Genomic DNA, 144179 nt, shown 5'->3' with positions numbered 1-144179 from the left:
GTGAATCTATAATTATCTCAGTACACGTTACAATTACAAAATTTTGGTTGGTCAAGATTTCATATACAGGACAAAAGAAGTACTAACCTCCCAAATAATTAACTAATTGGATTCCAGCAAAATTAAAATTTATGTTATCATCATGTATTATTAAAATTTATGTCATCATCATGTATTATCATGTAGCAAATGAGGAGATAAACCTCACCCTGGAAAAAAGTAGTCACAATATCTAAATCTCACACAGATTTCATATTCAAAATGTTATGAAGAATTCTTACAAAACAATCATAAAAGGCAGCCCAATTAAAATTGAACCACAAATCAAATTTAGAATAAATATATCACCAGGCAGCTGAGACAGGAGGATCACGAATTCAGAGCCAACCTCGGCAACAACAAGGCACTAAGCAACTCAGTGAAACCCTGTCTCTAAATAAAATACAAAATAGGGCTGCTGATTGTACACACTCAGTGTTTGAGTGTCCCTGAGTTCAATCCCTGGTTCAAAAAAGAAGAAATATAGTATAAATACCATAAGTACTCCAAAATTTCTAAAGTGCATTTGTACTTCCATTTATCAAAAAAATAAAAAAAAAACAGAACATTTTTAATATATCGGTTCAAAAGTCCACATTTAACGAGGGATTTAAAAATGGATGTTGTGGTCGGGTTGTGGCTCAGTGGTAGAGCATTTGCCTAGCATGCATGAGGCACTGAGTTTGATCCGCGGCACCACATGAAAAAAAAATAAAATAAAAACAAATGAAGGCATTGTGTCCATCTACAACTAACAAAATATTTTTAAAAAATGTATGTTGTCTTAGAATACCAACCCGAGTAGTTTATCTTCCTATATGAGACTTATCCAGGATCCTGGCATCTACCACTGCTCCAGCAAGCATCTTGCTTTGGTAGCCCTTTGGTTGATGAAAGATAGAGGGCCTAGCGACTTTAGAGGAAGGTGCAGGATCATCAGGTAATCAAGACCCATGAGGAATCTGATACTTGTGAAGCTGGGGTAGGGAGCTTTCTAGGAAGCAGGTATTCATGAATGTGTTTCTAAAGATATTTTTACAACCAGCATATCTATGCATGTTACTACTAACATTAGCTTCAAAGAACATCCAACTCCTTTATCCTGCTGAGTTACAGAAAAAGCAGCTATATAAAATGTTCATTGACACATCTAAGATGTGCAAAGAAGTGCAAAAGGTAAAAAGATTGACTTTTATTTATATCATAGTCATTTAAAGCCCGAATTATAGGCACTCTAGAAAAATTATGTAACTTCATGTTTTTTTATCTGTTTATTCAGAGGTTTTTAAAAATGTTTTAGATGTAGATGGACACAATACCTTTTATTTTATTTGTTCATTTTTATGTGGTGCCGGGGATCGAATCCAGTGCCTCACACATGCTAGGTAAGTGCTCTACCACTGAGCCACTACTCCAGACCCCATTTAGAGCTTTTAAAAATCAAATTTAGTAACTTTGCTGATTGTACATACCAACTGGGTCAAATATGATATTTTCATATGAGCATGTAGCGTGAACTGATCAAATCCATTCCCCCTTCCTACCCCCATTACCCTTCCCAATCTCTGTTAATCTTTATTCTACTTTGAAGTAAACGTTTTCAGTTCCCCCATATGAGAGAAAATATGAGGTACTCATTTTCTGTGTTTGATCTATCTCACTTAAAACATTTTGCTGCAAATGATGAGATTTCCAGCCATTTTGCTTCAAATGACAGGATTTCATTCCTTTTTATGGCTGAATAATACTCCATTGTGTGTATACATCACATTTTCTTTATCCATTCATCTGTTGACAGACAGCTAGGCAGATTCCATACCTCAGCTATTGGCAAGGGAGCCACAATAGACCTGGGTGTACAGATATCTTTTAGGTACACTGATTTCATTTCCTATGAATATTTACCCAGCAGTGGGATAGCTGGATCATAAGTTATTTCTATTTCAGCTTTTTTGAAGAACCTCCATACTTATCTCTAATGAATGAACCATTATATTGCCACTACAGTGATTAAGGGTTCATTTTATCCACATCCTTCCCAGCATTTGTTATTTTTTAATTTTTTTTTTTTGAAAATGTTTACCAGGAGAGGTTTTCCCAGGATTCCAGTTTAGTAACAGTACAACGGTTAGGTACTATATCCTAAACATCTTAAGCAGCTGTGTTTCTGAGAGTAACTATGCCTTATGAAAACAAGATTAGGAGAGAATGTCACTCTACTATTAAATAATTTTTGTTTGTGACACTTAGAGAATCATTTGCTTTAGATTTTCAAATATCTTGTGGTAGAAAGGAAGAGGAGGGTGCTTCACAGAGTTCTCAGACTTCAGCAGCTTGAAGATTGCTGATGGCTAGATATGCACCAGTCCTACTATCACAGAGGCCAGATGCTACTAATCAAATGTGACTATCACAAGAATTATTTTTTGCCTATGTTTTGCCAAAAACACGTATAATTTTTTTATGACATAGAACGTTTTAAGTAACCTTTAGAAAAGCACATTTTCTTCTGCTCAATTGTTATCATTAGGAAGCTCAAAATGAACAAACACTATTTACACTGTATTTGTTTTCATTGGGAGTGATGCTAATATACCCCGACTTATAATGTGGCGCTTAATAAATATGACCTAATTTTAAAATCAGCCATCATATTCCATTATTGGCTAAGGGAAGTCAAATTATATGAATTTTGTTTCTTTTTTGATTGTCCCTTTCACTTTCTGGAAAATGATATAAACAAAAGGACATTTAGTGATCTTATAATTCAGATGTAATTCAATGAATGTTACTTTATGACTGATCTTTAACAAATGACATTAGCAATGCAGGCTGCTGTGGTAAATTATCTACTCTGTAACCATAGCGTGGGCTGCTGCACTGGGAACCTTTGTGGAGGTCAGGGAAGCCTCTTTCTTTTGTAAAAGGGAAAACATCAAAGCAATCATGTGTTTCCATGATAGCACTCCCTCGAATTAGTTTGTCATGCTCTCATTTTTCTTTATTGAAAAAAAATACTGATTATTCAAAACTATACCCAGTTTTGCAAGCATTTAACAATGGAAATGAGGGGGTTTGGGAGTGCCATATCCAACTGGGATGTTTCTGAAATTTACCAGGATTGGATATTCATTTTATATCCACATCTCTATTTTTTATTCTATCCTAAAACAAGACCACCCTTAAAAATAAGTAGGATCAATGATTATTTGTACAGCACAGATGAAATAAATTATAGACATAGATAAAATCCTGAGGGTTTTGTTGTTGTTGTTACCAATTTATAACTTGGTCTCCTATTCTTTTCATTCATCCAGAGAACACCAAATGATCTGTATTTAAGGAATAACTAAAGATGTCGAGACGGAGGCTAGTGATATCAAGCGATGAAGAGCCTAGGATAGAATGGCTGCCATGGTCGTTTTTAGAATACAGAGCATATTTTAACACATAGAAAAGAGCTGATGAGAGGCAGGAGATAAAGTGCCAGTCAGATGTCGCTGCAGTCACAGGTCAATTCTGTCGAGCAGACCGAGGATACCTTACATAGCCTGCATCATTGGCATCACAACCAGAATGAAAGCACCATTATAAGCCCATCCCTGGGGATCCCAAACTTTGCTGCCACTGGATCTCCTCTGTAATCTGCAGAGAATGACCTTTGGTGACTTGAGCTGGAAATACACTGCTAGAAAAAGGAGATTCCTTTGCTATTTTAGAAGGGACACATTCCTAAGTACTATGTATTATCTGAGCTCCCCGGAAGACTGCGACAGCACCTGGCATGGTTCTTTTACTTTTGCCTCTTCCATTTTTTCGGATGCTTCCAGACTCTTCACTGTTTTTTCCTGAGAGCACTTTAAGAAATTCTGTGCACAAATGCTTCATCTCAGGGTCTGCTTCTGAAAAGCACAGGCTGAGGTGGGTACCCTTCATTAGATTGGGACCCAAAAGACATGGTGGGGGGGGGCAGGGCATTTGCAGGAGAAGGAACAGGAAGTCTAAATAGATGGCAAAAAAAAAAATCTGTCAAACTAAAGTGAAAGGGTTTGAGACACTGACATTTTAAGGATTTTTTCCAGTTAATAGTAGCAGGATTTCAGAACACTGTTAGAACCCAGTGATATTTTAGAAAATTGGATTCTTGACAAGCAAGCAAGAGAAGTAGTGTCAAAACTTGTAAGGGTTCTGACTGTGGAAATGTACAAGACAGCAAGTTTCCTCTAGTGAGCAAACTCCCAGGGAATAACAGGTGATTTGTTTTCCACAGTTGGAATATTCTGCAGTTTCTCCCAGGAACTAGTAAGATCACTAATGTGTGTGCAATGCCTAGCTGCTATAGTAATGTCCTCCTTGAGGAGGCTTTGTGTTAGAGTCTTATGACCTTGATAGCTCCTGGGAATAAAGGAACTTGCTTGCCAGATAACTACAATGTTTCACCTGGACCTGCCTGCCTAACAGTAACTCCAAACAATGGACTTTCTTAAGAGTTACACAAAGCTCCTAACATTGCATATTGTTACTGTAGGATACAACTGCAGAATAAGCGATCTTAGTGACAGGATAAACAATAATGAAGTTAAAGCACTAGTGACCTAATGTAACCTACTGATATAAATAAATGCAGCCGCTTAGAAGAGCAGCCATTTTCTGCCTCTGCATCTCCCCTCTGTGTCTCTTTTTATTCTTTACAAAAAAATAGAAGTGACTTAGAGCACCAGAGAGGCAGAGGGCAGGCCTTGTGACAAAGTGTCATGTGCGATTCAGGGGCTGTAATATTCAAGGAGAGGAGCAGCTGAAAACAGCATAAGATAGGACATACAGCAAGGGTTCAGGCAATGCAGAAAGAGAACATGGAGGTCCCAGTAAATTCTTATCCTAGGGTGTTTTCATTTTATTTTATTTTTTAGTACTGGGGGTTGAACCCAGGTGCACTTAACCACTGGATCCCCCATCCCCAGTCCCTCCCCCCTTTAAGTTGCTTAGGACCTCACTAGGTTGCTGAGGCTGTCCTTGAATTTGTGATCCTCCTGCCTTAGTCTTCCTGGTCGCTGGGATCACAGGTGTTCACCACTGTGCCTCGCTAGAGTATCATCTTAAAATTAAACTTGACTCCCATCTGCCCAAAGTAGGGCTACTTATTCATAAGTTGAATTCTCATGATTTTGGGTGGGATTAGCTCTTTTTCTTTCACACAGCATGAGAATTAAGATGAATCACTCAGTAGCAGATACACATTATGCCTTATACAGTCAATAATACATTAAACTATATTTTTCTTTTACTCAAACTTCAACAACATCCAATCTTTGCAGTTTTTTAATTCTTTCTATGCCATCTACATTCTTACAACTGATGTCCTTTGTTGTAAGAAAACAAGTGTGTGCATGATGGTAAATGTGTAGAGATCCCAAATGTGTTTCAGAGGTCAGTCACTCAACAGAAGTATACTTTAGTACCCCCCCCCAAAAAAAAAAAAAACCCACAGGAATGGTATTTTAAAAATTATTTTCCAAATATGTTCCAAGTACATTTCATTTCTCTTAGAAAATATGCACATGAAAACAAGGGCACATAATGAGGCTGAAACGACAGGAAAAGAAATGGATTCAGAGAGTTTGACCTTCAAATATCCTCTTTTCCTCTCTCTCCTTTCCCTGCTCCAAACTTCCATAAGCCAATTGTGCTTTATTTCGTGAATAATAGTCCCTGATCCCTTTTCAACCATTTCCCAAGCTGAGCAGTCTCTGATTTTCAACAAATCATATCATATGCTTTTTCTTTTTCATAATGCTTTCAAAACTTCATTCATTAGCTTTTGTTTATTTCATCTGCAACACAGGTTACAAAAGAAACACACAAAAAATTATCATCTTCTGTTCAACTCTTTTCATAATCCTATTCTGGTATCTTGAATATTGAATACAAGAATTACTGAGAGGGTCAGGTTTTCTATTTTTCATTCTAGAAAATAATTTCACATTTGTTATAGGATAGAATGGCTGCCATGGTCGTTTTTGCAGAACAAGAGTTCCCAAGTGCCTGAAAATGTCAGTCTAGCCTATGTTTGTACTACCAGCTCTATAAAAATCAGACTGCATAATACAGTAGAAGGAACATGTTAGAGACAGAGCCAGATGGAGAACTAGATTCTACCAGATTTTCTCACATTCTGGAGGATGGGAACTGGAAGAGAAAGCACCAGCAAATTCAGTGACTTCTGAGGGCTTCCTTCCTGGTTTACGGAAAGAGGCCTTCTCAAGGAGCCCCCATGTGTTGGAGGGCACAAGACACCCTCTGGGGGCCCTGTTATAAGGGCACTCATTTCATTCGATCACTCAAGCCTCTTCTTACTCTATCTGGATATATATATTTGTGTGTGTGTGTGTGTGTGTGTACATGTGCGCTTGCATATACATGTATGAGTGTATGTATGATATCATGTTTAATTTGTAAATCAGTCACAGTAAGAGATTAATAATGACCATTAATAAAATAGAGTGATTTTTATACAAAAATGCAGTACACAAAACTATACTGCATCATAAATTATATGATTGTGGTTTATCTCTCAAAATATCTTTTAAATATATTTTTATTGTAAAAGTTTATAGGGTATGTTCTATAAATTTGATACATGTATATTATGTGTAGTGATCAAATCACAGTAGTTAACATTTTTATTTCAAACACTTAAAAAAATTTTTTGAGTAACACATAATAATTGTAGACATTTATGTGATAGAGTGTCATATTTCAAACACATGTATACAGTATATACTGATCAAATTAGGTACTTTGACATTTTCACTAAAAAGGAATTTATGTCTTCTTTTTGACATATTTAAAATTCGTATTTCATTGCTCTTGCACTTGAGGCCATTATTTAGTAAAATAAGTGTTACTCAAACATGAGCACTGTAATACCAGGACCGGTGATCTGAAAAACTCAGATTGCTTCTAAGTATCCAACAGGTGGGTTACTAGGTGGGTATAAATACCATGGATACCCTAAACAGAGGGATGATTCACTTCCTAGGTAGATCAGATCAGGATGGTAAGTGATATCAACACCCTACTCAGATTGGTGCGCAATGTAAAATGTACACATTGTTTATTTCTGGAATTTTCTAGCTAATATTTTTGGACTTCTGTGAACTACAGTTAACTGAAAATGCACAAAGTGAAACCATGAGCAAAGGGGTCTACTGTCATTGGAAAAAAAGATCACGGTTCTGTGCACCAGGAAGTGGGCCTTCCCCAAATAGTGAATTTGCTGTGGCTGCTGTTGGACTTTCCAGCCTCCAGGACTGTGAGAGATGAGTGTCTGTTGTTTAGAAGGTACACAGTGTATGGCCATCCCAATGGATATTGTAGATTTCTCATAAATATATATTAAGGTAATGGATAGGAAAAGATAATAAATTCCCAATATCATATGCAAATAAATATTTATTACTATACTCCTTCCTAGTCAGAGAAATAATGGTTCATAATTTTTATTTATCTACCACCACAAGTGTTTTCATTTTGAGTTTTGGAGATTGATAACCACATTTTAACTTCACATCTTTCTTAAATGGGAAGAAGAAAAAAAAAAGAGTGTGCTCTTAGAAAGCTGCTGATGCTGATCCACCCATAGCTGGCTTTACAATCCAGAGAATCTGAGCGGATCATCAGATTCCCCAGAGAACCCACATTTCCCCACTTAACACAATGGGAAGGTGAAATGTGTCATCAGTCTCAAAAGATCACGGTGAGAAGGCACATGCTCTTGCAGAACTCTGAGCGACCATGAGAATTCTCAATCTCAAACCCCAAAGTATTTCTCTTTTTTTTGTGTGTCACAGGCATGGGAGATAGAAATTCAGAGTGGATGCTGGTGCAAAAAAGAATGAACTCATGATTTTAATATTGCAGAAAACTATTCTTACTCCTTAAATGATATTGGTGAACTCATTTAAATAAATATTAGCTTCTGTAATTAAACCAGCTCCTTTGCCCAGGGAAAAATATAGTAATAACTGCATTATATGAGACATCTATTGAGTATATCATCAGGATTACTCCTAGAGTAAAAAGCACACCGTGGTCCTCTCTGTCTGAAGAACCATTTCCTTTATTTCACATATTGTTTGAATCATCTGGGGCCTTTACAACTCAAAAGCATATATGAAAATAATCATCCTACCATCCAAACACTAGTTTGGAAACATTCAACGCAATTTGTATTTCTAGATTTTTATACTTTCCTTTTTTTTTCATTTCATCATTCTCAGCCTCATACAGTGCCAAGAATTTAAGCATTATTGGGTAATATTACTGTGATACTTGATCAGTGAGAGTACCTGGGGCTATCTCATTTCTCTAGTGCTGATATTAACTTGGAAATTACAGTGCCCAGGAAAATTCCATCTTATATATCTAACTGCATGCTATTGTTTAAGATGAGCAGCTAGCACAGATATAAATCTTGAGGGGATCAAGTAAAGAAATGGTCTCATTATCCACATACTTCATGCTAGCAGATACTCTTGAGTCCTCCCTATGTACTAGTTTTTGATCATAAATTTAGATACTATTAAATATAAGAAATTATCATTAGAAACATTGTTCTGTCATATTTATTCAAAAGTTTGTATTTCATAACCAGATCTGTGTACTTTGAGAGGTAACTGATGGCATGTCCCTAAATACCCTAAGAGATTGAGAATTATTTTAAGATAATTCTACTAAAGAATTGTGTATATATGTATGCATGCACTCACATATACACAAACACACATACATATCTAAGGATTCCAGGGCATTTTGTTAGGGCACCCCAGGGAAGGATCCTCAGCCTGGAGGGAAGAGGTGATGGACAGAGGGTTCCAGAGCAGCCTTGTGGACAAGCATCTTATGAATGAACCAAAGTTAAAATCTTACTCTTTCATCTGATGTGCTCCACTTTTTCCTAAATTATTCACAGACAACTTTTCCAGGAAGTGTTCAAAAAGAAGTGAAGATGATGTACAGTTCCAATTACTAAAGAAAAACTTCTGAACAAAAGGAGAGACAGACTTAGGTGAAATTCTCAGACCAGCATAGCTTTACAAGTTGGACTAAGTGTTTTATGTGGGACACTGATCAAAGAAAAGCTTCAAATGCGAGTGAGTTTCTGTCTCACTCTGAAAGGCAGAATACACCTGGATTAGCTGAATTCTTCTGTTCTCCCTGTAGCTCTGGTGAGAATCAGTCTGACTCTTAGGGGTTCATGTAAAAGGAGATGTGAGGTGCCCCAGAGCACTTCACATGTGAAGAGGCCAATGTACTCTAACAGCCCCGTCTGTCACCAAATGAGGGATCTGGATAGATTACATAGCAATCCCCAAAAATGTTAAACATAAAGATACAGTTGCTGTTTCACATACTGGAAATAAAGAGTATTCATGCTCACAATATAATATTTTTATTATGACAAGTTTTTCACATTTCATTTTGGAATCTTTCATCATTAAATAAAAAAATATATTAAAACTTAAAGATGATTGTTAAATTGCAAAAGTCAAGAATTGTTCATAACCACATGAAATAACTGCATATTTTAAAGTCATGTAATTTAACTTTAAGATAGCCACAAATCAATGAGCACTTTGTGAAGGAATTTGGACTGGATTTTTAAAACACCTCTCATACACTAGATCATCTATTTCTTATATCTGTACTGAATTAAGCCTTATTAAGTATTAAACTCCATTTAGAACCAAGTAATCCAAGGATCTGAAAGTGTGATGACAGTGGAGGTCCAGGATTTATGACCTTGGGATCACTGCACCATGCTGAAATGGTATCCAAATTTGAACCCACAATATTTGATGAACATTGGAGCTTTAGTATATAAGTAATGAAGAGCAGAAAGGAATCAAAATAACTCAAGAAATGGCATATTGTTGCTATCTAAATAGTCCATTAGGAAAAACAATCTTACATAAAGACCTCCTGAAGAGTCACATTTCCTCCAATCGCTATTAACCACATTTCCATCAAATGGAACTACTCATTACCAATGAATTAATGTTGTTTGGGGAACATTTACTTCCTAGGCTAATTTTTATTCAGGAATTGCAGTTTTGTGATTAAATTAATATAGGTTTTCCATTAATTAAATCTGCAGTCCTGTGTCAGTAGGTATCTATATACATCCTGCAGATTGGACAACAACCCTTTATCTAACTAATTTTAAGAATTTTAAGATTAATTACATATTACCTAATGTGAATGAAACGAGATAAATCATCACCAGTTCTCTCATTTTTAAATTAAAAAGCCTCAAAGAAGCTAAGATGTAAAATAATTTGTTTAAAGCAACCATGTTGCGAGAGATCTGGGAACTGACCCCTGGCCTCCTGACCTTATTTATTTATTATCTTTATTTACTCCTTGTTGAATCATTCATAAATTTGCATCATTCACTCTTTGCATCAATTTAATTGCCATTTTTTTATTTCTTAAATCAACAGCTATCCCTACTATGCGAAAATTCTCCAAGTACCTTTAACAGTTCTATATTTTACTCATATTACCAGGTTAAAATAGCATGCATATCATCATCTTCTCACTCAAGGGTATGGGACATTATTGCACATTGCATATCTAGAGATAGTATTGTTAATAGTTGCATATCTAGAAATAGTATTAAAAACAATACTATTGTATTGCTATTATTAACATATTATTAATATAACATTGCAAATCTAGAGATAGCATTAACAATAATACCACTGCATTGTTGTTATTATCAACAATACTCTCTATAGATATGCAATGTGCCATACTGTCCTACATTAGAGCATGTTTTTAAAGTAACTTGTGGCAACAATTTAAAGAACCATTGTATTGGTCCTTGAAAAGCAGGTTTCTATAAACAAGTGATATCAAATTTAAGTCAGGTCATATAACCTTATAATTCCTCTTCTTAGATAACTTTTGCATTGGCCACTTTCTGGCCTTATCTCTGGATTCTGGGATTTTCCTCACTTACTTGTGGGTCTCCAAGTTAGATTTAATTTTCTTACCTGTGGCATAGAACTCATGAATGTAAGCTCTGGAGACGTAATGCATGTGATACTAATTAGCTGTGAAAAGTTGGGAGATACCCCTAGACTTTTCTAAGCTTACAACCCACACGATAAATGTAGAAAATATTAGTACCTACTTCAAGGGGTAGTTTTCAGCTTTGTATAGATGATTCCATTTAAAACAAATAGAAGATAACAGTTTTTAATAACTTTTTAAATATTTATTTTAGAATTTTTATAATACAAATCTCTATGAATATGGAAAATGACAAATGTGATTTGATCCTAAAGCACCACATATGTGGCAATATGATAAAAGACATTTTTCTAACATTCCTTTGGTAAATATTCATTTAAAATAACTAACATTGAAAAAAACTGGAACCAAAATTATTATGAAATTTTGCTCTATAAAAAGATTACACCAAGGATTGTAAAGGTGAAATTATTTAATATGTCCCTAAATTATATTAAAAATGAAAGTGTAATGATTGATCATATTCATAAAGATAACAAATGGCTTTATTTTAATGAGAAAATTTGACACATCATTATTCCAGAGTAATGCAGTCAAATTACTTTCCTTAGCTGGGAAAATATACAGGTGAAAATAGAGTGAGAAATTAAAGTCTTTATAATTCTAGTACCTCATAAGCTTCAGTTGCATGGCAAAATAAAAGCTGAGTATGATCTGAACTAATGACTCAAAAGAACTTGGAAGTAATTTTTACATTTTCTACCAAGTGAAAAATGTGGTTCTATGCAAGGACCTCTACTGATGTTTCATAACTGCAACATGAATGCATAATTAAATAAATTATCTCCTGCTGGATAAATGCATGACTCCTACTTAAATGTCTTTATACAAAATCTCCTTTGTGCACAGTAGCTCTCTGCTTAGGTCTAGGGAGAAGCGCTGGGTAGAGGAAAATGATAAAAAAATCTCTTTGCATTAATTATCTCTTGGAATTCTAGTTTTGTTTTGTTTGTTTATTTGATTTGGTTTTTGGTTTCTTTTGGAAATGGAACAGTGAGAAAAGTTTCCTGGTGTTTCCCAGAGTACTTCTCTATGATCCCCATGCAAAAGAATAGCAACTGTCTCTTTCACCAACTGAGGAGGAGGAGAGGAGGGAGGGGGGATCTTGCCTGAGACCAGGTACAGACTGCTGTCTTGTCAGAATATTTTCTTTCTAAATATTGATCACTATCTTAGACATCTGCAGATTTGTCTACCTGTCTCTGGGCAGGCCTATCTGTTTTCTTTTGTCTCAAATATTCTGAAGACCAAAGCCAAAGGAACAAGATGGAAGATGAGTCCCACCCAAGCTTGGCATTGAGATGCTACTTTTCCATCTTCTGGATGTTTCTGTCTTTATATCTATTACATCCACCTATAAAAAGAATGGCTTGGGCTATGGTCATGTAATCAATGGTCAATATAGCAGAATAGTTACGGGTTCAGAGGCTTACTTATCTTTTACACGTTCAAGTCATTAAATTAAATATTTATTTAAAGTTAAATTTCATTAAAATATCTTGAAAACTGTGATATCTAACTTTACACATTATAATTGGAATATTTGCTAAATTTCTATATAAAACATTAGTTACATTACTTAGATGTTATTTTGTCTTCATGTTCTAATAAAAGTGATGTTTTGGTGATAATGTTCACCACTACATTCTGCCCAGATTGCATTTTTATGAAATCAAAACAGAGATAATTTTATTTTTAATAATTCATAGTTAGTATCTATTTAGAATCACTTTCTTTTAGGCATTGGACAGCTTGTCAAACCAGAAAACAGTAAAACTTTAACCAACAATAACAGACAACAATCAATCAGACATCTGGTATTTTCTGGACTGATCCAGATTACCTCCTTGTTCTCTGAACACACCATTGATCCATTGTTGATTCAGAGAAAGGAGGCAGACATAAGCCAGAGGTCAATTAGAGGTCAGGAGAAATAGTTATTGAGTTGACCAAAGAAAGTACTTGGCAGAACCAAGATACACTATGAAGATGACATGAGTTTGCAAGGATTTGTTGAATTCTCAATAAGGCAGGATGATTTTCAATGGACTAACATAAGTGATATGGTACTTCATGGGTCATTCTGTAGAATACCTTGCAGAATTTCAGACTGTTAATTTTGTTCTATTGGCTCTCAGCTGCCTTTCCATCATTTTGTGTTCTTTGGATTTTAGGATTCTCAACATGACTGAGGGCTCTAGCAATAATACAGATAAAGGTTTCTGAAGAGGGGTTTATAGGAGTACAAATTCCTGTCCTTCGTTGAGAGGCAATTCAGAAAACATAGATGCCTGAGAGAAGCTCTCCTTATGATGGCGATGCAACATGAGACTGCAGGGAGATAAGAAAACTCTCAGGCTTTGGCTGGGAACTTGAATGCCAACAATGCTACCCCATTCTTCTTTCTAAATGAAGGCTATCTGAGTAAATTCAAAATCAAGGAGTGGGGAAATCTACAATGGTCCTTAATTTCCCTGGCTCAGGGGATCCTTTGGCTCATGCAGGATAAAAATCAAACACAGCTAACAATGCAAGGGATAGTAAGAATTCTTTATTGAATTAATTAACATAGTAAGGTGGCCAGGAAGAGTAGTATGAAAATCAAGTGGTGAATAGCAGATGAGTGTTTTGGAGGGCTTGAAATTAACATACTCATAATTCGTGTTGCTGCCAATTTGTACAAGGTCAAAATGCCTCTAAAATTGTGTGAGAGTTCCCAGGTGGTGGGTTTTTAGCGTATAAATGCATTTAATTGAGGGTCTCAGTTACTTAAGGGCAAGTTATTGTGGTCATATCTGCTTGCATTGGAAGTTTTAAACAATGATCTTTGTATTAAACAACAGTCGGGCAGCATAGTTGGGAAGTTCCTTGTGCCATTTATCTCAAGCATAGAATACACAGTCCTTTCTTTCAGAAGTCACCAATTTAATCTTCAACTCAATATTCCTACTTATTAATGGGAGGAACCCCAAAACCACAGAGCAAAACACATAAAAGGACCAGGCCTAGAAAGCAACCTGCCATACGTGTTTTGTACTGTGTGTACAAAACTGACACCAGGAGCAAATGTCAGAAATTCTCATCATGACTGTCTGGCTTGAGGAACATAGAACACCATTGGTGGTCTTTTATGTTTCTTTAGGGAAAGGAGTGATAGGAGGAAGGTGAAGGTTCTGAAGTGTGGAAGTTTATATGAACAAAGGAGATTTAAATGTAATATTTGGTCAGAGAACAATAAACTCTGAAGCCCAATTCATTGTGCAAACTAAGAATTATTTTTGCTGCTAAATATAACATAGTATTAGGAAAATCCAATTTCTATAAAGATTGTATTTATAGAAAAGAATGATATCTACAATTTTTTTTTTTACTTTTCTGTATGGTGATATTAAAAATATACCATGATATATTATGATCATATTATTTAATCATACTATTTTACATGATGTCATTTCTTTCTTTCTTTCTTTCTTTCTTTCTTTTATTCTTCCCTTTTTCCTTCTTTTCTTTCTTTCTTTTTTCTTTTGAGTGTAAGAGCAGGATTCATTAAGAGTAGAGCAGGAACAAATCTTACAGTGCGAGAGGTGACTGGATAGCAAGTTTTCTGCCTGATGCTATTTTTTTTTAAGAGCAGTATGAACTTTCAGGTATTATATTTGTACTTCAATAGCAATAAAAAAATCATCATCCCAAGAAGATGCTTATATAAAATCAAAGCACACTCAAAGTCTCTAAATAGTGAAAATAAAATGAAATATTCCAAAGGAAGCCATGAAAAGGCTTTAGAAACCTTCAAAGAGATAGAATTCTATCTTATGACCAGTGGCATAGCATAGAAGAAATATAATTAGTTTCATAATTTAATAAGTTATCCTTTTATATTCACTAAAAATTATTTTTTCTACTTTCTGAAATTCTAATTATTCAAGAAATTAGAATGAAACTCTGGAATATGATGCTAAGAAGATTTAAGAGTGAATTGGAGAGGAATAGGAAAGCAGAGAAATGTGGAATGAAATTGACGAAATTATGCCATGTACATATATGAACATACCAAGTGAATTCCATCTTTGAATATAGCTATAAAGCACAAATTTAAAAAAAAAAAGATAAGTAGAGACAAGACCAGGAAAGTAGAGGGAGAGGGAGAGGGGAGGGAGGATGATAGAGAAAGTAGAAGTACTCAGGTTATTATGGAGCAAATTACATGCCATGCATGTTTGAAAATGTCAAAATAGGACCCACTGTTATTTGTAAGTCTATTGCACTAATAAAAATATTAAGAATACAATGGCAAAAATAAAAAGCCATAATTTTACTGCAAAATAACTTGATTATCTTCCTAATGGACATTGAAAATGGCCTTTAAAGCCCCATCTGGTTTTAATATTTGTTCTAATTTAGTATGGAAAAGAATGATAATAAGGCAAAACAATTCTCAACAAATACTCTCTATGTCCAGCACAAAATGGAGCAGATACAGTTCTTTAGCAAATAAAGGAAAGCATTTAAACCCCCTCTACTAAAACTCACCTAGTTTGACTACATAAATATATGGCAGCTGGTCAATATTTTTTTTTTAAAGGGGGGTGGCCTGGAGATCAGTACCAGGGGATAGGACTGCAAAAGCTAGAAGGCATTTTTCTAATTTCATATGTTAAATTCTTTACTGGTAAGCTAAAAAGTTCTAGGCAAATGTGACTATCCAATGTAGCAGCATTCTAGAAGATGAGAACAAATCAGTTGCTTGTTGATATCTCAACATCAATCTGAAAAAAAATTGCAAATTTGCCACAATTTATTTCATACAAAGACAAGAATATAATTGTCTATGTAAATTGAAATTTAAAATTTAGCAAACAATCCCCTGTCAAAAAATGTCTCTGATCACCATCTGCCATGTGAAATAACCACTCCTTCACCACAAGCTGGTGTCTAGGGTGAGGTCACTGCCTACAGAATCTTAGCACCCAGAGACATGTCCCCTGGATCAGGTGGGTCCAATCTGGCATCTCCCAGTCTTTGAGTTCCAATGCATCTTTTTTTTCTAGGATCAGTTTTTAAACATAGTGAAAGTGCTAAAATTTAGAAACACTCAGCAGGGTTGTTTTGTTTGTTTGTTTTGTTTTGTTTTGTTTTGGTGTGTGTGTGTGTGTGTGTGTGTGTGTGTGTGTTGGTTTTTGCTTCTTGCCATGACAGAATAATAGATACAAGATTTACCTTCCTGCTATTAAAAAAAGAAGAAGAAAGAGAAAGTAGGGGGCAGGGAGAGAGAAATTGAGCAAATGAGCAAAAACAGGAAGTGGTACTATAGATACAGGGAAACCCATATTGCAGGTCTGTGTTATTTGAGTGAAGAGGAAAACAGAAAATGTACCTTTAACTCTTGTGCTATGGGTGTCCTATTAAGGAATTTGGAGCCCGACCCCACAGTATGTAGATCGGAGCCAACTTTTTCTTCTATCAAATGCAGAGTCTCTGATTTGATATCAAGCTCCTTGATCCATTTTGAGTTAACTTTTGTGCATGGCGAGAGGAGGGGATTCAGTTTCATTTTGTTGCATATGGATTTCCAGTTTTCCCAGCACCATTTGTTGAAGATGCTATCCTTCCAACATTGCATGCTTTTAGCCCCTTTATCAAATATAATATAGTTGTAACTTTGTGGATTAGTCTCTGTGTCCTCTATTCTGTACCATTGAGCCCTAATATCCAGAGTATACAAAGAACTCAAAAAATTAAACAATAAGATAACAAATAACCCAATCAACAAATGGGCAAAGGACCTGAACAGACACTTCTCAGAGGAGGACATACAATCAATCAACAAGTATATGAAAAAATGCTCACCATCTCTAGCAGTCAGAGAAATGCAAAGCAAAACCACCCTAAGATACCATCTCACTCTAGTAAGATTGGCAGCCATTATGAAGTCAAACAACAACAAGTGCTGGCAAGGATATGGGGAAAAGGGTACTCTTGTACATTGCTGGTGGGACTGCAAATTGGTGCGGCCAATTTGGAAAGCAGTATGGAGATTCCTGGGAAAGCTGGGAATGGAACCACCATTTGACCCAGCTATTGCCCTTCTCGGACTGTTCCCTGAAGACCTTAAAAGAGCTTACTACAGGGATACTGCCACATCGATGTTCATAGCAGCACAATTCACAATAGCTAGACTGTGGAACCAACCCAGATGCCCTTCAATAGATGAATGGATAAAAAAAATGTGGCATTTATACACAATGGAGTATTACGCAGCACTAAAAAATGACAAAATCATGGAATTTGCAGGGAAATGGATGGCACTAGAGCAGATTATGCTAAGTGAAGCTAGCCAATCCCTAAAAAATAAATGCCAAATGTCTTCTTTGATATAATGAGAGCAACTAAGAACAGAGCAGGGAGGAAGAGCAGGAGTAAAAGATTAACATTAAACAGAGACATGAGGTGGGAGGGAAAGGTAGAGAAAAGGTAAATTGCATGGAAATGGAAGGAGACCCTCATTGTTATACAAAATTACATATAAGAGGGTGTGAGGGGAATGGGAAAAAAAACAAGGAGAGAAATGAATTACAGCAGATGGGGTAGAGAGAGAAGATGGGAGGGGAGGGGAGGGGGGATAATAGAGGATAGGAAAGGTAGTAGAATACAACAGTTACTAATATGGCATTATGTAAAATGTGGATGTGTAACTGATGTGATTCTGCAATCTGTAGTTGGGGTAAAAATGGGAGTTCATAACCCACTTGAATCTAATGTATGAAATATGATATGTCAAGAGTTTTGTAATGTTTTGAACAACCAATAAAAAAAAAAGAAAATGTACCTTTAATGGCACCTAGTTTTAGTCCTGAACACACTCTGGAGGAGAATGCCAAGTGGGGGTCCAAGCAGAGTAGGATTGTCTCAGTGAGTCTAGAACACAGAAATTGGTGATAGTGACACTGAGGTGATTGGAAAAAGCAGGCCAAGTTCCATACATGTAGGATGTCTATAACACAGAACAATTGCAAAAGTCTGAGGGTCAATCACTAAAGAGCTTTGAGTCTGTTCAGTGCACATGTGCCTACTTATATAGGTCAACACTCACTGAAGTCTGGCAAAGAATGAGTCTTGAATTCTTGCTGAAAACAAAGATGTGCACTCATGTTTGAAACCCCCACAAAAACCGCAACTTGGGCACTGTGAGTAGTCTCTGGCTGAGAGAGGCATGACCGAGTTCTAACTCATTACAAAGGGGAATGTCATCAGCCACTCAGCAAATTCATTGGAGATGTCAGAACAACAGGCTGAGGGTAGGGTTAACTTCTCCCCACAGCAAAGTTACCAGAGACCCACCCCGACAAACAGTTAAAGCCCCAAACTGAACAACTAATTTAAATGCCTGCTCAACTAAAGTCTTAACACTTGTCATAAAGAAAGTAAAACCTGACACTCAACAATGTAAAAATCAATATATCTAGTAATGTTTAGATATATATTTTAAAATTTTGATTATTTAGATTAATATTAAAATAGATGAGATAAACATATTTTTGTAAAATGCCAAAAAAATCAGATATTTTAAAAAATTATTAGATACATTATGACAAAGGAAAATATGATCCACAGTCATGAGAAAGATCAGTCAAGAAGAGGGATTGATTTACATAGAAATCAAACCAGCATAACCCAATAGGAAAAATCAGAACTATCCAAGGTAAGCTCAGCTCCATTCTCCCTTAGAGAAACTGTCCAAATCTAGATTTAAGGTTGGTTCATGCTTCCAAAACCTCAGATTTCTAGTGGATTAGAAAAAACTATTTTTTTCCATAGGGCTTTTGCTGTATACACTTGTTAATGTAAGTGTAGACGCAATAGTCTTTCTTGTGTTTCACATTTCTGAAGACTCATTTAAGATTTATAATACACCCTCACATTTTATAGCTATCTTTCTTTTAAACAACATTACATAGTAATTGTTGAGTTACTGTTTAATTTAGGGTAAAATGGCATCTTTACAACATTAGGCATATCCATCAATGAAATGAAAACTTTCTAATTTTTCAGGTTTTTATTTTTGTTATTCAGAAAGTTTTTTAAAGTTACTTTTTAATATGAGACATACATTTCTTGTTAGATATGGGAGTTATACCAATTTTTTGCTATTTAAAATATAAATTTAATTTAATTGTTTGTTCTAACTAGCCATTTCTCTGCAGAAGAATGTGTTATATTCTTCATTTATCTCTCCATTCTGATGATCTCAGTTGTTTCTCTTGAATTTTCTAGTTCTACAATCATATCAAAAATTAATGGAAACAGCATGCCTATTTATTTCCAGTATTCAAATACTCTTCATTTTGCTTGTGATACTGCTAAGTATCTTCAATGCAAGGATAAATACTTGCAGTTTTGGTTTTGGAATAAGTGTGCTATTTATTTTAATGGAAATGTTTGTACAATTTGAATATCAGGCACAAAATTGCCATATGTTTCTGTTACTTAAGTTTCATTTTTGTGATTTTTTTCTATTTTTAGTTGTTAAAATCACGAACAGATATACTTATTTAAAATGTTTTCTACCATCCTTCGAGAAAAATTTCCTTTTTAAGAATAGTTTAATAATTTGCACTGAAAAAATAAATCCTAGTGTTGAACAATCCCTGAAATATCAGGATAATCTTATTGATCATAAGCTGTTAGTCATGGTGGTCCATCCTTTCCATCTCCTATTTGGCACCTGTGTAAATAATAGTCACCTAATGAAGTTATACTCTGTACTCCAGTCTACTTTCCTAAGATAATAATTTTGTGGGCTGTGTGCTGTCTGTGAAAACGTCTTTCCCACACTCACTCAATTAAATCAACTAGAACCAGGATTGAGCTCCAGAATTCTGCAAATTCCAGGAAAAACCATTGCACCATCTGATATACTCCCATTTTTCCCCACCCCAATCACCTCACTACCACAATCTGCCTCTTAAGCAATGATCCCTTTGTCCTTGATTGCATTGGAAATTAAGACTATATTTCCAGGCCAGCACATGTCCTTCATCTTAAATGATTTGTATATCCCCTCCTGTCCACCTCACACGACTCCACGCCTCACTTCTCATTAAGTGGACCAAACCATGCATATTGCCTTCTGAATCTTAAAATCCATCAATAGCAGAATTCCCTGTACGTTGGCCTTCTTCCTTGGATGCTTTTAACTTATCCTAAATAAAACCTGCCCTTTTCCATGTAATAATATTATCTCCTGCCAAGCCCTCTTCCATGGCTGATTTTCTCTCTTACTGTTGTCATGGAATTGAACTTGGAATAGAAAATTGCCTCTTTGCTACTTATTGTCACTACCATATCACAGTCTTTGAAGGTTAGTGAACTGCTTGGAAGACTGTTCCAACAGTCTATACTTCAGTTTAAGTAGAATGCTCCCTACTCATCTTTCAGTCAATACTTAAATACCACCATTAATCACTTTCATTTTATGAAGATTTTAACTTATATATCTGACTCCACCCAGAATTACCTCCTAATTCTTAGTGATCTTAATGTCCTTTTAGATAACTAGATTCTCCATTTCTTGACAATTTCTTCTAAAATAGCCTTGTTCTCCACCCCTCATAAGCCTATTCCTAGTTCATAACCAAGACTGTGTTGTAACCAGTAATTGTACTTTATCTATAATCTATAATATAATTGTACTTTATCTATAAACTTGGTTGAGATCTATACTTCACTAATTTTGCCATCTTCTCACCAATCTCACCCCCTTTATATCTTCACATTTTTCCTGCCTGATTCATTCTGCTGAATACTCTTCCAAACCCTTTGGTCTTCCCTCTCCTGAGTGAATACACCTAGCATATTGTCATCCTGGGCTGAATTCCAACTTGCAGCTTATTTGTTATGGTTTAGATATGAGGTGTCCCCCCAAAAGCTCATGTGTGAGACAATGCAAGAAAGATTAGAGGTGAAATGACTGGGTTATGAGTGTTTTAACCTAATCAGTACTTTGATCCCCCAGTGGGTGGTAATTGTAGACAGGTAGGAAGTTGCTGGAGGAGGTGGGTCACTGGGTCATGACTTTGGGGTATTTATTTGTCCTTGATGAGAGGAGAAGTCTTCCTCTCTTTGCTTCCTAGTGCCATGTCCCCAGTTCTTTCCTCTGCACACACTTCTGCCATGAGGTTCTGCCTCCCTTCCAGCCCCGAGAAATAAAGTTGACCATCGATGGGCTGCAAACTAGGAAATCCTGAGCCCCCAAATACACCTTTCCTCCTCCAGTTGTTTTTGTCAGTCTTTTGGTCACATGGGTGAAACAGCTTACTAAGACACCATTTCAAGGAGGAACACAGCTGCACAACACAACTGTGATGACTCATTTCACTTTAAATTTGTGACTCTTCAAGTGATCTCATGAGACTTTTCAGAAAACAAACCCATTTCTTCCCTCCCTTACTCCCCTTCTCATCTGCATGGTCAGTTCTTGGGTTTCTTGCATAACAACTTCATCTGCTTCACCCATTTCTCCCCACTTCTGTCTTATCCCACTTTTATTTCTGCCGATAGCATTTACTGTTCTACACTTAGGTTTTAACTCTTCCCTTTATCTCCACCTAAAGTTCTAGTACTTGCATATTTTTTCTTCTTTTTGTCTTCTTGTGATGCTCTAGTACTTGCATATTTTTTCTTCTCCTTCCCATTCTGCAAACTATAATATAATTTCCAAGGTAGCAGGGAGTTTGTCTGTTTTCTTCATTATTGAATACTTGCTGCAAGCCTGGCACAAAGTGTTGGCATCCAGCTAGGTATTTTGCATACTCTAAGTGAATTCTTTCTTTGATGACTTAGGAAAACGTGCCTGTTAATTTCTGTAGGACTGATATATTTTGGGATGGGGGTGTATTTTTAATTACATTATTAGAATTATTGCATTATTGTAATACATGCAATTCTGTATGTATATGTTAGTTAAAATTTTGATTTTATTTTAAAATATTAGGCACAGATTATAATTAACTGACTAATAGCATATTCTCAAGACATTGAAGTATTCATTCTGAGGTCTCCTTATTCCTTTAAGCATTCAAAGCTCAAGTACCTCAAAGGTAATAGTATGCATGCATTTATAAAATGTCCTCTATAGAATGCTTTGAGACAATAGAAGCTACCTATGTCCATTAATCATCTTCCCTCCTTTCTGCCTATAGCATGAAAAGTACAGCACAGGACATGTTTATTTATAGTTTTAGGGAATGAAAAATCTCAAGGGTAGTCAGATTCTAAGACTTAGGTACTTTGGATATTAATTAATAATTGGTCTGATAAAGCCTGATGGGTTACAGAAATCCTAAAACATTTTGCCAAATTATCTATGAGATTTAGACATATAGTTTCTGGAATCAATTCTCAGGAAATCATCCCATCATCTAAATTACTGAGGTAGTTATAAATAGCTTCTTTTTGGGCTAGAGGAAAGGAGAGGACAAACAGAAGTTGAGTATAAATGCTTTTATGATCCCTCCAAAGAATAAGTGCTGTTTAATTACACTAGGTATGTCCAGGGGCAACTTCAAAGCCATGTTGCAAGATTAAGAATTAAAGAAGTAGTTTTCATTGGATAACCATGCTAAATTCCCTGTTTGTAAAAGTTTTCTTTGAAGTTCCATCCACAATAAAACCATCTTCTAATGTAATTGTTAACCTACAACTAAGTTGGGTTTTGACAGTACCTGAAAATCTTTTTTCCTCTTGAAACTTGCTTCTGTCAGTGTGTATGTGTAATGTAACATATGATCAGAACTTTGTCTATCAGCCAAGAGGAATAAATCTCTTTCACTATATGTGAATAAATTAATTTTGCTAAACTTAATTACAAATAGAATATATTAGTGAGGGGTGTAATTTTGATGGCCCTGAAATGAACAGGATTTTAATACTGGTTCCACTGCTATCAAACTATGATTCTGTAGGTGACTTGCTCTCTCTGTGCTTCTGTTTTTCTCACACACAAAACAGGGCTGACAGAAGGGTGTTGTGAAGATGATCTACATTGGTTTTCTGTACTTTTCACTCACTCCCCACTAAATTCTCACCTGTCTTCATCCACACTCAACAAAACTGGCCCTTGAAGCAGGGTAGTGGTGCAAGCCTGTAATCCCAGCAGCTTGGGAGGCTGAAACAGGAGGATAGAGAGTTGAAAGCCAACCTCAGCAACAGCGATGCCCTTTAAACAACTCAGTGAGACCCTGTCTCTAAATAAAAATACAAAATAGGGCTGGGGATGTGGCTCAATGGTAAAGTGCCCCTGAATTCAATCCTTAGTACCCAAAACAAACAAACAAACAAAACTTGCCCTTGAGACACTGAGATCTTTCAGTTGTCAACAACGAAGATGTCCTCTCAGTGTTGACTCTGAGAGAAGTCGTCATCACCCGGCACTTTAAATTTCCTAAAATCATTTCCTAAGTTCATTTTCCCTGGTTGCTCTGATACTATAATCTTCTATTTTTCTTCTAATTCCATGAGAACTCATTGAGATTTCAGGAGAGGTCTTGCCCCTCTTTACATGCAATCATTCTTAAAGTTTCTCGGTCATTTCTTCATCTCATTCAAAACCCTTGTCTTGATTAATAGTTGTAGATATTCCTATTCAATGGAAACCCTGCACATTTATCTCCAGCCTAGGTCTCTCTCCTAGATTAACCCATTAAGTCCCAAGTTTTTAATTCTGCAAATATTTCAAGAAAATTGACAGAGGGGCATTAAAATAGAGTGGAGAATATAATCTAGAATGTATATATTATTATATAAAGAACGTCACATTGTAATTGTATAGTAATATGATTATATTCTTATTATTGTCTTTATCTGATTATATTATATAACTATATTTAAGTTTTTCTATATGTGTTCTACCTCCGAGATGAGGGAACAAGATGGATTAATTCAGATTTCCTACAGATATTAAATAATTATGTCTCCCAAATGATTTTCATCCCCTTATGTCACAAGAGATCCTTACCTGACTGCTGATGGTTACTTTATGGTTACCACCATCATCACCAACATCACTGTCATAAATGCAATGCCTACCTTTTATTTGCACTATAATCCAAGGACTCTTAAGTGCTTTGGGGATGTTAACTCATTTAATCATCCCAAACATTATAGGTCACAAAATAGGGAAAACAGGGTTGATGTTAAACCAGCTGTCATGTGGCAAGGCTGAAATTGTAGCCTCCTTTTATTTGACACCCAAACCTGTGATTTTAACAACTGTCCTCTACTACTTTTCTCCCCGTACTTCTTAATTTTCAATAGCTTCCCAAGGATAACCATTTTATGCGTTAAATGTTTCTCGAGTCTGTCTCCTCCTGTCATTATTTTACTACTCCAGGCTCTTATTATATCATTTTTAAGCACAACTTGAAACTGAAATCATTTTAACTAAAATTTAAGTAAAAAGAATAAACTTCCTTGCTTCCTTAAAATTCATTTTTTTATGTATGTGATATATGCAGCCAATTATATTGGAGAAAGTAAGGATTGCTAATATAATTTGTAAAAATGGGGAAATAGAATAAACTATTGCTTGTTATTATCATACTAATGCTGAAAATACTCTTAAAAATTAATGTTGCCTATTGGATTAGTAAATCAAGGAAAAATATTTAGACCTAATTGGGCTGCAAAAACTTATATCATTAATGAAGGAAAATATGCTGACTATAATATTGGGAGTAAACAGTTAATTTGCTTATTTTGGTTTTTATCCTTCAAAATAGTACATTTTTCATGTTTCTTGATTCATGCACTTTTGACATCTTTGTTGTTCAAATACACTGAACCTGAGAAATACCTGCTATAGTCCCTCTTTTCTATATTTTTATTTTTTAAATATAAATGTAACCTCAGGTATAGAGTTGGCTGGGAGAGAGGAAAAATGGACAATTTTTTTTTTAGTTGATGGCTAACCTTTCTGTGTTTGGTGTGCTTTATTTTTACCTTGAGCTAGTTTTGTTTAATTGTTGAATTTTTCTCACATTCTTCTTTCTCTATCAGATTTCTACTTCTGTCTATGATAAAGTCCAACCACAAAACTTATCTGCCATCATAAACACAAAACTGGAAACATATGTATAATCATTTTCTATGTATGTGATGTATGTAGCCAATTATATTGGAGAAATTAAGGAAAGTAACTATTAATAGACAGTGGAATAAAGTTTTGTGACAATGACCCTTGGGAGAAATGAAACAAATGAGGTTATTCATATGATTGTAACCTACTTTATGTCCAGAAATGATTTCTGGGCTGTGGATGTAGATTTAGAAGTCAAATAAAGTTCATTCCTTCTCTGAGTTTGAGAGATGGTGAGCAGGGTTCATCAAGGCTAAGGTATCTAGAAATTATGAGGAAAAGTTACAGAAAAGAAGTAGCTATATAAGAAAGATTTTCAGAAATGATTCAACATGCATAGTACTCACATTAATCCTTTATGAGTGCAAGGCTGACTGCAAATCACAGACAAAAGGGCAAACAATGAACAGAGTAAGATAAGCTGAAAAATCTCCAGAGCCAACTCAGGGTGGGATCATTGTAGATCTGATTATCCAATGTGGATCATCTTGAGTGTACACATAAAGCATTCAGTGGAAATGATTATTTTAAAATTAATTGGGTCATCTTTTATAACTTGAGTAAGTTTGTAATACAATATCTTTATGGAATATCAGGAACTATGTTTATATTTGCACTTAACCATTCTTTTAGCACCAACTGCTATGCTTTCAATTGCTTTGAGCTCATGAAAGAATAAAGGAGGGTGATTTCAATATATGAGACAATGTTTAGGTAAATTATGCTGTATTGTGTGAACAAAGGTCTTACAAAATCATAACTAAAATAAAATGGTAAGAAAATCAAATCGTCATTAAATTGTATGTGATACACAATGAATGAGATAATCATGCTAGACTCATGAGTACATACACCACAGCAGTCAGGACCATCTATAAATTTAAGTATTGATTTATTATCAACAAAACATTGTTTACTTCATTGGATTAATAAAGCTTTGTTTAACTTGGAATGTATTTATTGTATGGCTACATAAAATTCTAATACATTTATTACATATTGTTTTGGATATATATTATATATAAATATAATATTTATTGTTATGTCTAATAAAATTACATAGGGTTTATGATGTTTTATATAGTTCTGTAGAATTATAAAAGAATCTTTTGCACTATGTTGGAGTCTTTTTCCACAGAAGAGCCATGTTATATTTAGGAACTGGAGGGTCCCTCAAAGTTGGCTGTGTCAAAGGTTTGGTCACTAATGAGACCAGTGATACTACTGAGAGGCCACTGAAATATTAGGAGGTAGGGCCTAGTAGAAGGAAGTGAGGTCATTGGGTGTGTGTCCTTGAAGGAGACATTAGGACCCTCACCCTGTCTCTTTGTTTCCAGGTGGCCATGAGGTGAGTCCCTTGGCTCTTCCACTCCCTTTTCCCATGATGTTCTGTCTCATTCTAGGCCCAAAGCAATGGGGCTAAACAATTATGGACTGAAACCTCTGAATCTGTAAGCCAAAATAAATCTTACCCCCTTTAAAGTTGTTTATCTCAGGCGTTTTGTCACAGTAACTGAAATATGACTACTATGGGCTACACTCATTCTGTGAGATTTAGAAATATTATTTACATTTCACCTGACTTGTTAAAATGAAATATAACTGTTGGATTTTTCAATGTCCAAATCTATTTTCACTGTAAATATCTAACAAAAGCTTATGTGTTTGGATTCCAAATTTTTGTTCTTCAAATGATATTACAGAGAGGCTCCCTCCTCTACCTACATATAAAACAGGTCTTCCTTTGACAGACAGCTTTGAGTGATGGAGGAGTCCCACCCAACCCTCTTAAAGTGGAGGCTGCTCCTTCCTGGCTCCTGTGCCTGAGACTCAAGCAACAACACAGACCAGCTATATGTGAATAATGGCAAGGAAGGCTTTTTCCCTTTCACTTAGAGTTAATTTCTAGGACTTGATACAGTGCCTATAAGCTACAGAATTATCTGTTTCTTCCCAGGACAAGGATGTGGCTATCTTACATGAATATATCATTGAAATCATCTTTTAAAGATTTCACATTTGTTTCACAGAATGCAGGTCATTTAAAATGATTTTATAGTATACTCCCACTGCTTAATAATAAGCATAATCAGAAAAATAATCTATATATTCTTGGCAGCATATCTTTTGTTTATGCTTCAGATGTCAATCACATGTAAAAAATGTTGACCTTTGAGTCACATGTGATGAACATGTAGTGTATCTTTCCTATTCAAAGTAATGCTTTCTAAACTATCTTATAAATCAAGTATATGTTGAGGGCTGAATTAGTATCAAACAATGTTCTAAACACTTTATTAGAATCAAACAATCTAATTATCACCAATCTTAATTTTAGGCACTGAGAAAGTTAGTGATTTGCTGTAAGTCAACATTTACCACCTAGCAATCTAATGCTAACTCCCAAATTTCAAATCACTTAGTACATAAACACATTTAAAAAGAAAGAATCAACAATATAAATTGTATACTTAATAATCACAAATACACATTTTGTTTATAATTATCATACTTGATTTAAAGAAGAGAGTGGGTAGTGTGTAATTTGGCCAGGGTTATAACTGGATATTTAAATAAACAAGCTAAATTAAGAATAGAGATCTCTTCTACTGTGAATTCAAAAACAAAATATTTTGCATACTGATTCAAGTGCAGGTTGAGCCCAAATCCTATGGTTTCTATGTAAAGTGTGCTGATGACTCTTTTTTTTTAATTTTTAAACATTTATTGTAGTTGTCCCTTTATTTTATGTATTTATTTATATATAGCACTGAGGATCAAACTTAGTGCCTCACACATGCTAGGTAAGTGCTCTACCACCGAGCCACTACACCATCCCTGCTGTTGATTTTTATCCCAACAAAAACAGTGGAGAACAGGCAAAAAACATACCCATTTACTGGATTTGACACTTTCCAATACCATGATTGTTGCATCTCAAGGTAATTTTCTCCCTAGTTGTATGGAAATGGATTGCTCTTTCCCAGCGGAAAACGGTTCTTAAAATCTCACTTTACCAGGCAAAATGCGTTGAAACTAAAGCATTCAGTTTTCTGAAAGTCTCAGGTATTGAAGTCAAATCTAGTACATCACCCCAACCCAGCCTTGCCACCAAATGCTCTCAAACTCCCACTCCACCAGCCAACCTTAAAACCTATTTTAGAAATAGTTACTGTAGCTGCCCTTTCAGACAAAGATGGGGAAAACTGAGCTAGGTAACTAGAAATTCAAATATATTAATGCAGCCTAATTCATTTAAATATATTCCATTGTATTATTTCTTCTTTCTTTCTCCATTTTTCAAAGATTTTTTTTTTACTTTATATGAAACTATGTTATTAGAGACCTATTTATTTTTTCTTCTTCAAATTTGTGGGACATGGCTGTAGTTAAAATTTAATCTTTAGGAGAAAAAGATTGTCCAGATGGTCTATATTCTCATTATTTGAATCTTTGAATGCCTCCTTTATTCTTCACTTATAAAAACCTGGTTGTATTATATTACCTAATTTGCAGTCTGCAGTCTAATTAGCATTCATCTTAATCACCTCAAAAAATCACCCAATATAAGTCAACCTTATTTTTAGGTTGCTTCATTAATTTCCTACTTCCTCTCTCAGTAATTTTACAGAATAATAAAGCTCATAAAAATATTATTTTTCTTCTGTAAAATCTCAGCATGTCTGAAATAATGTGAACCTAAATTTTTCAACAGTTTTTAGGTTTCAAAGTACAGGAAGAAGTGTATGCTGCTCTTGTATTTTATTACTGCCTGTCTTACAGCATATCATTTGCAAATGATCTAAATGACCTCAAAGTGAGAGGTGATATTTGGGGCATTAAATACCAGATGAAGAAATTAAAAAGTGGTTGTTGAAAGATGAAGTGGAATGATTAGATTTTTCTAAGGGAAGGTACTTATTTGATTTCTCCTTGCAGAACTGAAGATATTCTCTTGATTTGATTCATAGTTTTTTCAAATAATTCTGGTACATAGCTTATTAAGGTTTCAAAAATGCACATGGGAAAGTTATCCAGATAATGTAACAACCTTTTTCTTTTTCAAATGTTAACTTAGTCTCAAGATAGAATCTAGGATCATTGATGGAATTGTTTAAAATGGATAAAAATTTGAATTCAAAATTATATATTTATAAAATCCATCTAGCGCACATGTCCCAAGATACAAAGCTTACAATCTGAATACAAATGCTAAGGAGAGTTGAAACAAATCCAGTAATGAGTATTCACGATATAATACTAAAGAAATATTTGCTAGTTAAAAAAAAAGTCATGTGCTGTTGAAATTTTTTCTGAAATTGAAGAATTTTAAAATTAACTTTCTTAAAGCAGGGGCATCAACCATTACGGACCATATATTAGCAAGATGTTATAATATGGTATTATAACATGTTTCCTCAGTGATCTTATGAAACAACCACCTTAAAATGTCATTTATTAATTCTCCACTAAGTAGCTGTGAGTTCTGAACTCATTTTTCACCCAAGTGGCTCCACAGCCAGTGGAGACAGTTTAACCTCAAAGCTCTGAACAAGGACACTAGCTGAGGCCATAAGTCAAAGCACTAATTGGGCAAACTATACTCAGTGAACAATTACAAGCATTACACATTTTAAGTCTTTTTTTGTTTTGAAATTTAAGCAAAGTACAATAGAGATAAATAAACTAAGATATCAAAATTAAGAAGTTAGAAAAATTCCAAAATAATTAAACTAATATAAATCAACATGATCCCTGAAATTTTTCTTATTTCCAGTCTTCCTGTCTTTTCTGTCTAAAAGAATCTTAATGTCAATAAAATACACTGAGATTGCTTTGTTTTTTATAATGTTTACCAACAACAGTGGCCAGCTGTTATTAGAGTTGATCTTGCCTGCATTAATTAGATAACATGGGCATTTTCAGGTTAAGTTCTGCCATCAGTGGTTGTTAGGAGTATTAAGTCATCTTGAAGTTGGTGCTCTAGTTTCCATATTACCAGTTAGTAAAACTGTTTACCAAGGTGAATAATGTATTCAAGAGCAAGACAGGAAGGTTAAGGTCAGAGAAATACTGGTAACAAAAGGACTGGATTGCTAAACTCAGAGCTATTATATCAGATTAAATCAATTTAGGAAAGAAAAGAATTGTTCTTCTATTGAAAATGAGTCATACAAGAAAGCAAAATGAGGAAATAAGACAAATTTCCATTAGTTTTCAAACTTTAGGATTCTGAAGTCCAAATAGAAAGATGTTACAGTCAGTTTTGCCTTAATTCCTGTTTTGAAGACAAACGTGTTTCAATGTAACTAATATATTTGGGAACAATTTGAGTACAACATGAATTTCCTGTTTGCTTGTATGTGATCTTATCTGCAAGAAACACTCTGTTAACTAGACAACTGAACTTGCTGAACCTGCAGGGATGTAAACACACAAGACGTGTATGTATATATTGCCAGCCACCAGCTATTCCAGGTCCTTGTGTAGAGATCAGGACATAGGCATCCACATCAAGTGTTAGAAATTCCCACCAGATTTTAGATAAACCTGCTTCATTGCAAAAAAAATTCATAAGATTTAACCTTTGGACACTCATTTTTTTAGCCTTTTGCAGGTAAAATATACTTACTACAGCATTTAAATGTGTATTAAGAATTTAAGATACAAAATTGTGCCACTGTTTTTATTAGCCTTCTTTCTTATTTGTTAATGCAATACTAGCTTTTTGAGTATTATGTTATAACTGCCTTTCCCCTTATACTGAACAAAGTTTCATTAGGCCTTTTGCATGAAACAGAAATCTATAAGAATGCAAGTATTGTTATAGTAGAATTTATTATATTTTATGCTAAGGATACCAATTAATATAGGAATACTTTTTTCTTAGTCCCTAAACTTTAAAAGGAAAATCAAATTTAGACAAAATTTTGAAAAAATCTTACTAGGTAACTCTTATACATTTTATTTTTTGAATGTTTAGGGAAAACTGGGAAGAGGATTGTATTAGAGAAAATAATTATAAAAATACTTTATTGTCTAGAAAAATCATATCTGTATTACCATCATGAACATTTACCATAATACTTGAAAACTAGAGATAATTCATTTAATATGAATTTTTTCTTCAAATTAAAAAAATCAACATGTTTCAACAGGGTCAGATGCCATGCCATTTTATCCTACTTATAGAATATCATAAAAGTTAAAAAAAATGTTGAAGTAAATATAATAGAAGTCACATTGAACCTGAAAGTTTTCAGCATCTCTCAAAAATTAATTGATTTGAACTGAACTAATAATTGACATCTTTGAATTATATGCTTTGAAGAAATTTAGAAAAGGCAATATTTTCCTTATCAGGCAAGAAACCAGTTAATGTTGATCAAAATCTCATTAAGTCTTAAATTATGGTTTAGAAACTCATTAACTTTATCTTTATGAAAAGATGTTAGATTTGATAGGCAACATTTTTAGAAAGCCGAGATGCCCTAATTCAACTTTTTTTTTTGGGGGGGGGTGTGGTTTCTATATTTTTAAGCATACCCTCTGAACCTTGTTAACAGTGTTAAATTGCTTCAAAATATATCATTGATAGTACTGTTAGCCTTAGATTTGAAATTATGGAAACTATTGTTGATACCTTCATCCCCAATTTCCCAGGAACATACCTAGAGTCAACTAAAGTGGGGTTTATTAACTCATTGGAACAAAGGAGACCACAAACCGAGGGAACTGGATGTTGTCTAGTATGTGAAGGGGGCCGGCTACAGGATTTGAGCGTGTCTTAAGTGCTTTGGGGAAGATTGAAAGACTAGGGGCTATGTTCAGGATTACATGAAGATAGAAGCAGAGGGAGATGAAATCTCCATGTGGTTTTGATTTATATTTCTCTGATGCTAGGGATATTGAACATTTTTTTTCATATATTTGTTGAGCATTTGTATTTTTTCTTTTGGGAAGTGTCTTTAGTTCTTTTGCCAATTTATTAATTGAGTTATTTGATGTTTTTTATTAATTGGGTTTTTTTTTTAATGTTCAATTTTCCATGTTCTTCATATATTCTGGGTATTAATCACCAACTGGAGGAGCATCTGGCAAAGATTTTTCCCATTCTGTAGGCTCACTCTTCATATTCTTGTTTCCTTTGCCATGCAGAAGCTTTTAAATTTGATATCATCTCCCTTATTGATTCTCAGTTTTATTTCTTGCACTTTAGGAGTCTTAAGGAAGTCAGTGTTTGCACCAATATGTTGGAGTGTTGAATCTGTGTTTCATCCAGCAGTTTCAGTGTTCCTGGTTTAATTCTTAGGTCTTTGATCTATGATGATTTGACTTTTGTGGAGGTAGATCCAGCTTCATTCTTCTACATAGGAACATCCAGTTTCTAGAGCACCACTTGTCAAAAAGGCTATCTTTTCTCCAACATGTTTTTGGCACCATCTCTGTGTCTTCTATTCTATTCCAATCACGTCTATTTTAATGCCAATACCATGTTGTTTTTGTTGCTATAGATCTGGGGATGTGGTGAAAAATATACATTTAAACATTAATGGTGAGACTGGAAATTAGTACAACCACTCTGGAAAGCAGTATGGAGATTCCTCCAAAGACAACGAATAGAATTACCATATGACCCAGTTACCCCATTTCTCGCTATTTATTCCAAAGAACTAAAATTAGCACAGTATAGGCAGTACTATTCACAGTATGGACCCAGTCCAGATGCCCATCAACAGATGATTGGATGAATAAAATGCAGGATCTATACACAAAGAAGTTTTGTTCAGCCATAAAGATGAACAAAATTATGGCATTTGATGGTAAATGGATGCAACTGGAGAACATTATTCTAAGTGAAATAAATCAGCGTCAGAAAGTCAAGGGTCCAGTGCTTTTTTGTCACTTGCAGAAGCTAGATGAAGATAAGAGGTAAAAAGCATGATGGTGATGCCATGAAAATACAAGGGAGATCAGGAAACAGAGGAAGGGGACTGAGCGGGTGGGAAGAGGGATGAGAAAAAAAAATGGTGGAATGAAATTTACCAAATTATGCTATGAACACGATGAAAAACCACAGTGAAGTCCACCTTTATGTATATTAATAAAACACCAATTTTTAAAAAATTATAAACCAATAGAAAAAAGACTAGTAGAGAATGGGGATCAGTGGGGAGGAGGAGGGACGAGAAAGAGCAAGTATTTAGGGAAGAAGTGGGGCAGATTATTTCTATGCATGTATGATTATGTCAAAATAGACCCCAATATTATGTATAACTCTAATGCATGAATACAAACATCAAACAGTAGAAGCAGTTCTATGGCTTCACATCTTAAATTTTTTATTAGAACTAAACACTAACTGGTACAGAAACAGCAGCCATTCACACAAGCTGGGAGCGAGGCACACTGGACCCATTGTGTGGCTGGCACATTACAATGTTGCCTGGTGTGGGTGTTCTGTAAAATTGTTTAGAATCAACAGGAGAACACTGTGGTCTAGCTGTTAATGTCAGGCTAGCTCCTGTGTAACGGCTTTCAGGGAATAATTTCTTCCATTCTCAGTATATCCTCCCACAAGTTGAATTGATTAATTTTTTCTTTATACAATTCATTCCTGATGCCATTTTCTGTCATACTTTAATTTTCACAGGTTGTTTCTTTTATTACTATTTAAGGTCCATTTTGACATAAATGCATTTTGCTTAATATAGTATCTGATAGAAATATTGCGTATAATTTTATCTTATTTATGTATTTATTTTAGTATCCTGGGGCATAATAGTTACTACAATGTGTTCCATTTCTTTATTTTTCATACTCATTTTGTTGTTCAGAGTGTGCCTCTGCTCCATAAATGTCTGTCAATCCTTTCTCCCTCTCTCTCTCTCCCTCCCTCTCTCTCTCTCTCTCTCTCTCTCTCTCTCTCTGTAAAATAGCTTATTCTATTTTTACTGTGATTAAAGATATATATATTTTTATGCTATCTTATTTTTATTTTTAATTACCATACTAGTATTGGTTATCATTATATAACAAATGACTACAAATTTAGTAGCTTAAAACAATATGTACTTATGATCTCATGCTGTAGTCTGGGTTTTTATATCCCTTCACAATCATATGTTGAAATCCTAACCCAAGGTGATGGGATTGGGTGGTAGGACCTTGCTGGGTGATTCATACAGGAGGTCCAGCTTGGGAATGGAGTCAGTGCTCCCAGGTAAAGGAGGTTTCCAAGAGCTGCCTTGCTCCTTTCCACGTGTCAGAAGACACTCCTGTGAGGAATCTGGCTCCCACCAGACACCAAATGTTCCAAGACCTTGATCTTGGACTTCCCAGCCTTCAGAACTGTGAGAAATAGATTTCTCTTGTTTATAAGTCACCCGATTTATGGTATTTTGATATAGTTTAGCCCAGATAAACTAAGATATCTCACAGTATGTGCATCATAAATTCAGGCATGGCTTAATTGAATGAGTCATTCGCTTCAGATTTCTCACAAAATTGAAGTACAGTCATGACTGGAGCTTCCCTGACCTCTGAAAATTTGACCTGGGGAGATTCACTTCCAAGCTCAGGTAGAGTCAAGTTCCCAAATGGCTGTGGGGTGAGGGGTCCTTAGGAACACTACAGCTTTTGGCCAGGACAGGAACCCCCTTCTCACCTCACCACATGGGCTTCTCCATAGCACAGCACCAACTTGTCAGCTGACCTCACCAGTGTGACCATGAAAGGAGAGAGAGAGAACATGGGAGCAAGTGGAAGTCATATTGAATGTAACATTCCATGAGTAGTTGATGTCATGGCCGAATGTTTGTGTTCTCCCCAAATTAATTTGTTAACACTTTAGTCCCCAATGTGATGACATTTGGAGTGGGGAGCTTTGGGAGGTATTGGTCCTGGAGTGGACTCCTCATGATGGGTGGAATGAAGGTCTTTATTAGAAAAGACAGGAATGAGCTAACTTCTTATTTTTCTTTCCATGATGGAAGGACACAACAAGAAGGATTCTATCTGCAAACGAGGGCCAGGACCCTCATCAGGAGCAGAATCAACCTGTGAAGTGTTTTTCCCAGTCTGCAGAACTGTGAAAAATGAATGTGTGCCATTGAAGCCACCTAGTCTCTGGAATTTTTTGTTGTTCCAACTGAATATGATAGTTGCAAATAAGATATTTTGAAAAATCATCACTTAAAACATAGTCTTAAAACTTCGATTTCCTGTCGCTATTAAGATAATATGTATTTAAACTGAAAAAGAAATTTAAAGAGCGATTAGGCATTCAAATATGTTGATTTCATTTTACCCAAATAAATGTTTGATAGCATTAGAGACTTTTAAAATGTCAGGTCTATTCTTCATGTTGACTTTGTCAACTCAAACTTTTCTGCTTATAATAGCTTAGAGCATATAATATCAAGCATCCCATAAGGTATTAAGTCATTTACTCTCACTTCAAATTTAAATTAAAGAAGAAAAAATATAAAAGCAGACTCCAGAGAATAAGTCGACATGGTGTGACTCACAGTCTAACAAGAAGAAATGCCTCAAAGAGTTGGGTCCTAATGAAAGGATTCCTTTTGTGGCCAGAAATATCAATTGCGGAATGACTGTGGCCAGTGATCACTGTTCCATCTTTCCAGGATAAACAACTCTTCCCGATTTATATTCATTTTGAAAGTTCTCAACAAATTAAACCATTGCTCCACACGTGGACATAATTTTTAGCTGATAAGCAACAGAAAAGGATCTCATTTTAATTTTATACGAACTCCTTTTAATTAAATGCCTTTAGAATGAATAAGACAAGGAACTGTTTATACATTTATGAGAAAAAAATCTTACTCTGGTACTTTCGGTTTATTATGCCATTTAAAGGGGCTGATAGAAAGGCAAGGTGAAATATATGTGTAATAATTGATTATGGAATCCAAGCCTAGAATTATTTTAAATTGAACTTTGATTAAAAACTGGCCAATATTCTTTGTAGTTTTGTCTCAAAAATAGATGACTTGAAAATTCAATCAACAAATAAAATCTTCTTTATCTTATATCATCTGGTACTCTCTTTGCTTCCTTTAAAATCTTATCCAAATAATACCTTTTTTTTTCAAATAATAAAGTGATATATACCTATGTTTTCTGTAGCTATGGAATAGAAACCTTAGAGGTAAAAATAAATGTGTAATAAGATTTTATGCATATTATATCTTGCATCTAATAATTTCATATGCTAAAGCCACACACAAATAAAATTTTTAAAAAATTCTAATAAGGTGAGTCTTGCTGTGACATTTCATCCTGCAAAGAAAATTGGGTCTGAGATTTACATAGGTATATAGATAATAAATTGCATAATTCATTTATGAATTCATATTTTCCTGACTGTGAAGGCCTTGTTATTTTGATAAGGACATTTTGGTAAGCATACCTAGAGCTTTATAAGAGGATAGCTATGGTTATCTCCAGAAATTGAGGCTACAATTTAACATTAATGAATCCAAAGTCCATCTGGAAGAAAAATTGATTCTTGAAGATCTTCTTTTTCATTTGCTACTCATAAAATTATTGTAAGGACATCTGAATCTTCATAAGTAGCCTGTGTTATTAGAAGGCACACATGAAATATAATTGGTATTAAAAGAGTTATGAAGTTCTAATGTTTACTCAGAGGAACTAATTTGTAAAAGGAAAGTAGGGATTGAGAATCTATTGATATTTATTTATTTCCATTTAGTCTTATGGGAGAGAGAGTACTAATAAAGTAACATGCTCATTCTTAAAATATTCTCAAAGTATATCCCTATAAGAATAAATAATATTTCTCATGAGGTGTGAAAATTCTAGTATTACTCAAATTACTTTGCTCTAGATGTAGCTTCATTTCATTTTTTAAATATTTATTTTTCGTTTTTTTTAGATGGACACAATATCTTTATTTTTTATTTTTATGTGGTGTTGAGGATCGAATCCAGTGCCCCACACATGCCAGGCTAGCACGCTACCACTTGAGACACTTCCCCAGCCCCAATTCATTGTTTTTTTAATTCATAGTATATAACCAGAAAGTCATTAATGGTTGTAATTTATCTATACATGTAGACATATTCAAAAATTTCCTAACACATTTGTTAAATAAAATATTCAAAGATTTTACAGCAAGGCACAAATCAAAACTCTACAGATATTTTGATTTTTGTGGTAAAAGAAATTACCTCTTTATCCATTGTTATATCAATGTTTTCAGAATGTCAGACTTAATATATTAAGATTAATGACAATATATTATCTTCTAAATTTCACTTAGATGCTTTAAAAGATACATTTCACTTTGGAATTTAAGGCTATATTCTAATCAAACAAGTATAGTCAAGTTAATCATTGTGAACTACTGCACCATGAAAACTCTCATGCAACTTATCTAAGTAGTAAGTAGTAAAGAAATATGAAATCAAATTCATTAAATAATTTAATAAGTCAGTTTACTTTGAATTATACTTCAGCCAGTAAAATATTTTGATGCAAGTTCCCTTTATAAACATATACATTAATGTTTTTAATCAGATAAGAAATTAAGATTAAAGATGTTTGCATTATGCAGCAAAATTATTTTCAATGCACATATAAAGTGATCATATGTGAGAAGGACATCAACAAACTGGTGGAAGAGGAAATTCAAGAAAACTTACTCCTCCACAGACACTGACCTAACAACAATATATACCCCAAGAGACTTTATTAGAACTGTAGAAATCAGTGAAGAAGTTGCAGTATCCCAAACAAGCACAAAGCCAATTAGAGATTCATTAAGAAAAGTTATTGATTTTACCTTACTACCTCGTCCTCCAAGCTGACCCAGCTAAGAGAAAGCAGGAGAGAACATGCAATTTGGTGCTTCTCCATCGTGAAGAAAAGAGAGGAGTTGAGCATATGTTCAATGTCCTGACTTTCTAAGGGTTACCCAAAGGACTTATTTCTGTTTCAACCTACTGGAATACCTAAACTGATGGTATATAGCAAAAAGCAATTTTAAGAGAGACATTTATAATGGTAAACGTATCATATTAACCATGTAAAAATATCTTCAATGAATACTCTAATTTTATAATTCAGAAATGAGAGGAAAAGAACTAAATAAACCAAAAGTTAGCAGAAGGAACATAATGATAAGAATTAGAGCAGAAATAAATAAAGAATAGAAAATAATAGGAAAAATACAAAAAAGTACAAGATGGATTTTTAAAAGAGCAATAAATTTGAAAAAATCCTTGGCTCAATTAAAAAACAAAAGAAAGGAGTAAAATAAAAACTGGAAATTAAAGAGGAGACATTAAAATTGATGCCACAGAAATAAAAGGGTTTATGAGACTATAATAAATAATTTTATGATGCCAAAAAATTGAACGGCCTAGGAAAAAATGGATAAATTCTTAGCACATGCAACCTACCATGACTGATCAATAAGATATAAAAAATATTAACTAACATATAAATAAATGGAATAAACAAAAAATATCCTCCCAAAATAAAAAAAAATTCTAAGACCAGATGTATTTTCTGGAGAATTTTAAGAAACATTTAAAGAGGAATTATCAATAATCATTCTCAAAGTTTTCCAAAACAGAAGGGGAGGGAACATTTCCAACCCCTTTTTATAAGACTTGCATTGCACTGGTATCAAAGACAGAAAAAGGCATTAAAGAAAAAAAAACAGATCAATACTTTCATCAATATTGATGCAAACATACTCACTAAAATACTAGCAAACTGAGTCAAATGGCACTTTAGAAGGGTTATACATCCTATAGCTATGAACAAGTGGAATTTATTTCTAGGATGCAAAGGCAGTTCAAATGTGAAAGTCAGTCATTGCAACACAATCAATATCAAAACCAGAGGTCATCTCAAATTGAGGTAGAAATAGTATTTGACAAAACTCAAGCCCATTCATGATAAAAATACCAAGAACCTTAGTAAAGGAAAGAAAGTACCTCAATATAATGAAGGCCATAAATAAAAAGCTCACACCTTGCATAATGCTCAGTGGTCAAAGACTAAAAACTTTTCTTCTAAGAACAGAAAAAAAGGCAAGAATAATCACTCTCATCTCTTCTGTTGAACATAGTTTGGAAAGTTCAATCCATAGCAATTAAGAGAGAGAGAGAGAAAAAAAAAAACAATGCATTCAAGTTGAAAAGAAAGAAGTGGAATGATCTATTTTCAGATGACATGATCTTATATTGAAAAACTGTAATATGTCACAAAAAGTTGTTAAAATTAATAACCAAATTCATTAAATTTTCAGATGCAAAGCCAATATTCAGAAATCAGATTTATCTTATAGTTGCATTTTATATAGTAACAATGAACAATCTCCAAAGAAAATTATATAAATAACCCCATTTTTAATAGCACCAAAAATAATAAAATATTTAGGAATAAACTTAACCAAGGAAGCAAAAGATTTGTACATTGGAAAAAATAAAGTTGCTAAAAATAATTAAAGATAACAAATGGAAAGACTCTGAATGTTCACAGGAAAGTTTTATTATCAGTATCAAATTGACTTAAAAACATTACACACACACACACACACACACACACACACACCAAGGGAGAGAAAAGACATCTCAGAAAAAAATTCTAGCACATATGCTCAAAAGACTGTTGACGAGGATATCAACTCTACACAATGGAAAAATGAGCATCTGTTCAACAAATGGTGATGAGAAAATTGGATACCGACATGCAAAAGAAATAAGTTGGATTTTTAACTTATACCATACACAAAAATAATTTGAAATGAATTAAGTACCTAAACATCAGACCTTAATTTATAAAACTCAGAAAAAAATAGGGGAAAATACACGCCACTTAACATGGAAATAATTTTTTGTAGAAAACACTAAAGCACAGGCATCAAAAGCAAAAATAGACCAACAGGATTACTTCAAACATAAAAACTTCTAATCAACAGAGGAAACAACACAGTGAAAGGCTGTCTATGGAATGGGAGGAAACATTGGCAAATCATTTATCTGACAAAGGATAAATATTCATAATATATAAATAATTCCTACATTCAACAACAACATAAAAAATAACCTGATGAAAAAAAATGAGCAAAGGATTTTAAACAATGTTTCTAAAAACAAAATGCTAACTATCTCAACTAAGAAGCATATGAAAAGATGCTCAACATCACTAGTCATCAGGGAAATGCAAATCAAAACCAGAGATGTCATCTTATACTTGTTAGACTGGCAACTATCAAAACATAAACTAAACAGAAAGAATAAATGTTGGTGAGAACGTGGAAAAACTGAGATCGATTATAGAATTCAGGTACCTAAGAATATATTTTTGGTTGTGTGGGAACTGAATATCATATTTGCTATTTCTTTTTTATTCTCTCTTTTTATTTCTTCTGATTAGTTTTCCATGATAGTAGAATGTATTGTAACATTTTATACATTTATGGAGTATAACTTCTCATTCTTCCTGATGTACATGATGTGGAATTACATTGGTAATAGAATCACACATGCACATAGGATAGTAGTGTCCAATTCATTCTACTATCTTCCCTATTCCCATTCCCCTTCCCTTCCCTTCATTTCCCTTTTGCTTATTTAAAGTGCTTATATTCTTCCCTAACTCCCTAACGTGAAATTAACATCCACATATTAGAGAAAATATTTGGCTTTTGTTTTTTTGGGATGGGCTTATTTCACTTAGTATGATATTCTCCAGTTTCTTCTATTTACCTGCCAATGCTATAATTTCATTCTTTTTTATGTCTCAGTAATATTCCATTGCATATAAATATCACATTTTCTTTGTCCATTCATTTGTTAAAGGTTGGTTCCATAGTTCAGCTATTGTGAATTGAGCTGTCATAAACATTGATGTAGCTACATCACTGTAGTGTGCTGATTTTAAGTCCTTTGGGATAAACCGAGAATTGGGATAACTGAGTCAAATGGTGGGTCCATTCCAAGTTTTATGAGGAATCTCTATACTGTTTTCCATACTGGTTGCACCAATTTTCAGTCCCACTAGCAATGTACGCATGTACCTTATCCCCCACATCCTCACCAACGTTTATTACTGTTTGTATTCTTGACAATTGACACTCTGACTGGAGTGAGATCAAATCTTAGAGTAGTTTTAATTTGCACTTCTCTAATTGCGAGAGATGTCGAATATTTTTTTTCATATATTTGTTGATCAATTGTATTTCTTCTTCTGTGAAGTGTCTGTTTGGTTCCTTTGCCCATTTATTGATTGGGTTATTTGTTTCTTTGGTGTTAAGTTTTTTGAGTTCTTTATATATCCTGTAGATAAATGCTCTATCTGAGATGCAGGTGACAAAAATTTTCTCCCTTTCTGTAGGCTCTCTCTTCACATTCTTGTTTCCTTTGCTGTGAAGAAGCATTTTAGTTTGAAACCATCCCACTTATTGATTCTTGATTTTACTTCTTGTGCTTTAGGAGTTTTGTTATGGAAGTCAATTCCTAAGCTGACATGATATAAATTTGGGCCTACTTTTTTCTTCTATTAGCACAGGGTCTCCGTTCTAATGCCTAAGTCTTTGATCCACTTTTAGATGAATTTTGTGTAGGGTGAGAGATATGGGTGTAATTTCATTTTGCTATCTATAGATTTCCAGTTTTCCAGGCACTATTTGTTTAAGGGGATATCTTTTCTCCAATGTATGTTTTGGCACCTTTTTCTAGTATGAGATAACTGTTTTCATGTAGATTTTCCTCTGTGTTTTTTATTCTATACCATTGGTCTTAATTTGGTGCCAATACCATGTCTTTTTTGTTACTATATCTCTGTAGTATAATTAAGAGCAGGTATTGTGATGCCTCCTGCTCCATTTTTCTTGCTAAGGATTGCTTTAACTATTCTGGGGCTTTTATTTTTCCAAATGAATTTCAAGACTCCCTTGTCAATTTCTATGAAAAATGGCTTTGGGTTTTTTAATAGGAATTGAATTAAATCTGTGTAGTGCTTTTGGTAGTATGGCCATTTTGATGATGTTAATTATGCCTCTCCAAGAGGATCGGAGATCTTTTCATCTTCTAAGGTCTTGTTCAATTTCTTTCATTAGTGTTCTGTCGTTTTTTGTCTAGCTTTTCACAATTTCTGTTAGTTGTCTTTGTAAATATGGGGCAGGAAACACACATACAAAAAGATTACCAGATGCAATAAAATACCTGTGGTTACAAAATAACAGCATTCTCTCTTACCTTAGTGATTAGTATTTGGGACTATTTGCGTGTATGTGATAGAATGAAAACTTAATTGGGGAAGTAGATTATATCATTATAATGTTCTTTGTTATCTAAAGTGTCAATCTATAGAATCCTTTATCTGTGGAGACATCGTAAAAATAATTATCATTTATTATAATCCATGCTGGAGTCAGCAGAATAAACTAAAAACTTTAATACTATAATGATGTTTACATAAAAAGTTGGCTATTTCTACCTAACAAAACCCCTTGAATCTCAATGACTGAAATGTGGATTTATAATTGGTGATGAATCAATGCACTAGTTGGAAAAATCTGCTTATATGTATGAGTTGGAAGATCTCATCTGTACTAACTAATGTGTGCAGTCAGCGGAAAGAGCTGGTTAGTAGCCAGCTGTCCAGACAGGATGGCCATCTTAATATGCCTGGCTATTACGTGGGGTGATTGGACCATGAGTCTCCTACCAGAAAGCGGACTTTTTAATTCAGCAGCTGAAGCCCAGAACAACAAAGAGTGAAAGTCAAAATAGGTAAGCACTTAGGTCACATTTAGTGTCATCTTACTGACCAAAGCAAGTTACAATACAGTCCAGAATCAGGGGCTAAAAAGTGATATTGCAAAGGACATGTATATAAAAAGAGTTGGATAAATAGCTAAGGATGTTTTTTCAATACAACTACTATTGATACTAGCATGATTTCTGGGTATCTCAGGCAACCAAATACTATAGGGTCAAGAGTCAAACATGCCACCATCAATAAGATTCTGGGAGTTCAGAATTGGCCAATGAGTCAAGTAAGACAAGAATACAATTATGCTTGGATTTGCTTCAGGATTCTGGAACTTCTTTTTATCCATGTAGGTTTCGTATATGAACCTCTGTCTTAGATGCCCTATATTTGCCTCAATGGTGTCAAGAATAAATTTTGTGAGTAAAAGATGGTATAAAACTAAGTTTAACAAAGAAATAAACTTGATAATCTAATTCTTAAAACTGACATAATCATATTTGTCTAAAAGTTAAATCACATTCCACTTATCTATAATAATTTTCATGAAGAATTAAATGGGTATACAGAGGAAAAATCATATTTGTGGAGTAGGCACTGATTGATTGAATCATAAAATCTCTACTTTGAAAATGGATTTAGACATAGAATTACATGTTGTCAAAGCATATAAGAACCATGTTGATACCTAGTTATCTATGTAGTGTTTCTAAGGAGGAAATTTATGATAATGTTGTTTGAAATTGTTCAATCTGGATTTTAATTGTAAACTTATATTATGTACTAATAAAGTTATCTTAAAAATTCAGTGCCAAAGGATTAGATATGTTTACCCTAAATTTAAAAGCTAAGTTTGCCCAAATTTATTGATTTCTCTTTTATTTGAAATATTGCATTGCATATTTTCAAGAAGATATATGGGATTTACTCAGGTTTTGATTAAGGCTTAATTTATTCTAGTGAAATTTTTAGTAAGATTAATAGAAGTGATTTGTTTCAACTAGCTTTATGTCAGGTGATTATCTTGTCTCAATGGTTTGACAATGATAGATTAAATTAAGGATAAGAAATAAAATTAAGTATATTGTATTATAATCCCTGAGTTTGTCATTTAATTTGAGCAGTCCACTCTTTTACTGATCTAGCTCCATCATAACAGGTCTTATATTGCAAAACGAAATGGAGATTTAATTATTTGCCAACTTTTGATGTCAATTGGATGATCATTGATTGTTACATAAACTTATTTTCAATCACAACAAAAATATTTTCCCCAATATTTAGATGCTGCTTTTAATTATTTTCAAATGGCTTTATCATCATTATTCTAGCCACTCCTATGACCCTATCCAAAACCAAATGGCCAAATTTCTTTATTAATTTTGCTCATCCTCATTAATCACTTGTTAGAAATGTTAGCAGCACTGACACCATCCCCAAAAGTTTTCACTCTTTCCCCCTCACACAATCATTTAGTCATCATTCCTGGTAGCTCTATTTGTCACATGCATGTATTCTTCCCCCAGTTTCCCAATCTTATCACCATTTCACGTTCATAGGAGCTGTTACTATTCTATGCCAAATTACCTTTCTTCTATCACTACAATAATAGTTCCCTGAAGAACTACTAAGCAACAACTACATGGTGTGGGTGTGTGTGTGTGTGTGTTGGCATATGAGCAAAGTGAAGGCCAAGAAATGGTGTATGCCAGTCTATTAATATTGGTAATTCAGGGGATAGTACTAAGTAGAAACTGTAAGGTTTCACTTTATAAATCTTTGTAATATTTCACAGTTGAAAAGAGAGAGAAATAAAGATGTTCTATTAATTGCCTTTACCTTGATACTTTATACTATATCAAAGTCACAGTGTGGTGCCAATTTCTTAAACTCTCTCTGTATGACAGGATTTGCAGAAAATTAATTGCCAGATGAAAGCCAGGCAAAGTCAATTCGCAGTGGAGCTTTTTCTTTTAGTAAAAGTATATCACCGTGAACCATATAATTTGATTTCTCATTTGTATGCATATATATATAATATTGACACATTTGCAATAGTCATGTAAGTCAATATAAGTTCAAATGGCATTTCAAATAAAGTAATGCATCAAATGCATGTACACACAACACCTATAATGTAAAAAAAAAAAGAGTTCAATATTTTACTTACAGCTTGGACTAAACATTTGTACATGAAGTATCTCTCTGTAATTGCCAGACTAGGATATATAATGGATGTTATTATTATATAGATTCTATGAATGGAAGAATTGGAGACTGCATGTGGAAGGGAAAGGGGAGCGCCAATTCTGTTAAGAATATCTCTGTGATATAAGTGTAACTGATTCTAATTTGGTGGCATATTTCTTGTATACTTATATACATTTAATTTCTTTCAAATAAAATTGTTTCTTGATATGACCTGGAATATTTAGGATAAAGTAATGAAATGTTATCTGTGTATATTTGTGCGTAAATGTACCTATATAAATTTTAAACAATACTCTCACACATATTTATGTATGATATTGCTCAGAAATTCCTATTTGTTTTCCTTTTCTCCCCCTCTATAATTTTTAGTGATGATTGATTAATCTTACAGGCTTCGTTGAATCTTCTGAAAATGCCACAATAACATTTTCCAGGATAGTAGGAAATGAGCTGAATAAGAATTATAGCAAATCAGGAAATTTTTGAGTCCTGCAGACTGAAGAGCTGTAACCAGTTTATTAGGAAGAAAAAAATCAATATCAATACAAAATGTTTTAGAGTGTGAAAAATCCTTTAATTTCAAACTGAAGAGAATACTTGGTAAAAGAAGCTAATCAGATCTGATATCTGCGCCAATTGTGACAATGCAAAGGAATTGCTGAGGTCTTGAGAGCTGAACAAATAGAACTCAAAACAATAGAAGAGGATTTTGCTCATTAAGTCTAGTTTTCTCTTTGTGACTCATATTTGGCTCTAGAAGCAACCACTAAGCTCATTTAGAGCAATCCTTTTTTTTTTTTTTTTTTTTGAATGAGGAAACAGCAAGCTTTATTGTGCAAGATTATAAGGCAAGGTCATGACAGATTGCATACTGGAAACCAGGGCTCCAAATCTCCAAGTCAGTACTCTGTGAATTTTATTGAGTTCACAGTAACATTCCAATTTCAGTCTAAGAAAGTGAATGGTGGAGAGGAGGATAGTATGAATCAGAGAAGCAGAAATATTTCTCACATTCTGACCAACAAAAATATAAAGTATAGCATAAGTCTATATTTTGAAATGCACTAACTGACAGACCATAGATATGGTGAATATTTGCCAGCGGATCTTTCCTCCTGTTAAACTTCAGCAACTTAAACCGACTCTACAGGTTACTGCTTTCCTTTGCAAAACTGATAGAAACTCTCAAGTGAAATAGAACTTCGCCCAAGATATAAACTGATGCTCAGTAAAACTGTAATGGATTTATCAGAAAGAAATCAAATAAATTTCAAATATTAATTGCCTCTTTATTTTGTAAAATATTGCTTTGCAGTATCATTGCTACAGTTCCCCCAAATAACTGAAGAAGCATGTGCCTACATGCACACACTCACACACACACACACATGCACACACACAATATAAAGACTTCTAAAATTTGTGAGTTGAAAGAATAAATATTGTTAAAATGCCCATATTATCCAAAGTGATCTGAAGATTCAATGTAATTTCAACCTAACTACTACTGACATTTTTCACAGAACTAGAAAAGATAATTTAAAAATTCATGTAGAAATACAAATGATCCAAAATAGCCAAAGCAATCCTCAGCAGACAGAACAAACCTGGAGGCATCACAGTTCATGATTTTAAAACACACTACAGAGTCATAGTTACCAATACAATGTGGTATTTGCATATATACAGACACATAGACCAATGGAACAGAATAGAGATCTCAGAATTAAACTCTTGCATCTATAGTCAACAGATTATTGACAAAGGTGCCAAAAACATACCTTGGAGAAAGAACTTCCTCCTTGATGAATAGGGCTGGGAAAACTGGATATCCATGGGTGGATAATTGAAACTATACTCCTTTCTTTCACCCTGTACAAAAAAAATGAGCTTAATCCAACCAAAAGCCAACATTGTACTGAATGAAGAAAAACTTAAAGCATTTTTTTTTAAATAAGGAAGAAGACAAGGATGTCCACTCTCACCACTCTTATTAAAGGTAGTTCTTAACTCTAGACAAAGCAATAAGGCAAGAGAAGGAAATTAAAGGCATACAAATAGGAAAAGAAGAAGTCAAATTGTCTCTGGTTGCTGATAACATGATTCTGTAACTGGAGAACCCCAAAATGCAACAAAACTCCTTCTAGATCTGATAAACAAATTTAGCAAAGTATTAGGATACAAGATGAAAATACAATACTCAATAGACTTCTTAAACTCCAATAATGAATCTTGCCATAAGAATTCAATAAAACTACTCTATTTACAAGAACCTAAAAATAAAATACTTAGAAATAAATCATATTAAGGAGGTTAAAGATTCTACAATGAAAATTATAAAATCCTTAAGAAAGAAATTGAAGAAGAAGTTTGAATATAGAAAAACCTATCATATTTATGGGTAGTCAAAATTAATATAGTCTAGGTGGCCATGCTACTAAAATCAATCTACAGACTCAACAGAATCCTCAATACAACCCAAAAAACAGTGAGGCTAGATGCATCACAATACTTGATCTCTATGGGTACTATGGAATTATATTAGTAAAAACAGCATGTATTGACATCAAAACAGATATTAATACTAATGGAATAGAATAGAAGATACATAGACAAGTTCACATAAAACAATTACTTGATCACTGGCTAATATGCCAAAATTATATATTGGAGGAAAGATAGACATTTTAACAAATGGTGCTGGGAAAACTGGATATCCATATGCAGAATAATGAAGCTAGATACCTATTTTTCACCCCGCACAAAAGTCAATTCAAAGTGAATCCAAGACCCAAGAATGAGTTCAGAGACAGTGAAACTTCTAGAAGAAAGCAGAGGGGAAATAGTTCAACACATTGGCATGGTCACCAACTTTCTTAATAAGACTCCTAAATCTCAAGAAATAAAACCAAGATTCAATAAGTGAGATAACATTAAATTGAAAAGCTTCTGTATAGCAAATGAAGCAATTAAAAGTGTAAGGAGAGCCAAAAATATGAGAGAAAATCTTTGTCAGATACTCTTCCAACACAGAATTGATAACCAGAATATATAATGAACTCTAAAAAGTAACACAAAATAATTAATGGGTGAAAATTTAGAGACATTTCTCAAAAGAAGAAATGCCAATGACCCAAAATATATGAAAAAAATGTTTAATATCCTTAGTAGTCAGGGAAATGCATATCAAAACTACACTGAGATTTCATCTCACCCAGTTAGAATGGTAATCATTAAGAATACAAATAGTGATAATAAAAGAATAAAAGAATAGAAATAATTGTAATTGCTGGTGTAGATCCCTTTTTGTATCTGTAACTACGTGTTAGTCAGCTTTTCATTGCTGTGATTAAATTGACAAGAACATCTTAGAGGAGAAAAGCTTAATTTTGGTTCACAGTTTTGGAGGTTCAATCAATGGATTGCTCAATCCAATTGCTCTGGACCCAACGTGAGGCAAAACATGGTAGAGGAGTGACACTCATTTCTTGGTGGCTGGGAAGCAGAAAAAGAGTGTGGGGAAGGGGTCTCAGCAAAGAGCATGCCCTTGTGGCCCACCTACTCTCACCATGCGGTACCTGCCTACAATTACCACCCAGTTAGTCCGTTCAAATTAGGAGATAGTGATTAGGGTGTAGCACTCACAGTCCAATCTTTTGGGGGACACCTCATATCCAAACCATAACAGGCCATTTCAAAATTTCTTAGAAATGTTATATCTTTACCCTCACAATTATAAAAATAGAAAATATAAACGTACTAGAGGTTACTTATTTTCACCAACCAAGGAATTAAATCCTTGAGATAGGTAATAAATCTATGGAAGGTCACACTAATGAAATGATTGAATCAGACATCTTTTCCTCTTAATATAGTGTTTATTATGATCAGGTAGGCTTTTTCTGTAATAACAATTGTACCTACATTTTCTGCTCAACAATGATTTGTGCATTGTTCCCTGCACAATGGGTACTCAAAAAATGTGGACTAGATGATTCAGTGAGCTTAGGAATTAAATAAAAACTAACTCAAGCGAAATTTGTATAAAGTTAACATAAAATTTACATAAAGTTAATAGAGTTAGTAGAATAGCATTCTCTAAACAAACTTAGCTATTTTATCAAAAGATGAAAACCAAATTTTACTTAAAACATATTAAATGTTCTGTTATTTCTTTCAATTAAGGTCCAATAAAATATATCTTATTTATTATTATGATAAGTCAATAAAATATGATTTTTTAACTTTGAAATATGAACTCTCTGGATTTAAAGTAGATATACCAAAATAGTAATACCTTTAAATGCAACTATAATGAGTAAATTTTACCATTTATTGATTGTTTGATTTAGATGTTTTTCATATATGTTTAAATCTTATCTACATGTTAAATATGTCAATTATATAAATATGAACAAACTTAGAAAAACAATAGATTTCATTTTAATACTGGTTTTCCGTTGTCAAATTCATAATTCATCATCTGATAAAAAATAAAATTATAGTAAATTCTCAGAAGCTTTGGAAAATGTTTGTTTAGAAAGCATGCCTATGTGATAGGTACTTTTAAAAGTAAAAACTACATCTAAACTGTTATACATTTAAAGTTCTGTTTCTGTTTTAGAATAGTGTTGTCATAGTTTTACCATCTAAATAGATAATTTCTTCACTGGTAGAAATTTGTAAGGAAGAATTAGGTCTACACACAAATTAAAAAAAGGCAGACAGACCTTGAAGAACAGTCACACAAATCAAATTGCTTTTTTAAACCATTGATTTTTGTGTTGTATGTTTAAATATTATAATAAATAACCTGCTTGTGTCTTGAGCAGTATTAGCTTTTTGAATATGTCAGATTTCTTTAATAATCCTATTCATATGTATGGTATAAAACATATTTTTATTTTACTTATTGGATTGGAATCTTCTAGTAATACTATGCTGTGAAAAAATTTTTATTATGGAAGAATTTGAAAAAGATATTTGCCTTTTATAACAAGGGTATCCTTACATAATCACCATTTGAAAATCAAAGCGCCAAAACTGAGTTCCTGCTGGAAACAAAACAAGTAATATTCAGAAGTTTTCTCCTCATCTGTGTTTTTTCTGTCGTCAAGGATCTAAAAAGGAAAAGCCTTTGGGGTGGCATTCCCCACCTTGTTACACTTAAATACACAAACCCAAGTAGTGAAGCTGGTCTGGCAGGTGCTGATTTTGATGCAGGAATCTACTTCCAGGGCCCAACAGAAGTATTACAGACTTATCTTATAAAGTGACTGGCATGTCGTCATGAATATATTGCATTATCTAATGCAACTTAATTATCTTACGTTTAAATGTCAAATATTGTGTAATGAATTATCACTGAAACATAGTAAATGCCAAGAATATAATGTGGACTCAAATATCTCATTTCAAAAAATGTTTTTAAACGTAAACTGAATATATAAAATTCTACATATTTACCTGCAATGTACAACACAGACACAGATACATGCTTGTGTATATTATAAAGTCAAAAATTTAAGTGAATGACAAACACAGCCCTGCTTGAGAGCAGCATATGTGAGCCAGAGGAGGTTGGAGTTGATAGAAGAACTAAGTTGTTGATTCTCAATTTTACTTCTTGCACTATAGGGGTCTTATTAGGGGAGTCAGTTAATGAGTGGACATGTTGGAGTGTTGAGCCTCCCTTTTCTTCTAGTATGTGCAGGGTTTCTGATCTAATACCTAGGACCTTGATCTACTTTGAGCTGATTTTTTGCTCAGGATGAGAGACATGGAGTTAAAATTCATTCTACTATATATGGATTTCCATTGTTCCCAGCACCATTTGTTAAAGAGTCTATCTTTTCTCCAATGTATTTTTACTGGCACCTTTATCTAGTGTGAGGTTACAAGTATTTTTGTGGGTTTTTCTCTGTGTCTTCTATTCTGTTCCGTTGGCCTCCTTGCCTATTTGGGTGCCAATACCATGCTGTTTTTGTTATTATTGCTCTATAGTATAATTTTAAGTCTGGTATTGTGATGCCTCCTGCTTCACTGTTCTTGCTTTTGTTACTTTGGCTACTCTGAGCCTCTTGTGTTTCCAGATGAATTTAATGCATGCTTTTTTTTATTTCCATGAAGAATGTCATTGGAATTTTGATGGGAATTGCATGAAATCTGTATAGCACTTTTGACAATATTAATTCTGCTCTCCAAGAACACCATCATTCCTATCCCCTTGACCCCTCTTTCCCCTCCCTCCCCTTTGCCCTATCTAAAGTTTCTCCCTTACCCCCATGCTCCCCTCCCCCATCACCATTATAGGTCTGCATCCTCATATCAAAGAACATTAGGCCTTTGGGGGAATTGTATTACTTCACTTAACGTGACATTCTCCGGTACTTCATTGAGAATTTGTAGAACTTGGCTGAATCCATCTGTTCCTGGGCTTTTCTTTGTTAGTGGGCTTTTGATGACTTCTTCAATCTCATTACTTGTAATTTATCTTTTAAATTTTCTATATCCCCCCAATCTATTTGGGTGGGTCATGTGTCTCTAGGAATTTATCCATGTCTTCAGATTCTCTAGCTTGTTGAAATATATATTTTTCAAAATAGCTTCTAATTGTCTTCTTATTTTAGCAGGGTCTGTGGTGATATTTCCATTAGTAATTTGCATTTTTTTCTCTGTATCTTGGTTAGCTTGGTTAAGGATTTATCAATGTTATTTACTTTTTCATAGAGCCAACTTTTTGATTTATTGATTTTTTGAATTGTTTCTTTAATCTCAATTTCATTTATTTCATCTCTGAATTTAATTATTTCTTGTGTTTTGCTGATTTTGGTGTTGGTTTGTTCTTCTTTTTCTAGGGCATTTAGATGTAATGTTAGATTATTTGATATCTTTCTGTTCTATTAATATATGAGCTCAATGCTATAAACTTTCCTTTTAGAATTGCCTTCATAGTGACTGAGAGATTTTAATATTTTGTATCATTATTCTCATTTACCTCTAAGTATTTTTTATCCTGATTTCTCCTTCTTTCCGTTCATTCAATTAGTCTCTAGGTGTTAGAGCAGTTTTTATTTTTATCTTTTTGTTGATTTCTAATTTCATTCAATTATTATCTGATATAATGCAGGGTATTATCTCTTTCTTTTTTTTTTTTTTGTCTTTGCTAAGAGTTGCTTTGTGTCCTAAAACATGATTGATTTTTGGAAAATGTTCCATGTTTGGCTGAGAAGAAAGTGTATTCAGTCACTGTTGGATGAAATATTCTATATATGTCTATCGAGTCTAAATTATTAGTTGTATTTTTTAGTTCTGTGGCTTCTTTATTTTTTGTTTGGATGATCTGTCTAGTTATGAGAGGTATGTTAAAGTCACCTAGTATTATTGTGCTGCGGTCTGTTTGATTCTTGATGTTGAGAAGGGTTTGTTTTATGTACACAAATGCTCCACTGTTTGGAGCACAGATATCTATGACTGTCATTTCTTGCTGTTGTATGACTCTCTTGAGTTCTATGAAATAGACTGATTTATCTTTTCTGATTAACTTTCACTTTAAGTCCACTTTATCACAGATGAGAATAAAAGCCTCTGCTTGTTTATGAGATCTATATGAATGAAAGGTGGGTTTTTTTTTCCATCCTTTCATCTTCAGTCTGTGGATCTTTTTGCCTATGAGGTGAGCCTTTTAGAGTCAGCATATTGTTGGATTTTGTGTTTTTTAATCCAATTTGCCAGGGTATGTCTTTTGATTGATGAGTTGAATCCATTGTCATTCAGTATTATTATTGAGAGATGATTTTTATTTCATGTCATTTTGATTTATTTCTAGATTTTAATTTATATTAAATTTTCATTTAATATACTATTCTCCTAGTATAGTTTCACCCTCCACCAGTTTTCATTTGTATTATCCATTTCTTCTTCATAAAATATTTTATCAAGTGAATTTTATAAATCCAGCTTTCTACTGTAAATTCTTTTAACTTTTTTTTTATCATTAATGATTTTTACCTCATATTTAAATCTGAAGCTTAATTTTCCTGGATATAGTATTCTTGGTTGACATCCATTTTCTTTCAGAGTTTGGTATATATTATTCCAAGACCTCCTTGCTGTTAGGATCTGTGTTGACAAATCAACTGAGCTTCCAACAGCTTCACTACTAAATGTGATCTGTCATTTTTCTCTAGCTTCTTTTAAAATGCTATCCTTAATTCATATGTTAGACATTTACATAATAATGTGCCTTGATATGTATGTTGTACTTTTGTATATTTGGAGTTATGTATGCCTCCTATATTTGATTTTCAACTTCATGCTTAAGATTTGGTAAGCTTTCTGCTATTATTTTATTGAAAATATTGTGCATTCCTTTGATTTGTTACTCCTATGAATCTTAGATTTAGCCCTTTTATGTTATTCCATATTTCTTGAAAATTCTGTTCTTAACATCTTTTCTCTGTGATCAACATTATTTTCAAGATTATGTAGTTTCAATTCCCTTGCAAGGTTTCAAACAGGTACAAAAAGAGTCTATATCCAGGGCATAAACATATGGGGAAAATGTCTGAAGTGCACATGTGTCACAGGGAAAAATGGACACAAAACACATGACAACCAGAGACTGGTCAACAAAAATGAGACCTGATTCCACCAGTGTAAGTGACAAAGAGTTAACTTCAGTATAATGTGAGCTACATCTCATTGCAGTTGTGATTTTGACGCCCACCCTTATTTCCCCTAAGTTTAGGTACTTGTGGATAATGGGTATGCAATTGCAGGTTGTAGTTATATAACCTGTACAAGTGTCAGTCATAGGGTGTGGGAGGAATGAATTACAAAATCCTGTTCAAATCATGATAAATTCTGAGAGCAAAGGAGCCACTGGTCCATCTCCTTAGAGACGGCCCACTCTCCTTCCATCTCCTGAGAGTTGTACTATCTTTCAATAACTTTTGACCCTGCTTTTGCTGCACTGTGCCATGCTTGAATTCTTCTCTTTGGAAGACACAAACACAGAGGAGTGGGACAACCTAACCCATCCAGTATCAAGTGTATGAAATGTTAAAAGAAGTTCATTGTATTGAAAATTATATTTGTGGAATATGTGAAATGACCCAAGAGGCATTGGTTAAATAAAAAATTTAAACCCCACACATTTAGGCATATGCTACATTCACATTTATCAATTCGGAAAGATCTTTGCAATATAATCTTATCTGAAAACCAAGTTACAAGGTAACATTCACATTACGATTTTATGCATAAGTAAGCATTATATGAATGTTTGGGTGCTTATTATTTGCTGGACAACTTTGGAAGAATGTTCACCAAATGACTCATTTTTCATGAATAGAATAAATGTGGGTTTTGCTTTTTTTTTTTTAGTATTGCTCATAAGATTCATTTTGTAAGTTGACCAAATTCAATTAATCAAACTGTGATATAGGAATGTAAGGTCACTTTCATCAAAATCTTTGTTTATAGTAGAGTTATTCAAGGAAGGTAATTAATTTGACCAAAGTTAACTGAAATTCCTCATGTGCTTCAAAATGTGTGAAAAAATATTCTTTCAGCCAGTGAACTGGGATGATTTAGCCTAAGTTTCTTTGCCTTGTGTTCCTTTCCTCTTGTGGAAAGCTTCAGTGAGCTTCAATTTGTCAGGTGTAGATGGGATTTGGGATGTAATGTGCTGTCAGTAATAAGTAGTGTCAAATGATATACTTAAGATAGTGAAAATATGACACATACTTTGGAAAACATATAACATGAACACTTAGAATATATCTTAATATAGGCATACACTAATTCCTCCTTATCTTTAGGGGATACGTGCTAGTCCTTGAGTAGATGCCTGAAATTGCAGTTAGTTCTGAACCCACACATCTTGTTTTTTTCCTATACTTAAATACCTATGATGAAAATTCAATTCATTAATTAGGCACAATAAGATATTAACAATAATAGTAGTAAAATAGGACAATTATATCAATATACTATAATAAAAGTTGCATTCACATGGTCTCTTTATCAAAATATCTCATTGTACTTTTGTCTTTTCACTTAAAGGCTGCACCTTTTGTCTTCTTTTGGGCATATCCAAATTTCCAGCCTTGTTGCTTTTATACTTTTGGGTGATTATGAAGTGAAATAAAGGTGACAGGAACACAAGCATCGTGCTGTGGCAACAGTGGGTGTGATAATCAAGACTACTGCAGAGTGACTGCTGTGTGGGTAGTGTATATAGGGGAGACACCCTTGATAAAGGATGATTCACATCCTGAGCAGGATGGTGCAAGATTTTATCATGATATTAAGAAAGGCATGCAACTTAAAACGATGACATGTTTATTTATGGAATTTTCCATTTCACACTCTGGGGCTGTGTGACTGAAGCACTGGAAAACAAAATCATAGGTAAGGGGTAACCAGTGTTCAGTGGCCATCCTAGAAGTCCTTACCAGAGGCCTCTGCAGCTTACCTGGGTCCTTTGAAGTCAAATGGATGCAGAATTTAAAGTACTGTGTGTGAGGGCTTCTGATTGGTGAGTACACTTTAGGAAACATGACAAGGGAGAAAAGAACATGCAGAAACTGAAATGTGCTGATTAGTTTTTTCCTTGCAAAGAGAGACAATTCTAAAGACAATTTACTTTTAAATCAGTTCAGGGTGAACAAAGAATCTCTATTTGGTTTCATGGGTAAGGTATGGAAAACAAAGTACAGCTGACTCTAAAAGCTCAATTATATATACTCCACAGAACAACTATTAAAATAGAATTAAAAGTCCTTGTAATGAAAAATAAAGAAATGCTGTCATGTAGGAAGGCAGCTCAACCAATTTGAATTATGGATACATTTCAACTCTTAACATTGTTGCTGTTATCACTATTATTGTTTTGCTACTGTTTTACTTTTTTATAGCTTTTTTATTTGTTCTAATTGGTGATACATGACAATAGAATGCATTTTGACACAACGTAAATAAATGGACTTGTTACTATTTTAAATATGCAGTGTTTCTACATGGTAAATACTGAAATTTATAAAAATCATAAGCAACCATCTTTTCCCTGTGTTACCAAGGATTCTAATCCCCTGGCTTATAGGACAGTACTTATAGATTCACACTGTAAGTAAGGGAAGGAGTTAGATATCTTCATAACTTACTGGCTGAACTTTTTAAAATATTCATATGTTTTAGTTTTATATTTTTATTTGACAAACTTTTATCAATTTTGAAGTGTTATGAAGACAGAGATGTTTCAACTAAGCTGTTAACTAGAAGTTTCAAAAATTGATTTAAAGAATGAAATTCAGTTTTTAATTGCTATTATTATAATTATTACTTTGTTACTATTATTAAAAATAAGAACTTTGTGAGTCCTTTGATATCATATTTGATATTGTTTTATATTTATTCAATCCTAGTCTAGATCTTTCTATGTAGTTGTATTTTCTTTTTACAGACAAAACCAGTTATAGAACGAATCCTGTGATATCACTAAGTGGCAGAATCACTGACTACAGACAAACTTTCTAACAACACTGCTCCCTGACATCTGGAGAGAGCGAGACATTGGGGTTGCTGTTAAAGAAGTACTAAGTCTCAGTTATGTAAGATGAAAAGTTCTAGAGATCTACTGTACAATACTGTGATACTGTATTTTGCACTTAAAAGTTGTGAGATGACGTTTCTCAAGGTAACTGTTCTTACCACCCCACCACCATAACAACAAAAAATCAAGTCCATATTCTTAATTAGCCATCATTCTAAAATAATTAAGAACAAAAGAATCAGTCAAAATCAGTAATGAACTAGAAAGAGGTAAATTAAAAAATATTCATTTTAATGTGATCCAGAACTTAGTTATCTGATTCATGTAATTTTCCACATGAGCTTCTTTATTATGGCATTTAAAATTATGAATTTTCAGAGCTGTGAGCAAAGATCCTCTCTCAGGGGAAAATATACTTCTGTCTGCTGCAGAGGCCCTTGCAATTTGTACACCGTCATTTCTATTTCCTCTATTATACTGTTTCTACTCACACTATGTGTTCATTTTGTCCTCTGTGTTGAGGTACTTTATGAATAATTTAAGCCCATCATGTTTGATAAGTACAAAAAGCCAGGAGAAGGTTGAAAATGCTAATAAGATCAGCCATGCATTTAAAATGAACATGGAGGTAGAGATCACTTAGAAGCTCAAAAGAGTGAGAAAAATGACATATATCATCAATGCTTAGGGAACAACTATTCCAGGGTAGGAATTATTCTGGAAAACAGAGTAAATGATGCAGCATGTAAGTTAGTTAACAGTAATCAATGAGGGGTGAGGAAAGTGGCTAATTAAAAGGGCAACATTTTTTAGAGCATGCCTAAAGAACTATCACTAAAGTCAGAAGCTTATTTGTGAAATGATTATTTAGAGAAACTTCCAGAAGTGAAAGTGTATGCATGTTGAAAATGTTATCAGTGGAAAATTGACTGAAGAATATATAATGGTGCATGTTCAGGGTTCAGCACAACAAAACGAATGCCAAAATAGTAAGAAGCTAAGCTGTCCTCCGGAACATCTATCGGGGAGTCTTGTTAGAAAATATAGGGCAGAATACAATGCTCTGCTTTGGGCAAAGCAGAACTTGAAATTGGCAATGAACTTAGCACCTTGAAGTTGGCAATGTGCATCTGTGAATAGGGGATGGTTATTCTCAATTTGAAGGACTGGAACCACATATATTTTCCTTTGACCTACAAAGTTGAAGTGGCCTTTGGAACTTAACCTTTCTCAATTCAAGATAGCTAAAGTGCAGTTACATTGCTGAACATAATTTGTATCTAATAGTTGTAATTTATAGATAATATGATATGAGCCAAAAAATGTAAACCACAAATGTAGTTTCTTTCTTGAGATAATTATTAATTAGCACAAATTTATAAGAAATTGTATGAGAAAATGTCTTGTTCCTTTTATCCAGTTTTCCCCAGTGTTAATATCTTGCAAAAGTACAGGGCAATATACAACCAGGATATTGACATTGATTTAGGACCTGAATCACCACAAACACCCTCTTTTGAACTTGGTATAGTCCCTCTCACTTTCACTATCTTCTTAAACTTAAGCCTTGGCATTTCTACATTTCTGCAATTTGTCATCTGAAAGATGACAGCACATGGACCATACTGCATGTAACCATTTGGCATGAGCTATTCTCTTTTAAAATTTACTATAATTTTCTAGAGATTCATCCAAGTTACTATATGTATCAATAGTTTCTCCTTTTTATTACTGAATAGTATTCTGTGGTATGACAGTATTATAGTTTCTTCAACCTTCAAAGAAATGCTAAGTTGTTTCCACATTGGAGTTATTAAAAATAAAACATATTTGTCCATGCAAGTTTTAGAATTAACGTAAAATTTCATTCTCCTGGATAAATGACAAGGTGTTATAATTTTAGCTTTTATTTGCAGGTTAGTTTTTAAATAAAATGCCAAATTGTTTTCCAGAATGACTATACTGTTTTATTTCCTTAAAAGCAGTATATGAATAATCTACTTTCTGTACATCTGTGTTGAAATTTAATAATTGTTATTATTTTTCATTAATTTTAGCTATTCTGATAGAAGTGTAGAAATTCCTGTGAATTTTCATTTGCATTTGTCTAAAGAGCTGGTAATCTTGAACATACTCCCATGTCTCCTTAAATTCCATATCTGTTTGACTTCTTTGGTAAAATCTGTATGTATTTATTTGCTCCTTTTTTATATATGTACATGCACTCATACACATATGTCTGTCTGTCTGTCTATCTATCTATCTATCATCTATCTATATTGAAATCTAAGGTAAAAGGAAAAAATCAGTAATCTGAAGCCTTTATTTAAAATTTCATTTTTTCCCTATTTAAGATTCCAACTTTCATTTTCCCAACACCAACTAAAATTTCTTAGAATAACAAGTAAATATTGAATTTGATTTAGTGTTTCTTAATCATTAGATATGATTTTCTTCACCAATATAGTGATTATAAATTTTTTCTGAACTTATGCTATCCTTTAACCCCCTAATATGATAATAATTATTCATGATGAATAATAATTTAGAGTTCCTAGATTGGGAATTATAAATTTTTATTTTTATTTTTTCCATTTTCTTTGTCAAACAGTGTTTATCTGGTTTGGACATTTTTTCTTTTAGTTTTCTTTGTTTATATAGACACTAATTACCTATTATTTAAATAGTTATTAGAACATTATATATATTTTTCTTGAACTAACATTTGTTTTTCTATTTTATATCTGTGTCTCTATATGTTTTAAAAATACTCATTCTATTTTTGGATTATTCTCTATTTTCCAACATATTTTTAAATTCATTTTGTTAATTTAAGATTTTAGAAAAAAATTATTGATTTAAAACACATTTCAACTATATTCACATAAAGGAATTTATATAATTTTCTTTTATTTTTAATTTAGCTACAAGTATTTTTCTCTTTTCATTTCTCATATGGTTGATTTTTTTCCTTTTCCTTAACCAGATTTCTATAAATTTACATCATTAGTAAATCTGTTCAAAAATAAATTTTGTATTTCTGATAGTTCAAATTAAATGTCATCTTTTCCTTCACTACTGCCTTCTGTTTCTGTGTCATCCACGCACAGTCTTGGATTTATTTTACCTTCTGAAGTCAGATGCTAATCTCTACTGTTTCTCATTAGCACATATATTTACATTTCTAAATTCCACTTTAGCTGCTTCCTGGAAGTGTTCATATTTGATATATTATCTCATTCTAATTTATATTGATTATATTGAAATTAAATGTTTTAATTACAATACTTTTGTCTCAGTCTAATTATTTTCTCATTTTAGCAATGATTCTTTATCAACCAATTTGTTATTTATAAGTGAGTTATGAATTGCAAACAAATAGTCCTTAGACTTTTTGAATATTTTCTCATTTATTTACATCTAAGTAAAATGTGACCAGGCTGATGTTAAAACTGAAATATTTGAAATCAAATTTACAGTGTTTCACAGTATTAAATTTTATGTATATTTCCTGTGATCTTACAAAAAAAGGTATCTAAATAATAAACTACAGTCTTAGAAATGTCATTTAGCTAAAATTTGTTAGTATGTTGCTCAGATATTCTACAAATGTGCTAAAATTCTATTTGTCTATAAATTACTGAAAGAGAAAATATAATCCATGTGGATTTATCAATCTCTTCGTACAACTTTGTCAGTTTTTGCTTCTAATATTTTGGAGCTCCTTTATCAAATGAATAGAAATGGAGAACTATGTTTTATAACCTAGTGTCTTGATGAATTTTTCTGTAACCGAATAAGTATGTTTTCTTTATCCTAATAGTGATTTGGGGCTTATAAGGAGTTAAGTGTGTGTTTTACATGTTTCCTCTTATTTGGTATTCATTTAGAATATACCTTTCCAATCTTTAAATTCATCTTTCTATATCTTATAAATTTGTACTTTATAAACTGTAATGTGGTGTTTATAACAGTCATGAATATCTGTTTACAGATATTAGCAATATTAGCAATCTGATTACATTCATTAGCAAACTGGTTTAGTCCATTTACATTTACTGAAATGACTTTTGTGTAGATTGTTACAGATTTTCAGTACCGTTTATCATCTTTTTCAGTGTACTTTTTTCATAGCTGCTTTGTTTTTTCTTGGATTAAAAAATATTTGTTTACTTCTGATAATTTAAATTTTTGTCATCATGCTTAAAAATTTAGTGGGCATATTTAATCACATTCAGTTATTTATCCACATCAATTACTTAGAATGAATTATTATTTTCTAGTACTTTGTTTTCACATTATTTGCTCTCCTTGAATTAAATGTTATCAATGCATTACACAGTGGGTAACGGTGTAGATTTGCTGAGATGGTCACTAATTTTGTTTGCTCCTTTGTTCTTGTATAGCTAATACTTCTCCTGGTATTACTATCATTTTTTTCCTGAAATTCATTCTTTACGGAAAGTATTGGAAAAAAAATCTCTAAATTTAGTTTGACTGGAACCAGTTTGTTCTGGAAAGAGCTTTGCTGGGCACACAAGACTAGGTTGGCAGAAATTTCCTTTCAGCATTTTCTGGGTGTCAGCATCGCTTTTCTGTGCCTTCTTGCCACTGAGGACATAGTTGTCAATGAAACCTTCATTTTGCGCTGCGTCTTACTCTGTTGGCTCATGCTCAAAGTGGCATTTTCCATTTGTTATTTATTTGTAGAAATAGGATGAACTTTTGAATGAGTGTCCTAGACTGTCCTTCTAGAGAGGATTCATTTTTGTAGCCTCTTGGTGACTGGGATGCTGCCAAACTTTGAAGAGGAAGCTGATTTGTAGCACAGTGTTTTATAGATGAGCCAGGTACTGTATACCCATTTGAACTAAATTCCTTGTGCAAACAAGACCAATGTTAGAATTTGTAAGCGGGGACTTTGATTCCCTCGTCCAGAACCAGTTTGAAAAGATAAAAGTCTTCACTTCCCTAAAGCAGTTATTTCTGAGAATGTACTTCGGTTGGCATGTTTTTCCTTGTGAGTTTTGGATTTATGTGAAGATTATAGATCAGACTCCCCTGATTCAGGCTTTTCCATTTTTCTCCTGTTTGGTCTTTAAAGGAAAGCATTGTGCTTATTATCCAAAAATGCAACAGCAAGATTACAGCAAAAATTTCTGCCTACTTTACCATTTTGATTTCATGATTCTTGTTTTGTTTTCTCTGCTTGTTTGCTTTTCTTTCTATTTTTTTTTTTAAAGTTTGCCATTGCCCTGGAGAATTTATTTTCTTTCTTTGGAACTCTGTATTGCATTTAAACATATGTTTGTAGTAAATTCATCAAGCATCTCTAAGTGCTCTGTACCCAGAGTTTTTCGGTTTATTTCTTTTTTCCCTCTTGGATGAATTTGCCTGCTATATTCCCAACTACTGAAGTACAAAAACTGTTTATTCACTCAACTGCACCTGTTAGCTGTCTTTTCCATTTTAATATACAATAAACATGCTTCAGTTCTTGTAAACAGAATCTCATGGTTTGGATATTGATTGCTCTGGCTTGTCCTCTCTCTAGTGATGGGCATTCAAGTTATGATATCATTTATTACGAAATTATAAAACAATACGAGACTAACATTAATGCCCTTATGTATGACTTCTCATGTAAAAGTGAAAATGTTTCTGTAAGGGAGACAGGCATTTTTGAATTATCCAGTGTTTTCATTTTCAGTTTTAATGAACATCCATATTGCCTTTGAGGTAGATATGCCTCCTCATATTCAGGACAGTGTCAGACCCTGGAGCCTGTTCAGTGTTCTTGAAGTTTAAGTGTTTGGCTTACCAAATGGACAAAATATCATGCCAGATATTTTTTCTCTTAAATTTACCTGATCACTATCAGGTTGTATGCTTGCATATATGGCTTGGCCCTTTACCATTTATTTTGAATTACCTGCTTCCCTTCCCTCATCTATCAGTGGATTGTGTTTTGCTTAAAGATTTGACTAACTCACAGATCTTTCGTCACATCATTCTTCTGTGTGTAATGTACTGCAGGCTTTCTCTCCCAAGCATATGCCTAATCTGTGTAGTCCATTATATCTACCTGAGAATATGCAATGCAGGGAAAGATGGCTTTGCACTGGATTCACCTGGGTTTCAGAATCTTTTTTTCCAACAGTTTTTCCCTAAACTGAAACTCCCCTTACTTATTGAAAAAACAAGATGAAAAAAAAAATTACATTGGACAGAATTGAATGGGTAATGGTAATGTTTCTCCTCTTCTAATTTGGAAAATCTGTTACTGTTCCCAGGATTTCTTTCAGTCTTTCTACAGGTTGTTCTTGCAATTAAATAGTCTGCTTCCATGGAAAAATAAGGGGTGGGTTTATATATCAGTTTTTTCTGTTTTTGGTTCTTGTTCATTGTTCTTTCTAGGGAACAGCCGCTCTTGCTTAACCCCTTCACCTCCAGGATTCTGGAGAAATGTGAAAAATGACATATTAATTTCTTACTATAATATTTTTGTCATTTTTGACAGCCCACAGAATATTCTTTTCATTTTCTTTTTTTTCTCTTTCCATGAAAAATTATTAAAGGTTAAAAGCCTCCCTAAAACTTTCTATTTTCAAATAATAGTAATAATCTTTGCCCTATAAATCTGTTATTTCAGTGGAAATCTGATGGCAAACAGCAAGACTTGTCATAGAAACTTCCTGGTTACTCATTTAATAGCACACAAAAAAGTCAAACTCAGTCATAACCCATAAAATATCTGCTTACTTCTTTTCAAACAGAACTGTAGATTTAAAAAAAATAGATGAGTGAGTATATAGGTAATGGAAAAATTATCACAAATTGCTCTGAGGATAGTAATACTTATTATTGTTCTGACATTCCCACTGTGTTATTTCAGAATCACTGAGTTCTTCCCCCAACACATTAATATGACCCTTGTTTCCCATCTCCCCTTCACAGCCTTCACCCCACAATCTCTCCATGGTATTATATTTTACTTTTAAGCTTACAAAAAATATCAAGGCCTATTATTATTTTTTAAAAAAATTAAATACCTACTTCTTGTAAGATCTTATACTAAGGGCTTGTGGTAAGACACATAATTTAGAAACTTCAATTTGTAAAAAAAAATGGTCTAAAAATCTATATTTTTTTGCCATAAATTAATTCCTTTTGTTGCTCATAAGGAATTTTGGTAAATTTTAGTTTATAGTAGTATTAAAAATTCAAACATATCAAATGCTGCAAAAGTTTTATAATAACAAGGAATAATAGTTTTTAATACCTTTGGCCATATTTTGTCATGACAAGAAATATATGAGTGTGAGAATAATAGAAAACACAGAAAATGTAATGAATGTGTTTATAAAAACAAAATGTTGCAAAACTATGTTTACAAAATTATTAGATTTCAGAATTGTACTAAGTCATTGATTTGGAAAAAAATATCTTTGTAGTGACTACTGTTACTAATGACTGTCTTTTAAAATATTTGTCATATTTGTAATTGGTCTTAGGTTTCTGCTTTGTTTTGCTTTATTTTGTTTTGAAACAAATGGTAAACAGGTACATTTTTCCTTAGATGAATACCCAATTGATTGAGATGAGAATATGAAGAAAAAAAGAAAAATAAAACTATATGTATTTTATCAAATTATAAAAATTATGAGACTGGCATAGATTAGTAGGTGTAAGACTCTTTCAAGTTTATGAAAGGGACATTAATACTTATTCTGGAAGAAACACCTTTTATAAGAATTAAACATAAACTCGCCTTCAAAACTATTTCACAATATTTATTACCTAACATTTAAAAAATGCATTTGAGACAGATTTCTTGATACTACGTGCATTTGAGTACCAGAACACTCTGCCATATTTCACTGGGGCAGCTCAGTGATAGAGCACCTGCCTAATGTACCCAAGGCTTTGGGCCAATCCCCAGTACCACTCTCTTTATCTAAAATGGAAGCATGGGGTGTCTCTACAATCTGCTTTCAAGGATGTTCCATTTCAGTCTCAGAATGGGTTTCCTTGGGAGGCTGACCAAAGGTAGCAGGTACAGAAAGTAGTCCTGTGAAGGGGACTCCAGAAGAATATTTTGGAGCGGAACCATTTCATAGTCAGCCAGCAATGAGGACACATGGTATATTGGGCCAGTGCAAGTGTTAAAACGTTCATGATTTGTAAACTAGAATAAAATGACAGAATAGTGACAAACCAAAGAGATTTGGCTAGTTCTGGTTAAACAGCAAATTGAATTCTGACAACAGAGCTTTTACTGAGTTGCATTGGTATACATGAAAATGGAACAGTGTTCATCACCAATCTAAGACAAAGTGTGAGAGCCACAGGACTTCCTAGGAAGCATAGGAAGGGATTCTTTTCTCTTTCAACTAGAGGATAGAAAAACCAAGGGCCAGTCCCCAGTCTTAATCAGAAAGATGGCAGGATTGCCAAGACTAACTTTTCAAACCCAGCAATATTTTATCCCTGATTGGAAAAGAATGGTACCCTCAAGCTTGCATTGAGATACCAATGACCTTGAATCCTTAGATGCCCTTGAGCTTTAGATCCTACACAGGGAGCATACTGTACGCCAAGGATTATCATCTCCATCTCCTGAGTTCAACATGTGGAACCTCAGCCTTACAGAAAACGTTTTGGAAAATAATTATAGATGTTTGTTATTATTATTAAGCTCAGTACAACAATGTATATTGTGTGCCCAAACAAGAAAAATATAAATATACCCAAAATATTCTTGAACGAAATGCAAATGTGAGAGTTTTAAAATTATCAAGGAGAGTTTTTGTACATAGAAGATATTATTCAAAATTACTACTATTTAAATTTAATGTATATTGAAACAACATTGTTATTGCTATATAATGTATGAATATGTTTTTACTTAAAATTTAAGTCCATTACACAAATGTGTTATTCTATTTATAAGCCAAACAAGTTTTACAGTCACTTTTGAAGGCAATTTTACAACTTAATTAAATTGCCATAAATAATTGAAACTGCTTCCATAAGCTTAATATGCTGCAATTTTTGTGTAATTAATTTATTTTCTAACAAATAAGAATTTCTAATGTTTAACAGCTTTCATAAATTAATATGTTAAATAATAAATACAAATGAGACATTTTATTAAGAGTTCTAATAATATTTGCAAGCTTTGACAATTTACTTGTAGGTTTTGTCATAGTTTTATAAATCTAAGTCAATTATTTAATTATGCATTTTAAATTAGAATCATTACCCTAATGTCTTATAGAGTCTAAAAGACCCCATTCTCTTACAGAGCACAAATATTAACATTAAATAATGTAATTCTTTTACCTATGTTTACTATTAGAATTGTAATTTATAGGTTTTATTTATTTGATTATGCTTGATGCTAATGTTAATGAGGTTTAGCTTTACCTTATTCCTTAAGTAATAAGTGAGAAGTTTTACTCTTTTGTTGTTTTGTCTTTCAGAAAGGACATTCTCTGTTGACCTGTCCACATGCTTACTGAGTTTTTCCTCAGCCCTACTTCACTGACTGTTAATCAAGCTGAGGGAATTCTTCATTTCTGCAGCCATTTTTTTTTCCTTTAGTAGGTGGAGAATAGGAGGCTGGGTATTATTCATACTTTAATATCCCTGTCTGATCATTTCAACATCACTATCATCCCTTAGTTTCTTTCATTGATTTTTTTTATTACTTGATATCAAGTAATGTTTTCATTTGTCTTGGATTTTTTTTGCCTTCTGATTTTTGATCTCAGACATGACAAGTAATAAATAATATGTATGCCTGAAAATGTGGGTGCCCCTTTATCATGGCAGTAGCATAGAGGGGGTGTGCATGTTTGAATTAACTGGATCAGGAGTTGAGCCTGGCTTCAATTTTATTTCCTGATGTTGTCATCTTCAGGAAACCATGGGTTTAGGGGTGAATCGTAACATCATGTATGAAGTGGGATCTGTCTCCCAGTCGTGGGCTCAAAAATTATTGTTTTGTAGGTTATTTACTTTTTATCGTTGTTTTGAGTGAGTTCAGTCAATTTACAGCTCTTTTTCTCTCTCTAAAAAGTAGGATGCTTATATCTTTTAAATGCTCACAGAGCTACCCCCTTGGACTGTTCTCATGTTACTAACTTGGGTATTTTCTCCTTTGTCTTTACTTGACTTGGTAGGAGTTTATCACTTTCGTCATTGTTAGGAAAGAAGTAATTTTTGGCTTCATTCTCTAAGTAATGGTTTACATTTCATTGATTTTTCTTCTTATCTGTATCTCTTCTATTCATGTTCATCTTTTTTTCAAGTTTTCTAGACTTTAGACTTGAGAGTGTAGGTGGTCGACTTTGACTCTCTCTATTCCTCTAAAAAAAAAAAAAGCGTTGAGACTTAAACATTTCCCCTATCCTGATATAAGCTTCACCATACAAGCTGGAAATAGTGTGGCCTCTTCTTTTGCTAATACATTTATTTTGAGATACTTTACAATTTCTAAAAATCTGGGTGTTTTCTGATTGTCTTACTTTTATTGATTCATCATTTAATTCCATGTGATCTGAGAACATAGTTCATATGGCTTCACTATTCTGAAATTCATCAGTTCTTTTTAATGAACAAGCCATTTGCAGTTGAAAAGCTGTGTCTTTTCATTTGTTCCTGTCATGTTCTACAAGTGTTCATTAGATCAAAATTACTAATAGCATTCTCCTTCCTGCTGATTTTCTATCTACTTATCTGATTGCTTAAGGATAGAATTAAAAGTCCCCAACTGCATTAGTGGCTTTATAGATTTTTCCTCTTAATTTACTCCTTTCTGCTTTTGTTGCAGACATTTAGGAAGGTGATGAGGAAGAGGAAGATGAAGAATTGATCATTTTATTATTATGTCCTGTTTCACTTCATCATTGATAATGACCTTTGCTCCAATTTCTACTTATGGTTTGGGTTTGCAAGATATATACGTTTCTATCATTTTCCTTCTGAATGTAATGACCTTATAACACTCTGCTGTAATTTACAGTTTTCTTTCCTTGGCCCCTTTTGTCGTGTTTTATTCTCCCTATGTTACCAACTCTTTATGTATTGTTTTCAATTTTATCAATTTTTTTTTTAAATACAAGCAAAGAAAATGGTCTTTAATATTGAATTCCATAATTACCATTTTCTTTGTTTCTTATTTCTTTCTCTAGATTACTTTCCATCCTTTGTTATTTCCCTTCAATGAAAACAATTTATATTATTGTTTGCTGTGGTGGGCATCTGTGGACAACAGATTTTTTTAGCTTTTGTTTTTTTCTGAAAACATATGGTTTCTCTTTCTTTTTTTGGAGGATTATTTTTTCTTGGGCACTAATGTCTCCTGATGCCCCTCCAGTGTTCTGCCACCACCATGACTACCACTTCCAGAGGTCATTTTTTTTTTGTCTTCTGGCTCCTGTTGCTTCTAATAACAAGTCAGGTGCTACTTTCAGCAATTTGAAACAGCTATCTGTATTTCTAGTATTCTTTGTATTCTTCACCTTGGTGTTGGGTTTCTTGATGTTTTTGAACAAACTTGATAAACCTCATCAATTCTTTTCTTCAAAAATTTCTTCCTCCCTATTTTTAATTTCTTTTTCTTAGATTTTAACTATATGTTAGATTACTTAGTGTTATATCTTGAGTTATGGATATTCAACTTTTGAAAAACTTTTTTTGGTGCATTTTAGTTTGAATAGTTTGTTTACTATTTTTATTCAGATCCAATTCTTTTTTTTTTTTTTTTTTACATCATATGCTCTACTTTTGCCTATGAGAGTTTCTACTTTTTTCTTCCCATGTACCGTTTATCTAAGGAAATACTTTTCACTAATTATATCTCTTTTTCTTGCTATTTCTGTAACATACAACAGTTTTTCTAAAACTTTTGTTTGATAACTCTTATAATTCTCAGAATGTTAGTAGGAACCACAGTCTTTCATACATTGAAAAATGTAATACCCATGAAACAAAACAAGTTTCAGAGTTGTTCTTATGAAATGGGGATCAGCAAACCGTAAACCACGGTTCAATCCAGGATTTCTTCTATTTTATAAATAAGGTTTTATTGAAATACATTCACATACATTTATTTGTGTGTTGTTTATGACTGACTTATCATAGTAGTGTGTGACAGACTATAGTTATGACAGAAATTAAATGACTCACAAAACCTAAATTATTTACTACTTGAAATTTTACACACAAAAAATGTGCCACACTTCTAGTCTACCACCTTGAGAATAAAATTAACTGAAGCATATAGCTTTCAAACAGATAATAAAATGACTAAATTCACATAAATGAAAATAACTAAAGCAAATGACAAATTTAAAATAGATGCTGGTGTGATTCTGGTGTGACAAATATTCCTTCTCTTTAGAATAAAAGGGGCTACTTGATTATTTAAGTTAAAAGTAATTAAATCTGCAGGTACTAGTTAGTGCTGTTTCTGAAAAACAAAAGACAAAAATTCCCATGTGTCAGATATTCTCCCTGTATTAGAAGGAAAGGTGACACCCTTATCTTCAAGGACAAGAAGTCAATACCAAGCAAATACTGTACAGACCTTGTTAGAATAACTCCTCTTTTTTTTTTTTAAAGTTGCTCACACAATTTAGTACTCCACCCCCCATGTGTTCTTTATCCAATTTGTTCTATTAGACACCTTCCTTCACTACTTTTGATCTTCATCTCTTTGTGGGGACTTTGTGCCATGTAAAACTTGTATTATGGTTTTCCCTTCTTAATCTATGTTGTGTCAATTTAAGTCTCAGACCCAATCAGGACCCTAAAAAGTAAGGAGAGCATTTCCACTCCTACACTGGCATTTTAGAATAAGAAAAAGAAGAAGTGATGTCACCATGCTAGATCATGTCTTCGTCCCTTGGGCCTCTGAGGCCTTCATCATCTCAGTCTGTACTATGCTATTTTACATCCTAGGAGGCTTGGCCTCAAGGCTGATATGCCATAGCAGGGAGCACCCTGTCTGTGTTTTCTCACATTAAATCCTTAAGCAGGAGATTTTCTGACTTAGGTGCTCTCTTGGGCAGCTCTTTCTCAGTAGATTTTCTGTCCTCTGCTGCAAACTGTAAATGAGTCAATGTGGGAGATGAGAAATGGCATTCCCATCAGAATCATCCCTTTGGGATTTCCCTTCTAAGTGAAAGTGTGCGTTGCTCAAGAAATCGTTCTTGATATGCAGAGATGTTTGATGTTAACTAGGGAAAATGAAATATAGAGAGATGACCTGAAATACTCCATTGCTTTTTTTGAAATTCTGTTTGCCACATAATTTTCTATCTTTAATTGAAATGCTCCTCTTGCAAAGGATAGGTCTCTACCTGGAGGGTTAGCTGGAAGAAACAAAAAATTCACTCTTTCACTTGTTTCACTTATAAATAAATACTTTGTTTTCTTGTTGTTGTTGTTTTGTTTGTTTTTTGCTAACAAATATTGGAAGCAAAGTTTGTCAACTAAATAATTGTAAGAAAATACAGCAAAGCTAATTGTACAAATTTTAATAATAACTATTTCAATCAAAACTACATCTCAGATATATTTATCAAAGTATAATATCACAATATAACTTCAAAATCAAAGTTAAGTTGACCCGTCAGGATTCATTAAGGTATTTGTCAGGTTTAGGAGACTGTGCATACAGAATGGACTCCAGCTAGAAACCCCTGAAGTAAGATATCTTCTACCTGGTATTTGGATATTAATATACACACAAAAACTTTGGCCAGCTTTGTTTAAAAAACAAAACAACAACAACAACAAAAAAAAAAAAACTTCACACTTAGATTACATGAGATTGTATAGAAAAAAACTATTATCCAAATTTGAAAGTAAATTGAAATTGTAACTATAACTTTTACTTTGAAATTAGTATTGTGTTTAACTATACACATGCATTTAGTAACCACTTTGTTTAAAGATATGTGTAAACAATTGTAAAGGGAAAAATTAGAGAAATTGAACCTGTTTATGCTATTCCAAAATTAAGAAAATAATATCTGTTAAAAATATGACAAGTGGGTAATTATCTTACTATGGAAGAGTGCATTTAAAAAATTAGTCTAAAAATTCCCTAATATGCTGATTTTTTAAAAAAAGTAAAATGGTATAAAATTAAAATTAAAAATATGTTGTTCAATAACATATGAAAGTATTTCACTGATGATAATAAAATATAAATTTAATTGTGACATAAATTTTCACCTATAAATTAGTATTTATTTAAAAAAGATAATTCCCAATGCTTGCCTGAGTGTCAAGATAAAATTCTTTCAAAATTGCTTAGAGAAGTTAACAACTAAAACAACGTTTCAGAGACTCTATTTTGTAATAAATATTCTATGAAATCCTTAAAAGTTTGCAGATGTATTGACCCAGAAATTTCTTGTTAGAAACAAATTTTAACTCCTAGAGATATATCTTAAAGGAATGAGAAATGTGGCACAAGGATTAAGTTTTGTTAATTGTAAAAACAAATGTAAGAAAAAAATGTTCAGCCACATGTAAATTGTTAAATATATTATGATGTAAATGGAGTACCAGGCCCACTGTAAGTGCATGATTTAAACATGCAAACAATTTTAATGATGCCTAAAAATTTGAATGATATATCACGAATTATATAACTAAGATTTAAGGGGAACATTGATAATTATGAGGGATAGAAGACATTATGAGTTATGTCTACTTTGTTCTTTATACTATCAAATATCATATGGATTTTCTATAATTTTATAGCATTCTTATAACATCAGAATAAAAGCAATGTGTTAATAACAATGAAGCATAACCTTATAAATAAAATTGTATATGAATATAAACTCATTTCACCAGAAATTTCTGATAAATCATCAAATACAAGTGTATCTTAATTTTGGTAACAGAAGTTGAATTTATGTGGGCCATCTTTCAAATGAGTTATTTGATAATGGGGTCTCAAGTTTGTCCTTGAAGAGTTAGATATAATATCAACATGGATACATCAAAAGTGTTGTGAAAAACCTTATCATGGGAAGACACAAAATAAAAATGACAAAGTGTAGTGCAGCCTATGCTCAAGAAATTAATGATACACATTATTAGGGCTGTAGTGTGACCTAAAATACATCTGGAAAAGGAGACATGGACACATTTTGAAGAGTTCTGAATATTGGGCCATGAATGTGGGAACCATGTGTGTAAGATGTGTGGACCGGAGGGCCATCGAGGGGAGCAGATTTATCACGGCACTGGTAGCCCCCACTGTCCTATCTCAGGATAAACTCAGTGCAGCCACATGAGAGCTGAAGACTGAAGTTTTGATATTACTAACTGGATGTGGGTAGTAGAGATATGCTTAAATAAAAATATGCAAGAGGAAGAGTTATCTTTTATATTGTCAATGGACATGAGACATGAGTGAGATGAGGATTCCCTAATTTCTGGTTTGAGTACCCCAATATAATCAATTCACTGAGGTAAGAAACACTGAGAAGTGCAGATGGGTAAGGGATAAGCTAATATTTTTATATAAATATTCCAGGTAATAAAATAGAGTGCTGATACGAATGGAGAGTAGGATTGTGAATGTGTGGTGTACGGGTGTGTGTGTGTAAGAATGATTGTAATAACAAGCACATGAATACACATGTATGTGCTAGTGATGGTGTGGGCTTAGACAAAATGAGGAGAAGCTGGAAGAATACATGAAATATGTAAAGAAGGGCAAGAGGTTGATTCTACACTTAATGAGGCATGAACAGTGATTATATGGCTGTGAGACTTCATCTATGAAGTGGCACCAGGAGGAAAAAGATGAACTAGAAGAAGGTCTTCTACTCACTATTCAGCTTCTTTATCTGAAAACAAATGTGCAATTTTAGAAGAAATAAGACCTTCAGTATGTTTGTTTCCCTTTCTTACAATAGTCTTTCCTTTCTTCTCAGTAGTGTACTCCTGTTAGCAGATTATACTTTTGGAAATCACTATAACCAAACTCCAGGTGATGTGTAGATATATCATCTTGAATCTATAAGTCAAGGGATAAATAAACAGTGTACACTCACTTATGTCTGCAGAGCACTATAATGACGGTAATTCAAAATTAAGCCACCGTGAAATTATTACAAGAAATTGTTTTGTTTTTATTTGTGTCTTTCTGATTTTTGGTACTAGGGATTGCACCCTAGTCACATTTTTATCACTAAGTCACATTCCAACATATATATATATATATATATATATATATATATATATATACACACACACACACACACACACACACACACATATATTATTTATATAAATACATATATATACACACACACCTTTATTTTATTTATTTTTATGTGGTGCTGAGGATCAAACCCAGCACCTCACACATGCTAGGTGAGTGATCTACCACTAAGCCAGAACCCCAGCCCCCACAATTCCTTTTTAATCTTCATTTTGAGACACAGTCTTACTAAATTGCTGAGGCTCTGACTAAGTTGCTGAGGTTGGCCTTGATCTTGTGATCCTCCAGCCTCAGCTTCTGGAATGACTGAGATTGCAGATGTGCTACATCAGGCCAGCCTATTAATAGTTAACTTAATAATGATTACTGTTCATTTAAATATTTGTATTATGATTTGTCACAGTGACTAAAAGCTAACACAATTTGGTTATAAAATGTTCCAGCTTTGAGGAAGATCAGGTTCGCTTAAAAAAATGCAGTTGTTCAGAAAGCCATATCTTTGTATTAAAAATAAAATAATTAGTGTCCGTTTTCTCTTTCTTATTCAAGTTAGAGTGGATTTTACTATTTTGACCTATTTTTAAAATTGTCCAAAGTGTGACTGCTAGTAAGTGCTTATGGGAAAAAACTTAGAAAAATTATTAATGAATTATTAATCATTTAATTCTCAGAATCCTACAATGAAGGGATTCTTATCCTTATTTTGAAGCTGAGAAAATGGACTTAGGATGATCACAAACTTGATCAATATTGAGAGTTGAACCTAAGGTTTGAACTCAAATGACCCCAAGGTCTGAGCTCTGTCACACGTTTATTTAGCAAAATGGAAATGATTCTGGCCAACAAATCCCAAGTTGTTTCATATTTATTATTTATAGAGAGGCCACAGTGGTTTAGTGTGCAGGTTCAGGACCTGCTAGGTTCAAGTGTGCCTCAATTTTGCTATTAGCTATTTGACACTGCTTCAACCTCCCCTGTAGCATGGACTAAAAACAGACCCTTCTTCTTTGTGATGCTGAGTATGAAATGCATTAGCACATACAGAACCCCTGGAAGCATCACACCAGCAACAATTTAGTAATCATAAAATTTTAATCACTCTTTCTAAATTTAATAATGCTCAGCTATTGTCCAAGTCCAAGACTCAAATTTTCTGAAATATTGCAGAATATCAGGGAAAGAACTGAAGATATAGGTAATTAATAAAACAACTTCTTGACAAAATTACATCCACAGGCTAAAAACCTAAGACACCGAACTTTAATGACTGTTGAGTCTTAGAATCTAGGCAAACCCCCCTGTGCACTTGGATAAGCCTATTGTTTGAGATCAGATACATAACAACCAATAGCCTTATATTTGTGCAGCCTACTATAAAACAGTTGTCCTGATGCCTTTTGGTGAAATGAATGACCATTCCAAAAAACTGAGATTGGAATGATGTATAAATTTCGGGGTTTCTCAAAGATAGACCCACTCTGAAAAGAAGAGGTGAACACAGAAAAGAGTGCTCTAACAACTGTGCTCAATTTCTGTTCTAACATGGCACAGATGACACTCTTCTCTGTATCCTACAAAATTTATTCAATTTGATTCAAATGTGTCAAAGTAATAGTAATACTTTCTGGATTTATTGAATTACTATTCCATGTATATAGACTTTGTGTGTATACATGAATACACACATATGCATACATGTCAATACAATTCATATTTGTATTTCAAGTATGGTGTTAGGTGAAATTCTATAATGATCCATTTAAAGGGAAAATTCTCTAAAGGGTAGTACTTTAAGATAATCAACTGAGACTAACTGTAATCTGGAAATAGGAAGACTTTGGTGTGAACTCTGGTGGGAAATTGAATAAACCTCATGTGTCCCTGCTGTACTGTTGAATAGCCTGGTGACATCATGTCATTACATTTAGTATATCTGTATAATAAGTATGTGGACTGATACTGATAAAGTAGTTGTTATGCAAGCAAAAAATATGCCAAATAAATGTTTAATAGATTAATATACTTATTGCCCATAAATATAAATGTAATCCACAAGTATATCTTACAAATTAACCTTGATGACACTATCTTTTATATTAGACAAGTATTGCTTTATCTCCCTCTTAGATCTTCCTTTGGGAAACTGATGCTGCTTCTCTTTTCATGATTCTATTAAGTAGTCTTTCTACCTAAACCCCCAACCCAAAAGGTGAGAAAATGACCCATGTAAGGGAATTGGATTATCTTTGAGATCTCAAGGTCCTGGAAGGAACGTGGATCTGTGAGGTAGAAGGTTTGTCATCTCTGGTTTTGAGAGCCTCTCAGAGTTACCTCATCTCCTGTCCATTCCAAAACTTGAAGAGTCTACTCTCCTGAATCTGTGAAGTACTCTCTGTTATATCAATAACTTTCTTTTACGTTTTCAACATAAGTTACCCAGAATTTCTTTAGGTTCTAAGCAAAGAGGAAATTTCAACTCAAAAATCATCAAAATATAAACGAGAATGTCATATATAATTTATGAAAGATGAAAATAAATCATACTGAAGAACAAACCAATCAATCTCATTAAGAATCAAATAGATGCAAGTAAAATAAATGTTGGGTAAGAACAAGTTGCTAAGTCTTCTGCAACTGTTCCCTCCGATTTCACACAGAATAAAAACCAGAGTCCTAACAATGGCCAAAAGATGCTGCATAATCTGCCCTCGTTGACATTCTGACATCTATAAATTTCTCCTGCTTTTCTCTACCATGCCTACCCTAGCCTTCTTGCTATTTCTAAGAAATATCAGGCACATCAGATCCTTGAGATATTACCTGCCCTAGTCCTTGGCACCGCCCCCAGCTCACTCTATCCCTTGCCAACCTCCTCACACCACTCTTCTCTTTAGGCAGTTCTACTCTGAGTCAGTACTGCCATCCCTGCGAGTTTTTTATTCCCTAACATTTAAGTACAACATATAATGCAATTAGTTATATAAACTGAGTTTTCTTAACATTCCCCTAACCTGTGAGCTTATGGAATCCGGGATGTATGTTTGATTTGCACAGTGATAAATCATGAGCAATTAGACCTGTTTCTAGGACACAGTAATTACTCAGAAAATATTCATTAAATGAAGTGTATTCTATTTTAAATCATTCAATTAGAACATTTTTAAATGATGAAGGTGGGGTGAAATGGAAAAGAGAATGCAGCATTATGGAAAAGCCTCCAGAGTTCAGAACCAGATTGCCTGGTTTCAACCTTCAGCTCCATCATCTGCCCCACATCTAAGCTTAAGCAATTTGCTTTACGTATTTGGCCAGTTTTTTTTTTAATCTTTAAAGTGGAAAGGATAGCAAAATCAGAATTATTTGATTGTTATGATAATCACATATACAGTCTGGTTTTAGTTACTATAAAAAATACCTGAGTATGAGAATTTTATGAAGAAAAGAGGTTTACTTAGCTCACAGTTCTGGAATTAAAAAGCATGGCACCAACATCTGGCTTTGGACAGGGCATCATGGCAGATAGCATGGCAAGGGAGGAAGCATGTGGAGAGTGAAGAGTGTGCATGAAGAAGGGGCTTGAAGGGACTTACTAGGCTCTCTGAAACCCACGGTTGTGGGAACTAACCACAGTCCTGCACAAGCTATGCTACTCCCTTCTAAAGGTGTTGCTTTCAGTGACTTTATTACTTTGAACTAAGGGTTTCAGTGCCTCACAGTGTCCCCACACTGGGAACCAACCTTCAGAACAAAATCTTCAAGGAACAAACCCCATCCAAACCATCATATCCTGCTCCCCACCCTCAAGGTTCAGTCCTGGTCACAACAAAAAATATAATCGTTTCATTCTGAATATTTCCAGTTTAATGCATATCAGCACTACCCTAATGCCCGAGTTTGAAATCTTATCTGAGACTCAAGATAAACTCCTTCCAGCTGTGAAAGTATTTTAAAAAATAATTTATCTCTTTATGGAAAGAAGCAAACAAAGGAGACACACACACACACACACACACACAATGCAGAAGCAAGAAAAGACATGGCTGCTCCTCCCAGCAGCGTGTTTATTCATCCTAAAGGTTGCTTGGCTCTTCTATGACTACATTATGATTTAGTATTCCTGTAGACACAAGTGCTAGAGAACTGAGAGAAGGTCCAGGCTAATATAAACACAGAGCCCCTTTCTCCAAGGACAACACCGTAGAAACTAGAGAGTGTGCCTCTCTAGTTATCTTAGTAGCTGCCAGGAGAAACTGCGGGGCATTCCAAGTGTGGGAGGTAGAGTGCCTGTTACCCCCTAGGAGTTTGCTCACCTGAGGAAGGCTTCCCTGCACATTTCCATGGTCAGAATACTTACAACTTTCTGAGATAGAATGGTATGACGGAGGCCAGATATCCTTATTTCAAAAAGGAAGAAGAAGGGAAAGTAGAAAATAGTAATAAGCCCAAAGCAAGACCAAAACCAAGCAGGCCAACATCTAATTTTAAAGCTCCAAGCCCAGCACCCTGTACTTACAGCAGGTGGGCAGCCCACCTCTCCACCTTTAGGTGAACTGCAGCCCACCTGGCTGCTCACGTGGGCTGGGTGTGCACGTTGTCCAGGGCTTCTCCAGGTGGATGTTGCACACTGATGGTGGCTCTGCCTTACTAGGGGAAGAGGTGTTGCTCCCACGCTGTCAACAGACATCCTGGTGGGGAAGACCTGCAGCAGCTTCACCTCTGCAGCAGGCCCCCACTTGGCCTCCCAGGTTTCCCTCTGAAATCTCAGTGGCAGCTCTGCTTACCTGCAGAAGTAACACCACTCGGGTAACACCACTAAGGAAGGTTGTTGAGCATGGCAAGTGGCTCATGTGTGGGGAATTAACAGAAGCTGCCTGGCTCCCTTACAGCAACCCATTCTGATTGGAATCAACTGGGGTCTCATGAGAATACCATTAACCCCTTCCAAGAGCAGTGCCCCTCAGCACCTAATTACCTCCCACTAGGTCCCAGTTCTTAAAAGGTTCACCACCTCTCAGCATTGCCACACTGCAGCGCATGAGCCTAGGGAGACAAATCACATCCAAACCATCCCACACATAGCAGCTACCTACCACATAAGAAACGCTCAATGCATTTTACCTTTAAGAGCTTATAACTTATGCAAATAAAAAATAAAGTTATTTCTGAAAAAAAAAAGAACCTGATACCAGATATCATGACTCAATAAATCTGGAGTCAATTTTTTGAAAATATATCAGTAAATATGAACAAAATACAGTAAAATATTAGAGCTAACCCAGATATTTGACAATCTAGAAGTTATATAAACAATGAAATATTTTTAGGTACTAAATTATATCTAATACTAGCTGGATAAGCTTCTGCTGTAATAATATTTGAAGAAAGTAGAATATTTATATACAATCTTAACATTTATAATATATAAAGAACAAATGAAAATGTACTTTTAAATATAGCAAAATATGAACAATTGTTGTCTGTTATATATTTGTAACAAATTTAAAATATGCTTTTTACAGTTTTATGTGGGGGATTAGTTTTATAATAATAACTTTTTAAATAAGGCAGTTCATCTGACTATGCAGTAAACAAACCCATTTCCCATCTGTAGTTTTCATCATATGAATGGCATGGCTTAATATAGAGCTTACAAGAGAAAGTATAAAATATATTTTATAAGATTAACATATCTATATTTCTAGCAATATATTTTCTTTTTAACAATATAATGCTGAAACAGGAAATGCTATCATACAATGTTACATTCCACAGATTGAAAAAAAAACAATGTCTACCTATACATTTTGAATAATAGTATTTTCTGATTAAAATATTTTCTAGTACCAGAAATGTAATTGAGAACTAGGATTTACGTTATTAAAGTTCCAATTAAACCTCAATTCCACAAAATTACTTGTAATGAAAAGTGAAATCTTATATAAATGAAGTGAACCTTTTAAATGTTAACAGCTATCATCCAGTTTCATTTGCAATCCATAAAGAGCGTGGAAGTCACACTTTAATAAGAGAACCAAGGTCCCAGGGCAAATTGCCCCCATCCCTAATATGAAGAGGCATGTGCTCCCAGAGACTTAGGGCAACAAAGATTCCCTTGCCTGAGACAGAGCACAACAAAACCATAAACTAGAAAGAAAAGAGGGCATTCAAGGAAGTAGATTGGGAATGCTGTGATCAAGGAAGGGCAAGGAGGCAGAGGTCCAGGAGACCTTCAGGGGACTGGTGGAGACCGGAAAGACTTACTGTGAGTACAGCCCGACACACAGCCCAGGAGATGATTGGGATTTAACTGGAATGCTTAAGAACATTCCTCACCTCCATTCTTTACCACCTTACAATAGGGCTCCAGAATAATGGACAGGGGAGCATGGAGCAAACCCTGCAGAAATGGCCTGTCTTTAGGAAGGGCTTAGACAACAAACATGGGAAAGAAAGAAGATTAAAACAAACCAAGAAAAAAACAAAACGAAACAAAACAAAAAAACCCTCTGGCACCTATCACTTCAACAATCTCTGAACAAAGTCAACTCCTGGCCAGTCTAGTGTAAATTCTCCTACTAAAGGACTGTTAAAGTCAGTATCATTGATTGACCAACTATTTGATTTGCAGTGCTGGGGACTGGACCCTGGTTCTCACATATGCTAGGAAGAAACTCTCGTGAGCTCCACCTCAACCCAGTCCCTTTGATTTAATAAAATAAGTCGGTCTTTCACCCAAGAAATATAAGGCATGACAACAACACAAGAAGGGAAGGTGGGCTGAAGAGATAAGCTAGTGGTCAGAGGCACAGTTACGTAAGACAGAGATGGTGGAATTATTAGACAGGCGGTTTAAAATAGCTGTGATTAATGCGTTAACAGCTCTGATGGTAAAACCAGGAAACTTGAAAGAGTAGATGCGTATGATAAGCAGAGTTAGACAATCAAAGGAAATGTGAGAAATCAGAACCACAGCCTCTCTGATAGGCTAATCAGTGGACTCTATGTAGAGGTATAAATGACATGCTGTGAAAAGAGATAAATAAAAGGACATGAAATGTTCAAAATTCTATGTAGAATTGAAAAGTTTCAGCGAGCACATTGCTAACCATTAGAAATATAAATCAGAATGACAATAAACTATCATCTGACCTCAATTAGAAAAGGTCCTATCAAAAGACAGAAAAATAACCAATACTGGTGAAGGTGCAGAGGAAAAGGAACTCTTACATGCTGTTGGTGGGAATCTGAATTAGTAGAGCCATGAGGAAAACAGCGTGGATTTTCCTTAGGAAAACAAAAATGTCATTACCATATGACCCAGCAATCCCCATGCTGGGTATCTGTTCAAAGGAAATGAAATCTGTATATCAAAGAGGTATCTGAATACCAGAATGAGAAGAGAAAGAGAATGGAGAAGAAAAAAAAAATGTTTGAAGTGATATTTCCAAAGCCAGTGACAGTCATGGGACAAAATATCATAAATATAAATATCAGATGAATAAACATAAATATCACATCCATGGAGCAGAGAGAACAGATGCAAGATAAATCATAAAAACAAACAGAATCCATCTACACGTGTATCATATGCAAGCCACACAAGAACAAGAGAAATCCTGAAGGAAGTCAGAAAGGGGGAGAATGCCTTCCCTACAGAGGAAGAGGGACAAGAATTCTGGCATATTTCTTATTAGAAATCATAAAATGAAAAGAGAGAAGAGTGAAATATTTAAAGCATTAAAAGAAAAAAAAATCTCAATACCCTAGAATTCTACATGCAGTGCAATAATTCTTTGGCAGCTAAGGAGAAATTTGTCCTCCAACAAACAAGAGAGAATTCATCACCAGCAGTATTGCAAAATCCTTCAGATACGGGGAAAATTATACAAGTCAGACACTAAAAAACGAAAACACATTCATCAATCCATAAATAAACAAAGTAAAATAATTTACTTTTCTTATCTTTAATTGCTCTAAAAGCAGTTTGCTTAAAGTAATTACCGTACAAATGCATCCGGTGAGTGCACATACAGACAAATGAAATGCACAGCAGCAATACCTCAGGGGATGGAGGGAGGAATCAGGAGTAATGCTCACAGGTGTCTGTACCACAGGTGAAGCAGCTCAGGGTTACTTGAAGACTGACTTATATTAGATAAAAATTTGCATTGTAAAGATATGGTAAAAGAGGTATAAATGACATGCTGTGAAAAGAGATACATGAAATGACATGAAAATGTTCAATTAAATTCAAGGATGGCACAGAAAGAGGGGAAAGTGGAACAAAATACAAATTCAGTGGAAAGAAAAGTCACATGGGGGGATATTAATCTAACTCTACAAATGGTCATTAGAAGTATAAATTTTTCTAATGTATCAATTAAAAACAGAGACTATTAGGGTAGACAAAAAAGTTCTCCATTATGAAACTCTCTTTAAATATAAGAACTTAGGAAAAAAGGGATGAGGAAAAACATATATGATAAATCTAATCAAAAGAAAGCTGGGATATTTACACCAGTTTCAGGCAAAGACGACTTCAGAATAAGAAAGATTATCGGCAATAAAGTGATTATTACAAAAACAAAGTGGTATGTTCTCCAAAGCAGTATAATCATTCTTAATCTGTATTCATCCAGCAACAGAGTTTCAGAGTGCATGATATAAGAACTTATAGAACTAAATGGAGAAATAGAAAAATCCACAGTTATAGTTGTAAGATTCAGAGTACTTCTATCAGTAATTAAAGCACAAAGGAGACAGAAAATCAGAAAGGATATAAAAGACTAGAATAATAGAGTCAATCAAATTGATCTAATTGAAATTTAGAAAATACTCTATTCCAAACTATCATCACATACATTCTTCCCAGGCATTCACAGAACACTGAATAAGATATACCATGTCTGGGTCCATAACTTTACAGTATTCAAAATATGAAGTGTGCAAACCATGCCTTTAGAGCACAATGGAATTAAATTAGAGATCAATAATAGCAAGTGAGACAAATCTTTAATTATATACTGAAACTGCAAAATATGGGATGAAACTAAAGCCATATTTAGAAAATCATAGCATGCATGTATACACAAAAAAGGAGAAAGAACTGAAGATCAAAACCTAACATTGCACGTAAGAAAACTAAATAAATAAAACAAAATTAAACCTAAAGTGATCAGAAAAAGCAAGTTTTTCCAAGTCTAACAAATCAAAAACAGGAAGAGCAAGAGAAATCAATAAAACCAAAAGATATTTCTTCAAAATGATCAACACAACAATAAATCTCTATGTAATCTAATAAAAAATCAAGAAGAAGAGATAAATTAGAGATGGAAACATTAATTAATTTGATTTGATCAGTATATATTGTATACATGCATGAAATATCACACTATAACTAATGAATATGTAAAATTATTATAAGTTAAGTGAGGAATTTAAAGAAGGTTTAAGGAAATGGAGATGCTAAAAAATGAATGAGGAATGATCTAATAATTATGATAATGTGAAATATTATGCATCAATGTTATACAATTTTTTTTTAAAAAAAGAAATAAAGTGAAAAAATCAGAAATGAAAGAATCATTATTACCGGTACTATAAACATTAAAGGGATAGTTAGGGAATATTATGAACTTATGAACAACTTGCTAACTACAAATTTGATAACATGGGTTATTTGAACCAATATCTAGAAAGACACTATATACAAAAATAACTCAAGGAAACACAGGTACATTAATGGCCACATAGTGGCATGTGGCAGTACATACCCATATTCCCAAAGACTTAAGAGGCTAAGACAGGAGGATCACAAGTTTGAGGCCAGTCTCAGCAACTTAGTGAGACCCTGTCTCAGAGGAAAACATTTCAAAAAAAGGATTGCGGGGCTAGGGTTGTGGCTCAGTGGTAGAGCACTCACCTAGCACATGCAAGGCCCAGCACCACATAAAAATAAATAAATAAAATGAAGGTATTGTATCCAACTATAACTAAAAAATAAATATTTAAAAAAAGGATTGAGGATATATCTCAATACTTGAGTTAAAGTAATTCTGGGTTCAATCACCAATATTAACATAAATAAATAGCCATATGCCTTTAAAGAAATTGAATTAATAATTCAAAATCTCCCAAAACATACACCACCAGACCAATGTGGTTTCAATAGTAAATTCTAATGAAAATTTAAATAAGAAATAATATCATTTACACACAATCTCTTCCAGAAAATAGAAGCAGGGGAAATGCTTTGCAACTCTTTGTGAGACCAGAATTACCCTAACACTGGAGGTACCACAAAGCACTAAAGAGAGCAAAACTACAGACCAATAACTCTCATCAACACAGTTGCAAAATTCCTTAACAAAATACTAGCCAGTTGAATTCATCAATATACAAGCAAAATATAATGCATCACCACTAAGTACTGTCCATTTCCAGGAATGCAGGGCTGGTTCAACATTGATAATTCATCAAATTAATTAATTATTAAGAGAATGAATGAGAAAAAAAAAACATATGGCTATATCACTTAGGCAAAAAGACATTCAACACAATTCAACATGGTCTATAAAAACTAAGGAACAGCGGAAACATCCTAGTAAAGGAAATGTATATAAAACTGACAGGTAACATCATAGATGGTAAACAGGAAGATGAAGAGAATGCAAACAGATCTGGCAATGTTTTGAAGTATTGGGAAAACCTCCACTTTTTGGAATAATTTAAAAGATTGTAATATATACTAAAGGGAAAATGTTTCAATCATCTCAGTATAATTATAATGGCGAAAATTTGAAAACACCTACAAAAGAGACCTGAAGCTAAATTGTATATCATGTCAATCATTTAATGCATTATCAACCAAGACCTTACTTCTTTAATGTCACAGTTATAATGATTCTCAGATATGGCAAAGAATGAATATCCAGCAACCAGCACTTTTATAGGACAGCTTGTTATTCTTTCCTGGTCCCAGAAATGTGCACTGTTCAACGTATCTGGCTAAGCAATTTTCTCCAAGTAGTCATTATGCTTCAAATCCAAAGAATTCTTCTAAACTCTACAGCAATCTTACATGTAAGACACAGGTATTGTACGTTTTTTATAGCAATGAGACACATCTGATCTCATTAAACATAAGAATATACAGATTCATCCTAACAAAAATATGTAGTAGTACATAGATAATTTTTTTATAGCTTTGAAAAGTTGGAGTGCTGTCTTTGGAAGGTCTGAGCATCACCTTTACATACTTCTAATATACTATATGCTCCCATTGGACTCACTCATTCCCTCATTGGTTATGTATGTGTACATATAACATATATATATATATATATATATATATATGACATACATCTTAATAATATATCAAATTTTTCCAGTTTATGGAGAGGAGAAGGAAGAATTATTCCAAATACCTATTCAATTGTTAGCTCTCTTGGATTATATTTCCAAGTAGGCTCTTTTTTTCTAAATAGAAAAGGGATAGATTTTTCTGTAGTCTTAAAATATTTCTTCAAACATTTTATGTATTCTACATAAAAATTTCAGAAATAAAAAACTTCATGGAAAATGATAATTGCTATTGCTTTTCTAATTTTCTCTCCTCGTTTTATATCTTAGTGTAATTCTGTATAAACAAAAAAAATGGAGTTTTTATTTTCATGACCAAATATTAAGAGTTTCATTCTTCAGCTGGATGCTCATTAATATTTTATTTTGAACTGTTCTACTAAATCAAGTTTTAAATTTTTATGCCATCAAAATAGCCAAAAGTGATTATATCTCCACCACCATATATTAACAGTTATGTGCCACAAAAATAAAGATTGTTTACTTGAGAAATAATTTTACTGACAGCAAAACTAGAATGTGAAATAATTTATTTGAAATAATGAGCACCAGAAGTATTTCAGATTTCAATTTTTTTCAGAGTTTGGAATACTTGCATCTACATAATGAAATATACTGGTGATGGAACTCAAGTCTAAACAGAATTTGTTTAGGTTTCATTTATGCCTTATACATATAGCTGGAAGGTAATTTTCTGCAGCATTTTAATGCACCCATGTTTTGACTGTGACCATTCACATGAAGTCCAGTGCAAAATTGTCCACATCTGATGTCATATTAGTGTTCAAAATCTTTCATATTTTGGAGTATTTTGGTTTGGACTTTGGCTTAGGAATGCTCAATCTATAGCAGGTTTCCTACAGATACTAAGCTTCATGGTAATATACTTTTTAATTCCAATTTTCTTGTCTATCAGAATACAACTGTGTATCCCAACCATACAGTAACAACAACAACAACAATAATAATAATAATTATTATTATTATCTAAGGTATTTTTCTTCTATGAAATGAGAAGTCTATTTATTTTAGCTTTCTTCCAACTAATAGTAGTCTGTGCTTTTGTATTTATTGGTCAGGTTTCTGATGTTAGCTAATATAATAATTGACCCCAGAACTTCAGTTGCTTAGTACAATAATACTTTATTTCTCACATTGCAGCTCACTGGTTAGCTAATCATCTGTCCCTGGAGTGACAGAATTTTCTGCCTTTGGGGTCAACATCAGAGTAGCTTCCTTGCGTGCCTTCTCTGTTCTGTGTTCAGTAGATTGAATAACAAAAAGATAAAGACCACAGAAGATCATCTGGGCAAGTTAGAGGCTCCGGTCTAAAGGTAGCATTTGCCACTTGAGCTCATATTCTACTGGCCAAATTGGTGTCATATGGCCCCAAACTGTAATAAGAAATGGGCAAAGGCAACCCTTTGTACCTAGAAGACAGAGAGTAGGGAACCTATAACTAGTATCAGCCAAACTTTGGTGGAAAACAACTACCTGGGAGCCAGAGGACCTGAGCTAAAATTTTTTTTTTTTTTTTTTTGCCACTTCTTTGTTGAGCAAATCACATAATTTTTTTTTGATGGGGAAGGGTAATAATAGAACTTACAAGGATGTTGTGAAAATTAAATGAATTAATTTACATAATTTGAACAGTACTTTGCCCTGTTGGCACTATGGAATGGATCGTGTGCCCCCAAATGTTTATATATTGAAGTTCTAATTCCAGTGCCTCATAATGTAAATATGTTTAGAGATATTGTCTTCAAAGTGGTCATTACAATGAAATGAGGCCTTCAGGGTGGACCCTAACTGTATGACTGGTGACCTTTTAGGGAGAGGAAATCTGGATGCGGACATGCAGACAGAAGAGGATGTGAAGTCACAGGAAGATGGCCGGAGAGGGATGCCCAGAACAGCTTCTCTCTCACAGTCCTCAAAAGGAGCCAGCTTCCAGTGGCTTGATCTGGGACTTCTGGATTCCAGGATCATAAAATAAATAAATAAATCCTGGTTACTTCAATCCCCCAGGCCACAAATACTTGGTCATAGCAGCCTGGAAAACTGGCTGTCCTGTGCTAGCTGTAATTAGTGATTTGAGGCCACTCCACCTCTCTATGTAAAATTTAACCTTTACATAAGGGAACTTCTAATCTTTTCTAGAGAATAAATTTATGCTACTCTTCCAAATATTTCTCTCAATAAAATTCCCAATAGCTAAAGCACATAATGCAAAGAATTCATATTGTGGCCGATCAATAATTCTCTTTCTTGTGTTGCTGCAGCTACTTAAACACCCACGTCTTATTCCCTTTCCTCCAATTTGAACTACATGCCCTTCTCCGAATCAATCTCTGTTTATTAGAAGTCAGAAAAGAACTTAATTTCCAGTCTAGGAGCTCAAGTACCATTCTGTAACTGTAGGTAAGGCTACAGTTTTCAGTTAAAAAATAAATCATCTCTTTCCCCTTAACTCTTACGGGTATCACACATACTAGAGCACACTTTCTTAATTTGAGGGATAATATATGGAGTTTAAAATATAGAAGGTGATTCAGAGCTTTCTATAACGACAGTCACAGTGTTGGTGGTGTTCACAGGAAGAGATTTTTGAGTTTAAAGCAATCTTGGCAATCACGGTGTGTGCATGAACCCAGGCCTCTCCTGATTCCCGGAGGGCATTAGTTCAGTCCCCTGACTCTACCCTTGGCCCTGGCTCTTTCCACTCATCAAACATCAGTAATGAAAATTCTGTGCACTTTCAGATGAGAGAGGGAGTTTAGTGGTATGAAAAATTGAAATTATTTTTTTTTCCAAATCAAAAGTAATCAGGTTTAGTTTTACTCTACGTCATGTATAACTAAACATAATTCTCCCATGACTGCAAACGATCACTTTCTGGACAATTTGAGAAACTGAAACAGCATAGCAGGAAAATGTTGATTTCTATAATTTTCTAACTAAACATTTTTCAGTAACGAGACAGCAAACTGACCCAAAAAGGGTGACCAGGACAGAAAAAGAAACATGTTCCGATAATGGAGCTGTCTGTAATAGTTATTTCATAACTGTAACTTTAAATATCCCTACTTTTAGAGTGAGGACAAATTAAGAGTCTGACAGTCTAGCCTGAACAGGGAGTTCTCATTTCTTTAAAGGGCTCTTAATCACAGAGCACATAGGGAGAATAACAGAATGTATAATGATAGCATTTATTCCTTCCAAAAATGAACAAACTCATGCTCCTGTGCTGTTGTGCAGAATACATATGTCACAATTTATTTTTTCTCCAACAATTAATCCACCGACAATGAATGAAAACTATTTAAATCATTATGCTACAGTTCATAAAAATCTCATATGGGTATGCATCACATACGTATTTTGATTAAAAAGTCCACATTGCATTCATCTCTTTCCCAGAAGTTTGTTAGTCTAACAAAGCCATCCTGGACCAAAGTGACTCTCAGAGGAAAATGGCATATCCTACCTAAAGATCCTCCTGGCTGGGAGAGTGTTTTTTACTGATGTCCCTTGATAAAGAAATAGGTTTTTCTTCTGACAAGGGAAATACAGACTTTTGAATAAGGTATGTTTAATATTGATAGCTTAGGTCTCCTTTATGCCATTGATAATATCCCCATGCATGGGATCCTTTCAAAATTAGTTACCTCCCTTCTTCTCTTTAGTTACTGGCTGTGGAATCATCAAACTTTTAAGAACAGGAAAATAACATTGTATTTTGTTTCTTCTTTGCAACATTACAATACTTCCAGCAGGAAAGTCGTAAATACTATTGTTTGGTCAGGAAGATATTGTATTAAAAATCTTTTCCTGTAATTTTAAACCAAGTGGTCTTCTGTGGCTCATAAAAAAAAAATCAATATGACTCTTCTAGACCTTTCTACCTCTTGGATGGATGATCTTGCTAAATATAAGAAGTCTTTAATGAAATCATTAATCTGATGCCAATCTTTTTTCTTTAGGACAACAGAAATTCTTCACGAATGATAAAAGCATGATTATTACCCTTATTTATTTGTAATCCTCCATCAGCACAGGAACATCTTTCTTACCCGGTATGACTTTGAGCAGGCAGGTACTTTGACAGGAAAGATAATCATATTGACTGATCTGAACCACAGGCTTAGAAAAATCAATCTCCAGGGAAAAGCCACAGCCCTGCTTCAATTCCAGCTCACATCTTGGAAGAAATAAACCATTTCTCTAAATGACTTCTCAAAGAGCCTTACAACATTTGAAAAGACTTCTATTTGATCATACTTTTTTGTGTATTTGATACTAGTCTGTTAATGCCCACGTTAGCCCCACATGAACAATAAGTGAAGCTACTATACAGACATCAATTAGAGCTGGATAAGTCCAAGATGTTCAGCAGACTAAATAGAAACATACCAAATGAGCCACAACCGGAAGGAAGGGCTCCTTGAGATTTTCTGTTAGTAAGATGACCTTTCTTCCAACCTTATCTTTGAAGAGAAAGAAGTCAAACTGTGAAAAGCTTTTTATTTATTTATTTATAATGAGAAAAAGATTACAGGTCCTGAAAGTCTTTCCTTTTGGCTTTAACAAAACTTATCCTGAAAATAAAAAGCAGCTAGCTCTCTTGCACATTTTATATAGGGGCATTAACTTTGCCATGTCTCCAAATATCTGGAATTCTCTCTGCTGCCAGGACCCTGCTCAGCCTTTGCTTTTATGCTCTGGTTAACACCTGCTCCTAAGGATTCCTTTCAAAGCCCAGTTCCTATACAAAGAAATTGTTAACCAGGACTCCACTCCTCTCAACTGAAATCCTGACCATTCCATCCTATTTGCTCTCCCTATATACAAGCTTCAACCTCAGTTCTTAAATTCTCCCTTTGTGAGAAAGTAAATAGATGGCAGGAAGCTTGTATGATTTGTATCCACTTTGCATTCCCTCATGTAATTTCTGTCCCATTACCAATGGAAAATTCATGTGTGTTGATATGATACATAAGGTAATGGACAAAGACCCCACAATTTTCTCCCTTCCTAATTATTTTACATGAGTGCATGTGATTATTTTATAATCACTTAGAAAATTATAAAGCTATTCAGTGAGATTCTTATATGAAAAAATAGAACTCTTTGGCTGGATTGTTCTCTCTGTTACAATCTGACTTGGATTTTTCCTTCTTGCTTTGGGCAAATTGTGGCTGCTCAATTCAGCACATTCTTCCATGATCTTGCTACTCACTCAATTATATCATTTTCGTGACACAGGGTCCTCATTTCCATCTTTGCCTTGAAACAAATTCCCTTGAAATGCCATCTGTAGCCACTGATTCTGTGGATTTGTCTGTCCCTCGCCTGCCTGCTTCCTTCTTATCTCAGAAATCATGACAGTTCTGTTTTCCTTTGTACGCTTTACTTTTCCTCTTGAACTGTTTAGAAGAAATATCTTCATTTTTTTTAACACAAGAGAATTGCTACAAAGCTTTTGTCTGCATGTGGAGAATATGCCTTGGAAAAGGCCAATGCACTTTAATTCAACAAAATCAAGCAACTAGAGAAGCAAGGGGGAAAACTCTATCAAGCTCAAATGAGATGTTTAAGTCCATGAGAAAATATTTAGTAAACACAGCAACGCACCAGAGGTTTCCCCTGTACAGAGCTGTCCTTGTATTCCATCACAGCAGTATGTCTCTGCAGGTTAGCCTTGCACTTTCTATCTGCAAGCACTCAGCTGCCACTGAGTCCCAGTTACTTTTATTAATTTTTTTTTGTCCAGCGTAACTCTTCACATATTGAGAGCCTATGTTTTCTTAGCCCATTGATTTAAGAAGAGCATTTGTCCCTTCAGAAATCTTAAATTCCTTCCCCATGTGTGAGTTTCTCAAAGTGAACTCTGGTTACAATCTATGCTCATTGAATTCTGCTGTGTGAACCTCTGCAAAAATTGGCCGGATGCTCAGTCCATTCACTCGGGAATGCCCTGTGCTCTAAGTTGGCTCCAGCAAGCTTCATACACTGTGAGGATTTTAAAGACCAAGAAATCAATAAAGCAAGCAAACACACACACACACACACACACACACACACACACACACACACACACTGGCTTCCAGATATATTGGTTTTAATCCTCTTCTGCTCTGAGTTCAACTGGTCTATTAAAAAAATGATGTCATCTTGTGTTCTCAGCTTTGAAGTTCAGAAAATGCCTGTGAGAAATAAATGAATTATATCAGTGGTTCTGAAATCCAGGATCACCTGGGTATTTTGAAATCAAAACAAAATCAACAACAACAAAAAATAGCATCCTCATAAAAAAATACATGTTCCTCAAACATTTGTGTGCAAATGAATTACCTGGAGGTCTTTTAAAATGTAGGATTGGAGAGGGTTGAAATCTGAGTTTCTACTTAAGCTCTGGGGTGACACTCCTGCATACCAGGGCCACACCTGGGGGAGCAAGCCCTTGGGATGCATTTACCACCTATATAATCAAGAATTCTCATAACCGGACCAAACACTATGTTGTAAGGAAGCTGCCCTAAGGGCCATATATAACCTGTCACAGAACTTCCCTGGACCAGCATTTGGCAACAAATGAACTAAATAATCTTTCCCTGCCTGTTTTCTGTGACTGAATGTTCTTATTATAAAGGCAATATCCTAACAGGACACTTTAAATATAATAATTCAGTTGCTAATAATGTTGATTATGCATTGAAATGAAAATGAGGAAATCTTAATTGTTTTCTAAGGCAATTTAGATGCAATAGACATCAGTTTTAAATTTGAAAACATAAATAGCAAAAATAAAAATATATTCTGTTAACAATATGTGCTGTAATAGCAGGTAAACTGAAATAACTGAGGATCATTTTCCAACTATAGCTAAATTTTTAAAAACAATGTTATAAAACAAGCTATCACTAGTATGTGAGATGGTTACTATGATATATTTCTGGCATTATTAATATCACCCACCTGACATGTTGCCATTCATCAGCTTTTATTATCTAATTTCAATCTGAGTAGCTTTCCCGTCAATTTAGTATAGGAAATTATTAATGAAAAATTTTGAAAGATAAGTTATATAAAGTTGCATAGCTCATGGGTAAAAGATTATCCAGGACAGTGGTGAGAAACAAATTGTCAAACAAGTGACTGCTATTAAATATTGTATGATGAATATTTGTAAATGTTGACCAAATATATTTCACATATACACCCAACATATGGTAGGCTTAGAATCGGATTTTATGAACTAGGAATCAATTCTCTGAGTGTCTGATCTTATTAGCGGGGCCTTTAACAATGTGTTGTGTGTTAATGGCTGGTGTGTGTGTTAATGTGTTGTGTGTTAATGTGTTGTGCACTAATGGCTGGTGCTGCATGTTCTTACATATTTTATGGGGATGGCCATATTCAATTGTATTTATCAGTTCAATAATCAGTATTTGTAGTGTGCTCAAGGACTCTTCCAGGCCTACAGTGAACAGAGACAAGAGCCCAGAAGACACCTTGTATTCAACCTAAAGTCTTTTTTGATGAAAATATTTAGAAAGTACTTGTCCTGGGCTGGAGATGATCACCTAGCAAGCACGACCCTATGACCCCAGAAATCTGGTACTGAAAAAGAAAAAATGAAAACTATCTAAATAAGAAAGACTTTATTTTTATAATTTTTGGTACTGATTTATCTTATTTTTATAATGTCTTGTGCTAAAGTAATATGGTACTATCTAGCTCAAATCTTCTGGTATAAATAGAAGTGATTACAGAGCATAAGAAAGTTTGATCTGTTGTCTTTAGCTACATATCCATTTTAATATCTACTGCGATATTAAAGATCTTGACTCTAACCTTTCTATTACTCATCTAAAATTGTACTGATGAGTTCTGGAACTTTCTCTTTTATGATTATAGCATTACATGCTCTCAAATTACATTTGAAAGTTCCTATACTTTTAAAATTATTTTCCTTTTTTGTCTCTAAGGAATATTATCTTTCATCTCAGTTATAACCTTAAAGAGAAGGTAGACCAACTATTTTAAAATTAAAAATCTTAGCAAGATTCAATAATTTTCTCTCTATTTTTTCTAAAGTCCCTCCTAATCCCTTAGGCCCTGGCTAAAATAACGATGCAGTGCACACTTTGGGCACATGGCTACACATGGCACTACCAGGCTATAAATCTCTCAAATCATGTTGTCCCCCCATGTCTACTTAATTTCTTTGTTGATTAAAGAAATCTATATTCTAGAATATAGATACTGGACAATTTTTAGACACAAAGAAAAAGTTTATGAAAGGTAATTAAGATCCATGAGATTGTAAATGTGCTCAAATTCAAAAATGTGTTGGAAAATTGAACAAAAACTTTGTAATTTACAATGCATGATGAACCTACAGAGCAGAAAGGGAAAAAGGATGGGTCTTGAAGAAAATTGTTTCCATTGAAACTTGAAGCATATCTGCTATGCTGTCGGTAAGCTTTAAATAGTTTCTGAGCATTGCACAGTCAGATGCAACCAACTATTCAAGGGAGAGGGGACATGAACCTGTCTCCAGTGCCTCTTGATTCTCACTCAATATGGATCTTTTATTGGGGTTATGAGTCAGGTACATCCGTTGCTCAGTTTTGACCCATAATTCTTATTCATTTCTGCTTTCATGCTGTTTGGTTTTTATTTCACTGATTACCACAAATATTTTGGTTTCCTCCAAAAAGCTTTACAAAGGTATGGCTGTGTGATTTACAGCTCCCACTCTCTAAATTAGATGTTATTGATCTGTAACAATCAGCAATTATTCTCCATACTGGGCTTCTGGCAGGTGTGGTATTTCAAAGCACTTTTGACATAAAGGAAATTCCCTAACCTGGAGTCTAAATTAAAACACGATTACTTGAGTGTGCAGTCTCTTTACTTTCAGGTACCTTTGTGCCACCACTTAACAACCCCAAGTCCAATGTGGTGCAGAATATAATTCCAATCACTTATAGAAACACTGTGGGGTTCTGTGTTAGCGGGAGTTGAAAAAAAATAAATTATACATATGTCTTTAAGTAAAATGGATATGGGAATAACATTAAGCATTTTTTTTAGAAAACAGAGATATTATTTCCAAACTAGGAAAATATCATTATTAATATCTTAAGGCAATGTCAAAGGGAGAACAAAATTTAGATGATTTTAATACAAATTTCAGGATTTGGGGAATGTTTTAACAGAGTAAGACCAAGGCAACTGAATGTTATGTGCAATCATGGCTCTCTAAAGCAAGAATGGGGAGACAGTGATCATTATAGGGGGCTCCAAATGGATATTTGCCCTGTATTTTTGTTACCTGTGGAATGATAGTGAACTCTAAATCATAAGATATAATTTAAAGGGAATTTGGGTGAAGCAATTTTATTTTGAGTGAACATGGAAATGAAAGTGGAACATGGAAATGGAAATGAACATGGAAAAATAGATAACTCTACAAAGAATCTTGATGCAAATTTTATTTGTTCTTAAGACATTTATTTTTGTTTTGCAGGAATGAAGAGAAAGCAAGAGTGTTAGATCCACACAGCTAATTTTTCAATTATTAAAATTGGTAAAAGGAAGACATGAAAAATCACTAGTATTAATCCTTATCAATCCTAATAGGGTGACATTAAGTGATTTAAGAAAAGACGATCACAGACAACATCTTCCATTTAAGTAACACCATGTTACAGGATACTGATTAGGTGTCCATCAAGGGAATCAGAATAACTATTTTTTATGCAGAATTTAAATGAAGATTCCTATAACAAAAGTCCATCCCATGCTCTAGTATTGAAGGCAGGACCTTAAAATCATTTTGAACAAACACCACAAATAGACTGGTTCAAGCAAATATTTTATAGCTAAAACAATTATAAGTCATCATTAGTCACACGCAGGAAAATACACATATATGTACATAATTACATGTGTATAATTTGTGTATGTGTTTATAAATTACATATATATTGGTATATATTATATATATGTATATATATATATATATATATATATATATATACACACTAACATGCATACAAGCATAAGAACGTAACATACCTGTGCTTATCACTCTCCCTCATAACTTATTAATTAGCATCATTGATCCATCATTGTAAGCAGATCAAGTTTACTTTGTCTTCTCTATCTGCTCACATTTCTTTTTTTCTTTTTTTTTAGAGAGAGAGAGAGAGAGAGAGAGAGAGAGAGAGAATTTATTTATTTATTTATTTTTAGTTTTCGGCGGACACAACATCTTTGTTTGAATGTGGTGCTGAGGATCCAACCTGGCGGCAGGCATGCCAGGTGAGCGCGCTACCGCTTGAGCCACATCCCCAGCCCCTGCTCATATTTCTTTATGGAAAGCCAGAGAAGATTGATTTCCATTCATGTTCACATGGAAAGGATAGACCTAAAGTTATCATCTCGGGTTGTATTATGTAAGTAATGATGACAATGAGGGATGGTAACAATCCGTGCATATGAGAGAAACACAAAGGTGAAACTGTATGACAATTTTGCATCCATATCCAATGGTCTAATTGATATGACTATTAAATGTTCCTGAATGACTTTCAAATGGATTTTTACATTACAAAATGTTGTGCTACAGTGAGAAAGTTTTAATAATAATGGATTTATTATTATTAATAATAATTAATAATAATTATTATTAATTATTGAGACACTGAGTTGATGTCTTAAAAATGCAGACTCATTTAGAAGAAGTCATGATGATATAATCATTATTCGAGTTCCTGCTAAGAAACATCACCCTGAAACATTGCCAAATTACCAAGGTAAGTTGCAGTAATGATAGTAAGTAAGATCCCCATTTGCTAAGAATGTTATATATTAGCTAAGCACAATTTCTAAAATGAGTTTCTGTTTAACTGAGGGAAAATATCAAAATATTGTAGAAATATGTGCTCAAAATTTTTTCAGAATGTGTTTTTTTATATTAGTGGTAATGTGCAATTAATGGTGCAGCTTATACAGACATTGGCAATTTGTTTAAAATGTAGTAGAATTGCTTATTCTAATAATACACTATACAAACAAAATATTCTACAAGATTAGTAGTGAACCCATGTAGTTTTTGTTTGTTTATCTTAAATCAAACTTAAGTTTTTTATGAGAATTTTGGGACAATTTTATGTATATGATATTAATGAGATGAATTTTACTTTAGTGTGGGGTGTGTGATAGATTGATTCATTACTCTTTATTTGAACATCTTTCTAGCTTGACTTTCTGTTCTTCAGAGGTTATGAAAACAAATGCAACCTCTCTCTCTCTCTCTCTCTCTCTCTCTCTCTCTCTCCCCAAAATTATTTGGAAAACCTAACCAAAGGGATCTATGTGTGTTTTGCACTCTGTTGATCCAGTGCCCTTGCATGGCTTTGAAGGAGTGAGACCCCAGTGCATTAGACACTTTTCCTGATCTAAGAGATTTGATAGTTATGTTAGCCACAAATTTATCTTGGGATCTCATCCAAAGGGTCCTCACCTGGAGGCCACAAATGTGACAGTAGCTCTTTAATGATCCATCTCTCTGAGTGTGCCATTCACTGTGCAGCCCAATTCCCAGTGTTATTCTGAGAATCATTTTTGGAAACCCATCTTATGTATTGCATACAAAATTCTTTCAAAAATTTTATAAATTTGCTTTGTGTTTTAAAATAACTGGAATGTTTTCTCTCATCTGCTGATGAACCCTTACTGGTAGACTAATAACTTTTCAGTGGAATTGGAAAACATCTATAACATTATTGTATATGCAATGTTAATTTGGGCTGTACATGCAAATTTAAACTTCTTTCTAAATGCACCCTCCTCCATCTGGAATGTCAGACTACAATAGTAAAAATGAATTTTCTACTATTTATGCAAACTCATTCATCACTGCTTACTTTATGTGGTAATAAATGTAGCAAGTGTGTATATCTCTGAAATACAACTTTGCAAATTGGGTCAAATTATTATTTATCATCATATTCTTTCTTTCTGAATCAACTGATCAGAGTATAGCAGTCTGCACACTATTATTGAAATGCTATAGTACATAAATCAGTGAACCTGTCACTGTTTTCAGCTTACAACACGAGTTTTTGAATAAAATCAAACTGTGTGTGTTATAGAGACATAATCTGTGTCTGTCTCCTAGGTTTTATGCACCAAAGTGTTATAAAAATACTCTTTTATATCAACTTAATTAATTTGGACCAATAATAACCTAATGTCAAAATAGTGACAGAAGTAAGTCATCTATAATTATCTCTGGAAAATATTTCAAAGAAAATCAAATATGAATAATTTGACAGGAACAAGGGTAGAACATTCCTTTATAACTTTGCATATTAATCTAGCAACAATGTTCACCAACAAACTCCTACTGGATATTGGCTGTAATTTAATATGTAATATTAGTAACTCCTTTTGTATAATTCTGTTGTTGGAAGAGAATGAAAAGCCTCCCAGTCCAATTTTTTTTCTCTCAAAATTGAATACAATAAACTTTGCTGAGCAATGTCTACCATGCTATGCATAGATGTTGAGGTTACAGAGCTCCATAAGGCCTGACCAGAGAGAAGACTGAGACTTCCAGCAAAAAGTCCCCACAACTGTACACACAGAGTCAGTGAAGTCACTCAATCTAAGTAATCATTTCTCAAAACAGAAAGAAAATAAAAACTACACTTATACCACAACATTTGCTCAAGGTATGAAATATATTCCCTCTATTTCACCACACTATCTAGAGCAAATTGGGTTCATTTCACACTTTCTCTCAATAGTAACCCAATGGGATTCTATGCAGTGTGTGACAGGCTAAAACAGAAGATCATTATCTGAAAATATCATTTAAAGCTAAAAGACATTATTAGAGTTCATATTTGAAAGGTGAGGAAGAGCATTAATTTTAATAAAACTCATTTTCATATAGTTCACTTTAAAGGAGTAATTGAATTTGAAAAGATCAAATGGCTTGATGGAAATATAAGTTTCCAAATACTCAACAGGAGGGTATTGGTAATGAAAAGAAACGTGGCTTTCATCTTGATGATCTGCCAAACTTTACCATTTTAATGAGTGGAGCAATTTATGTGGAGTCAACAGCTTGCCATTTGATATTAAGGTCATCCTTTCTAGAAGGTTCATGTTTTCTCAAACTATATTCAACTTTGAAGTATGTTTTTAGATTTCTGGTTTACTGTCAATTATGTATTAGTATAATTGATAGTAGACAAGAAGCAAAAAATAATAAAATAAAAAGACCAGGGTTTTCTTCTTGATTATATTTTGATAGTGGTATTTCTTAACAAGTACTAAAAATAGTGTCTCAAAGATTACAGTTAATCTTGTTGTTCCTTTACTCAACAAATGCAAGATAAACTTGAGTTTTCATAAGACATTCAAAACTGGTTGAGTTGATCTAACAAGGGAGCAGCTTAGTCTAAAGATAGTTCCCTGAAATGGTAAATTGTAAGAAGATCCCTGGGATCCAGGTCATTTCCTAGGTTGCCAGAACAGATGTCTGTAGGAAGACACTATTGCTCTTCCTAGGCACTAAACTCTTCACACAAATTATATTAAAGGTTGATAAACTGACTCAACTGCAGTTTAATAGGGAGAGCAAAATGACAGAGCCATCTATATGGACATACAAATTTGAAACCAGTTATCTGCTACTTTAATAATTATTTTACAGAGAATTAGTAAAGACTTCCTTCTTTTCTTCAAAGTTGCCAAAAATGTTGCATCACTTTATTTTTAATTGGTTCTTTTTAATTATAAATGATATTAGCATTCATTTTGACAAGACTCTAAAAGCATGGAATATAATTTTTTCTAATTTAGTCCCTAGTACTTCCCCTTCTCTTCTCACTCCCCCAGTTCCCTTCCCTCTACTCTACCAGTCTTTGTGCTATTTCCTTATAGTTTTGTTTTTTAGATAGTGTCTTGTAGATGTACATGATGGGGAGATTCACTATGATATATTCAGAAGAAATACGCATGGTCAACAATTATATAAAAAATGTTCACCATCTCTAGCAATTGCAGAAATGCAAGTTAGAACTACCTTGAAATTTCAATTCATTCCAGTCAGAATGGCAATTAGAAAGAACACAAGTAGCCAAATGTTGGCGATGATATGGGGAAAAGGGTACATTCATACATTGTTGGTAGGATTGCAAATTGGTGCAAACACTCTGGAAAGCAGTATGAAGATTCCTCAGAAAACTAGGGATGGACCACTCTATGACCCAGTTATACTTCTTCTCTGTATATATCCAAAGGATTCAAGATCAGCATACTACAGTAACATAGCCACATTAATGCTTATGGTAGCATAATTCACAATAGCCAAGCTCTGGAGCCAACCTAGGTGCCCTTCAATAGATGAATGAATGGATAAAGAATGTAGTGTATATACATAATGAAGCATTACTCAGCCATAAAGAAGAATGACTTTATGGCATTTGCCAGTAGTTGGACAGAACTGGAGAGTATCATGCTACGTGAGATAAGCCAGTGCCAAAAATTCAGAGGTAGAATGTTTTCTCTGGTATGCAAAAGCTATTCCAAGGGAGGGTGGATTTAAAAAAAAAAAGAATAGAAGAAAACAGATCAGTGGAGTAGACAAAGGGGAATGAAGAGAAGAGAGAATAGATGGCAAAGACAGTTAACTTCTCTTAACGAAGATTGTGTAATAGAAACAAACTAGAAAATTAGTAAGATATTCATAATTATGTATATTTTAAAGATGAAGAGCATCTCTATTAAAAGCATGACCAAATGATATTATGCCTCTGGATTTACTATTTGGGAAAAGAACATTTCATTTGCATATTAAAACTCAGTGAAACCCATTAAGACTAGTTTTCACCAGAAGATCCAAAAATGTCGGGTCAGAGAGAGGCAGCATTCTGTCGCTTCGTGACCTGGGATTCAAGTAGTGAGAATACTGCTTCTCTGCAAGCAATATTCCTGCTCCTGCGCAGAATCACAGTCACCTTGCCCATGCAGGGCTCCAGGACCACACAGGACTACCTGGGGTCTGGTGGCACCATCGGCATCAACATCTGCACAGAACTTTCGGCCACCGAGGAGACATCCTGGTCACTGCTCCCACTTAGGACACCCGACAGCTACATACGTGAACAGGAACTCCAGCCCCGACTCCCGTGTGGACGCCCATCTAAAAACGTGGGGCTCCCCTGGTTGCCTCCAACTTGGGACTACCGCAACTATCTGCAGAGATAGTCCCCTACACGCGGTAGCCTGTCTGCACCTGGGGACATCTCACAGGCTCTGAAGACAGCCGACAGCCACACACTGCCTGCAAGAGCTTGTCTCTGAACACGCCATCGCCTGGCTCCCCCCACATGACCCGACACCCCATCGCTGAAACCAGCCACCTTCATCTTGGGTCACCTCCATCACCATCTTTAGTGGAGGCAATCGTCAGTTTGGAACTCCGGCTGGCCAGGTACCCAGTTTCTAATTCCCCTCACTCCCCAGCATCCCCTAAGCCAGCACTGTAACTGCCCAACACAAAACAGTTCTTAGCGTCAAGTGTGCAACACACCCAAAGCCCACACCCAAGACCCCCGGAGAGAAACATCCCTTATTAGGAAGTAGTAAGGGAGAGGGTAAATGAGAGACACTTTAGAGACTAACATAGAGACCAGGAACAGGGAGGTCTTCAGGAGAGACAGGAGATAAGACCAGGCACCCACATCACACAAGCGAGACCAAAAAGAGATCCTTGAGGTGCAGTCTCCCTTTGGGGTATGGCAGGTGCCATACCCCACTTCCAGGTGCCCTCCACCCAGGACCAACCCTCCCACCCTAGTTACTTTCACCATCCTGAGGGCCGAGATACCAGACTGGGACATCTGAATAGCATATTACAGTTGTGTTGTATATTCTTTTTTTTTTCCTTCCTTTTTTTCCCTCCAATTTTTGCTATTTTAACATTTTTATTTTTCTTAATATATATGTGTGTTTTATGTACTCTACTGTCTTCCCACTTATTTGTCTACCCAAAAGTACTTCCTCTCTATTCTCCTGCTGCTGAACTTCTACTTTAGATTTCCCTTTCACACTTTCTAAGGTATAACAACTGTATATCCTCACCTTCTACCTCCCTAGCATATCATCCTACACCTTACCCCAGGTTCTTTGTCCACCGTCAGAAACTTTAAGCCCTTTTACAAACCTACTGATTATATTGTGGATAATAATTGAATTCACCATTTCTGTACATGGTGACCAAACTGTAAATGTCTTAATAGCAACTATTTGGTTTTAGGTTGTATTTTGTTTATATTGGGATCTGTTAACATTGTCCTTCCCCTCAAAGAGAGGTATTAGACCCCTTCAGGGGCACTGTAAGCCTATGGGGTAAAAACGCTAACACCTCAGATCCACAGAGCTAGATGGGAAGACACACAAGCAACATGAAAAGACAAGGGAAGAAAATGCCCCAAACAAATCAAGACACCACATGATTAGAATCCATGGCCAGCACAGCAGATGAAATTACAGAGAAGGAGTTCAGGATGTACATAATTAGAATGTTCTGTGAGTTAAAGGATGAAGTAAGAAAGGAAATACAGGCAGCTAAAGATCATTTCAAAAAAGAGCTACATAAACAAATGCAGGAAACAAAAGATTTAAAAATAGGGAGACAGAGGACCTAAAACAAACAAACAGAAACGTGAAACAATAAACCAAATTAAAAGTTCAAATAAAAACATCACCCACAGATTAGACCACTTGGAAGACAGGACCTCAAATGATGAAGACATGATATAGAATCTGGAAAAGAATATAGCCCACACAGTGAAAATGGTAAGAAACCATAAACAGAATATTCAAGAAATATGGGATAGCATAAAAAGACCAATGTTAAGAGTTATTGGGATAGAGGAAGGCATAGAGTTCCAAACCAAAGGAATGAACAATCTGTTCAATGAAATAAAATCAGAAAAAAATTCCAAACATGAAGAATTGGAAAACCAATTAAAGAGGTTACAGGACACCAAATGTACAAAATCACAACAGATCCACACTAAGGCACATTATAATAAAAATGTCTAACATATAGAATAAGAAGAGAATATTAAAAGCCATGAAAGAAAGGAATCAGATTACATATAGGGGGAAACAAATTAGGTTATGCACAGATTTTCCAACCCAGACCCTGAAAGTTAGAAGATCCTGGAACAACATATATCAAACTCTGTGTATTTATGTACTCTACTGTCTTCCCACTTACTTGTCTACTCAAAAGTACTTCCTCTCTAAGAGAAGGAGAAAGAAAATTCAGATTACTAATGTCCATGATGAAAAAGGAAATATCACAACAGACACTACAGAAATACAGAAAATGGATGCCAGCCAAGAATCTTGTATCCAGCAAAATTAAGCTTTAGATTTGATGATGAAATAAAAACCTTCCATGATAAACAGAAATTAAAAGAATACACAGCTAGAAAACCTGAACTAGAGAACATCCTTGGCAAAATATTCTATGAGGAGAAAATGAAAATCAGGAGAGGGAGGTTTTATACTAAAGGAAAAACTAATTAAAGGAGAATCCAAGTTAGGTTAAATAACAAAAATAAATAAAAATGACTGGGAACACAATCATTTCTCAATAATAATCCTGAATGTTAATGATCTAAACTCATGAATCAAAAGACATAGGCTAGCAGATTGGATTTAAAAAATAGACCCAACAATATGCTGCCTCCAAGAGACTCATCTCATAGGAAAAACATCCACAGACTGAAGGTGAAAAGTTGGGAAAAGTCATGCCACTCACATGGAAGAAAGCAGGGTTTTTCATCCTCTTATCAAATAAAGTAGATTTCAATCTAAAATTAATCAAATGGGATAAAGAAGGATATTTTATACAGCTCAAGGAAACCATACACTAACAAGGTATAATAATTATAAATATATATGCCCCAAACAATGGAGCATCTATGGTCATCAAACAAATTCTTCTCAGGTTTAAGAGTCAAACTGACTACAACACAATAACTCTGGGTAACTTTAACACATCTCTTTCACCACTGGATAGATCTTCCAGACAAAAGATGAACAAAGAAACTATAGAACTCAATAATACAATCAATCACTTAGAGTTAACTGACATATATAGAATAATTCATCTTTCAACCAGTGAATACACTTTTTTCTCAGAAGCACATGGGTACTTCTCTAAAATAAACCATATATTATGACACGATGGAACTCTTAGCAAATACAAAAAAAGTAGAGACACTACCCTTCATTCTATCAGATCATAATGGGATAAAATTAGAAATCAATGATAAAATAAAAAATAAAAACTACTCCAACACCTGGAGACTAAATAATATGCTACTGAATGAACAGGGGGTTGCAAGAGACATCAAGGAGGAGATTTAAAAACTTCTTAGAGGTAAATGAGAACACTGATAAAATATATCAAAATCTCTGGGACACTCTAAAGGCTGTAAAAGGAGGAAAGTTCATTGCATGGAGTTTATTCCTTAAAATAAGACAAACTCAACAAATAAATGACCTAACATTACATATCAACATCCTAGAAAAAGAAGAAGAAATCAATACCAAAATTACTAGAAGTCAGTAAATAATTAAAATCAGGGCTGAAATCAATTGAAACAAAAGAAATAACTGAAAAAATTGACAAAACAAAAAGTTGGTTCATGAGAAAATAAATAAAATTGACAAACCCTTAGCTATGCTAACAAAGAGAAGGAGAGAGAAAATTCAGATTACTAATGTCCATGGTGAAAAAGAAAATATCACATCAGACACTACAGAAATACAGAAGAAAATTAGAAATTATTTTGAAAACTTGTACTCCAATAAATAGAAAATATCAAAAGCATTGACAAATTTCTACAGTCATATAATTTGCCCAAATAGATTCAGGATAATATATATAATTTAAACAGATCAATTTCAAGCAAGGAAATAGAAGACACCATCAGAAGCCTACCAACCATGAAAAGCCCAGGACCAGATGGATACACAGCTAAGTTCTACAAGACCTATAAAGAAGAACTAATACCTATACCTTCAAAATATGTGAAATATAAAAAGAGGGAGCACACCCAAACACATTCTATGAGGCCAACACTGGCAAGAGAAATTAGACAGATAAAAAATTTAAAGGGATTTAGATAGGAAAAGAAGAACTCAAATTATCATTATTTGCCAATGATATAATTTTAAACCTAGAAGATCCTAAAAGTTCCACCAGAAAACTTCTAGAACTAGTAAATGAAATCAGCAAGTATCAGGATACAAAATCAAAACCAGAAATCAAAGGCATTTCTGTACATCAGTGACAAATCCTCTGAAAGGAAAACTACCCCATTTACAGTAGCCTCAAAACAAATAAAATTCTTGAGAATCAATCTAACAAAGGAGGTAAAATACCTCTACAATGAAAACTACAGAACGCTCAAGAAAGAAATCAAAGAACACCTTAGAAGATGGAAAGATCTACCTTGCTCTTGGACAAGCAGAATTAATATTGTCAAAATGACCATACTACCAAAAACACTCTGCAGATTTAATGCAATTCCAATCAAAATCCCAATGGCATTTCTCATAGAAATAAAAAAAGAGTCATGAAATTCATCTGGAAAAATAAGAGACCCAGAATAACTAAAGCAACACGTAGCAAGAAGAGTGAAGCGGGTGGCATCACTATACCAGACTTTAAACTACACTACAGAGCAATAATAACAAAAACAGCATGGTAGTGTCACCAAAATAGACTGGTAGACCAATGATACAGAATAGAAGACACAGACACTAACCCACATAACTATAGTTATCATATATTAGACAAAGGCACCAAAATATTTATTGGAGAAAAGATAACCTCATCAAAAAATGGTGCTGAGAAAACTGGAAATCCATATACAACAAAATGAAATTAAACCCTTATCTCTCGCCATGCACAAAACTCAACTCAACATGGACCTAGGAATTAAACCTTCTATTAGGTGCAGAGACACTGCACCTAATAGAAGAAAAAGTAGGCCCAAATATCCATGATGTTGGATTAGGCCATGACTTCATGAATAAGATTCCTATAGAACAAGAATTAAAATCAAGAATCAATAATGGGATGGATTCAAACTGAAAAGCTTCTTCTCAGCAAAAGAAACAATCATTGAGGTGAATAGAGAGCCTATATCATGGGAGCAAATTTTTACTACTCACACATCAGATAAAGCTCTATTCTCTAGGGTATACAAAGAACTCAAAAAGCTAAACACCAAAATACCAAATAGCCAATCAATAAATTGGCAAAGGAAATGAACAGACATTTCTCAGAAGATGATATACAATCAATCAATCAATATATGAAAAAATGTTCAACATTTCTATCAATTAGAGAAATGCAAATCAAAACTACTCTAAGATATCATCTCACTCCAGTCAGAATGGCAGCTATTAAGAACACAAATAACAATAAGTGTTGGTGAGGATGTGGGGAAAAATGCACACTCACACATTGCTGGTGGGACTGCAAATTGGTGCAGCCAATATGGAAAGCAGTATGGAGATTCCTTGAAAAACTGGGAACAAAACCGTCATTTGACCCAGCTATCCCACTCCTCAGTCTATACCCAAAGGACTTAAAAACAGCATACTACAGGGACATAGACACATCAAGGTTTATTGCAGCAAAATTCACAATAGCTAAACTGTGGAACCAACCTAGATGCCCTTCAGGAGAAGAATGGATAAAGAAAATGTGGTATATATACACAATAGAATATTACTCAGCAATAAGAATAAAATCATGGCATTTGCAAGTAAATGGATGGTGTTGGAGAATATAATGCTAAGTGAAATTAGCAATCCCAAAAAACCAAATGTTGAATTTTTTCTCTGATATAAAAGGCTTATTCATAGTGGAGTTTGGAAGAGGAGCATGGGAGGATTAGATGAACTCTAGATAGGGCAAAGGGATGGAGGGGGAAGAGATTAGGGGTAAAAAAGATGGTGGAATGAGTTACCCTAAGTTCAGGTATGAAGACATGAATGGTGTGAATATACTTTGTATACCACCAGAAATATGAAAAATTATGCTCTTTGTGTGCAACATGAATTGTATTTCATTCTGCTGTCATATATAATAAATTACGGTAAAAAATGAAAAAAAAAAGATTTTTCACATTTGTGCTTAGAAACACTATAATTCTCTGTTTTGCTAAGCACAAAATGAAATCATGGATTTTTTTTTTTTGCATGCTTTCTAGATGTTCTTTCTTGATATACCAGATTTCATAACCAAAGGATTCTCACTGGTGAGTAAATATTAGACTTAACTCTGAATCATCTAATTGGTGTTTGAGGAACTTGAAATTGTATTTTTAAAATTATTTTAGCTTACCTTAATGTGTACACCAGTGTCCTTGGATGAAAGAAGAAGCAACTATTTATTTGCCCCCTTGGAAATAGCCAGCCTTCAGGTGTCCTAACTTCTGTGTTCCAAATGCTATTGTTCTACTGGATGGACTAGCTGATACCTGTTAAAATGGACATCACAGCATCAGTTTGGGGGCCATTGATGAAGGATTTAAGTATGGAAAGAAGAGAAGGCCACCTTCTTCAACTTACAAAGAATGTCTCAAGTGACAGATATGGTTTTGAGTCTTAGTAGTATGTTGAATAATTATTTAATATTTTCATTGCAGTTTCACATATATTGTCTTTTCCAGTCTTATTAGAAATTTTAGTTATTCAGTAATTATTTTTATCTTGATTTTAGAGTTGGAGTAACTTGAATTATGGTGCTGAGAGAAGGAGGAAATATCAATTGCCTAAAGACAAAAGTAAATTTATACTGGAATATAAATACTTTATAACCAAGTCCAGTATTTTCCTTGCCATGTACTGTCATCATTTTCCCTATAAAAGCAAATGAGCATGTTTAACCACTATCAGTAGTTTGGTAGAATGTAAATCCTTCACTAATTTTTAGCAATGGTGGTGAAATAAAATTAATGCCACTCAACTCTCTTTCATGACCCACCTTGTGAGCAGAGACATCTTTAGAATAGGTTCCCAAGTTCAGGAAACTGGTAATGCCTACAGTTTCTGCAGACAACTCCAGCTTCCAGTGAAAACCACACTCAGGATTTCAACTTCCTTAACAAAAGGCTATGGTAACCCAGACTCTTGAATATTATAGGCAAGCACTCATGTAAAATACCATTTTTTATTCTCCACACTTGAATATATCCTACTCCTTTTAAACAATGCCTTTTAAAATTCATCTACTTATCATGAATGATTTAGCCAGATGACATAAAAGTATAATGAACAGAACAAGGTTACTTGGTGTGCAGACAGAGGAGATAGACAACTGCAATTGTGACAGGTGCCATAGTGACCGCAAAATAACATGTGAAAGAATATGGCAGTGAGCCTTCAACATCTCAAAGGTCCATGCCTCCTGGTGTCTGTGCCCTGTTCAGCTCCTTCCTGCATCACATTAAGGTCACTCTGTCTGACCAATGGCTTATGGGAAAAGTGATGATATGTAATTTTTAAGATGAATGGCTTTCATCTTGATTGCTTGTTGCATCTTTCTCTTGGATCACTTGCTCAGGGGAAGCCATGTCATCAACAGCCCTCAGGAGAGACCCATGTAGAGAGGTATGGAAGACTCATGCCAATGACCATATGATTAAAAATAGAGGCAGTACTGTAGGCCTTGAGTAATTCTTGACATGACCACACTTCTGGTCAACTGCTTGACTGCTACCTCAGGATAGACCCTTAGCTGCAGATGTTGACCTAAGATGCTTCTTTATTCCTGATCCTCAAAAATGGTGCGACATCCCAAGTTGCCATTTTGGTAACTATAGGTTGCTAAATTCATTCCAGGGGTAAATTTATACATATCAATGGATAATAAATACAGGGAACACAAGAAAAGGAGAATGAGGAATCTGTTGTGATTAGAGAGCTGTAAGAAAGTTTGGAGCAAAGGATTTGAAATAGGGCTTAAGAAATGGTAGAGGATTCATGGAGTAGCAGAGGGGCACAGGCATCATGGTGATTGAACAATCTGAGTCCATACAGAAAAGCCGAGCTTCAGTGGGTATCATTAATGGAACGTGAGAGGACTGGCAACTGGAACTTCATTGCAGACATCTGGGACAGGACTGGCTGGCAAGGGTGAATGGATGCAATCTGAGGATTAAATGTGTTTTCAGCTAGAAAGCTGTGTTCATAGAACACAATTACAGACATTGGCAATAAATTAGAAGAGAAACCAGCATCAGGAAGACCAGCCAAAAGAGTCATGGGGGAATAATGAGAACTGCAAAGCCCTGGTTAGGAAAGGAATTGCGAGGAGAACAACTTGATAGATACTGTGCAGGTCTTATTGAAAGGACAAAGAATGAATTGATGAATGCAAGGAAAGAGAAGGAGGGGGAACCATGACTCACATTTCCAGCCTTCAGGAAACAGAATGCAAGGAGAGTGATTGATGCCATTAATTTAATGTAGGCAACACAGGGGAGGGAAGGTTGGGAGAAGATAGGGAGAGCTAGGAAGGCCTATAACTAATAAGTCCCCACATCTGTGCAGCACTTTGACCTTTACAAAGTAATATGTTGCCATTGTACCATTTGTTGCTCACAATAATTCTGTAGAGAAAAGGCCGGTCTCTTCTTTGGGGAGATGAAGAAAACCAAGGCAATAAAATGTGATTGACTTGATCAAGGTCACAGGACTGATAAATAGCAGGTCTAGGACTAGAATTTGTATTATCAAATTATCAACAGTTCTATATCTTTTTCCATTCAACTTTCAATTATATATAAAAATATATTATAGATGAATGTATATGAATGTATAAATGTATATTTGTAATATGTATCAAATAGATGTGTATATATGCATATATATATATATATACATACATACATATATATTTAAAATGCAGTTTATACACATCTGTGTACTTTTGGAGAATGGGAAGTGAAGAATAAAGGGAAGCTAATAAAACTCCCCTATATATTTATGTACTGTCAATCTATAAAATCAGGAAATCATTTCAGATTGAGCCATTTCAGGGAGCTACCATCAAACCATGTGTGTGATAGCTAATTCGTTTGGGGCCTTTCTCAGCATCTCTGTGAAAGATTTACAACTTTCTCTCTGAAAATCAACTTTTCATCAAAAAGGATTTTAAAATATTTGAATCTACCTACAATCTAACAAACATGAATTCAAATTATGCATACAAGATGTTTGTGCTTAGTGCACACTGTGTTTCTCATAGAGAAAGGGCAACTTTCATTTAAATGACTTTCACTTAAGAGATGTAGATAGTTACTGATTAAAATACCAGTAGCACACTGCAAATTCATTCCAGCTCTTAAACTAAAAAAAAAAAAAAAGCCAAAGTAAATATTACAACTGTGAGAAACATGCTTACCTGCCCAAATACAAAGAATGCACTAAGAGACTCGAGGTACAATGAAAGCCAGATTTTTACTGACAGTCTTCCAAGATCTGGCATTGGAGGGCAGGCACACCCAGAGCAGTAACAGTCAGCATATGATCTCCTAGTGCACAAGATTCCTCATTGGCTGAGTGCCATGGGATGCTCAATTTTCCCGAGAATGCTGCCTAGGTTTTACTGTCTCCTATTGGGTTATTTAGAGAAATAGATCTTTAGTTGTCACCGTCACCCTTTGTTCTTTTCTAGTGGGAAGACCTTTTTGGGGTGAGTGCATCTTGACACATAGGCGGTTTATCTCTGTTGTCAGGTTGCCCCCTTCCCCCCACCTCCTGTTTGTCAAGGGACTGTGAGTCTGTCACACTGTGGTGTTAACTGCTGGTAACCACTCTGTTCTACTTCCCCTTCCACTGTTTGTTTGTTTGTTTACATCCTCAGTAATTCTCCATTTAAGACCAAATACTACATGTTGGAAAGGGACTATGTTTTTTACGATTATACTGAAAATGTTTTTGAAAGGCAATATAAACTAGTTAATATTGTATCTATATTTTGAAATAGAACAATCTGGTGGGTTATTCAATTAACTGTATAGTTAGGAAAAAAAAAATCCCAAATCTCAAGGTCCTTTAGGATTATCATAAATGTGTATTTACTGACAGGAAATTTCCTAGTGGGAAACCATTCTCTTTGGAATAGCATGTTTGCAATACTATTTCTTTAATTATGGTTAAATCAGGTCTAAATTATGCTTGGTAATGCCTCTGCATTGATATGCAGAAGGCAGAGGCAACTTAGAGGAGGCAGTGTGCATGGACATCTTTCTGTGGCTGAAGAATGGCTTCCCTCAGAAAACATCATTTTTAGGTAGGATTTACGAAAGGAAGAAGTACAGAGAAGAACCGCAGGCACACAGAAGAGTCAAGGTCTGAGAGCTAATGTCTTTCCTGGGACTTGAGTAGGTTTGTGGTTTTAGAAAAATAACAAAGGGAGAAATTAAAGCATGGAATTGGTTGGTATCAGATGTAAGGGAGCTTGGATGTGAAGCAAAGAGAACAGACTTGTTCTGAATACATTCTAACATCTCTACATAGAGGAATAATGACATAGGATTGGAGTATTATGAATATCCAAAAGTCAGTATGAAAGAAGAGGAAGAGAGAAAGAGGAAGACAGTGTTTTATGTCTAAGTGAGAGAGGAGCCTGAAATACATGAAAAGAGAAAAACATATGAATTATGTAAGAGAAAAAAAAATTTAAAAATTGAGTCTGTTGAAGCAAATGGATGGGTAATGATGGCAATCTTCATAATTATTTTTCAGTAAAATATACAAAAACAGATTGTGTAATCTCAAAGACCAGTTTTCTGCCGTCCTCACACATGCAAATGAGAGGTATCTTGGTGAATCTTGCATTATGACTTGAGAAGAAGGGGAAAAAATGTCCCCAGGGGACCCCTTTTATTATGTCAGAAAAAGGGAGAGTTCAGTTAAATTAAATTGGTGAATTCAGAGAAATGGAACAATTAGGAAAATTGAGTGAACATTAGCTCTAAACATTCTGATACAACAAAGAGCTATGAGAAATTGGAAGGCTATAATTTAGCAAGTGGTCATATTGTTAAAAAATGAGAGCAAAGATAAAAATACTAAGAAAGAGAAGGAAAATGAAAGATGGCAAATGCAGTGAAAGGTGGAACCTAATGAAATGTACGCAAGAAGACAGGAGAAGCAGGACACGTTTCCAAATTCAGAGCTGCTTTAGCTAATGCAGGATGCCTGTTCACATCACACCATCCAACACAGAAGATTAGGCTGAAAGAGATAAGCTTCCCTCCTCTATAGAAGAAGCACACTGCAATTCCCTCATGGGGTTCCTATCTCTTTCTTAGGCAGCTTCCTTCTAAGAAGGAACAGCACCTCCTGACAGTCAAGGTCAGATGTTCACATCTTCCAGGTACACGTGCCTTGCCAGGTGTTTGACAGGCACTGGCCAGCCCTGGCCACTCCTCTGAAAATCTTCTTAGGACCCGCAGTGCTAAGGAAACATTCAATTCATCCTCACCAGTTACCATTTAAGATTTTTCTTTCTTAGTATGAAAATCATATTTTGAAAAGACTATAGAAAAACTCCTCTGTACCGTTAAGTATGACAGATTTCAAGTCATTTTCCCCAAAACACTTTATTGATTTTAACATACCAGGCACTTTCAGCATGAGAAAAGTCATGAGTCCTTTCTCAAGTTGGCACTTACCCAAACGACCCTTTCCTTTTCTTTCATCATAGCACATTTTCTTTCATCCAATACTCCAGACTCTCGATAGGAAAAGCCAACTTTTTCTAAGACACAGAAGACTGAAAACTAGCATTGCTTTGTTTTAACGGATGCCCACATCACCTACTTCTACCCTGCCATCTGTGTATTTCATGAGTTGTTTCAAAGTCTACACTCAATCTAATGTTGTGGTCAGTGATTCTTTACAGGACGCATTTTGGAGGCAGGAGTTTTTGCAAGGCTAGTAATACTGCAGAGCTTTGCAGAGGCATTTTTTAACTTTTGTTTTATTAATATTCATTAGTTATATACGTAATGGGGTGCAGTGTGATAATACACAGGTTGACAGAGAGGCTGTCGACTCCTCTCTTCTGATTCTTCATGAAATAGATGATAAGTTCGTGTGAACTATAGCCCTCTCACAGTGCTGTGGAACACCAGGACATACTCTTGTTGTCCAAGCGTGCTTCGCTACTAATAGTGCCATTATCCAAACTCCCTTTATCACCTTCTGTCCCTCCTCCCCATATCCTCCAGTAATTGCGATTCTACAGTCTAGGTGACATCTTTTAGAGTATGTGGCATTTGTCTTTCTGTATCTGACTTATTTCACTTACTGTAATATCATCTAGTTCTATCCATTTTGCTACCAATGACAAGATTTTATGCTTCTTAATGGTTGAATGATATTAACTGTGTATATACACCACATTTTCTGTACCCTTTCATCAGTTGATGGACACCTATATAAACTCCATATCTTAGCTATTGTGAATAAATAGTGTGTCAATAAGCATGAAGCAGCAGGTGTCCCTTTGATATGCTGACTTTATTTTCTTAGAAGATATGATCAGTAGTAGGATTACTGGCTCACATGGCAGGTAGATCTAATTTTTAGGTTTTGGTTTCTATTTGTCATTGTTGATTGTTTTTATGTTTGTTTTTAGGAGTCTCCAGTTTGTTCTCAATAATGACTGTATTAATTTACATTCATAACAACACTGCATAAGAGTTTTAGGTGTGGTTATGGTAAATGCTGATGCAGTTTTTTTTCCACATCCTCACCAGCATTTGTTATCTATCTATCTATCTATCTATCTATCTATCTATCTATCTATCTATCTGTTTTGATAATAGTCATTTTAACTGGGTTGAGATGGTGTCTCATAATTTTGATTTACATTTTTATTATGGCTAATGAAATTGAGCATGTTTTCTTATATTTGTTGGTCATTTGTATTTCTTCTTGGGCAAGAGTCTGTTCAGATCATTTGTTCATTTTTTAGTTGGATTACTTGTTTCAGTTAAGTTTTTTAGGTTGTTTGCATACTCTGTTAATCTTTTGTCAAATGTATAGAGTTGTTGCAGTTCCCACCAAAATACCAGTGTCATTCTTCACAGAACTAGAAAAAAAATTCTAAAATTCATGTGGAAATGCAAAAGACTCCAAATAGACAAAAAAAAAATCTTAAACAGAATAAACAAAACTGGCATCAAAATACCTGATTTCAGAACATACTAGAGAGAGCCACAATAACCAAAAGAGCTTGGTACTGTCATTAACAAACAAACAAAAGTCAGACCAAGGATGAGAATAGAGATCCTAGAAATGAACTCATGAATCCTTACCTCACTGATTCTCAATGAAGGCACCCAAGAAACACAATGGAAAAAGCACAGCCTCTTTCATAAATGGTGATGGGGAAACGGCATACACATGTGCAGAAGATTGAACTTGACCCCTGTCTCCTGTACAAAAGTTAACTCAAAATGGATTAGAGAGCCAACTGCAATGCCTGAAACTATGAAACTAATCTGCCATATAGGGGAAACACTTCAAGATATCAACATAAGTAAAGATTTTTTTTTAACATGACCATAAAAGCATAGAAAACAAAAGCAAAAATAGACAAATAGTATTATGTCAAACTTGAAAATTTCTTCCCATCAAAGGAAGCCATAGATAGGATGAAGATACAACTTACATATAATATGGGAAAAAATATTAGCAAAACCATATTTAGTGGATTTGGGCCACCTGTAAAGTCAAACTTCTAAGAGATTCAGCAGTTGCATCTTCATAGTATTGCATCAGCATGTATCATAACCACACCTACAAATTAGGGAAAAAATTTGAAGGAAAGTATTGGTGGTTTTCTTGCTTTTTGGCTTTCTGGAAATGAAAGTCAGTCTGTCCTCTAGTCTACCAGTCTGTCTTTCCTGTCTAATCCTTCAGAGTGGAATTTCTTTGTTTATATCCTAAAAACTTGAGAGGAGGAGGAATATAGATGATTGAGTTGACTAAAATAGATGCAGCACAAAACTAGTATTTGTGGTGCTTATGTCAACAACTTCATCTACTATAGAAGATCTATCCAGTGGTGAAAGAGGTGTGTTAAGGTCACCCAGAATTATTGTGTTGTAGTCAATTTTACTCTTGAACTTGAGAATAATTTGTTTGATGAACATAGATGCTCTTGAACTTGAGAATAATTTGTTTGATGAACATAGATGCTCCATTGTTTGGGGAATATATATTTATAATTGTTATGTCTTTTTGGTGTATGGTTTCTTTGAGCAGTATGAAGTCTATGAGTCTAGCTTTGACTCAACTGTGAAATTGAATTTAGATAAATTCCTCACCACCACCTCCCCTCAAAAATGTTTGAGATATGTCTTGATAATGCCTGAAACTATGAAGCAAATCTGCCATATAGAGAAAACACTTCAAGATATGAACATAAAGAGTGATTTTATTATTATTATTTTTAATTTGTTATATATGACAGCAGAATGCTTTACAATTCATACTACACATATAGAGCACAATTTTTCACATTGCTGATTGCATTCAAAAAATATAAAAACTTTTTGTGCCTTCATACATGTACTTAGGGTAATGATGTCCATTTCATTCTACCATCATTTTTCCACTATGCCCCTTCCCTTCCCCTCCTACCCCTTTGCCCTATCTAGAGTGTGTCTAATCCTCCTATGTTCTCCCTCCAAATCCCACTATGAATCAGCCTTCTTATATCAGAGAAAACATTCAGCATTTTGTTTTCGGGGATTGGTAACTTCACTTATCAGTATCTGTATCACTGTCCTCATTGACCTCTAAGAATTTTTTAATCTCCTCCTTTATGTCTTTTGCAACCCACTATTCATTCAGTAGGACTTTATTTACTCTCCAGGTGTTGGAGTAGTTTTTATTTTTTATTTTAACATTGATTTCTAATTTCATTCCATTGTGATCTGATAGAACTCAGGTAGTACCTCTACTTTTTTGTGTTTACTAAGAGTTTCTTAGTGTCATAATTTATAGTCTATTTTGGAGAAGGATCCATGTGTGACTGACAAGAATGTTTATTCACTCATTAAAGGATGATATATTCTACATATGTTAGTTAAGTTTAAGTTATTGATTGTATTACTGAGTTCTATAGTTCTATAGAAGATCTATCCAGTGGTGAAAGAGGTGTGTTAAGGTCACCCAGAATTATTGTGTTGTAGTCAATTTTACTCTTAAACTTGAGAATAATTTTTTGGATGAAAATAGATGCTCCATTGTTTGGGGCATATATATTTATAATTGTTATGTCTTTTTGGTGTATGGTTTCTTTGAGCAGTATGAAATGTCCTTCTTTATCCCTTTTCATTAACTTTAGCTTGAAGTCTACTTTATTTGATAAGAGGATGGAAAACCTTGCTTACTTCTGCAGTCCAAGTGAGTGGTATGATTTTCCCCAACATTTCACCTTCAGTCTGTGCATGTCTTTTCCTATGAGATGAGTCTCTTGGAGGCAGCATATTGTTGGGTCTTTTTTTTTTTGGATCCAATCTGCTAGCCTATGTCTTTTGATTGGTGAGTTTAGGCCATTAATATTTAGGGTTATTATTGAGACATAACTTGTATTCCCAGACATTTTTATCTATCCTTGGTATTTAACTTGACTTGATTTCTCCTTTGATTAGTTTTTACTTTAGTGTAAAACCTCCCTCTGCTGATTTTCAATGTTGTTTTTCATTTTCTGTTTATAGAATATTTTGGCGAGGATGTTCTGTAGTGCAGGTTTTCTAGGTGTAACTTCTTTTAACTTTTGTTTATCATGAAGGGTTTTTATTTTATCATCAAATCCAAAGCTTAATTTTGCTGGATACAAGATTCTTGGTTGGCATCTGTTTTCTTTCGGAGCCTGGTATATGTTGTTCCAGGATCTTTTAGCTTTCAGGGTCTGGGTTGAAAATCTGCATATAATCTAACTGGTTTCCCCCTATATGTAATCTGATTCCTTTCTCTTGTGGTTTTTAATATTCTCTCCTTATTCTCTATGGTAGGCATTTTCATTATAATGTTACTTGGTGTGGATCTGTTGTGATTTTGTACATTTGGTGTCCTGTAAGCCTCTTTAATTTGGTTTTTCAATTTGTTCTTCATGTTTGGAAAATTTTCTGATATTATTTCATTGAATAGATTGTTCATTCTTTTTGTTTAGAATCTTTATCTTCCTCTATCTCAATAACCTTAAATTTGATATTTTTATGCTATCCCATATTTCTTGAATGTTCTGCTTATGGTTTCTTACCATTTTCACTGTGTGGGCTACATTCTTTTCAAGATTACTTGTTTTGTCTTCATTGTCTGAGGTCCTGCTTTCAAATGGTCTAATCTGTTGGTGCTGCCATCAATTGAACTTTTAATTTGGTTTATTGTTTCTTTAATTTCAAAGATTTCTGTTTAGTTTTTTTAATTATAAACTCTATCTCCCTATTGAAGTAATCTTTTGCTGCCTGTATTTGCTCTTTTTAAAAATGATCTTTTGCTGCCTGTATTTGCTTTCTTACTTCATCCTTTAACTCATAGAACATTCTAATTATGTGCATCCTGAACTTCTTCTCTGTGTTTTCATCTGCTGTGCTGGCCATGGATTTTAATAATGTGGTGTCTTGATTTGTTTGGGGCATTTTCTTCCCTTGTCTTTTCATGTTGCTTATGTGTCTTCCCTTCTAGCACTGTGGATCTGAAGTGTCACCGTTTTTACCCCATAGGCTTACAGTGCCCCTGTAGGGTTCCAATACCTCTCCTTGAGGGGAAGGACAATGTTAATAGATCCCAATATAAACAAACTACCATCTAAAAACAAATAGTTTTTATTAAGACATTTACAGTTTGGTCACCATGTACAGAAATAGTGAATTCAATTATTATCTACAATATAATCAGTAGATGTGTAAAAGGTTTTATAGTTTCTGACAGTGGACAAAGAACCAGAGTTGAACTGTAGGAAGATACACTGAGGAGGTATGAGATGAGGATGTAGAGTTTTTATGTCTTAGGAAGTGTGAAAGAGAAATCTAAAGAAAAATGTTAGTAGCAGGAGAATAGAGAGGTAGTAATTTTGGGTAGACAAGTAAGAGAGAAGACAGTAGAGTACATAAACCAAACACACATATATATTAAGAAAAATTTAAAAATGTTAAAATAGTGAAAATTGGAAAGAAGAAAAGGATGTACAACACAACTCTAATATATAACGATTCAGTTATCTTAGTCCTCAATACCCTAATTCATGTTAAGTAGTTGATTTCATATATGTTGGGATTGTGAGGGCAGGAGAATAAAGAGGGAAAAGAAAGGAAAAAAATCTCAAAGGAAGAAACAAGAATGGTTTTTGTTGGAGATCAGTATATTTCCTGCTTCCCTTCTCATTCAATAGGTGGGGTTCTCTGTTCTCAGTTGGTATCTCCATCCTCATGATGGTGGGTGTTACTGGGGTGGGAGGGTTGGTCTTGGGTGCAGGGCACTTGGCTGTGGGGTATGGCACCCACCAGTCTGGTCAGGAGACTGCACCTCAAGGTTCTCCTTTGGGGTCTGCTCCTGTGATGTGGGGGCCGGGTTTTATCTCCTCATCTCACCTGTAGACCTCACAGTTTCTGCTCTCTAAATTAGTCTCACCCTGTCTCTTTCTACTTCCTACAGGGGTCTGTGTGTTGCACTCTGGTGGCTGCACACCTTTCACGGAGGGCTGTTTTGTATTGGGAAGCTGGGTTAGCCGCTGCTGGGGGTTGGGGAGAAGTAGAAAAGCATAGGCACCTGGCTATCCCATGTTCCAAACTGGTAGTTGTCCCAACTAAAGATGGTGATGGATGTGACCCAAGATGGAGGTAGCTGCTTTCAGCGATGGGGTGTCGGGTCTGGTGGGGGAACCAGGTGATGGCATTGTGCGGTACGTTCAGAGATGAGCTGAATGGCTGCACTGTTGTAGCTGTCAGCTTTCTTCAGAGCCTGTGATGTTCCCAGGTGCAGGCAGGCCACTGTGATAGGGGACTGTGGCAGTAGCGGCCAAGATTGAGGTGACGGGGGAGCCCCATGTTCACAGATGTGGGTCCACACAGGAGTGGCAACCAGAGTTCCTGCACGTGGGTAGCAGCTGAGTGTCCTGCATGGGAGCAGCATCTTGGAATTCTGCACTGGTGCTGATGCTGGTGATCCCTCTAAGGCACCCATGAGGCCTGTGTGGGTGAGTAGTCGGGAGTTCTATTCTAATGCCGAGGTCCAGGGCCCTGGGGGGGCATGGTGGCTGTAATTTCCTCTGCAGGAACAGCTGTGGAGGAGTCCTCTATCACTCTCAGCAAAGCAGTATTCCCACTAATTAAGACCTAAGTCACAGAAGGACATAGAATGCTGCCTCTCTCTGGCCCGCCATCTTGGATCCCCAAGAATAAATTTTTTAACATGTTGTTTAAGCAAGGAAAGGAAACATCAGGATAGTTCAGTTTAAACAAAACATTGTTTTAGTTTTAAATGTAAAATTTTGTACATATTTTATAATCACAGATATTATGTACTATTAGTTTCATATTAGATTTTTCATAATGTAGCTACCTTCATCTTAAGAAAAAAATATTTTTCATAGTTTAGCTACCTTCATCTTAAGAAAAAAGGTTGAAAAAGGAGAAAAGAAATTTAAATTAAACAAATGTTTATTCTTAAAAAAGTGAGTGGAATATTATCTATTTTGAAAATTTTGGTGTTCAAAACAAACTAAACTGCTAACTTTGAAGTACTTACATTATAGTAAGGGGAACAGTAAAAGAAATAAGTTAAAATTTTGCTATATCAAGTGGTGATGTTATAAGAAAAAAAGGCAGATTATAGAAAGGGCAAGTTTGGGTAGTGTTTGGAATGCATGTTGCTATGTTTCCACATTTCTTTTTATTGACATGTAATATATACCAATAAGGGGTCCCCTCTGAAATTTACAAGTATATTACTTGAATAGCTAATCATCATACAAAACATTTCTATGACCCTCAACTGTTCTCATACATCTCCTGCTGCAATCAATTGTTGATCTGTTTTCTATCAGTATAAATTGATTTGCTTTTGGGGTCCTACTTCTTTCCCTCAGTATGTGTGTAAGTAATTTGTAAAGTAACAAACTTTCTTGGTAGTTGTATTCCAATATGTGGATATACCATGTTTTTTGTCCATTCAGTTTTTCTCATGCATTTACATTATTGTCAGTCTGGGGATGCTATGAACAAAACTCTCGTTTCAGTTTTTGCCTGAATGTATGTTTTCATTTCTCTTAAGTAAATATCTAGTATTGGAATTGCTGGATCATAGGTTAGACTCATGTTTACATTAAGTAAAAAAAAAAAAACATGCTGACATGTTTTCCAAAGTGGATTTTTCTACAAGGGTGTCCTTTTGTCATGTTCCATGCTACCCAATCTGGTGGCTGAGTAGTGGTATCACATTATGGTTTCTATTTGCATTTTTCTGGTAACAAATGATGTTCAGCAATATTGCATGAGATTATAGGACATTTGTATAATTTACTCGTGGACTATGTCAAATTTTTTGCCCATTTCTAATTTAGCTTTTTGCATTCTGTTTATTGAGTTATAGTTTCTTTTTCCTGTTTTTGTTTTACATAGAGTTGATATAAGTTCTTGGCCATTTATATGTCTTAACGAATGTATTTTCCTGGTCTGTGGTTTACCTATTCAGGTTTTAAATTTTATCTTTTTAAGAAAAAAATGCTTAATTTTAATGAAGTCTATAACATTTTTCATCAGTGGTTTGTGTTTTCATGTTCTGTATAAGAAATCTTTGCTTATCCCAAAAGTTGAAACTGTATTTTGCCATAAATTTTCTTCTAGAAGTTTCATTGTTTGGGCTTTTAGCCCAAACATATGAGTCTAACATATGATCCAGCAATTCCAATACTAGATATTAACTTAAGAGAAATGAAAACATACATTCGGGCAAAAACTGAAATGAGAGTTTTGTTCATAACATAGCCCAAACAATGAAACTTCTAGAAGAAAATTTATGGCAAAATACAGTATGTGTATGTATGTATGTATATATATATACACACACACACACACACACACATTTGTAAAATACATATTAAATATATTTACATATAAGTCCATGGTCAATTTTTAAATAAAGCCCTTACAATCACTTCACCTTTCTGTGACATCATCACTTTCTCTTTCTAATGTACCATTGTGTACTCCATGATCCTGCCTATATCTACCTCACTTCTCTGCTTTGCTTTACATCTATGCTGCTTGGAAGTGTCTTCTATATCCTTGGATGATTTCCTTATTCCAGTAAGATCTTTATCTTCACTTTTTCACTAAAACCACTCCCTGCCAAAGTCGCACTTACCAACTCTAATGGGCATTTTTCTGTGCACATCTTACCCTAATCCTCAGCATCATTGCACACAGTAATTACTTATTTGGCACTGCATTGTCCATTTTTCAAAAACCTTGATCTAGTTTAATACATAAAAGACTCCTTAGGCTCCGATAGTTACTATGTGTGATGTTCAAGTTATTTCACATCATTCACAAAATAATGAGGGATTTTAAGACAGCATATTTTTCTTTAAATACCATATCTCTTTCCCTAGCTTCACTAATCAAAGAAGGCCTTATTCTAAGGGTCCATTACTCGCGCCATTGTTCACTGCAACCTGCCGGTTTCTCTCACAGCTCCAGCCTATAGAGGGGGACCTCAATGCCAGTGTCTGCTTTAGATGCTCACCAGAGCTGTATGCCTCACTCACATCCAGTGCCCTGCAGGGTTCACAACTTCCCACCTCAAGGCTCAAGATCATAGCCTCAGTCCACCTGATGAATCTTTACTGCATACTTCAAGCACTGAAGCAAACAAATATATCCACCATCTAAAATTATGAGTCATTACATTCCTGCAAGACTGACTTTGGAAATCAATATGGATTTAATGATGTTTAAGAATATAAGTTATGCCTTCCATTTTATGTGCGGATATTTTGCTTTTTTTTTTTTTTCTTTTTTCTTTTTTCACTGTGGAATACAGTATATGAAAATTGGAGCAGTTAATACACACATAAACATGTTTAGATTTAGCTATACATAATTGATGACCACCTTCAGGGTTACTTGATATTTAAATTGTCATAGAATCCATCACAAATGAGTTCAGCCTAATGGTATTCAAATTCAATACAACATTTTTTATTTGATTGAGATTCAAATTACAGGAGACATCATTCATATCAAAGCCAATTAGGAGCTTTGTGAAAACCATTTCAGGACATGCTGTTCCATCCAAAAGAACCCTGGTGGGCTACCTGGCAATGTGCCAAAGAGTAATTCAGAATTAGCACAATTGGGCCCTTATTATCTACTGTGTACAGTACTTATCAAAGGCTGAGGAGTATACAATACATTTACACCTTTAAAAATAAGTAACTTGGAATTTTGTTTCCTATTATGTTGTACCTCACACACATGCACACACATACATACACACAAAGATACCTTGAAAGTATCTCCTTTGAATAAGTATGTGGCTATAGTGGTCACTACTTTTTAAAATTTATACGAACATTAAGTTAATGTATGTGGGTGTAAGACTTTTCAATGTATGATACAAAGCTTAATATATTCCTAAATGAACATAAACAAACAGAAACATGGGAAAAAAGTCAAACAATGATCCTATTTGAGGATGTATTGTGAATGCAGAAGGAAACAAGTGTATTGTATATGTGCTGGCTGTGTATTTCCCAGGATGTTGGAGAATGAAGGCTAATTAATAAAATATCTTCCGTGGTATAAAGAGCCTAGACATACACACCAGATACTCTTATTTAAAAATTTATACTGGATTAGAGTAGTTATTTTCTTTTTAGAGATACAGTTTGACTAAAATCTATAGTCTAGTCGGATAGCCAGAAAGGATGTGTGTTATTTTCATGGAGAACAAGCCATCTCGAAAATTGAAACTAAGTTGAAGTGAAGTAAGAGTGCCTCTGATTAATGCATTAACTAAGTACTTGACAAGAAAAACTAAATTGAGAACAGGTTGCAAAGGAGATGAGTGATAGATGGAGATTAGTCTATTAAAGTTTTAGTAAATAGTGACAGAGATTTTAAAGTTTAAAGTTTTAAAACTTGAAGAGTACAAATAATGAGATCCCACAAGATTGTATCTCAGTATGTGCTTTTATAGCATGCATTTTTTCTATGCAATGTTCTTTGAAATGAGGTGAAATAGGTAAGCTTTTGAATCAAACTTGCTGCCCTGGGTGCCTTTTTAAGACACTAAGAAGGCTTACAGAAAAAAAAAACTATTTAACTTTCTTAAATTAATTTTTAATAAATCATTTATGTTTGATAAAATTAGTGTCATGCAGAACATTTTTGAAAATTTTGTCATAAAAATTCTTTGTAAGTCTACTACTTTTCATGCTCTGATTTCAGATTGTAAAAAGCATAAATATTTAACCATCTGTTAAATGATTAATTGTAGGATGGGAATACAAAAGAACCTATCTTGCATGATAAAATGCAAGAAAAAAATCCTTTCATATCAACTGATTCAACCCAAATTCTCCTGAATCTCTGGAAAAATTAGCTATTTTATTCTCACAGCTCTCAAGGCAGTTTGTATGTACGTGTATTTGTTTTAAAATTAACACCATACATCAACCACATTAAGAAAACAATGTATCCTAACAGTATTTAACTCATACTCTATCATTTCTACATAGATTGTGTTTCCTTCTGTTCCCTCTTTCAGAATTGATGACTATAATTAATTTTGTTTCATCATTGACTAGAATATTTTTAGAGATTTACTTCCTTTGTACTACTTATTTTTATAGCTTTATGGAGGGCTAATTCACATGTTATAAATCTTACTTATTTTAAGATTACTAAATTTAAATGAATTGTACTCAATGCATCGAGTTATGCCCTCATCATTGAATCCAGTTGTACCATAGTTCTGTCACACCCCCAAATTTCCCACTTGATGATTTGCAGTAAATTCCTGTATCCGTCTCCAGGCCCAAGCAATCAGCAATCTGCTTCTGTCTCCATAGCTTTGTCTTCTCTATAAAATTTTGTATACATACAACAGGCAATGGGTGCTCTTTCATGTGTGGATTCTTTCTTGCTACGTGTTTTCGATATTCATCGATGTTGAAGAATGACTCAGTGGGTTCATTCTTTTTGTATAGCATCCTACAGATATGACATATCTTATTTCTCTAGTAACCAGTTCATGGCACATATCCTATGTTCTTGCTTGATGTGAATAATCCACTTATGAACACCCATGTTACAAGCTGTGCCTGAGCATATGTTTTCATATTTCTTAGGAATGTAAAACTCGAAATCCTGGGTAATATGATAAGTGTTATGGAACAACTGGGTACACAAAAACTTCAACAAAAGAATGAATCTAGACCTAGATCTTACATCTTACACAGCACACACACTCACACACACACACACACACACACACACACAAAAACAGCCCTCAAAATTCATTAGAGACCTCAATGTAAAATACAAACTGTGAAACTTCTTGAAGACAACATAAAAGGAAATTAAGGTGACTCTGGGTTCAGTTATGAGATTTTCAATTTAACACTGTAAGCATAATATGATTAAGTTAAACTTCAATAATATTAAAGACTTCTGCTCTGCAGAATATATTGTCAAAAGTCAAAAGACAAGCAGTAGGGCTGAAGAACAGCTGAAAAAAAGATCTATTTAAAATGTACAGAAAACTCTTAAAATGCAATAATAAGAAAACAAAGATCTAATTTTTAAACAGGCAAAAGGAGGGCTAAGGAGGTGGTTCACTGGTAGAACACTTGGCTGGCGTGCATGTGGTCCTGAATTCAACTCCCGGCACTCCCAAGAAATAAAATAAATTAAATTAAGGTGAAACAGGCTGTTACATTTAAATAAAATAAAAATGGTCTAAAGATCTGAGCAACACCTCATTAAAGAAGATACTAAGATAGTTAATAGGCATATGCAAACATGCTCAGCATCATATGTGGTAAGGAACTACAAATTAAAAAAACAAGAACCTACCCATTAGAGTGGCTAAAATAGTTCCAAAACATAGTTCTAAATGCTGACATGGATGTAGAAAAACAGAAACTCTCCTTGATTGCTCATGGAAATGTAGGTGCTGTAGGCAGTTTGGAAGACAGTTTGGAGGTTCTTAAAAAGATAAAAGAGAGTCTTATATTATCCAACAAAAAAGTTCCTAAATATTCATCTGAATGAGTTGAAAACATATCTACCCAAATATATTCGTGTAAAGATTCATATCAGCTTTATTATAATTGTCCCTAAGTGTAGGTTCCCCAAAATATCCTTTGATTGGTGAACACAGAAAGGGTAGTACATCCAAAAAATAGAATAATATTCATCAATAAAAAGAAATGAACTAGCAAGCCACGAAAAGTAACGTAGGGGTTTTAAATGTATGTTAGTAAGTGAAAGAACCAGAAAGAGAAGGCTACACACTCTGTATTCATAATTGTGAGATTGTGGAAAAAGTGAAAACATACAGTAAAAAGCTGAGTGGTTGCCAGGCATTTGGTGGGTAGAGATGATGAAAAGATGGAGCAGGGGAAGAAGGAATTTTAATTGCAGTGAAACTATTCTTCATGATACTGGATTGCTGTATATTTTGTCTTTAGCAAGACACACAAAATTATACAACACAATATATGAACCTTAATATAATTTATGGACTTCTGTTAATAATATATCAACATTGTTTCATCAATTGTAATAAAATATAACACACCAATACAAGCTGTCAAAAACAGAGAAATGGTGAGCAAAGAAGAACAAGAGGAGTATACAGGAATTTTGTACTATCTGTTGTTTCCATATCTTTTTTTTTTTTACTAACAACAAACCATTATTTTAAAACCATGTATGCAATAAATCAGATAGAACTTAAGAACTTATACAACTAGTATGGATGAAAATGGTATGTTTTAATTAAAATTAAGGAAATTGTTATGAATGCCAGACTGAGATACTATGAAAAACTTAGAGTAAATCAAATGTACTTCAAATTTCCACTTAATATGGAATTTAACATGGATTGTGAATCCTTACCACAGACTGTACCCCTCACCCTGCTCTGCGGGGTAGTATATTTGAGTGCTTCCTGGACAAGATGTGGCTCCCCTTTATTACAAAGGGTTCTGGGTCCATAAACCAGCTCAAGTCTGAGAACTAAGAGGCCATGAGTCTATGTTTTCACGATTAAGGCTAGACTGTTGTTACTTGACCTGAAAGTTTTCTGCTTTCAAATATAATCAAGTAAGAATTTAGTTGGCTTCCTATCTGTTCTTCTTCTAGGAACACCATGATCAACTAACTAGCTAACAACATAGTTTTACATAAATCAGATGATTCTAGTGGTTCTTCTTCCTCTCATGTTCATTGTGGTAATTAAGTCTACCCCCACCCCTTTTTTTGACAGTTGAGTATCAGTCCTTGGCCCCCTGACAACCTAGGATCCAATTATTCCTATTGCATTTAAGTTTTCTAATTGGTTGCCCACAGTTCCCACTACAAAACCCAGATTAGAGAGAGAAGCAGTCATGGAGCTCTTCAGGATTCTGAAGCTTCCCTCACAAATCTATTTCCCAAATTAATGGTGAAAGTTATATCTTCTGGACTCTCCCAGCTTGAATGAGTAGGTTTCATGTCACAAATCCGCTCCTGTATTCTACCTCCCTAAGCCTTTTACTTCCTTCCTCTCTGGTAGACCAAGGGACGGTTGACATCTCTAACTCACAGTAGGCCACGTCTTGGTGCATGTTTTAGCCAGCCAACCAAACTGCTGGCACCTTTCCTAACTTCCCCTGCTGTAACAATGAATGAAGAATCTTTGCTTTGTAGGCCCATATTACTAAATTCTGCCTGATAAGAACTTAAGTTCCTTCTACCAGTATCCCATACTCTTGATGCCCATTCCCACTCATGAACCCAGAATTCTGTTTCTATAAATAGAAAACTTTCCATAAATAGAAAGGAGACCATCATCATTATAAAAAATACATGTATGAAGATGTGAATTTGGTGTCAATATACATTATATATAATCAGAGATATGGTAAATTATGGTATGATGGTGTATTAAGAATTGTAATGCAAAAATAAAGAAATAAATATATAAAAGGAAACTCAAGTAGTTCTTTTGGAGAGCACCTCCTCATGGGACATACCTTGTAGAAAATGAGGTCTTATGTTTCATTCTCAGCAAACTGGGCTCTGTGGCCACAGGAGAGACAATTGTGGTGCAAATCATATTTAGAAACTTTTAGGTCATCTATGTACTGTTGGGACCAAGACATGCACCTGGGAGCTTTTCTTTAATCACTTTGTCCACACCTCTAAGAGAAGCAAACCAGTGGCTTTATGTTTCTTGAAGTCCACAAATGTTCAAAAGTATCATGTATAGAGATACGAATTCCTCATATCTTATAAGTGACGAATTAGGAATATCAAGTGCATTTATTTTGTGTATCTCTATAGATAGTTCACACCATGAACTACCACTGCTGTCTGTATTATAAGTATATTCCTTAGAATATTTAGGACTAATTACATTAATTCCAGAAACACAAAAACTAAGCAAGGACACTCATCCTTAAATTTGTGTTCCTCTAAAAACATTCTTATCACTAAAATCTGTATTACTAAGGTTTTTTTAGAGATACATAAGCAACAGGGTGAATAGTTTAGATAGATAGATAGATAGATAGATAGATAGATAGATAGATAGATAGATCGATCTGTAAGATGGAGCTCCTAGGATTCTTGTAGCTTGGTGTACTCCAAGTCTGAAGGTCACAGAAGCAGAGAAGCCACACCGTGACTCTCAGTCTGAAGCCAAAGACCTTAGGGCTAAGAATGGAGGTATCATTATGGTAAATACTGGAGCACAGAGACTGGAAATTCTGACTTTCTAATGTCCACAGACAGGATGACCATAACCCAGCTCAAGATACATACAGACACTCACCTTCCTCGGTTTCCATTCTCTCTATATCCCTAGCTAATTCAATAGCATCCACTCACATTGAGGGTGGATCTTCCCTAGCTAGACTACTCAGATTCACATGGTAATCTCTTCTGAAAACACCCTCACAGACACATCCAAAAATAATGCTTTACCAGGTCTCTAGGTATTCCTTAGTACAGTCAAGATAACACCCAAGATTAACATCACAGCTTGAAAATAAGGGTCTAATTTCATTTATTTTTTTTTTGCATGTGAATATCCAGAATTCCCAGCATCATTTATCAAAGAGACAGTCCTTCCCCTTCTGAGTTCTTGGCACCTTTGTTGAAAATCAATTGGCTATAAATGTGTGAATTTATTTCTCAGCTCTCCGTTCTATCCCAAGATAATTTTCAATGGTATAACATTTTGTTTCCTGGTTACTCATTAGCAATAGATTCTCATTGTTTTTTAACTGTGAAGATAAATAGATTATTTTATCTTTCCATTTCCAAAGAACTCAATCTCCTCAATTGTTTACATCAAAAGTTTTCTCCAGCTATTTCATTTTAGACCATCTGAGGCATGTTTAAATGTCTTTCAAAAAATCTCACTCCATAATCACTTTTTTCAGTTTTATTCCCATGAAATATATAAGCATAACATTAGACACCCAGGGGTATAGTAAAATTTGAAATATTATTTGAAGTATTAGTTTTATTCTCCCTAGGATATTCTAATGAACTAACAACATTTAGATGTAAAAAACTTTTTTCATTAAAAACAGTTCCATGACAAATAACCACTGCAATGATAAATAAACATGAGTTATGATAACAAGGCTTGGGACTTCATTTCATCTAGCCATCAACACTAATCAGGTTCTCCTGAAAGATTTTTATAACACCTGAGGTGATACAGCACCTTTAACTGCCTTGTGGTGATAGTCTTTTTATCTTTATGAATTGTACTAAGTGATAGCTCCTCTCAATGATTCTTTAATCCTCAGAGTTGAGGCAATAGGTAAATCAACTTTCTGTACTCTTTCTAGCTCTTTTCTTGAATGAAGTAAATGCTTAGCTAGAAGTAAATTGGAGGGCTATTTTATAGACTCTACCATCTTCAGTTACACTAGAAATACTTTAAAGATCCAAAAGGCATACATTTATTTATTTATTTATTTATACCAGGATTGAACTCAGGGGCACTCGACCATTGAGCCACATCCCCAAGCCTATTATTTTACTTAGAGACAGGGTCTCCCTGAGTTGCTTAGCGCCTCGCCATTGCTGAAGCTGGATTTGAACTCACGATTCTCCTATCTCAGTCTCCAAGTTGCTGGGATTACAGGCATGCATCACCACAACAGCAGAAAGATATACCCTACGGCCAATATAAGACTAGGAAGTGCCCCAGAGCAAATGTGTTTACAACCTTGCATTTCATGTAGCATTAGACAGGACTGAATGTTCTTCTGGAATAATCAGAACCAGGAGATCAAGGCTACAGAAGGGAAATGTTTGTTTCAGATAGTAGCGCAGTTCCATATTCATCTAGTCAATTTGTATCAGGCATATTTCTAAAGCAAAGCATTGCCAGTCCTTCACCTGCATTCCAATTGCTTGCTCTTTAGAATATTTTTATACTAGAAGAGCACAGTGTTTTCTAAAATATTGTATATTGGGGTTGTGGGCTACCTCAGTAGTAGAGCATTTGTCTGGATTTGATCCCTAACTCTACACACACGTATGTGTGTGTGTGTGTGAGCTTGTGTGTCTGTGTGTGTGTACAAGTAGAAATTTTATCTCAATGTTGTGTCTCACAAGTATATAAATTTGCTGTTATTCAAATAAGTTCTTAGTTACTTTGGATCAGACTTTTTAATACTATATGTTTGAAAATTAACCAAAAATACATGTGTACATGTATGTGCAGGCTGTAAGTGCATTTTTAAATGACTCCAAATTTGTTAACTTAGATATAAGAGACAATTCCAAAGAACAGAAAGTCCAAGTTGAAAATAAAACATGTTAAGAGAGTAAGTAAATTTTTAAACATCTTCGTTGGACAAATGTAAAATTTATTAAAATTTATGGTCAAAGACTTGTAGTAAAAATGAAATTGAAACTCTCTAGCATCAAAATGAAAGAAATGATTGAGAAAAGGAAATCAAAATTAATTGAGCATCTCCTAAAAAGGAGCAGGGGCTCATGGCGGGCATCAAGGTGTCTAATTATCTGCACTTGAAGTGTGTCTTGTTTTCATTCTGGCACCAGATTCTGTGCCCTTGGTTTTCTGCTGGATTCTCCTATTTGATTCAGTGACTAAGCTGTTTTTAAAGCTGAATGATTAACGATATAATGTACCACTTTTTTTGTTTGTGTCAGGAAGTGACTAACTTCTTGAGCCTTTCAACAGTAAACATTGTGAAAAGCAATCCCTAGAAAATTTTATGTATTAAATTATGCATTTCTCCATTCTCAGATGAGATACACAATTTTGTGTCCTTGGAGGAAACCAGGTAAGTACAGAAAGCTCTATAACAAAATAATAAGACAGGTAGAAAGAAAAAGATGCTTTATTATACACTTAACAGATTTAAGAGAAGAATATTAAATAGGAATTGGTTGAAATTTTCCAGACTTTATAATGCACATGAATTTTTATGTACAGGAGACAAAGTAGACCCTAAGTTCAATAAATAAATACAAATAATGTAATTCAGAGTCACATTATAATGAGAAGGAGAATAAAGGTCAATGCTAGAGAGAAAATGCAGCTTCACCATGAAGTATAGGTAACAAAACTGCAGGGAATATCTGAAAAGCAATAGTGGAAACTAGAATATGGGGACATAGGAATGAAAAATATCCCACATACTCTTTACAAGACTGTCCCAGTTTCTTGAAAAATTCAGCATGCACTTCATTACAGCTCAGTATTTATGGCACTCTGGGACACTGATCCCAGGAAATTGAAAACTTACGTTCACACAACTTCTTGTATATATATTTTCAGACAAACTTTATGTTTACTATCCAACGCTAGATACAACCACAATGCCTTCACAGGGTGAATGGTTATATCTACACCATGAAATACCATCCAGCTACGAAAAGGAATATCCTACTGGTACATTAAATAATTTGGATGGAACTGAACAAAAATATGGTGAGTGAAAAAGTCAATTTCAAAAGATGAGGTTGTGTGACATTATTTATATAACATTCTTGAAACAACAAAATTATAGAGACTGAAGGCCACTAATAGAGAATTGAATTGTAGTTATTAAGAAGGAAGGCAGAGATGGCAGTGGTTATTAAAGGTATCAAAGAGGTCTTTATGGTAGAACAATTCTGCATCTTGATAGTATTGATGGGTTTAAACTACAGATATGTTAATTGCATATACATAAGTGAGCATGTAAAATAGCTGAAAACTAAATACGTTGGTAGATTTTGTCAATGTCAATTTCCTGTTTTGATATCACACTCTAATAATGCAAAAGGTCCCCATGAAGATAAACAGAATAGAGAGTATATTGGATCACTCTGACTTAATATTTTAAAAGTCTATAATTATCACAATAAAGAGGTTTCCTAACTATTACTGCAAAAATTAAAAGATATATATATATATATATATATATATATATATATATATATATATGAAATATTTATATATAAAGGAAAAGAGGATTTTGTCAGTTAAAAATTCAAATTGTTAGTTACCATATTTCATTCCGAAAGTAGTTGGTTTTAAGAGTAACTCAGAGATAAATATTCACCTGGAATTTTATATCCAGCTCAATTCTTATTTTCAAAAAAGGTAAACAAATGATTTTTATTTTTAGACCATTAGGGACTGAATTGTGCCTCCATGTGCCATAAAAACAAAATTCATATGTTGAACTCTTAACTTGGAATATTTGGGGACAGGGTCTTTAGGAAAGTGATTAAGGATAAATAAGGTCAGAGGAGTGAGTTCTTAATCTGATAGAACCACTGCCTTTGTAAGACTAGGAACAGATACCAGAGCTCTCTTGCCATTCTCTGTGATCACAGAAACGGTTATCTGAGGACAAGTAAGAAGGCAGCATGCACAAGACACAAAGAGAAGACTCAGCAGAAGCCAACCCTACAGCACCTGGACTATGGACTCCAGGTTCCAGAAATGTGAAAAAACATGTTAGGAAGAATCCTGATTAAAAGTAATGTCTTGCCAAAATTCATTTGATGCCAGCGTAAAACAGGACTTAAAGAGAACCTGAAGGTTAGGGAAATGACAAGAATCTCTCACATGTAGTAATCTAGGCACAAAGTAATGGCACACAAAATAAGAAAAATGGTGACAAGAATGAAAAAGAATGCACCAGAAATGCCAGGGCTTCCTATTTTACTCACTGGGAGGGGAAAATAGATAAAGACTCCCATGGACTCCCAGGTGGATGACCTGAAGGAAAGAGGAAATGTTTATGATAAAAAGGAAGAAGGTAAAGAAAATCATTTATGTCACTCTGGTTTTGCAATATCTGACAAAATAATCCCAATGTAAAATAAAAGAAGATAATCTTCTACTAAAATAAGATATATATTATATATTATATATACTTATATATAAAATACACATCATATATATGTATATATATACGTATATATGAACACAGTATGAATATGATCATCACAATCATGTGAATAGAGAAAATTAGGAAAAAATTATCATAATTTTGGACTAAAATTAGTGCAGAGATGAGGCCATAGATTAAGTTATTTTCTTGAGTCAGTTTTAGTGAATGTTCTAAATTGCAGAGATTTTCATTTCATTTTATTTGTTTGGCATAGTATGGAAATTGGACATGTAGACATTGAAAATTACAAAACAACTTATTGAGGTTTTAAGTTTCTGAGAATCCACTGTGCTTGAAAAAGGAGCATTAGGAACCATCCATACCAAAACTAGGCTGCAGCTTTGCCACACTCGCTTGGCACTCTTTTCATTGTTTTCATTTACTATGTAACTTTTTATAGTACTCTGTGTTTCAAATTAGTTATAATACATAATTAGAAATTCAAAATAGAATGTATCAATATTCTTCCATAAGAAGCCAACATAATTTTACACAATATTTTTTCCTTAATTTTAAGAGCAGCTTTGAAATTGGGCATCTGGGACACATCACTTTTCTTGGCTAAGTAGGAATTCTTGAAAGAACCACAGATAATGAATGTTTAAAAGTGGTGTGCTGTGCACTTGATTGTAATTTAAGGTTTTATGATTTCTGCATTCTGCCTGAAGGCTGAAACTGTAAAAAAATAAAATATACTAGGACATATTTAGAAGTTTTAATTAAGTTATGAATGTTAAATAATACAACATTTCTGGATTAGTATCCACAGAGTACCAAGTTCCAACCACTTATGCAAAATAAAGGAATAAATTTATTATATTACCATAGCAATCCCTATCCTATTATGCTTGTGTTCATTCTGCCAGTTCTTTGTGCCCTGAGAGCCCCTTATACATCTATTTCAGTGCATTATCATTAGTATCTAATGACTTTTATTATGGTTTTGATGTGTTTTGAGTGTGTTTTTTATTGTCATTTGTTTTATATGACAGAAGAATGCATTACAATTCATATTACACATATATAACACAATTTTTCATATTTCTGGTTGTATGTAAAGCATAGTCACACCATTCATGTCTTCGTACATGTACTTAGGGTAATCATATCCACCTCATTCCACCGTCATTTTACCCCCATACACTGTCCCTTCCCCCCCACCCCTTTGCCCTTTCTAGAGGTCCTCTATCATCCCATGCTCCCACTCCAAACTCCACTAAGAATCAGCCTTCTTATATCAGAGAAAATATTCAGCATTTGGTTTTTTGTGATTAGCTAACTTCACTTACCATTATATTCTCCAACTCCATCTATTTACCTGCAAATGCCATGGTTTTATTCTCTCTTATTGCTGAGTAATATTCCATTATGTATATATGCCACATTTTCTTTATCCATTTATGGATTGAGGGGCATCTAGGTTGGTTCCACAGTTTAGCTACTGTGAATTGCGCTCCTATAAACATTGATGTGGCTGTGTCCCTGTAGTATGTTGTTTTTAAGTCCTTTGAGTATAGACCAAGGAATGGGATAGCTGGGTTAAATGGTAGTTCCATTCCCAGTTTTCCAAGGAATCGCCATACTGCTTTCCATATTGGCTTCACCAATTTGCAGTCCCACCAGCAAAGTATGAGTGTGCCTTTCCCCCCACATCCTTGGCAACACTTATTGTTGTTTGTGTTCTTAATAGCTGCTATTCCGACTGGGGTAAGATAAAATCTCAGAGTAGTTTTGATTTGCATTTCTCTAACTGCCAGAGATGGTGAACATTTTTGAACGAGATGATTTGGAGAAAATTGATAAATTATTTCTATTAGCTTCAGAAAAAAGAATATTACCACTGATAATTGGCACAATTTGATAACAAGTATATGGGATTCATAGCCTAAGGTGATATTATTTCCAACTCTGGTGTTGTACCTTTCATATGAACTTTAAAAGAAAAACAATCACTGTTGTTTTTTTTTTAACCCAAATAGGATATTCTCTACGATTTTTTTAGACACAATCAACTTTTTAGTTATTGTATTTCATTAGATATGGGTATGTTTCAATCATTCACTAAAAATTAATCATAATTAACTTAGTAACTGATCAAAACACAGCCCCAAACTAATTTTATCATTAATCTCTCCCAGTTATTCACATGAGTTGTCTAGTATTCTCCAAATGATTGCAAATTTCTTGATATATATTTCAAGAATTGCATTGACTCATGAAGTATTAAAAAATGCATGATTAAAAGAACATGTTCATTAAGATAGAGGAAATACATATTCAAATTTCTTTAATTTGAAGATCAAAGCCCCAGGAAAAGTTTTAAATATTTCAAAAGTTAAAGGTGACAGTAAAATGTCTGTCACAGACGAACACAATATACTTCTACTACATTGAGAAATCAGAAAGAAGAAAACAGTAACAAGAATGTAAATATAAGACATCAAAGGAAGGGGGTCTCCACCTCTGTCCAAAAAAAGGTGGATTGATTGTTTGCCAAGGGAAGGAAAGTGAATTCATCAAGGACAGCTGGTAGGCTCTAAGATGAGGCAGTTGCCAACTGGCTTATTTTAGATCTATGCTTGCCCGCGATTTGCTGGCAATCAGAAACCTGGTAGCTGAGGGTCAATTGATCATATTGGATAGCTTTAAAGTTGTCCTGGGGGTAGCTTGTTACAGCCAAATAACAATCAGTGTTTTCCCTGGAGAAGGGGAATTTTTAATTCTGAGAGCATTTTTGCTTTCTACATTGCCAATTTGTGAACCAAGTAAAAAATGTAATCTGCCAGAACATTAGTGGATATACCTATGTACTTTAGAAGACATGTTTTGATAAGCTTGACATTTAGTTGTGGAAAACTCAGATAATGTTGATACATTATGTAAGAATTTAATTTAAAAAATCTCTTGGATTTTTTTGATATCGTTAAAAATGGATTTTTACCAGAGAACACCTTGATTTATTTTTTCTTAATAAGCATATTGCCATAGATCAGGAATTGCTAAACAATGGAGACACAATGGGAGGTTGAAAGATAAGAACTGGAGTTTGAATATTAATTGCACTCCTCAGCTATACAAAAATTATGAGGTTTTAGTAGTTCAACAGAACAAAGAAAAGATCTCTATGAAGAGATGTAGGGTCAGAAGATAATTTACATACATGGTCACTGTATCAATATCCTTGTCATGAGCTCCAAACCTCAAATTGCTCCATGATGGTGGAGTAGAATGTGAAATATTTAAGCCGTCAGATATCTATTTGCTCCATTTTTCATAAAGCTCAGTGTAATCGCATTTGAGCAGTCTGATTCTTATACCAGTACTTTGAATTTTCCCTCTGATGTTCATGAACTTACATCCTACTTGGTTGTCTAGAAAACATATCCTGGTACAAATGTTGAAGCTACAATATCCTATTTGGTACAGTCAGACCTAAGGAGGTGAGAGTCATTAAGAGACAGGAATCGGGGCAAATAAGCAGAATAGTGTGCTTTGGGATGAAATCAAAGAGGAACAAGAGTTTCTGCTGGTATTTTGTTGGCTGTGGCAACTTAACCACCTTTGGAAGAATTCCAAGGAGAAAGCATAACTGGGCATAGTCCCAAAAAGAGAGAGAAACTCGCCCAGTTTCCTGTTCCCTGCTTCTCTTCAGCTGACAATTCTGAGTGGTTTATTTATGGTCCCTCTGAAAACCAGCACGGGAAACTTCATCCAAGTCTGGAGTGAAGAGTGAACCTGTAGGGCTGCTTAGCTGCAAAATCTTAACTCCACATGACATCTTTACCATGCACACCTCAGATAGAGCACTAATCTCCAGGATATGTGAAGAACTCAAAGAATTTAACACCAAAAAACCCCCACAAATAACCTGATCAATAAGTGACTGAAGGAACATTTTTAGCAATTAAAAATGCAAATAAAAACTACTCTTAAGATTTCATCTCACTCCAGTGAGAATAGCAATTATTAAGAATGCAAAAAACAATGAATGTTGGTGAGGATGTGGGAGAAAAGGTACACTCATACATTGCTGGTAGGAATGCAAATTAGTGCAACCATTATGGAAGATGGTATGGAGATTCCTCAGAAAACTTGGAATGGAACCACCATTTGACCCAGCTATCTCCTTCTTGGTTTATACCCCCCCAAAACTAACATCATCATATTATATTTACATGGCCACATCAATGTTTTTAGCAGCTCAACTCAATAGATAAACTATGGAACCAACCTATGTACCCTTCAATGGATGAATGCATAAAAAAATGTGGTACATATATATGATGGAATATTACTTAGCCTTAAAGAAGAATGAAATTATGGCATTTCCCAGTAAATAGATAGACCTGGACAATATCATGCAAAGCAAAATTAGCCAATCCCCAAAAGCCAAAAGCCAAATGTTTTCTCTGATATGTGGATGCTAATTTACAATAAGGTTGGGGGCTAAGGAAGAACAGAGTTACTTTATTTAGATAGAGGGAGTGAAGGGACAAAAGTGTGTAGAGGGTAGGAAGGATAGAATGAAGCATAATTACCTTTATACATATATGATTGCATGACCAATGTGATCCTACAGCATGTACAATCATAAAAATGTGAAATTATACTCCATTTATATATGATATATCAAAGTGCACAAATATATACCACAGTCATGTATAACTAATTAGAATGAATTTAAAAGATTTTTTTTAAAAAATTTCAATCTGCACATAGCTGCTGACTTCAACTCACTTCAGCAAAATGGTGGCAGTTGGCAAGGTCTCTAGCTCACAATGGGCCATCCCACCCAGCACTGGGGCAGAGGTGGTGAGTTAATGGAAACTTGAGAAAAAGAAGTAAAACAGAGTTTCCGTAAAGGCTCCTGAGGTTCATGTCAGACACCTCTGACCACACCAAGAGAGAAAAGAACTTGGTCTGCATTCCCACTTCATGATGATGGTTCCCTTAGCTGCACTGGGTCCTTCCTTGTATGACAAGCATTGAGAAAACTCCCAAGTAGGACTCCATTTCCTGACTGAATCGTACCTCAACAACCATCTACAGAAATGCAAGAAGAGGAAGAATTGTTATGATGTAAGTCCTCCCAGTTACCTACCCACCAAGACCTAGTTATTTGCTGCATTTTGTGCTTCAGGATTCCATTTTGCCCCTTAAGTGGATGTAAATCCAGAAGAGTGAAAGGCATCATGACTTTGATCTGCTTTTTAAAGTTTAGAATTTCTTATTGACCCTTTCTACCTGTGCAAGTATTAAAATTATTTTATATTAATTGGTTAACACCTGTTTTTAGGTATCTCATTATTGTTATTTAAATAAAGGTGAATGTTAGGCAAGCACTCTACCAACCGAGTTAGAAATGATGGTGGAATGTGATGGGCATCATTATCCAAAGTACATGTATGAAGACACGAATTGTTGTGAATATACTTTGTATACAACCAGAGATATGAAAAATTTGTGCTCTAGATGTGTGAAATGAATTGTTATGCATTTTGCTGTCATATGTAAATAAAAAATTAACAAAAAAGAAAAAAAAATAATAATAAATGTTTCATTATTTAAATAAATAAACAATAAATAAAGGTGAGGTGGAGAAATGAATACAGTTGGAAAACTAGGGACTGCAAATAAAACAGTAGAAATTCATTTTGCAATTTTTTTAAAATACCTTACATTATTTAATACTTAGGGTCATGAACTCATGCAATTGTGTGTAGGAAATAAAGTTGGAGAAAGCCACTGCCAAGAGTTAAAGATTTTGGTTACCAGCAACAGAAAAAGCAATCCTGACAGACTTAAGCAATGAAAGGAATTTGTTGGCTTACCTAATTGAAGCCCTGAGTAGAACTCCAAGTCATGTTCAACCTGGCTTCATTTTTTACCTTGCTGCATGCCCTTTGGCCCAAGGGGTGCCAAAGTTTCAGTTCCTACCTGCAGACACCAGCATATTCTAAAACAGACAGGTCCTCTAAGTTCCCAGAGGAGTCCAACATATATTTTATAAAGGTAACTTGTCAACCAGTCCATTAATAAATGAGGGTGGAGTGTGGTGCATGCTGATAGACCTGTTCCCCATCTTTCAACAGAAATTAAAGGATTTGGGAAAGAATAAAGGAGGCATAGATTTTGGGGGAGAGGTCAAATTCCCCCACATGATAGGACACAAGAGTAGATTTTAGAGGAAATCAAGGCAGAAATGGAAGTGGTCAGTCACTTTCAAAAAGATGTATGAAATGATGGGGAGGCTCCTCCCAATTTAGTACAGAGTAAGTTCCTGTATGATAGGATAAGTCATTGTACCCTATCTATTTGGCAGTATTTTTAGGAAGGCAGTGTCATTAGGATGTACTGCACCTTCTATCTCAGAGAATTCAGAAGATCATAGAACAGGGGCTTATTATACTTGTCTAGTATTTTCCAGTAATTGATAAAAATATTAATGACTATTGGTCCCTTGTAGACTTAACAACCTGTGGACAACTGCCATTTCTTTAAATACGTTTACATATGGACTTAAAACAGTTGTACATGCTTCTTCAAAAGTCTTCTCTACCATTTAAGTGGCCATTATTTTGGTTTCCCTGAGATAGTTGATATAATAAGAAATTTTGAATTTTCTATGACAGATTAAGGAAAATACTCAAGAAGAAAATAAACAAAGTCAATGTCATTTTAAAATAACAAAAAACTAAATTTAAGGCTTGTGAGATATAGTTGACATTTTGATTTTAAATAAAGTAACATGAAATTAAAAAAAATATATTTGTTGTGTGTTAGTACATTTTTCTAATTCTACTTGAAATCAATCCTGGGAAGCAAAAACAAATACATATAATGTTGAAAACTTGAAAGCTGTTTGTGTTTCATTTACAAAGCCCTGCAATTAAAATGAGTTTGAAAATCAGTTCAACCTTGAAGATTGTTATTAGTCACTCATTAAATTAATAAGTAACATTAATAAGTGAAAGAAATTGACATTGTTGCTTTTTGAATTAAGAACTTATACTCTTTTTAACTTTCCTAGGGGAAAATCACAGTACTCAAAACCTTTTTTAAAGAAAGTTTATAATCCTCTCAGTGGCAGTCCTCACAAACCAGCTGTGAAAAGCCCCGTAATCAATGTTACAGTGCACTTTGCTTTGTAAAGACTAAAAAGAGAGAATTAAAGGAAAAAATAATAAATATAGGTATAATGATCTTTATTGCAAAGCACTTCAAAGTTAAAACAAAATCACCTATTCCTACCTGTTTACTTCAATTAATAATTATTAAAGCCAGGCGCAATGGTGCATGGCTGTAATCCCAGAAGCTGGGGAGGCTGAGGCAGGAGGATTGTGAGTTCAAAGCCAGCCTCAGAAAAAGTGAGACCCTAAGCAACTCAGGGAGACCCTGTCTCTAAATAAAATACAAAGTAGGGCTCAGGATATGGCTCAGTGGTCTAGTGCCCCTGAGTTCAATACCTGCTACCATCCAAAATAATTATTATTATTTAGTGAGAGTAGTGAAATCTCATAAAAATTTTTTAAAACCCTAGGAATGGGTTATGATTATAACCTTGAAAGAAATAACTTATTTAGTGATAACACCTGACTTTTAGAGATGGAAATTATCATTCCCATGGTTCCTATGAAGTCAAATGGTTTACAATTTGGTTGAGCCACCCTTAGCCAGGATGACTTTAATCATATAGAGTTTATATTCTAGACTTGCAAACGCACTTGAGGGTGGCAGTGTGACATGCTGGTACCCACACTACCTATGACGGTGTGACTTTGAGCATGACACTCACCCACACTAAGTGTTATCTTCTCCTGAAGAGGCATGAAGCATGACTGCAAAACCACAAACAAGGCCAGTGTCTGGATTTTAATTCTGGTTCTGTTGCCTCTTAGCAAACAGGTGTTTAGATGACGTTGTGTAGTTTAGTTTTCTCTCTGAGTCAATTTTCTTATGTGTAAAATAAAGGCAAGAGATGCATTAACCCAAGGTATTATGGGGGTTAAAAATTAAAGATCAAGTATTTAAAGCACAATACTGGCACTTGCTAAATGAATAGACCAGCTGCTGATGTTCCTAAATGTTCCTAAATCCTTATGAAAGTCTTAAGGAGTTGGTAGAATTTGGTTTTTCCAAATTAGAAACGAAAGCTTGAAAAGCCTCAGGAATTGACTAATTCAATTAGTGAATTAGGGTACTCACTTAAGGGTGGAACTGGGGTTTGAGTTAAAAAAGCCGGTACTCTTACCATTGCATGACCTGTAGCCTTAGGATCTGTTTCTAGTGGAGAAACATACAGAAGTGTGGCATCATGTGTCAGGACCTGCTCTCTGCAAGTGCCACAAGAACATTGGAGAAGAAGTAATAAATGAAGAGTGAGATCCTACTTGAGTTGTTTGTGGAGTAACAAATAGTATTTAACTGGTGAAAAAGTAGTCGCTGTGCGTGGCCAGTGCAGGTTTTGCCCGCCTGCTGTTTACCGTCACCTGACAGGGCCATCTCAGAGGTGAGCAGAAGCCCAGACCCTCTTTATGCACACTACTGGTCTCCTGTGGAAGAAGTCGTGGTGGGAAAAGATGGCTTGTCTCTGTGTTTTGTGCAAGCATGTGAAGGTGACATGGCATAGTCTATGTGGAAGTGCTTTCTATGCCTCAAGAGGCCTATAGTGACATTCTACATTCGACAAAATGTAGATCCTAGATCCTAAGTCAATGGTTCTGTTTTCACCAGACTGTGTTTGAAAAGCTAACATTTGGAGATGCGTTTGTGGTAAAACATGGACTGATAAAGACGTATCTGATTAGCATCCACAGTTCCTTACTCCAAAAATCATATGGCTAAGTTGCAGTATCACCCCATGGAATGTTGAGTCGTATGATACTTTCCCAAGTACTAAGAAATTGCACTTGGGTAACTGTGTTCTGTGATGCCACGCCAATTACTTCATGATGTGAATAATGTGTTTTCTCCTGAGCTTTCTTAAAAAAGTGTAGTAGTATGTTTGTTTAATTTCTGGTTTCACAGCCTTCCGTGTTTTTAAAGCTAAGATCAAAACAACTTGTTGCTGCTGGAAGCTTAAATTGACTGCAGGCACGGGAGTGATAGGTATGAGAAGGAGATGATGTCAGAAAGGGGCACTGTTCTAATGCCTAGGTCCTTGATCCACTTTGACATAAGTTTTGTGCAGGGTGAGAGATAGGAGTTTAATTTTATTTTGTTACATATGGATTTCTAGTTTTTCAGAACCACTTACTTTAGAGGCTTTCTCCAATGTATGTTTGTGGCGCCTTGTTTAGCATGAGTAACTGTATTTACATGGGTTTGTCTCTATGTTTTCTATTATGTACCATTGGTCTACATGTCTGTTTTGGTGCCAATACCATGCCATTTTTTGTTACTATACCTCCGTAGTGTTATTAAAAATCTAACATTGTGATGACTCCTGATTCACCTTTCTTGCTGAGGATTGTTTTTGTTATTCTGGGCCTCTTATTTTTCAAAATGAATTTCATGAGTGCTTTTCCTATTTCTATGAAGAATGCTGTCAGAACCTTAATAATTGCATTAAATCTATATAGCATTTTTGGTAGTTTCACCATTTCTAAAATATTAATTCTGCCTATCCAAGAACATGGGAGACATTTCCATCTTCTAAGGTCATTTTCAATTTCTTTAGAGTTCTGTAGTTTTCATTGTAGAGGTCTTTTAACCATTTATTAGATTGATTCTCAAATATTTTATTTTCTTAAAGGGTATTGTGAATGGAATTTTTTTCAAAGCACCATTACATGCCACAGAGCCTCAATCATTACAGTATTTGAAATTTCAAGGTATTATCCTGGTCAACAATGAGATCTCCTCATATTTGTGGTAAATTCCTAAATCAAACTGATAGAATTCATTGCTAATGGTCCTTTTGCATATATATTTACATGAACACAAACATGCACCTTGCAGGGAAAAGAAAGAAAGTCTTAGTGGGAAACATAAAAAAAAATACAGATATTTGCCTAGGAGATTGATTTAATAATTTAAAAAATTAAGACACATAATGTATTATGATCAGCCTAACAACCTACGGAACAATTTCTCTGTTTTATTTCAGAAGTGTGACATCTACATGCACCAGGAAGAGAAAATACAATGAATTTGTGAGTGTGGGTGTCTCACTTATTCCCAGATTACTGGTTGCCAGACTTTTTGTTTTTCTCCACTTTATTAAAACTCCCAAAATATTGAAAGGCCTCCAGGCATCATTCACTCTGCATCTGAAAACAGCCCCTGGTGTCAAAGTATTAAACATATTTATCACTTCAGAGTCATTGCTTTGTGATGTTTGCATGTTTTTAATAAAGCAAAACACACTATAGAAATGGTGAAGAAAAGTTTCCGTGCAGGCAGTAGGAAGTGCTGAACTGGGCCCCAGGAGCTCACACCTACAGAGCACATATTGATTCCAGATACGATTGGATTGGCCCAAGGTGCTGCTGCAGTATGTTTCTGAGTTCTTGATTTTCAAGCTGCCTTTTATTCTTCTGACTCTTATTTAAAAAAAAAAATTAAATCCATATAACTTTGACATTTAAAGAATATCATTATGAGTAATTTTTAGAAAATAGACAAAAGTGTAACTCCCTTGTCCTCACACACTGTATTTTGGCAAATGGCCCCCTGGGGAAACAGGGGTGGAGCTGTTGATGACACTGTCCTCCTTAAGCTTCTATATGAGTTGGGAGGCCCGGTGGTCCAATGGAGATTGTGGTCAGGTGGAGTAACTGCAACTGACCAACGTGGCTAATGGGGATTTGTAGCCAGGTTGTACCTCTCCAAGGGAAAAGAAAAAAAAAAAAAGAAAGTTAGGCTTTATTTTACAGCTGGATGTAGCATGACAATAAACAGAATCACATCTGGAATTAATTATCCTAATTCTAGCTGTGTAATTCTGAGAATATTTTTTATTTTTCTGTGGCTTAGTTCCTTCATAATTCAAGTGGAAATAGAAACTACCTACCTCCTGATGTGTTATCAGCATATAAAGAAACACCTGTTTAAGTGCTTAGCAAGTGCTCAATAAAGTTATTTGTAATTATTCTGCTCTTTGAACACTTTTCCTTAGTATTTCCCTATAAATATGTGATTAAGCGTGATATATATAGTTTTTAATGTTTGTTAAAGTTATAATTTGTTGCCAGGTGCAATGGTGCATGCCTGTAATCCCAGCAGCTTAAGGGGTTGAAGCAGGAGGACCACAAGTTCAAAGCCAGCCTCAGCAACTATATTAGTCAAGGTTCTCAAGAGGAAGAGAATCAGCAGGAAGTATGATAATAAAAATGGAATTTATTAGATTGGCTTACACAGCCAGAAGCTGGACAGTCCATAGTGGCTGTCTGAAGGCTAGAGACTGGAGGAACCAGTAGCTGCACAATCCAAAATGCTGACATCTCAAAACAAGAGGGATCAACAATGGTATCCCAGTCCCAGATCAAAGGCTTCTGGAAACTCCCTAGAGAATCTCTGGCAGAGTGTTCTTTGGAAGAGGGAAGGAGTAAGAATCTGATGTCCTCAGGTGATCATAGCAGCAATCAAGAAGAATTAAGCTTGCATCTGCTACTGCTTCCTTGTTCTTTGGAGTTTGATTGCACTCAAGCCTCCAACCTATTGAATGGTGCTGTCCACACTTAGGAGGGTCTCCACTTCAACTCGCTATCCCACATGCCAATCATTCCTAGATACACCCTCATTGACACACACAGAAGCCTCTTAATCTTCCTCCTCTCATAATCCAATCAAGTTGACAATTCAAATTAACCATTATAGCAACATAGCAAGGTCCTCAGCAACCTAACGAGACCAGATCTCAAAATAAAATTAAAAAGGGTATATGGTTCACTAGTTAAGCAACTCTGAATTCAATCCCCAGTACCAAAATATAAACATTATAATTTGTTCATAACTGACATACTTATTTCCTGAGTCTATTGGACATCCAATGAGAACCCAGTTTTTCACTATTTTAAATTAATTCTGGCTGGCGTTCTTACACAATGTCTGAATATTTATGAAACATTTATTAGTTGATTGCAAAGAAAAATGTTTAAAGAATTGTACAAATAAGTATACAAGAGTCTCAGTCTTTTCTCTGAACTTCGCATGGACTTTACAGTTGTGAGCTACTGACAGCTGAGAGCTGATGGGTTCTCAAGGGACAAATCTGCACAAGGGATGTGGAGGATTTTGCTTTTATGGGGTGTGTCTGAATGGCATTAGTTTGCAACATAAAAGAATGCCATCAGCTATATAGTGGTTAACTGAGAAGACTGCTGCACTTATCATTCCAGTACTTTTTTAAAAAATATTTTTAGTTGTCAATGGACCTTTATTTTATTTATATGTGGTGCTGAGAATTGAACTCAGTGCCTCACACGTGCTAGGCAAGTGCTTTACTATTGAGCTACAACCCCAGCCCCCATTCTACTACTTTCTACTATATCCTGTTCCATCTGTGGTGCAGGCTTTATTGTCTTAGAAGACTTTCAAATATATAAAACATAAATAGAAGGGTCAGCCATCCAAAAATAAGCAAGAGATCATCATTTATGTGAATTTTTTAAAATATGGTGGTTAAAATTATATTTCTTTTTAAATATACATGTTCAAGGTTACTAGTGAAATAAAAATTTGTAGTGCTTATATGAGTTTAACTGCATGAGTTTCTTGTGACTACTGTAAAAATAAATGAATAAATAAATGACCATAAGTTTGGTGACAATACGGGTTGACCCAAATCCTGCCAAAAATTTTGAGCACAGTTCTGGGGGCCAGAAATCTAAAATGAGTGTCACTGGGAGAATATCAAGGTGCACTGGCTGCCTGCCTGAGCTCTAAAGGGGAATCTGCTCCTTGCCTCTCCCAGCTGCTGGTGCCTGAC

General features: G+C 34.5%; 1 long non-coding RNA gene across 1 annotated transcript; it reads left to right on the top strand.

Moving 5' to 3' along the window:
• The first annotated feature begins 55648 nt into the window (after positions 1 to 55648).
• LOC125615141 lies at positions 55649 to 57306 on the top strand. The gene is made up of 2 exons (XR_007345702.1): positions 55649 to 55802; positions 56727 to 57306. It is a non-coding gene; the product is annotated as an uncharacterized LOC125615141 (long non-coding RNA).
• The last annotated feature ends 86873 nt before the right edge of the window (positions 57307 to 144179 follow it).

This window comes from Marmota marmota, unplaced genomic scaffold, assembly GCF_001458135.2.
Source record: "Marmota marmota marmota unplaced genomic scaffold, marMar, whole genome shotgun sequence".
Classification (NCBI taxonomy): domain Eukaryota; kingdom Metazoa; phylum Chordata; class Mammalia; order Rodentia; family Sciuridae; genus Marmota; species Marmota marmota.
Note: the sequence above shows the minus strand (reverse complement) of the source record. Positions and strands in the feature narration are given on the sequence as shown.